Source organism: Chlamydotis macqueenii, chromosome 18 (genome assembly GCF_036417535.1).
Source record: "Chlamydotis macqueenii isolate bChlMac1 chromosome 18, bChlMac1.mat, whole genome shotgun sequence".
Lineage (NCBI taxonomy): Eukaryota > Metazoa > Chordata > Aves > Otidiformes > Otididae > Chlamydotis > Chlamydotis macqueenii.
In genome coordinates, this window is record NC_141573.1 from 9,200,395 (window position 1) to 9,340,355 (window position 139,961).

A 139,961-nucleotide genomic window follows, 5' to 3' on the forward strand; every position below is an offset into this window, starting at 1 on the left:
GGCAGGAGCAGTGACTCAGGCTCCTCCAACCCTTCCCCCGTACGATCAGCACATCTATCCTGCTTTGCCGTCAGCATCCACTGCACTCACGTGGCAGGGCAGACTGGGATGGGAAGAGGGTAGAGGAAGGGTGTGCTGTGCAGAAAGGCCAGACCCTTGCCCACCACCAGAAAGGCTGCCTGGAGTTAACCCAGGGCAAGGAAATGGGGCAGGACCGGGACTGCATCTGGGACTGCACACTTGTTTAATAAGTGCTCCCTCTCCTGGGCCATGGCCACACTGTCCCAGAGAAAATTCAAGTGCTTTTGGCAAATTAGGAGATATCTCAGACTGGACAGACTCCTGGAGTGGGACAGGGACCTTCCCTCAGCTCTGGACTGACCGAGTTCCACATGGGAATGGCTCCACATCTCAAAAAATCCCTGGGCAATGAAGATACCGTGTTTGAATATCTCCATGCTGTCTGTCCCCACCAAGATACAGCATCATGCTCTCCCTGGACAGAAGCTCATCTCCTCCCTTAAGCCTGTCCCTTGGGGACCTAAGAACTGAGGAAAGATGCTGGGAAGAGATTTGGCCATTCAAAATCATGCCAATACAGAGCTCAGTGTGATTGAGAGGAATCAGCTATCACCAAGGGCATTTTGTACTGCGCTGGGAGCCTCTGAAGGCCAGAAGGGAAAGTCTCTGTCAGCTTTCATCGGCTTTCAACTCCAGGGGCTTCAAGAGCAGAGGAGATTTAAAAGAAAAAAAAATAAATAATGCAGTTTCCTTCAAAGAGTAAAAAGGTGGGAGATGCACCTAAAGGATGAAGAGAAGAGGTTTCTCCTGGGTAGCTGTGACTCAGAAATGGCATTTTCTATATTCTAATAAGGGATGTCAAGCTAGAGGTAATTTATTCATGGCAAGTTGATGCAGTTGCTATGGAGAGCATAATAGGAAGAAACTCTTTTTTAACGCATAGTGTATTGAGGAGGAAAGTGTTTGTTGAAGAAAAAACCTCGGCATGAGGATAAAAGGAGCAAATGGTGATTAGGAACATTAAAAAAAAGAAAAAAAAAAGCTGTCTGTGGGCACTTTCCCCACAGCTGTGAAACTCAGTGTCTGATCTCATCCTTCGCAGCCTCTCTCCAGGCAGGGAGAGAACTAATTTCCAGCTCAGGGCTTCCCATCCACCGAACACCAGGAGGGCCCAGCACCCCAGGAAGAGGGTCCACAGAGAGGGTCTGTTGGTTTCGTAGCAAGGAATGGCCAGGAGAGCATCTGGTTCTGGGTGGCTCGTGGGCTGGGTTTGCCCATCCCATGGAGATGAGGATGCTCTAAGACTGAGGAGGGAGGTGATACAGATGCCCAGAGAACCACAGTGCTGCACGGACACTACTCGTGTGGCACTGGGTATTTGAAATTGAGGTGTCTTCGTGTCAGGCCAGCCAGCAGCCTGTCCACCTGCAGGGGAAACACACACAAGGTGTATTTTCAGACCCACTTGGTCACCCACATCTTTCCCTCTCCAGCCATCCCAGCATTTCCTCTTGCTCCATCCCAAACCTTGCTCCTTCAAGCGCTGCTTTGTCTCCTCATTTTCGCCCAACCATGAGGGCTGAGATCACCTTTCCTAGCTTAGGTTGTCCCTGTGTCTGCAGGACAGTGGCTGTTTGGTGGTAGTCCTTCTTTTAATTCCTGGCCAGGCAATGCGAGCATGAAAGGCTCCTCCAGAGCCTGGATGCGCTGGAGATGACTGTTGGGTAAGATGTGAAGGGGATCATCCTTGCAAACATGCAAGAGCCCAGAGAAACACTGGCAGGGAGGACCCTTGCCTGATACCCTGGCCCAGCCACAGAAAACCGTGAGCACATACAAGTGGTCAGTCCCCTCACTGTCACGGGGGGATCACCTCACTTCAGTTCCAAGTAACCGCCCAAGCATTGTCTGACTGCCCCTGGCAACCATTCCATACCAACTGGCCACCAACATCTGGTGGCCACAGGCAGGACGAGGGCAACGGAGGTCCTGGGAAAACAGGCAAGAGGCACCCAGGGGCGCATCCCCTGCCCTGCCTCGCCCGTGTACTGCCAAGCCCTCAGGCTTGCAGGGCAGCTCATGGGCTGAACTGGGAGAGAAGCAGTGCTGGGAGGACCTGCGCTCTCTGAGCCCTGCTGCTGGCTAGAGCAATGGCTTCTAAGGACGATGAGGACCTGTTGGACTATTTCCACACATTCTACAGGCAGAACCTCCTGTCCTTGCTCAGGTGAGGGTGCTCCTCCACCCACCTTCATCCACTCCCTCCTCCTGTCTCCTCCTTCCTCCACCGTGACAAACTCCCATCCCCTATTTCCACCACTTCAGTCTCCTCTCATAGCTCCCTTCCCCAGCCCTGTTCCTCCCTGTAACATTCCTTTGCTCTGTCGGTGGGATCCCTGCGGGGGAGGGGTGGGGATGCCATGCTGCCAGATGGGATCTGAGATGGTGTTGGGTTGCTCTGTCCTGTCATCTCATCTGGGACACAGTCCTGGGTGGGGTGACAGGGCAGAGCAATCTGACACCCTGCCAAGGTACTGAACCCAGTGTGTAAACTCGAGGAAAACTTCTCTGACAGGAAACTTGGACTGACAGAGGAGGACTTTGTGTCTCCACTTATTCGCCTCCAGGAAAAGAAGAAACAAGCCAAATGGATGCATAAGGCTCTGGAGGTGAAGGAAGAGGTAAGAAAAATGGGAGGGTGCTGGGACACAATTGGGAAGGCTTGTGGTTTTTTTGGAGGGCAGCAGTGGGCAGGTGACTGGCTCCAGGTGCAGGCAGCCATGTCATAGAATCACAGAACCATGGAACAGTTTGATTTGGAAGGGCTCATATGATGGTTTGGGTTGGAAGGGACCTTAAAGATCATAGAATCATAGAGTATGTTGACTCGGATGGGACCTTCAAAGGTCATCTAATCCCAATGTGGGATTAGATGTGGCTAGAGCTCTCACCAGTGAAGACTGAGGCAAAAAAGTCATTGAGTACCTCAGCCTTCTCCATGTCCTAGATAACCAAGTGTCCCGTTTCCTTCTGGAATGGGCTCACGTTTTCTGTAGTCTTCTTTTTAACCCTGTTCGCTCTTACATCTCCGCTCTCTATTTATTTTATCCGCACTTGCTTTATTTATTTATGTCACTCTTGCTCTGGTGCTGCCAGGCCTTCAAAGAGAAGATGAAAGTCCTAACCTGCCAGTGGAGGGACCTCCACACCAAGGATGCTCAGCAGAAAACCTCCTTGAAGAAATCTGGGAGAATTTTAAAGGTACATCTGCCCCTGATCAGCTCAGCTGACATGACCCTGAGCCACACCACCACCTCCTCCCCTCCTCTGAGAGACAGTCTCGGGCCATCACGTCTGTCCAAGCCTCCCTTGAGTGTGGAGGTGTGAAGAACAGGACTGATAGGGCACAGAGTTTCGTACCACAGATGTGGAAAGCTCTGGAAGGGCTTGGGTGGAAGAGAGCTTGTCCTGTACCAGTGTGATCTCTTCAGGGCCCCAAGCATCCCCCAAGAAGGGTCTCAGCCTATCCCCACTGTTGGTACCCAGGTGTCTTCTAGGGACAAATACCGGTAGGTCTGAAAATCAGAGTGCTGTCCCAGGTGCCTGTCTCCAAGACTGAAAGGTCAATGCAAGAGGGATGGCCATTTTAACTGGGGAGTGAAAATGCTCCCAGGGGTGCTACAATACTGGTCCCTCCTCTGTGAAGGTTTCTCCTCCCAGTGCTGTTGAGTGACCCAGTTCCATCTTCCCTTGCCTTCCTTTCCCTCTTGTGTGTTAGTGGGGGAAACATCACCAGGAAAATGATGAAATACGAATCCAAGCTCTGAACAAAGCCATCAAAGAGAGAGAAGGGAAGATGCAAAAGGAGAGTGAGCTTTTGAGAGCTAAGAAGGAACTGGAAGTCCTGAGAAAAAAGCACCAGAAACTCCGCAACATGGTGCAGAAGTACTCCATCTTCAATAAATACCTGGAGGATGTGGTGAAGATCTCACAGGTGAGTTTAGACATGAGAGAGACAGATCACGGCCTCGAGGAGGACCTTACATGGGTGTTAAACCTAGAGGAGATAAGGCAAGTCCAGGGAAATCATAACACTTGGTCAAACTCAGAGACCTCAGATGGGATAGGAAGAGGTTCCTTGCAACCGAGGTGAGCCAAGGGGACCAGAGTTAGGAGATGAGAACCAGGAAAGGAGGTGAAGGCTTGAGATAACCAAAGAAAAACTGTTAGAAGGGGGAAAAGCACAGGGTTGAGGGGAATGGGGACCCCTTTGTGTCACTATTTCACGTCACATTGATGGTTTGGGAGAAGTGAAAAGCTGCCCAGGCATGAGAACCCAGGCATTTGTCAAAAAAAAAGCTGTGCGCTCTCTCAAGGATGCCTGGGCATCCTTCCATGCATCGCTCATAGTCCTGCAGTCCCAGCTGTCCCCTCCCATGCCTAGGTGACTCAGCACTGGCAGTTGCAGTTGTGCTTTGTGTTTTATCAGAGCACTGCTCACCTGGGGATGAGGTGTAACATCTCCCCTTGCTTACGGCAGTGACAGCTCTGGAACTGGCACAGTGGGATGTCACACAGGGGATGTTGAGATGCTCATAGACCAACTGGGGCAATAGTCCCATCAAGAAGGGAAGATCTTTCAGCTGGGAGAGGTGGTGTCCCTGGTCAGGGTGCATGAGACTTGCAGTCACAATGAGGGGAGGGCAGGGGGATTACTAACCCCAGGAGCCCTGTGCTACAGTTTGAGGAGATCCAGGACGTCATTTGGCGCTGCAAGACGCTGATGAGGATCCACAAGGACCTGTTGCAGTCACAACAGAGCCACAAGGAAATGATTGAGCAAGCCAAGGTGCTCCTGGACCAGTACATGGCAGACAAAGAAGCTGAGATCCTGCAGTACCAAGATGAGCTGGTGCAGCTCCAACTACGTTTTGACCAGGCTCAAAGTGACGTCCTCCCCTGGGTGAGGAAATCTTGGGCGGGCAGGGGAAGATCTCCAAGTCTTGGTTGTGTCAGAACTAGCTGATGGTTCGTCCCTAAGCCATGGGGTTAAGGCAAGACCTAGTAGCAGTCTGTGACTGGAGGAGTTGCCTGATCTCATCCCTCCAAGGAGTTATAGAATGAAGAATGACAGGTGAGGTCTAGAGCAAGTTACAGCAGAGGTTAAAATAAGGCCCTCACAAAGCCATTGTGATCTTTAACTTCTTGCTTGAACTCATAGTCAAGAGATCAGCTAACCAGGCATTGGGGAGGTCTGCCTTGGCACAAAACCCAAGCATACTCTAACATGTGTCCCTTGGGTTTGTCTAGCCTGGTCATACTCATTTCCATTCACCATTCCTTGCAGCATCATCCCTGAAATAGGGCTTCAGTGTGGCCCCATTGTCTCATGGTCTCCACTGTTCATGGCTCAGGCCTCAGAGTGAAGTTGTTTTTCCTGATTTTTATTATTTGTTTTCATCCTTTGCACAGCATCTGCCCACCAGGGCTCATCCCTTCTCCTCCCTCCTTACCAGTCCAAAAGTGATGGTAAACTGGGATGTAATGAGCCACATCAATGTGCAGCCAGTGCTCAGCGTGCAGAAATGCCCTCAGCTCTGCTCCTTTTGCACCATTCTGAGGGAGCCTTGCCAAATTCCTTTGTTGAATACTCCAGGCTCCAGGAGCTGGGTCCCATCAGGCAAAGCTGGAAAGTAGTAGTCTGGGAGGGTGGCAGTGGGATGCGCTGCTCCCAGGGTATCAGCTATTCCTGCTGTGGGGAGCGCAAATGGGGTCTGCAGGGAGGACCCACCAAAGTGGGGACCACAGGAGCTGACAGAGGCTGTGGTTGTTCGGGGATCTGTTTCCACCACACCAAGCTAAACCATCTCCAGCACAGCCCTGGGCAATGACAGGTTCTTCCTAGCAAAACAGAAGAGTGTGGAAGTTAGGGTCTCCAATCCAGGGTCTCCAGTGCTGAATCAGCATCTTTGCTGGGGCATGTCCCCATGCTGAATGCCTTCTCTCCTCTCAGGAGACTCGCTGGGCTGACATCCAGAACACAGCTGCCGAGAAAACCCTGCGGCTGGGGACCATCAAGATGGCCATCCTCAACCTCTTCCAGTGCATGAGCCTGCAGCTGAAAGCAAACTTGAACGTGCCAGTGGATGACAGCCACGGACAGCTGAACACGGTAGAGCCAAACCAGACCCCTTCTCCCTGCCCTGAAAGAGCAGCAGTGATGACCCTTAGCTGCCCAAAGGGAGGGGAAAGCCCAGGGAAATCAAGGTGCCCACCAGACATCTTCCTTTTCACTTGGGCAAGGGGAATGGGCACAGGACAGCAGGCAAATCAGTCTCATTGGAGGAGGAAGAGCAGGGTGTGGGTCCCTGTGGGGACAGAAGGAGTGGGAGCCAGGCAGGCTGGGCAGGGGATGCAGATCAACCCGTGGCCAAAATTTGGCTTCATTCACCCCTGCCCTGAACTCAGACTCAACCTCAAAAGCCCATGCTGGTGGTGCAGATCCAGCAAGGCAAATGTCTTATCATCCTACTCAGTTTGGTTGGTGAAATTTGCCCTCCAAAAGGCCCAACAAGCTCCCCTCTGCCTCCTATTCCCATCCCTCCTCTGAGCTCCACCATCTCTCTTTCCTACCTTAGATTCAGCCATTTATCCAAGACCTCACAGCAATCTGGAGGGAATTGAAAGGAGATGCAGAACGCACGTGAGCAGATGTACCTACGGAGCTATAAGGGACGTGCCAACATGACTTTCTCTGCCAGCAAAGGCTCAGCAGGGTAGGAAGGGCAAGAGGAGGACAGAAGGCCCTACAGATGTTGTAGACTCCAGGTATCAGGGTTTCCGTTCTGTGATGCTGTGCATAATAAACACCTTTTTTTTTGTTAATAGTTAATAGCTTGCCTTCTCCTTGAGGAATTGCATGGTTTGGATTTGTTTGCATGGTGTTTTTTGGGTTTGGCTGTAAGATTTCTTTCTCTTGGCACAAAGAGAGAATTCAAGTATTGGCTAAATCTGCAGTTTGTTTTGCCTTTTGTTGATGGAAAATCCCCAGCACCTTGAGATGTTGTTACTGGTTTAACCTGGACTCCATCAACATTTCCTCTGGAGCAGCCTGCTACTCCATCAACGTGGGCGTGAGCTACCAACACCGGAATTCGCTGCTGCACTCCCTGCTCTGCGGGGCAGCTCTGCCCCAGCACTGATGGTGGGACTCCCACTGGAGGGGGTTATACCTCACCGTGCAGTCCAAGTGACAGGGACATGCTCTGCCACAGAGCACAGCCGCACGGAAAAGCACTGTCAAGCTCCAGATCCCTTAGGATGCTCTCCCCTGGAGACCTGCGACCTCCCCGCTCTCACAGGGACAACCCTGCGCTAGCACCGATCGCTGTCGTCAGCAGTGACTTCAGAAGACGTCGCTGGCTTGTTAACCCCACGATTAGCACTTATCCGGGACTTGGCACGCCGAGTGCCATCAGGTGCCAGATGGCAAAGGCGTGAAAGTCATTAAAGCTGAATTAGAGATTGTTCTTGCGCATGCAGTTTCCAGCCACCTGATCCAAGAGGGGATGAGGGTGCCAGAGCTGCCTGGTCCCTCTCAGCAGTCACTGGCATAAAAGCACATCATGTCTGTGAGTGACAGAGAGCTTCCCTGGTCCTGCATAACTGACGAGACCTAGCAAAGCACAGTCTCTCCCATGCCTCTCTGCTCCTACCTGGCCCATCTCCCACCTCCTTGTCTTTCCCAGCATGTCCACCACAAGATGCTTTTCCTATCCTCTTTAATCACCCACCCTAAGGACAGACAGCTCCCAAACCCCCAAGACCCTACTGTTTGCAGGCCTGCCAGTCCTACTTCTCCTCCTGAGGGATGGGATACAGGAGGAGGAGAGTTGGGGTGCCAAGAGAAGAGATGGTGCAGCCAAAGCCCCTTCAGTGCTCCATTAAGCCAAGTGCCACATATAGAAGACATTTGATGTGCTACAAACGGTACCGTTGAGGCTTGGTGAGGACAGAAGGCTGGTATCAGTGAACAAATATATCAAAACAGTTCAAGGCTCTGAGCGTTACAGGATATTAACTCAAGGAGGCAGTCTCTTGCCTTTCCAGTGATTTTTGAGCCTGGCCTAGAAGTTAAATGTTAGACCAAGAGCCAGAAATGGGAGAGTTCGATATCACTGCAGCAGCAGGAGCTGCTCTGTACTGCTGCAACACCAAAACCCAGCCTGACTTTTCAGGATCTTGTTTCCATTCCACTTCAACCACCCTGAGAGGTCTCTCCCCCTGTGACACAGCCTGAGACATCTCTCTGCAAAAGTCCCAGGTGGGGAACATATCTAGAAGCCAAGCTTCCAACAGACATTTATTTGGGTTGAAATCAATGCACATGAAACGGTGGCACTCCCGTGTGCTGCGCACCTTTGCCAAATAGCATCGTATGACCAGGACAGCAGCCTGTCTCCTTCTCCATGACCAGCCACACAAACACAGCTAGCAATCACAGAACAAAACAGGCCAGGACCTTGCTCATCTCCTCCCGGCCATCCTCCCTGCCTGCCCAAGGTCTGCTCAGCAGCTGAAGTCTGAGTCTTGGCGCCTTGTGGGGTGGAGGTAGGGATGAATTTGGGGAAAAAGTTGTGGATCAAGGGCCCTTCCTTGCCTTTGGCTCTCTTTTGGTCCAACCAACCAAACTGGCTCAGTTACCCTTCCCAAGAAGACCCTGGGGAAGGCAAGGATGGTGAGGGGAGTCTTCTAAGTCTTGAGCCTTTGGTCAAAGCAAATACCCACATTGCACCACGTGTGTGACTGCAAAGTGCCCAAGCAAAGCAGCCACTGGACAGGATTCCCCCTCAAACCCACACTGAACCCTCCTCAAAGCGAGGAGAGTACCAGGAACTGGCAGGTGGTGTTTGCAGGATGCAGTAGGTCATTAGCAATAAGCCACACAAAATATAAGCAGGATTCAGACTGAGACTGTTGAAGTCATCTTAGAGGTGACATGAACCAAAGCAGGGTCTAGTTTGCTAGAGATGACCAGATGCCATGTTGGTCCATTTGGGCTTTGCTCCTGGTCTGTGAGTGTGCAGAGGGACTGGCTTAGTGTGTGGACTTTTCTGGCTGCTGTTGAGATCCATATGGGGAGGAGATTGCTCAGGAAGTGAGTAGAAACCCCCTTGCCAAGGTTCGAGAACAGGTTCCCGCACACTGGGTTTTCTGGCAGTGCTGTTAAAGAAATGCAGGAGGAACTTGGACCTGCTTACGGCATTGCACAATGCTCACCTGCATTGTGTTTCATAAAGATGAATGTGCTATCAGGTAGAATGGAAAGAGCCAGATGGATTGTGACCATCTCACTGGCATGAGCATGTCAGACAGTGACCCAGGCAGGAACATCATCTCAAGATCCTACAGCAAGCGGCAGCAGGACTGAACTGGAGGAATCAGCATTTTGGCCAGAGGGCAACCAGAACTCTTGGGCAGCCACCCACATGGGAGGCCACCCCAGGACACCCAGTGACGCCATAGTAGCCTACAGGGCAGGAGATGAGTGGAGTGAGAGGCCTTCACTTCCAGCAAGAAAGAGAACTTCAGTCCTGCTGTGATGGCCATCAGCAGCTCTGGCTGTGCCGTATCAACATGGGTGGATGCTTAGAAGGGACAATAGGAACTGAGACACTGGGTGACATCAGGGTGCCATGAGTCTTTTGCACAGGACTTTCTCCAGCTCATGGTGCCAAGCCCATTGGTGCTGGCTGGACTGAATGCCCTCTTGGCAGTGAGAGTGTCTCTCACCTGCTGTCTCCCTGCCACTTTTCCAGACGCCTGTTTGGTTTTCATTTCCCTCTGCATGTTGCCCTGTTCCTCTGAATTTCCTCCTTTTTCTTGGAGCTGAAAACTGAGCCCAGTAGAAGTGAGATGGGGAAAGCAACTCATCTGCCTATAGTTCAACACACCAGCTCTGTGCTCAGGTGATAACTTCACCAGAATTAGCCCTTCATTCTGTCGACTCTGGGGACTGCCCTTTCCACTTTGCCCAGCTCTACCCAGAGCCATAGGGCACCTTGCCATAAAACCAGTGCAGACACAACAAAACCCAGACCAGAGACACTTCCCACCAAGAGTCCTTAGGAATCGTCCCGTAGAGACTCACAAGGTGGTACAAGGCTAAGGATGAGACATCGTCTGTGGCCACAGCACGTCTTGGATGGTGGAGCACAATGTCTCCAAACGCCAGGTCCCAGTGCTTGTTTTATTACTCTGTCCAGGTGAAGGACTGCACCAGTCCTCTTTGTCATGGACTCGCTTGCTGCTGCTGCACGCACCTCTTCCAAGCTGAGCTCAGGTGGAATTCGGTGTGTGTTGATGTCATGGAGGGGACAACCACTGACGTGGTACCGGGGACATATGCCATCATTCAAGCTTGCACCAGCCTGCTTGGGAAGTCTCTTCAGTGGTGGTGCTGCAGTGGGAAGCATGAACAATGACAGGAAGTTGAAACTCTCAGAGGAGAGCACATTGTGGACTCTGGCTGGAGACCTGGGGAGGAAAGGCAAGAGATAGGAAACCGTGGGTTGCAACCATGGGATCCCCTTGGCACCTCCCTTCTCCAATGGCTAGAGAGCCAATCCTACTTTTAAGAGTGCCTAATGCCAACGAGCCTAACTCTTGGGTGTCTGTCCATCTGCCACAATTGAAGTCTCCAGCAATATTAAGGATGAGATGTATCCTCCCACAGAGACTACAACCCACTGGACCTCCATTACCATCACCTTCCTCTTACACAGTGCTTGTCGCACATGCTGTCAGTCAGGACCTAGCACTCAACTTTGGCCATGCTCATCACCTACTGGGTGAAGACCAGGCACGGAGGACAGTGGTAGCTCAGTGGACAGGTGGTTTCACCTCCTTGCCAAGTTCCTTGTGATAGCTGTAAGGTCTGGACTTAGATTTGTGCTGCTCGAGCCCAGATTTCACTTCAACTGTATTAAAGCACATCCTTATGGACCTAACTTCATCTCAGCTATGACTTGCTTCACCTGTCCTCACCACACTCTGGCATGAGTGAGCTCAGCTCACCAGCGATCATCGCCTGTGCTCCATCCCACATGAAGCCATTCAGGCCTCGCTTGACTTGACTGCACCCCACAGACACCGATTTTGACAGCGTGTGCTGTGGAGCAGTGTCATGCACAGGCATAGGAGTAGACAGGCAGCTTCCAACCACCCTCCTCTGTCAGCCTGATCGCTTCAGCCTCCTCCTGGGATAAGGCGGGGAAGTGCTGTGCATGTCCCAGACATCGATGCTCACCCACCCCACACAGGCACACTTGGCTGTTTCAGCACCCTGGGGAAGCCCCTCTTGCCCGGCCCAGCTTCCCAGGACATGTACACTTACCATGGTCATGTCCTGTGCAGAGAAGCTGGGCGCTGGCCTACATGATGGAGCAGGTGAAGCCACAGCACTCTTTGAGCAGGGTGAGGCCCGTTTTGGTCATGTACGGTGCGGAGGTTTGCTGCCCCCTGGAAGTCATTTTCTTCTCTTTGACAGGAGCTATGGAAAGAGGAATCGAAGTCTACCTGGTGACATAGAGCACAGGCCCATTGCTGCTTCTTAGAGCTCCTTTCAGGGCTAAGATGCTGACCCTCTTCAGACCCACAGCTGGGCATGAGCTCCTGCATCCAGGAGACACATCACCATGTGTGCTACAGGCACAGGGATCCTGGGCTGGAAATGCCTTCCACCACACTGGGGAGGTGCTCCTCCAGCAATGATGGAGGCACAGGGAAGAGGGCAGCCATCAAAGGCATGAAGAAAGGAGGACTGTATGGGTACCACAGCTTGTGACCTTGGCTAATGGTGTGATGAAATGTAAGGAGCTGGTTGGAAAGGGTCAGATGAAGTACATCAGCCATGAAAGGACACCTACCCATCCCCATTTTCATAGGATGTGCTGGCTGGGAAATGCCAGGATGGAAGTGGAAGCATAACATCTGCACCAATTTGGGATGTTTCCACTACCATGTTATCTCAAGCACAAGCACCCCCCAGTTGCCATTTCTCCACACTCTCTTCCAGCAGCAGATGGCCTCCAGGTAAGCTAGCCCCATGCAGAGCAACAAAATCTTGGAGTCAGAGTGCTTAGGAAAGGGGAGAAACCGCCATGGAGGTGCAATACAAGGAATAAAATCCATTAACCACCTACTTGCTTTCTGGAGGTAGCTTTTGGAGAGCTTACTTTGCAGGAACTCAGCCATTTCCTTGTCTTCTTCCCTTTCCCTGTGACAAAGAGATTGGTTAGCACTCAGGAAAGGAGCAGCAAGGCACCCAGGACCATTTGGCAAGGCACGATACAGATCAGAGGACAGACTGCACTGCCCTCAGTGCAAGGAATAAATTGCACCCAGCTACCTGAGCCTCTCGAACTCCACATCATCCACCAGGAAATCCCGCGTTTCCACCAGCTTGTGTATCTGCTGTACCAGCTCTTCTTCCTTCTGCTTCTCCTCGTTGGATTTTTCATTCTCTGCAGCACAGGTAACATATTTAACACACCATCAGGGGCCACCCTGCCCATGCCAAGGCCAACCCAAAATAAGCACCTGGACCCAGAGACAGGCTGCTAAACGAGCAACAACCTCATCCCAAACCACCCCAGGTCTGGTGTCATCAAACTTTGAATTTTTAGCTTCTCCTCCAAATTTTCATGGGGCTGATCCACTGCAAGATGCAGCAGTGAATTCTGCAGAGCAGAGGAAGGTCACCTCTCTGGTGGAAGATGACCATGACTCCCCTGGGGCCTTCACTGCTGAAGTGGCTGGGTACCAGGTGCTCAGAAATGTCAGACCTAGATGTCATCCTTCAGTCAGGATGTGCTTAACCCACATTTCCCATGCCAGAACACCCAACCACTCTCAGCTTGGCCCTGAGCTGGGCCCTCAACTGGGCCCAGAGACCTCTGAGCCAGGTCCTCCATGGGGCTGAGAAACCAGCCAGGGATTCAGGTGCATGGGGAATTACCAACAATCCCAGATGCCTTGGGAACACCTCACACCATCATTTATCCCATACATACAGAGACATGAAAACCAACACAAACCACTGGTTTTTGAAGCCGTTTTCCCTTGCTGAACACAGTCCCAGTGATCTCATCCTCTACATCTGACCTTTCAAAACCCATTCCCACCCCAACAAGGATGACCACAAGTGTCTGCCAGGCTACTTTGAATGCACCAACCTTGGTTGTCACCCGAACCTCCAACTGACCTATCTTGAGCACAGTGGGACCCACTTGTGCCACATAGCTTGGGGCAGTGAGTTAGTGAAGACCTGGAAAGCTCTCACATCGCTATGAAGCCATGGCTCATATAAATTGGTACGTAATGGCAAGTGGGATACGTGAAAATGATAGAAATAGGGCTAAGGAGCATTAAATATAAATTGAGAGCCACTTTAGGTGGAAACTATGACTGTCTGTGTTGCAGATATTTAATACCATTTCTGAATTCAGCAGCCATCTCCAAAATCAATCCAGCACAAGACAGATCAATCTCGAGTCTTCCTTCAGCTAAATAAAAATGCAATGAAATTCACAGTGTGGAGCAAACCCCATAGGCTGGGTCTCAGCAGTTACCTAAACGATGTATTGATCTGTAGTTTAAAGTCTGCTATATATTGATCGGAGGTGCTGCTGCAGGGATCTGAGTAGGAGGAACTTCTCATAATCATCACGTTGTGAAAAACATCCCCAGGAAACAAAAGTTTCTCCTACAATTTTGGTCTTGTGCAGGGAGCGAGCTCGAGCTTCCTGGCAGAGAAATCTGCTCTGGACCGAGGTCTGGACCACAGGCACTGACCTTAGAGCATGTCCAAGTTAACATACCCACTGTAGAAACACTGCACCTTTTTTTCCAACTTGTTTATGTCAGAGGCCATCACGGCCATGGTACCTGTCTCAACTATTAAAGACACCTTGGTCTGGTGAGATTTCAAGCCACAGGTCTGGCTGAGCTCTGAGTAAGCACTGACGTGTTTGAGTCTTTATCAGAACCAAAGTTCAACGCCTATTTTTATGAATGATCTGCTGTGACAGAACCACAGCGATTTGCAGGATTTTTCCAGCACAGTCTGATTTGAGCCAAGTTATAAAGAGCAGAAAAAGAGCATCCCTGATGCAAGCAGCATTTCTGCTCTCAGCTGAATCTGGGAATACTGAAAAGGCTCAAAATGAAAGACCAAAGCAGATGAAGGAAAGCCAGCCACATTTCTTAAGCTTCAGAAAAGGTCAAGTTTATCTCTGCTCCTGAGTCATCGTTTAGGTCAAGTCTTATTTTATGAACTGGTAGGTGTTTGAATTAAAAGCCCACATGAGATTCAGGTCTATGTTTTGCAAGCAGCTCTCATTTTTATGGCAGAATCCTTCCCTCCCCTGTCTGAACCTCCCTCTGGATGCAGCCAGGTTGTATTAAACTGATCAAGACCTGCATATTAAGCAGCAGTTGAGCTCCAACTGCGTGCTGGTGATTCACAAGCACATACAGCATAGCAACAGTATGGCATTAGGAAGGGTCAAAGTTTCTTGCCATCCTTGGCTTTGAGATAGCCTTGGGTACAGAACTGATGAGCTGAGCTGCTGCTCTGGGAAACAGATGTGCACAGCTGGTCCCTTGTCTGCATCCAAGCCTCACTCCCTGCTACACATTCACTGGTCTCAGTGACCGCAGCATCTTCAGAGAGATACTTGTGGTGGTCCAGGTCTTACTGCTTGGATGGGCACAAACAAGCAGGGCTATGTCTCCCATCCAGTTCCAAAAACACACATTGCAGTCCTTACTCCTCCTAGGAGGAGGCACAGCCTTAGCAATGGTGATGGACACAGCTTGTGGGGAAGCCTTTCTTGCTCATTCTCATTGAAACCCTGAGCTCTTCGGCGTGTGTTTTCATTTGAATACTTTGGCTGAAGGGGATCATTTAGAGAAAGGAGGTTTGGCCTTTCCTGGATTGTGAAGGGACATGGTGGCACAGTCCACTCTGGCTGTGACAGGGTCAAGGAGGGTCACTGGTCATGGTAAGGGAGGGACAAAAGTAGCATTTCCTCCCAGATGAAGTTCTCATATATGTTGCCCTGGACTGTTTGCATCTTTCCTACATCCTGAATGATGAATTCACCTAAATCAGGGACATCACTGAACCCCTTTGGCATGACATCCCCCTAGCACCCATCCTACCATGGCTGCAACCAGGAACCCTTCCCTGCTGCCACCTGCCCCATCACTGACATACATTTCTGACATGGCCACAGCAAGAATTCACTGGTTTTCACGGACTTGAGCCCTTTGAAGGCACCTTCCCTCCTGCTACGTGTGGTCTGACAATGTCCCCTGCTTGTCCTCTCAACTCATTTGGGGATCCCTCCTCAGTACACAGGGCAGGTCCCAATGTGTCAGCATTCATTGCCACCTCACTCAACTCCTGTCCTCCTCCCACACCAGGGCCATGCTCCTCTACCTCAAAGGACTCATGTTTTTTCTCCTTTTCTGTTTCCTCTGCCTTTCAGCCCAGGCCTGGACAGGGTCTTCCTGGCAGCAAGCAGCAAAGCTCCCAAGAAAGATCTCAGGTCCAACCCAAGAAGCCATGTTTCTTGATGCTCTTGCACTGTCTGCAGCAGCAGTGTCTCTGGGAGCATCCCGGGATGCTGGATGCTCTGGGAGCATCCCTGGGAGCCATTCAGGAGGCCCTTGTATTTCATGGAAACCCTTCCGCTGATTGCAGCAACAAAACGCAGCTCTCTGAACCTTTACAAAGCCTTACCTGGAAGGGCTAGAAGTTTTTGGAGCTCCTTTTTCAGCCGGCTGATTTCTTTGCAAAGCTGAATGTCATCCATCCTACAAAGACACAAATGAAACCAATGAGGGAAAGACTGGGAGAGAAAAGATTCAAAACATGCAGAGCAACACCCAAAACAACACTGGAAGGCAATGGGCTCAGTGCCCACAGCGGGGAGCACAGATTAACCTGTCTGCCCATGGGAAACGGCAGTCTGCTTCATCTCAGGGCTTTTGTGGATGCTGCATGGGTTGGCAAAGAAAGAGGTTCATCATTCTGATGACAACGAAGCCTTACTAAAGCCTGGCACATCCACCATACAATAGCAGTTGTGTTTCTCCTTCTCCCAAAAAGTAATCCCCAAACAGCAAAATGCAAAACCAAATGGAAGCTGCTGCCACATAAAAAGATCTGAAAATTTTTATACTGACTTTTTGCAGAATTAAAAAAAAAAAAAAGGGAGAAAAATGAAACACAACAAGGTGGGGGGGGGAAATGTGCAAACTTTGCAGGTGTCCGCTGAGAAATAAGGTCATTTCAACAGCAGAAAAGGAGCCTGCCAAAGCCGCAGGCAGTGGAACCATCTCTAGTTCAAACTACAGGACAGCAGCAAGACAGCGATCAGGACGGGCTCAACACAAAAGCCAGCAGCAGCTGCTGATGGAGCGGATGGGGCATGCGTGGCCCTGTCCGTGCTGGAAGCAGTTTGATGATGCCTCAGAAGCACCGCAGGTACTCAGTCCCTCCGTGGGTGGACCAGCTCAAGTGCAGCTCGCTGCTCAGTAGGGCTGGCAGAGGAGACTTCATTCAATTTATTTATTAATTTATTTTTAAAAATTGCATGCCTATGCCCTCACTCCTCCTCCACAGAGGAACGATGGCGTCTGGCCATGACAAGCATCAGTGCTTCAGTTCAAAGTGCTTTATGCACTCGTCTGTGGTGAGGGAAGCCCCAAGAGCAGACAGTGCTCATGGCTGAGACCTCTCTCCACCATGAACCAAGCCATCCTTGAGGATCTCCTCTGGGTAGGTGACACCACAGAAGATGAGACAAGACAACTCCAATAACCCCCAAAGCTGCCCCTGGTCTGCAGGCTGTGCTCTCCACCTCCCGACATCTCTCATGCCAGCAGCCTCTGGCTTTGGAGACCTTTGCGCTCTGCCCTTTAGGGTCCTTTCCTCAAAGTCCTCCTGCTTTCTGCCAGCAACTCATACACCCAGCCAGCAGTGACCCAATGGCTGCCCTTCTGCCCTTCCAGCAGTCTCCAGGGTTACAGCCTAGGGCCAACCTTGGCCAGCCAAAGCACAAGACCAACCCATTTGACACTTTTGCTCCTGCTTGAGTCCTCCCTGGGCTCCACACATATTATCTCTCTCTGGGAAGATGAGGAAAAGCCAAGGATTAAAAAAAAAAAAAAAAAAAAAAAGGTTTTTTTTTTTTTGCTTTTTTTTTCCCCTTTGCTTAAAAAAGCCCTTTGAAATCCCAGGTCCCCATCCTGTTTAATGCTATACTGCAGCATCCAGGTCTGGGATTCCTCTCCCTCAGCAGTGATGCTCAGGGATGCTCTCAGCTTTCCCCACCTCGCAGAGCCGAGGCTCCAGTTCCCCACAGCGCTTCCAAACCACTCAGACATGTAATCCATGGTGCTTCCAGACTGCCAGGTGATCACTTTTGCAGCCATACCCACCCCAGTCTGTGGTTTCTGTAGGTGAATTCCTTTTGTTTTCCAAGTATAAGCCAAGGAAGAACACAAAAGGATAAGAAAAAGCAAGAGATGCGAGTGTTGACAGCTCCTGTGACATTTCAGTACCAGTTGCCATATAAAGCATTTAAGAACTACATTTTTTTTATGATTTCCAAAAATCCTTTTCAACAATACATTCAGGGGGTACTGTGCCTCCAAGAGGTCATCACTCCAAATCGGAGCCCCGAAATCACAGTCCAGCTCTCAGCTTCCCCAGAGAGTGGATTTACGCAGGCATCTCCAGGCTCGGTGATCCCTGAAGCACAAGGACCAGTGGGGACTCAGACACATTTCAAAAGCAGCATATCAAGTACTGCAACCCAGTAAATATGATTTTTGCTGTTACCAGTAAAAAAATCCCAGGCTTTGTGCTGACCTGACAGCATGGGATCTCAGGACTAGGCTGCCTACAGCAATTTATGGTATTTAAAAGCTTAATCAACACAGACCATGAACGCTAGTCAGTCCTTTTCCTCCCAGATCATAAAATCTCCCCATACACCCAGGAAAAATGTTCTTTATCACCCTACGTGCTGGTTAGAACTGCTGCAACACAGCAACTGTTTGATTGCCTGAAATGTGAAAAGCTTGCAGATTTTTACTCAAAGATTGCTTTGATTGTTGAAATGCACCCTGGAGAAAAAATCCTTCCCCCCTCATCCGGCTGCAAAGGCTGTGCTGGGAGAGGATGTGGTGTGGAGATGGGCACCAGGCACTGATGCTGGTCCAGCCCCGAGGCCAGTCCAGCCCCAAGGACACCTGATGTCCCCCAGCAGCCACAGGATGCGGGGGGGAAAGGAGATGTAATACTGCCACATGGGGAGAATAAACTGTGCTCATTTGGCTGTTCAACAGCCACAGATCTGCATGCTGTGGAAAGTGGCCTCAGCTCTGCTCATCCCCAGGGAAGAGCCGCATTTGATTGGGCAGGTGAAAAATGCTGGCTGACCCTGGGAAGGGGAGACAGGGTGGGAGGAGGCAGGTACTCACATGTACCGCAGCTCTGACTCCCTCCTCACCAGGATCTCCCTGATCCTCTCGATTTTGAAGAGCTCGCCTTCAATGTCATCGATGGTGGTGGTCGAGTCGGCCATGGAAACAATCTCATCCTCTGCAAATGAAACGGGAGCCACCTTAGTCAGCAGGAAATGTTGAACACGGGCTGAGGACAGCAGGGACGACTGGGCTGGCACAGGGACCCCCATCTCCCCGCCCCCGCAAACACCAGCATAACGACTACGCTTTACACTCATTTCCAGGCTCCTGGCTGCCCTGCTGGGTGCTGCAAGCAGAGACAGCCCAATAGGCACATGGAAAGCCACCAACATACGCAATGGCATTGAGCTGCCGGCGACTGTTTTGCCTTTCTTTATGCTTCCTGTGAGGCTGGCACTGGAACAGGCTGTGTTAGCATCACAGCCTGTTTGGCTTGCTGAGCACAGCTCGAAACAATACGCATGAAGCATCTGCGTGAAAGAAGACTTTGGAGGCCAGCAGACCACCTCATCTGAGCTTGCAGCCTTAGAAATAAGCATCATCCTGCCTGCTCGTACTGGCTTTGCAGCACACCCATTTCCAGGGGTCTTTGCTAAAAACCGCTGGAGGGAAGGACAAGAATACATCTCTCTCTTTTCAGAGCCATGTAAGTCTCATGCTTCTCCAACACAAGACCAGCCATCCAGAGACATGAGCTTGTCCTCCAATATGTGTCAGGACCAAATGCTGGGCCCATACAGCACAGAGGGGCCTCCTAAGGAGTTGTGGAGGTGCAGCTCCCATAGCTGGTCTCTTTCTATCACAGGCTGGCTGAAGATCCCCCCATCCTTCCCAACTCGTCAGGGGAAAAAGCCCTCACGGTATCCAACAGGCCAGTTTGGCTTCCTCAGCCCCTGGAGTGCTGAGCATCACCTCTATAATCCCCTTGGGGAAACTGAGGCAGGGAAAGGGGATGCCATTTGCTCAGGGCAAGAGGTTCACAGCAAAATGCAGGAAAAATTGGTTGTAATTTATATTTTAGAAGAGCGCAGTGGCAAGCCCAGGGACAGAGAGGAAAAGAGCCCAGCAACCTCGACCCATTGCTTTGGCCACCAGCTCCGCCTCGCCCCTCTCCACCGGTTCACACACAGCTGTCCCTCTGATGCTCCCCTGGTTCACACAAGGCTGTCACCCTGGTTTACACAAGGCTGTCACCCTGGTTTACACAAGGATGCTGCACTGATTCACCCAGTGCGTGCGACCCTGCCCATCCCGCAGTGGCCCCCAGCCCGTTTTATGGGGATAGCAGAGGTTTTGCTCCCAGGCCAGCTCCCACCCCCCATTCCAGTCTGGCTTGCAGAGCCACATCACCCAGCGTGTTATCAGCAACATGCAGCAGCACATTCATCACATGCAGGCTCGTCTGCCTCTCCTGTGATGTGCCACAGCCCAGGATGGGGAGGGGGAGCTCAGCAGCTACAGCAAAGCCAGGCTATGAGAAAACATTAAAAATCAAACATCAGGGGCAAATTTTGCTTCCTTTGAATCTCCACAGGACACATCTCCCCTCTGAGACTGCCTTCCTGCAGCCCTGGGAGCTTTCCCATGCAGGGAGAGGGGAAAACACAGCCAAGGAGCATCAGACCCAGGAGCAGAATCTTCTGGGCTGCCAAGGTCTGGGAACGGGACGTGTCAGAAATGGAGCGTGTGGCTTGGGGATCCCAAAGGGGACCCAGGCCAGTGCCAAGCATTACAGGTCAGGAAGGCACAAGGCAAAACACTCTGCACTCACTGGTCCTCAACCCACCACGGAAAACCGTTTGAGAAGCCATTCTCAGAGTGAGGGATGTTTCTGAGGCTGGTGGTCGAGAAGGTGGAAATACGAGCGGTTTGAGTTAGCACGACTGGTTTGGAGAACAGTTTTCCACTGTTTCTGGCTTATAAGCTCATGAGGACTACTTGGAGATTATCTCACGCTTACACTCCCCACAAAGACCACATTCAGCCAACGCCAGACTGCTGAATCCCCGACCGATCCCCATTCTGAGCTGCCAGGAACCAGTGCCTGCTCAGGACAGATCAGCAGATACAGAGGTGGGATGTGCTGCCTTCCATCCGCTCTTGCTCAATGCCTCTGCTGCAAATTTGCACAGAAATCCTGCCTTAGCCTTGTTTCTACGGGCCTGAAGGGGGTTGCTAGGGGACCGGACTGGGGTTGCTACAGGACCAGTACGCGGTTGCTAGGGGACCGCACTGCAGTTGCTAGGGGAGCGGGATGCCGAGGTCCCTGGTCCCAAGCATCCTGCTGCTCTGCCACCCCAGAGCTCCTCTTCCCCAGGATATTTTGCTGCACCCGGACCCAGCGCTGCTGAGCAGCTGGGGCCAGGCAGGGTCTCCCTGAGTTTGAGGGCAGGCACGCAGGTAACACCACACGCAGACGGTGCAGACAGTACAGCCGCTTGTAGGCAGCCGCTCCCTGGGGTTCGGCTGTACTTCAGCGCATCTCTAGACCTGTCAGCAAACAGCTGCACCCTCCAAGCGTCGCTTCTGTGACCAGGCTAAAATGACAAGGCTGATAATTTTACAGACACACCAGTAAACAAGAATGCAAGCTTACTGCAGCCTTCATGAGCCAAGGACAAATCCAATCACCCCTAGGAGCACTGGGGTGGGTCTGGGGGAGGCAGGCTGTCACTCCTGGCCTGGGTGGGTGGGTGAATAATCCAGAAAATCTTTGATCACTGGTGGCAGAAGTATTTGGCTGAAGCTATCAGCCAGCTGTTTCCCAGTGGGTGAGCACAAGGGTTTGAAATCAGTGTCAGCATCACCTCTTCTCCCTTCTCATCCCAGAACCTCATTAGCAGAAGCCACTCCAGATGGGAGACGTGAATCCTCACCTGTGTACACAAAGGGAGGAGGTGGCATTGCTGATTTGCTCTCCCCCCTCCATGGCAGGAGGCTGGGATGTGATTTCAGCCTGTAGGCAGCTGCCCACAGGAGCAAGAAAGCTCCTGGCTCAGCTCTGGATGGGTTCCCACCAGAGACAAGGAATACAGCGTGGCTGGGACCACCTCACACACTCCCTCATGTCACCTTTCAGTAGGACCCTCCCCCAGCAGCCTCCTGATGCAGGTCAGGAGCATTCTGTGAGATGAGGACAGCGGACAGGTCAGAGCAATGGTTGCAGGACTCCAGCTCAATCCTTGGCTGTGCCTTCAGGCGGTGCAGTCGGGGTGACAGCACCCTGCATCCCTCAGGCAAGCCACATCCTCGGGCACCCCAGGAAACTGCTCACTGGAGCAGTAAGTCCCAGACAAGAAGCTCTAAGAGGACAGTGATGTGCCTGCAGCTGCAAGCAGCCTTGGTCCGTTGCAGCTGGGGGGATCTGTCTGGCTGTGCTTGCGCAGCCCCTGCCACAGCCACGCCACTGGGGCTGTGTTAGAGAGCCAGAAAAAAAGACCAGAGTCCATGGGTGAGGTCCCCTGGGATGACTTACGGGGGCATCACCAGGGGTGCAGCCCCGCTGTCTTGTGCGCGCTGCCCTGGTCACCTCTGGAGCACAAGCAGGGCAATAGGCTGCACGAGCTCAGCGCTTCACAGGCTTGGCCTGAGATTTCCTGGGATTCAGGGCAAAAGCAGAGGAAGGGCAGTCCCAGGAGAATGCTCCTGCAAATGAAGCCCAAGAACCCTGGGAGGGAACACCTGGACAAGGAGACACCGAGCTACGGCTCTGCACCAAAACCAGCCACTAAACCTCACCAGAGATCAGTGACTCCACACAGGTGACTAAAGGCAGCTGACAAGATGGGAAGATGAACTTGCTGATAGAGAGTCCTTCCATCTGCCCAGGACCACAGGTCTCACCATGTGAAGACCTGCACTCCTGGGTGAAGTCAGGGGCTGGGGCACAGCACAGACAAGGAGAGGCTGAGAGCAGCAGGTTGAAGGGTTGTTCGGGCACTGGAATAGGGGTCAGAGAGGCTGTGGGATCTCCATCTCTGATCCAGGATACTGAGTTCAACCCCTTGGAACCCCAGGAGGTATCTCCAGAGGTCCCTCCCAATCCAAATTACTCTGATTCCACGTAATGAGATCAGCCTGTGACAACCAATGGGGATGTGCATGGATCTTCCCTGCTAGCTCAGGAGATGCTTTCTCCAGGCAGATACAAGGTATTGCTGAGTTCCCGAGCCCCAGCAGCTACAGGCATGGGCCAGATCACAGGTTTCCCGAGATGATGGTGAGAGCAAAGGGCACTGTGCACCCATGAGGCCATGCCATGGCAGCGAGACCAAACAGCAGTCACAAATGGTGGGTACAGACACTTGGAGCTCACAAGGGATTAAAACCCATCACATCCTGCAAGCAGCTGGGCAAAAGGTTTCCCTCGAGATGGCTTTGCCAAAGCTGAGAATGAGTTTCTTACACCCTGCCTAAGTGTCTGGCACTAGCGAGGGCCTAAAGCAGGGATGTTTATTAAAGCTGTGATCAAGCTCACAGTCCAGAGTCTCCCTTTGGAGATGGAGAGGGATGACGCTCATGTGCGGCCACGCTGTGGGGGTCCCTTTGCTCATACAACAGCAGAACTAGGCACAGATATCGACCCCACGCTGCCCAAGCTAAAGAATCCCTGACTGGCACCATTTCAACCCAGCAAACCAAGGAAGGGGAGAAAGCTTTGATTTAAACTTGGAGATGCTCTAATCATCACACACGGCCCAGGGGAAGCAAGGATCGTTAATGAGGAGTATAATAGCCAGAGTCTTCCACTCCATATGGCTTTGGTGAAAATATTTAGACAGCCAGCAGCAAGCCCAAGATGAGTCACAGCAACAACCAGCGCAGGGTTGAGTTTCAAGTGATTTGCTTCATGATTAAAGTTGGGCAAGTGATTGACAGTCCCTGTGGAGGGAGTCAGAACTCTTTACTTGGGCTCCATCTCAAGAGGCCTTTAACTCAGCTGTGTGCTTTTCTCTACCACGGAAAGCAGGGGGCATCCACCCCATCAAAATCTCTAAAACAGGGAGAAACGCACAACCTCGGCCCATTGCAGCTGGGGGAATCTCTGGCTGTGTTTGCGCAGCCCCTGCCACAGCCACGCCACTGGGGCTGTGTTAGAGAACCAGAAAAAAGACCAGAGTCCATGGGTGAGGTCCCCTGGGATGACTTACGGGGGCATCACCAGGGGTGCAGCCCTGCTGTCTTGTGCACACTGCCCTGGTCACCTTCCGTGCACAAGCAGGGCAATAGGCTGCGCGTGCTCAGCGCTTCACAGGCTTGGCCTGAGATTTCCTGGGATGGCAGCAAACAGCAGAGCAGCATTCAAAAACCAGACATGGACCATTGCCATGTTCTTGCCCAGTTTGAGGGCTCCCCAGGAACTGGCAGTTTACAAAAAGGCATTGAACCAGCAAACATTACAACCACCACAACCCTGCTCACAGGCACCCGAAGGAGATGCCTGGGTCACACCCAGCACCCTGAGTGCCCAGAAGTGATTGACACTTCTCTGGACCACCCTGATGTCACTTGGCTACTGGGAGCACAAGATCTAGGTGATGGAAGTGCTCAGACCCTGCCAAGGGCACGTAGACCCTCTTCCCAAGCAGGAGAGGTAAGGGATGGCAGAGGGAGGATACATATTGATGTGCTGGAAGGCACAAAGAAGAAGGGATAAAACTTTGTGCAGCTCACTCAGGAGCTGAGCAGACTCACAGGCAGCACCCCCCCACAGCAGGACCAGGCAGGATGCTGGAGTTTGCTCCATCCCTCCTTCTCTGCCTTCCCAGCTGCCTGTCCCTATCCCGCCAGCTGCAAGGGGCTAAGGGGGTGCAGAAAGGGATGGGGAAGGGGAGAGGTCAGAGGGAGGCCATGGCAGAAGGGCTGCAGGAGCTTTCCCGCCCCAGGATGTTACCCACAGCACAGAACTGGGCCCCTTCCTTCCACCTTAAAGCTGGGGGCCCTGGACAATCCCCCTGCTCCGTGTCCCCAACTCTGTTTCGTACTGGAGGAACTGGTCAGAGAGGGGGAAAAGACAGCGAAGGACAGGATGGGCATCCCAGCCTCAGCCATGCCCACAGCCGGGCACGACAGCGGCTCCGGGTCTCTCCGGGCAGCATCAGATAGATGGTGGGCCCCGTCCCTCCATCCATAGTTCCCTCCATCCCTCCCTCCTCCCATCCAGTCCCTTCTCTCCATCATCCCCTGCATTCCTCCCCACCTTCCCCGCCCCACTCCCGACGGCCGCGCCGCGGAAGCTCCGGCGGTACCGGTACCGCTCCGTTGGGTGGATGAAGCCGCCGCGTTCCCCCGCCAGCTCCCGGGGCTCGGGGAGTCCCGCATCCACCCGTGCCGGGGCTTGACGTGGGGTGAAGGGGGGGGGGGGTGGAAAGTTTGGATCCGGCGGCGGCCGCCCCGTCCGGCCCGCTCCCTCCGCGCTCACCTGGCCCCGCGCCGGCGGGCGGCCAGCGGGTGGGCTCCAGCGCTCCGTAGCGGGGGGCGGCCCCGCTCCCGTCCATGCCGCAGCCCCGCACCGCTCCGCGCCGCTCCGCCGGGGGCTCCCGCAGCTCAGCGCCCCCTGCCGGGCCCCGCCGCGCAGGCGCCCCGCTCCCCCCGCAACCCCCACCGGGGAGGAGGGTGGTGGGATACGCGTTGCTCCTGTCGCTAAACACGAGTGGGCTTTGCAGAGCCTGTGCGGGGCACGGGGCGCGGTGTGGGGCCAGGCACAGCGATGGACAGGACCCCACTAAGGGGAGAGCGGGGAGGTGGGGCAGGGTGGCTGCGCTTCCCGGGAGAAGTGACTTTTCCCTATGGAAAAACACAACAGCGAGGGTTTGAACGCGTTCAAAAAAATGAATAAAATGAAACAATGAAACCCACGGGCTGGGTGGTAGCGGCTTGGCAGTACCCACAGCAAGGGGATCCCAGCTGCGACCTCCTCTCTCCAGCCAGGCTCTCCTGTGGGACACAGCAGCCACCAGTTCCACCACAGAATCACAGAAGGGTTTGGGTTGGAAGGGACCGTTAAAGCCCACCCAGTCCAACCCCCCTGCCAGGAGCAGGGACATCTCCAACCAGATCAGGTTGCTCAGAGCCCCGGCCAACCTGGCCTGGAATGTTTCCAGGGATGGGGCATCCACCACCTCTCTGGGCAACCTGGGCCAGTGCTCCACCACCCTCAGCGTAAAAAATTTCTTCCTAATATCTAATCTAAATCTTCCTCCCTGTATTTTAAAACCATCACCCCTAGTCCTATCACAACAGGCCCTGCTGAAGAGTTTCTCCCCACCTTTCCTGCAGCCCCCTTTAGGCACCGGGAGGCCGCTCTAAGGTCTCCCCGGAGCCTCCTCTTCTCCAGGCTGAACAGCCCCAGCTCTCTCAGCCTGGCCTCACAGCAGAGCTTCTCCAGCCCTCTGGTCATTGAAGGCTTGAAGCCACCTCATCTTGAAGGCTTGTCCCATCAAACTGGTATGGGGAAGGTGAGGACGGGGTGTGGATTGTAAACCTTCCCGCTCGCAGGGTGTTACGCTTCTCACTCACTGACACCAGAAGCACTTGCTCCACTGAGTAATCACAATCTGCGGTGCTCTGTGTAGGCACACGTCAGCACCACCTTCCCCAAAACATGGAGGGGACATACGTCCTCTGCTAGGACATATTTCTCTGCTGCGAAATGTGTCCCATGTGTCTCAGTGGCTTTGTGCAAGAGCACAGGTCCAAGGCAAGGGTGAGGGACACACTACCTTTGTGAAGGGACACACCACCTTTGTGAAGGGACACCCTCCAGCACCAGTACCAAACAACAGCAATACAATCTCCCAGGCTCTTGAAAGGTGCCGACAAATACAAAGAATTAAAACGCAGCTTGGAGAACATGAGGATGGACGCAGTCATCAGAAGCTCTTTGAAGAACCACCCTGAGCAGGCAACAGCAAACAAGAGATACCACCAAGGCACACTCAACAAATTCTGAGTCTTCAAAAACGCTTCCAAGGCGATGCTCACAGGGCCTTTTGCTGCCAACTCAATCAGGCACATCTTGATGCTAGAAGGAAGCTGAGCTTTTTAATTTGTCACTTGTTGAGAAAGGACTGTGGTCCCAAGAACCTGAATGCCTGTTCCTGTGGAGGGATGTACACATCAGGACAACTGGTTTGGAGTTTGTCATAGATCAGCCCCACTCAGGGCCAAGCTACACGGTCTGTCACTCACTCCCCCCACCCTCCACTGGGACAGGGAGGAGAATTGGTATAGAAAAGAAGGCAAAACTCCTGGGCTGAGATAAACAAAAAAATTCAAGGGAACAACAGAGAAGAAGAAAACGGAAATTGAAAACAAACAATCAAAAAACAGTAACAGAAAACATTTAAGCAAGAAATTTACAGTACCGTAGCTTGCTGTGGATCCTGATGCCCAGCTCCTTCCCCAGCAGCAACACCCTCCCCTCAGCCCCATCCCCACTTTATACACTGAGCGTGGTGGCCCATGGGGTGGAAGGGCCCTTGGGCCAATTTGGGTAAAGGATCCCAGCTGTTGGCTGATCAGTGACCTGTCCCAGCTGTGTCCCCAGCCACAGGGGCCACCGGCTCCAGCTCTCCCAGGTCAGGTGAGAATTAACTCTGTCCTAGCCAGAACCAGGACAGAGTTACTTAATAAGTTTATTTTCCTTAGAATTTGTCAAAAAATCAGGTTCATGTTTCTCAGTTCATGCTTTGAATATTAAAGCTCTTTCAGCAGGTGATTGTGTTTCCTGGCTAAAAATTCGTTTTACTAACAATAACCCCAGTTAACACAGCCTCCTGGTGTCACAGCTGCCTCCATAGTTCTGACCTTTCAGCCTGATCAGAGCTAGAAATGTTCTCAAGGATTCAAAAATGGAGCAGTTGTTGCCAACAACTGCCCGGTCTGCTGTACTGGTGAGGTGGTGATAAGATAACTGCATTTTCTGTTCCTTGATTTCTTCAGGCAAGATTTCTAAATATTAAAGATGAAGCAAAGCTTAATTTTAATCTTGCCTCATAGTCACCTCTACATTTGGGTTCACAGTTTTACGGGACAATATACCCAATTTAAAGTAAAAAATTGCCCTTGGCTAGAAACGTCATTTATATTACAGCAAAACCAGGCCCCAGGGAGAAACCATGCAGAAAAAAAAATAAATTATCTATTCCCTGAGAAATGTACAGTCTAAATTAGCAGAGATTCTTTCACATTGGCTCTCTCTTGATAAACACAGCAATACAGATGCCAAGCTGAGAGTGTCAAGATATTTCAAGACAGCCTCTTTCCCCTCTCCCCTCCCCGCACCAGTACTGCTCAGTGCTCGTGCCATTAATGGTCAGGAGCTGCTCAATACTTTTAAGAAGTCCGTCGGGGACCCGTATTACAAAGGTACAGATTTTCAGTATCATGCTGTAATCACAGTTCACCTAAGAGTTCAAACCAGAATGGGAATGTCTTGTCTGGACTTTAAAGATGAACAAAATGAGGAACAATTTTATTAGACAGCACTGAAGACAGCACACATCGAGTCATTACACCCCGTTAGGGAAGAAAAGAAAATTCAAGAGCTCTTGATTGAAGATTCAGAATACGCAGAATAACTCTGCAGCTCTGAAAAACATCCCTCCCCCTTTCTTGTGAAACTACGGCTGAATGGACTTACCTCAAATGGACCACATCTACAATTTTGGGAAATGACTCATTACAAAAATACAAAAACCTCTCTGTGAATTCATCTGGGCAGATTTCACTACAGAAAGAAACACGCTGTGGTTGTCGCTGAATTATAGAAATCCTTGGATAACACTGGAAAGGATCTTAGTATGCTGGTCAGATCCACAAGAAAAATGGACATTTAGAGATGAGTGCCCACTGAGTTTTGCCTCTTTTCAGATTCTGAACGCGGCGCACTATTTAACTCAACTGCAGATGTGAGGTGCACACAGAGAGGAGCTGAAGGAAATATTTGCCACAGCCCATCATAAAAAAAAACCTGCCAGAAAGACAGAATCTGTAATTTTAGTTCCCTTATCACTTGGGAACAAGTTTTTAAAAGCAAGATAAGGTGTCTGATGCAATGAGTTACGCAGATCCCAGTTCAGCTGCATCAGCTGTACACCCAAACTACCTGCAGGGCCCGGCGGTTGCTTCACGATACGCAGAGAGGCCGTTGTGATTTTTTTTGGCAAATGATGACTCATCTAATAAAAGTGATTTATTGAGATCATTTGAAAGCTCTCACGAAGTACACATACATTGAGCTACAGGAAATACAAAATCTAAAAGCTCAAAGACCGTCACCGTACGGAACTTGTTCCTCAGCGCTAATGGTGGTTTGCCTCCTGAGCTCAATTAAAGCTAATTGTATTCAGAGGAGGGCGCAGCTCAGCTTAGCCCCTGGAGTCACATCAAGGGGCAAAAAAAAAAAAAAAAAGAAGTATTTCTACATACAAGCCCATGAAATTTGCTTAAAGGTCACTGTGAAGTAGGCAAACAGTAAAAATGTATGTGATTTTATAATCACTTTTAACCTTACAATTGTTGTTTAAGAATAAAAATATAAACAAACAGAAGCTTCTACCTCAATTTTTTGGCCAATAGTTGCAAAGTAATGCAAAAATAACCGCTGATGTGGTTGGAAATACATCCTGAGAATCTCTTTTCCCCAAAGGCAGTTTGGTTCTTCTCATTTACATCTTACTGCCAACAGCATGACACGCGTTGGCACATCCTTACTTCTGCAGGAACAATAAAGCCATGCTCCAAGCGGACACGTCTCGTGCAGAACAATTTAAGTCCACTTCCTTCCTTACCCTTTTGGCTTGCAGAGTCTGTGACCATCAGAGAGGAAGAAATTGAGTCACCAGTGTTGTAGAGCTCACACACAGAAACTGTATAAACCTCAGTGGAAAGTTATTTAACCAAATTGGTGCAATTTCTGCAGTGAATGAGCCCTCTACCATGTTCACTTCCATAGTGGTTTGTAATTCAGAATGTATTCCAAACTATAAAAATATTATTCTTCCCTGAATCACCACCAAATGTTTATTGGGTTAATTTTTTTTTTTAAATCTTATTATGCGACATTATTACACTGAAGGGATTTTATGCTAATAAGGATGGGATAAATTCTTGATGCTAAAATTGTTCTCAACTTGAGTTTGAATTCCTGGGAGAAGGTAACATCTTAATAAGAAGTTCCAGCTATTCTTGGCACGAGGACAATTCTATCTATACAGTTATTCCAGTAGAGTATTCTGCATGGCGTAGTGGATTTGTGCCAGGAAAACAGAGAGCTAACTGCCCCGAAAGCACGCGATGTACAGATAATCTGGAATCGATGCACACAGAGAAAGAGATTATCGTCAGTGGCACTGCTTTTCCTCATCTCCGGCCGCTCTCTGCTGAGTCCAGAGCGCGGCAGGGTGACGGATTGCAATGCTATTTGCATGTTACATATTAAATATTCTGCTTTTTGCAGCTGCCTGTCTCATGGCTTGTAAAACATTGGGAAGATGTTATTAAAATCTATCCCTCTGCAAAGGAATGGTGTCGTTTGGAAGGACGGAATAAACTGACAACAGCTTTTGATGGTAGCTGAAGGGACTGTAAGGCTCAAAGCTTCTCCGCCAGCCCTGTTTAAGGTCTGACCTGGATCTTTGAATGAAGTCAGACCACCAATTTTTCATTTGTAAGCAAATCTTACCTACTGAAGAGGTGTTGAATTCTGTACGCTTCTGAGGTTAAGCCAAGGCAGCCTGAGGATCCTTCTGGAGTCAGCAGACCCTGTTCAGGACACAGATTTAGTTCTAAACAGGAAACACGAGAAGAGGGCTGCCCTCAGGCCAGACTGACCCAGGGACAATGACCAGCTTCAAGCAGACCAATTCTGCCAGTGCCAAGTTCCTCCTGAATGAACATTGCCCTACGTCAATTCCCAGCCCACAGAAGTGACTCAAACGCGGAGGGCAGACTGGTCACCCTGAATGCTGGGTGCCACCTTAGGTAAATAAACACAAGGAAGTCCACGGGCTGCTCTGCTCGATTTGGACAGCCAGCAGGCACTACTTGCGCGCAGACATGGTAGGTTTTTTTTCCAATAGATGCCGATGCAGAAGCACTTAAATTACAAAACATGAGAAGATGGACAGTCTGTAGCAAAAAGTGATTTTACAAATCAAAGCAAAGCAAATGAACCATTTTTTTTTTATTCACATCCCTTATTCAGCAAAAGGAGTTCACAGACATAGCACCTTGAAAAAGTTTAGTGTGTTATTAGCATTACAGTATTTTTCGTTCAATTGTGTCGAAGTACAGGTCACAGCTTTCGCTCACAGTTTCCACATCAGCTCTGGGGAGTGAGAATTCGATTCAAGTTTGATTTTTGACTAAAAACTTTGCTACGTTCATTTCAGCAAACGTATACCTGAAATACATTGGTTTGATTTTGCAAGCAAAATCATCAAGGTAAAAGAAAAAATACTACAAGAACGCTATAAATTAAGAAAATAAAAAGATTTATAAAATTTTTAAAATAAAAATCTGTCCTGTCAGATATACACTGTGTATATTTAGCACTTCAGAATTAATGGTCATTTCTGGGCATCATCATCATCACACCACTCCATTCAAGTGCAGATTAGCTGATCCCGCGCTGCTGTGACCAATTCCTATTAAAGCTTTCATCCTTCATAGCTTTTACCAGCCAGTCCCTCTCGTTCTCCTCATCAGAGGCACTCATATCGCTGGAATCAGCAGCCAGAAGACGAGAATAATTAATTTTTTTCTGCTGCGGCAATTTCGACTGGACAATTAAGAACAAGAAGAGCCACAGCACCAGGGACAGGCAGCACGCCCTGTACAGAACTGCGAGGCCAAAGTGCTTCACCACAAATCCCCCTGCAAAACTGCCCAAGCTTGCTCCTCCACCATAGCAGAGGCTCTGGAAAACGGCGTGCAGGGACCTCTCCATGCCTGGGGTGGCTATGTCGTCCACTGTCACGTTAACCACCCACCACAAAGCACCGCTACTAAAGGCAGATAAAATCTGGATAAGGAGAACTGACCACACAGTCCACAAGAAGGAGTAGCCCAGAAGCTGTACTGCCAGGAGGCTGAGACTGACTGCAACAATTTTGCTGCTCGAGAAAGTCCTCAGCAATTTCCCTTTGAAGAAATAAAGCAAAATTTCAGCAAGCAGCCCAACAGCCACAGAGAGCCCCATGTACAGCTCACTGCTGCCTTGGTCCTGCATCTGCCAGAAGAGAAAGTTCTGCACCGCAGACCCAGCTGCACCGGTGAGGAAGACTGTGACGGCGTGCAGGATTACTCGGCCATCGCTCCACAGAAGGGCCAGGGCTTTGGCGGTTTTGTTAACGTGGTCGGTTCTCTTGGGAACGTGGACAGGAAAAAAGACAGTGACAATCAATGAGAGTGTTACCAGGAGAGCATAGCCATAGAAATGGACAGCGAGGTGGGTGACTGTACTGCTGAGGAAGCAATTCAGTTGATCCACGAATACGGCAATGCTGCAGGCACCTACAGATGCACCCAGGTAACTCCAGATCCACAGCTTGCCGTACCTGTCAGTGGCATCAACGAAGTCCAGATATTCATAGAGACTCTCATCCACTGTCCATTCAAGAGATGTAGCTAACAGCTCCCAAAGCACAACAGCACCCAGCACCATAAGAAAAATCTGATGCTCTCTGTCCTGAAAGATGTTTTGCACCACCCCAAAGTCGACATCTTGAGCATCTTTCCAGTGGTCTGAAAGGTTTCTAGATGTATAAGCATCTCCAACAGTAGAAAGAGTTGTTGTAATCAAAGGGAGCTCATTATTTTCAGTAGCATAAAGGCTTTCTTTAGCACTATCAACATTTGTCGCAGCAGAACCCAGACTGCTTGTTTCCTTCTCGAGACCACGCAAGGGAGGTCTGTAGGGAGTTGGCATTTCTGGTTCTTGTGTCTCCCAGTTAGCTGCTTCCACAGAAGCTGTCCAGCCAGAGGGACCATCAGAGTAGCCACTTATACCACCGTCACCAGTCCCTCCACCTTTTTTCTCAAGCGTATCTGTCAGGCCAAAGAATCCCTGGAAGGCAGCACTGGTTAGCGTTGGCTTTCTGCTCGCTATGGAAACATCGGCCGTTGTTTTCACCATTTCTTTCGACACCGCTTTTGCGTTCATAGCGGCACTCATGCTTAAAACACTGTGGCTGCTGGTGCCCGGACCGGGCACCGTGGTGGTGGCCCCTCGGTCACCTGGCTGCTGGCTGGCGTTACAGTACCGGTACCCCGCGTCCCCGCCGGCGGGTGGGATGAGGGTGAGCAGCAGGCTGGCCCCCGCCGAGCCCAGCAAGGAGCCGGCAATCAGGAGGCGCCGGTTCCTGCGGCCCTTGGGGCAGCGGGAGCAGAAGGCGGCCCAGAGAGCTGCCGCCAGGTGCTGGGCACCGGCCACGACGCCGACCAGCGGGGCCGGCAGCCCCAGGTGCCGGAGGTACAGCGTTAGGAACGGGGCGGCGCAGGCCCTGCCCGCACCCTGCAGAAGACGGAAGAGGCCGGAGAGGGCCAGGGCCCGGCCGACGTCCCACTGCTCGCTCATGGCGCCGCCGCATGCTCCTCCCGCGGGCACCGGCGAAGCGGCGGCACGCCCCGGAGAGCCCCCTCCAAACCCTTCCGGGGCCGCAGTGACCGTACCTGCACGGCGCAGGGCTCCGCTACCGCACGGCCCAGCCCGGCCCGGCCCGGCCCGCACCTGCCGCCACCCGCGGGGCCGCGCCCCGGGCCCGCCCCGTTGCTAGGAGACGGCGTGCGGTGCGGAAGACAGCGCCACCTTCCGGCCGGGAGGGAAAGCACCGCGGCCCGCCGCCGTCACCTCGGCCCCGGGCTCCCCGGGGAGAAAGGGGGGTCCTGGAGCCCCCACCCGCTGCACCACGCCGGGAAGGTGTCGGGGGGCCGCCGGGCGGGGAGCCAGGGGAACCCTGGAAGGAGTGAGATTTGCAGCCCATGCCCGTGGGATGCACATGGTCGCCCGCTGCGAGGTCTCTCCCGTCGTGCCTTCCCCCGCCAGACGGTTTGTGTCCGAGAGCCCCAGCCGCTGCGAGAAGGAGCAGCGGATATTTGCTGCCTTTCCACACACAAAATAAGGGACATAAGGGGTTTTGTCCCTGAAGTGGTGGCAGGAATGTTCCAGCTCGGTTCAGGTCCCAAAAGAAGACATTATTTGCTGTAATGTTTCCTCTTATGTGGGAAAATAAAAGCAAAAGTCCTCAATTCAGAGTCAGGATGGATTTTGAGAACCAAAACCTTCCATGCTGGTCACAAAGCAGAAAGGAAAAGCTTTCCCTTTTTCCTATAAAAATCTCGTCAGCTCCACACAAAGTGTTTCCAAGCAAGACAACCCTCTGGCATCGTGTACCCCTCAGCCCACTCCCCCTGCAAAATAACCCTCCTGCTTTCAGCCCCATGCCGCGGAGACACGCAGACCTGGCCTGGTCGCTGCAGTGGAATAAGGCGTGGATCCAGCACTGGGTTTTGTGCGAGACGCTTTGCTCAGGCGTGGGAGCTCCCTCCATCCCTCCCCATCGCTGTCAGGGCTGGCTTGGATCCTCTGCCCACCTGCAGTGTCCCTCCCGTGCCCTCTCACGGGTAACCATCCCGTTTTCTGGGCAGCCATACCCGCTCCCCTCTTGTCAGTGGGGCTGTAATGTCACCCTGTAAATCCCATGTAGAAGTCAGCCGGTCTGGCTCCCAAGGCTGTTAAGGCTTGTTTCCACAAAGGTTAGAAAAATTTACATCCTAATCCCACCACAAGAACCAATCACTTTTTGCACCATTCCTGGCATTCAGCTTATCCAGAGTGTTCCCAAGTGGATTTCACACCCTAACGGTTTCAGCTGCTTTAGGGCAGCAGCCCCAGGGTTGCAGCTACATCCCATGGCCCCCACGGCTCTCTGCTCACAGTTCCTCTGGATGCTCACGCCTGCGCTCTGCTCCTCTCCTTTTGAGCCCTGGGAAGCTCGGGAAGGGCTGGCTGCTGAGCACTTACACCATGCAGCCCCGTAAGGGAACAGTTATTCAGATATGGCAATGGGAAAAATGCAAGGAAACACAAAAAACAGGCTCATAAATCACTGCATTCAGAAGCTCAGCGCAGTCAGATCTCTTAAATCATTGTTCGTGATGGAGAATACACTTCTGCACGGATTCTTCATTTTTGTTCCCATGTGTTGAGTGATGTGTTCCTGGTCCTGCTTTACCACAGTGCTTTGTAGCCGGCTGTTCTGCGTGCCGTGCCGCGTGTTCGTGGCGTTCACAAGAGCTGTCATGACACTGACGTCCCATGGAGCTGTTTCCAGCCCCTGGGGTCACCCAGAAAACACACACCAACAGTGTAGCGCAGCACAGAAACCGTCAGAACCTCGATTTTAGTGAACCCAAAGCAAGACACGGGGAGATTGCATCCTCCTTGCTTTGAAACACCTTTAAGAGGGGCTTTTCCCCTGATCTGCCTTTATCCCAGCAGTGTTTGAAGGCTGCTCTCGACTGGCTTTCTGGTCTGTCCTGGATGCTGGATGCTCGTGGAGGGCTCAGTGAGTTCAGCCAAGAAAGGGGAAGAGCTGCCTGAGCTGCTGAAACCACCCTGGTGGGATACAAAATATGGATGAGGCTGTGAACACGGCTGTTAGAGCTGATTTATTCCCGGCAGCGGCACTGCTGGGGAGGTCGTACGACGAAGACACATTGATCGCTGTTAAAGGCCGCGCAGCCTTGTCCTCCCCCTCGATCAGTCCGTGGGTTTTCACACAGAGCTGGCAGAAAATGAATCTTCTTTCCATATGCAGAAGTGCTCTATACCAGGATTTTATTGCTGGGTTTATTCCGCCTCTGAAGGTTTTAATTTTGGTGCAGAACGCTCCTTGGAAAAGAGGAGATTTTTATTCTTTTTTTTTCACGAAGTGTTTAATAATGTGCAGGCAGTGGGTGTTCTCAGGTTGTCCTAGGCGGTATTTCGGGAGTGATGATGGCAGTAGAAGGTTGTTCAGCATGCAGAGCTCACAGGCAGCCAGCTGGGGCTTGCCTCAAGTACCTGCAAGTGCCAAAGCACTGCTTTTCCCCCCGGGCTGGTCTTGATTTGTGCAGGAGGAGGTGGCGGTGGCTCACGCTGGGAGCCAGACCTGGCATGACACAGCTGGGACCGTGATGTGACACGGCAAGCCACTGCGCTAGGACCCACGTGGGCTCTGGCCAAGCCAGCTCGACGTCAGCCGCTGGAGAGCTGTTTGTGCCTCCGCTCGGCATCGAGCCAGGCACGCAGACAGTGCCATGCACATTTTGGTGTGACAAAGGCAAGCACGCTGTAATGGCTTAAGTAAAGGTATTCAGGAGGGGCTTTGAAAGGCTGGAGGGAGGTAAGGAATCCTGCCAGGTGAAACCACTGACAAGGCTGTGCCAGGAGGGTTTGCGCCTGCAGGCTCTACCTCCAGGCTCTGTTATTTAACAACGCACCCTGCACTTGGGTTTCCTGCACTCTCCCAGTCTCCAGGCAATCCCATCCACCCGCATCCCCTTGAGGTCCACCTGCCACGTTCACCCAGACGCTGTGCAGAAGACGGAGCTGCTCTGAAGCCGGCAGTTCCTGGGTACAGGTCATACCTGAACGCTGTCCCTGTCCTATGGTTGCTCTGTGACCTGCATTAGCTGCCTATGATTTCAAGGGGTGAATGAAACAACCTGTGAAATTCTCTTTCTCACAGCTGTAATAATTTATTAACACGAGTTCATGAACTGTTTCTGCTCTATCGATAAGCAGCTCCTCTGGGCAGTGGGATCAGAGGGCTTTAGAGGATGCTTGGAGAAAGCCAGCATTTCAGTCTTCTCCCAGCCCAAGCCTATGTGTGCTGGGCCAAGCACTGGTCCCACTAAGGGAATGGGGTGCTTTGAAGGGACAGACTTTGAGAGGGGGGACAGAGAGGAATCGAGGGGCAGAGGGCATGGGGGGTCCAGACTTCTGCTTCGAAATCTCTGCAGTTCAGCCATTTCTGCCCATCCCTTCACAGAAGAGCTCTTTGGCCATGAACATTCTATGTAACATAGCATGTAGCCCCAAGGTGGGGAGAGAGGAGAAGACTTCAGCCACAGAGGGACAAATGACACCAATGTCTTTCTAATCCTCCCAGCTTACTCTCACTCACCTCAGCTACACACAAACGTAAAGAAAACAACCAAATTGACAGTTTCTGATGTTTTTTTTCTAATTTCTTTTTAATTGGCATTAAAAGGATTGCACCTTCTGATCCAGATCGTCTCTAACACCTATACAAATAACTTATAATCCATCTACATCATTTACAACTGTACAGAGTAAACTCTGGACGCCGCAGCCCATGCTCCAACCCAGCGCACGGTCTCTTGCCTTTGTAAGCGTTTGCCTTGCGTGCCAGGGCACATGGACCCCTCAGTGAAGCCCCAAGGATGCAGAAGAGCTGCTGGTCACCCCTTAAGCTCCCTGTTACCCTACGCAGAGCTCTCAGAGGAAAACAGCTGGTGCAAGCAGGCGTTTCCTGACTTGTTTCTGAGCCTCCTGTCTAAATCCAGCTTCCTTCAGGGCCAAAATGCTTGCTGCCCAAGTCTGGCATTGGTGGGCATCAACCTTTTTTTTTTTTCATTTGTGAGCAAATGGAGGTCAGCACTGAAGAACCTGCTGAGACCCTGCAGCTTTGTGACTGCTGTGAGGCGATGCTAAGACTTGGGGACCGTGCTTGGCTCTGCCGGCAGCAAGGGGCTACATCTGCCAGCGTTTCAGGGTAGCTTCCTTAGAAAATGGTCATTCCAACGTGATCCTTCAATTGTTCGTGCTGGTTTGGGATTAAATATTTCTTGGGCCCTGGAGGCTTTTTTTACACTGCTGAATAATCCATCACCTGCCGACAGCGCTAAGCTGCTGTGCCCCCAGTAGTGTATCTCAGCACTGTTTTGGGGTGCATGGTACATTCAAAGCGAGAGTGAATAAAACTGTAACTTGGGAACAGGAAGCGACAATGCCTGCAGTGCCAGGTGACAGCGGGGGACAGGAACAGGAGTATGGCAACCCTGCACTTGCTGGCAAAGAGAGGGACCAGGGAAGGCTGAGGGTTGAACCCCGAAAGCCTTGTGCATGTGGCAAGAAACGCAAGGAAGATTTCCATGGGGCCTAACCAGCTGAGACAACCCACACGTTCCGAGCAGCTCTGCGGAAGGGAAAATCCTCTCCAGTACCCCAGACTGGGATACCTGGAGGTGAGCTCCTTGTTCCAGGAGTGGATGGTGAAACAGAAGCGACTTTCCAGAGGTGCAGCTCCTCAGGGCCAGGCAGACGTGGCACGGACAGGACAGAGAGGTGGATTTGTCCCCAGCCGTCAGGGCTGGGGTCACACAAGGGTTTGCCAATGCCACTGCAGCTGGGTCAGCATCACCCTGGAGCACAGAGCTGGCTGTAGGGACTCGCCATTGGTGACAGCCAGAGATGGCTGGGAATAGCTGCTCTGCACATACACAAAGCTAAAGGACACTTTCTGTGGACTGCTGATCCAAGCAAGCAACCCTGAGTGAAGGCAGCCCAGGTAATGAGTTATCTCATGATAGTGTCATAGAAGGAGTGCCCCCAAATTCCCTCTAATGCGAATTTAGGGAAGACTCTCTGGAGACACCCCAGAAACCACAGATCCCATTCAGAAAGTCAATAAATACACACTGTGTTTCTTCCATTATTTTAGTCAGCCACAAACTGGAACGAAGACAGGGTCCTCCTGCACGATCATCCTTAGCACCAGGTTAGTTTGACCCTGGGTGGAAGCAGGATTTATGCTGTTTCTGCTCAGCCTCACCCATCGGCAAACCAGGGGATGGCTTCTGCGCCGTGGTAGCAGCAGAGGAAAGGAACGGAGAAGTCTTGCAGGCATCCTGCCCATCCATCATTCCCAGGAACACTACTCCACTCCGCTACACCCCTTGCCCACACAGCACAGACCAAACCAGGGCTGCAAGGCGGACTGGGATGCAGAGGTATCGCTGGCTGATCTCACGGAGGAGGTCCGCGGCTGCTGGGGCTGTAGGTGGTTGCTCCTGGGATGCACAGCTGGAGGAACGCAACTGCTGCTCGTGAGGCTCCAGACCAGATGTGGAGAGGCTGCATAGTGAAGCAACAGTGAAATCCCAGCTGGGCTCGAAGGTACAGCCCAGATGTCAAAGACATCCCACAGCACTGCCTAGGCAGCCTGAGCTGTTCTTGCCCCGTTCGTCACTGCCAAATCTTTCACTGGCTTTCCCATGTCCCTGTTCCACACCATTCATCATTACTTTCTGCTGCCCCTTCAAAACAACAGCAGGTTTTCCACTGCCTTCCACAGAAGCTGCACTAAACACACACGCTCTCCCAGTTGTGGTCAGGCTTACAGTGAGGTTTCCTCCATCAGTCAGTGAATAATTGCTGGTTTGCCCAAATGTATCACCCTGGGCCAGAACCCCGCACAGCAGGCCCTGATCCCCTGCCAGGCTGTGAGACGTCACCATAATAAATATTACTGACAGCAACTGCTCTGTGATCCACAAGCACTGCAAGCACCATCACCTCCGCTGTGTTTTCCCCAGTCTTCCTCAAATGAGGAAGCTCAGAGGTTTTCCCTGACTTGTGCAAAAGGTTAAAACTCAGTTCTCCAGCCACGCTCTGGCGTTAGCTGTGGTCATCACTGTCGTTCAGCGGGGCACGGCTGTCCTCCCTGAGCCCTCTCCGCCTCCGCTGTTGCGGCTTTTAACACCATTACCGTTGTAAAATCAGTGTTGGTGGCTTTTAGTGTGTTTTCTTTTTCCGTCTCCTCTGTGGTGACCCAATCTCACACCAGCTTTTTCTCGTTTTCTTCACTGGATGATGCCTGCAAATGTGTTGATAGGCAACAGCAGAGACTTGGGCATGTATTTCACAAGACCCATATCTTCTTTTTCATGTATATTGAATTTCATTGTCCTTGTCTTTTGCAAGCAGTAGCTGGGCTCTAGGCAAGGAGACACTTCCACACTGCAAGAGCAACAAGAACATATTTACTGCCCGTGCAAATCTGCCCTTGAGGGCCAGAGTCTGATCTCAGACTAAACATCAGGTCTCTCCGCTGACTGCTGAGGGGGGGCTGTCACATTGAGATCTGCTTTTATGCTTTTTCAACTGGTTTTGGCTGGAGAGATGAGCTGATGTGTGTTAGTGTTTGACCACAAAACCAGTATCCTTAAGCCTGGTTCAGTTTGATTCTCAGAAATTCACATTTTGTCTATGTTCCATATGTCCCATGGACCTTGAACCACCTGTCTGCTTCCAACACATCATGTGTCACTGGAAATACTATAGGGACATCAATTCCTGCTACTTTCACAGGGCTGAACTCCCTCCCCCTACTTTCATTTGCTTGAGATACCTTGGTGAGGAATGCAGTCACTGGAGAGAGCATCAGCTCCACGATATAATTAAGGAGATCTAACATCAGGGTTTGTTCCTGGAGGTTCCTATCCTTCTGCTGACTTAATGACAGCACCTTACTTAAAATGGAAGACCCTTTTTGTTTCTCACACCATCACCCAAAAACACAAAGGTAGGAGAGCACCACTCAGCCCTGCTTTCCCTGGAGAAGCAATGTATTTGCCTGAGGGTCTTTTGTCACGTATGAGGATCAAGACTAGGACTCCCTGGGAAAGAGCTCTGCCACCTTGGGAGCCCTTCCAGGGAGGGATGCAAGGTCATCCTGAGCCTGGCAGGTGTGGTCTTCTCACCTGATCACGTTCCTGTAGGCTCGTCTGCTGTCCTTGTCCAGACACACCGTGAAGGGCTTCTGCTCGGTGCTCCTGATTGTGATACTGCGTGTTTTCAACCTGTTTGCCACAGCCTGGATCGAGAGACGAAGAGGATCTCAGTGAGTGTCTTGCTTCCCTTGGCTGTGTGGTGATGGGAAGTGTGTGCATACTGGGAATGAAAGGGACAAATGCACATGTTGCCGGGTTTGGGATGTCGTGGTGCAGCAGGTCAATCCTTCAGCATCTCCTGAGACAGGATTCAATGTGGCATTGACCAGCGGGGATGGCATTTGGGGCTTTGGCTCAAAAATCTAGACTTTTCCATGGAAAGTAATTGCAAAACACTCTCTGAGCAGGGTGGCCCCAAAGCCTTCTCCTCCCTACATGCTTTTCTCTGTTGTCATAAGGGATTTCCATGCATTGGATGACCCCTCCAGGGCCGTGAGCATCCACAGCTACTTACCGAGAACGATCGTCCTGACAAGTTGTTGATCCTAACGATTTCAGTGATGTTCACGTTCAGACACACCAGGTCTGCAACAGAAGCAGCAGGTTAGCCTTAGAGCATGGCATGATCTCAGCTCAGCTTTGAATAGGGCTGGTGCCAGATCCAACATTTGGGTGCACTGCCAGGAGTCTGTGGGATACGTAGGACGGAGAAAAGGAGGACTCTAGCAAGCTCCACGGGTTAAGAGTTTGCGTGGGATCATGCTCAGGGTGGAAACCTCAGAGGCTATGCTAAGGGAAAAGAGGAAGGTTGCAGCAAGAGGAAGATGCTGCCAAGCCTAGCTTATGGTTGTGCTGAACCCCACGTTATAGGGAGCCCCAGGCCTGTCATTCACGAGAAAATGCACAACCATAGACTTTGGTGATACCAATGTCATGTCACGTCAGTGATTCAACCCCCACAGCCCAGACACAATTGGCACTAAGTACCATGGTCAGATTTACTCTATCGAGCACCAGAAAGCTCAGCAAACCCTCTTCACATGGTTCCAAGCAGAAAGAACCCACCTTCAGCCTCATCCGCAGGGATGGCTTTCATCACCAGACCCGTGGAGCGCAGGGACATAGCCAGCTCCTTCGCCCGGTCGCTCACCACAACCTGCAGGAAAGGCTCAGTTAATTCACCCCAGCAGAGAGGTCTGGGGGCAGTTTTTCACAAATGCAAGGTTAGTGAACAGGCTTTTAAAGTTCACCATGATCTCTCTGTCCTCTCCTGGAGTGCAATTCCAAAGGAGGAAGGAGGTCCAGAGCACTCCTTTTAGGAGATCTGTGCCATGACGAGGATCCTTGTGAACAGAGACATTTGGGCTGCCAAGAGCCCCACTTACCTTTCTGTATGTTACTGTGAGATCTATGCCAGGGCCATCCAGAGTAGTTTTCTTCTTGGGCATGCTTAACTCTGCAAAGACGGAACCGGGTAGGATTGAGGTTTCACTCATCCCACCTGTCTGTGGTCAGCAGAGAGGAGTCCTCCCATGGGACGAGCCACCCCCTCCATCATACAGCAGTCACGGTCTGACACACCGGCCCTTCTCTCCTTGCCTACGGGAGCTGAGGCTCTGTGTGCTCAACAGTGAGACGGACTCAATCGAGGGTCTATGCCCAATCGCAATGGCGAGCATCCATTGGATCAGACAATGGGGTGCACTGATGGAAGGACTGGATGTCACGTCTGTAATGGTCCAGCCTTCAAGCACCCTTGTCCTATCACAAGCAACTCAAGGAAGCTGAGTTTCTAATAGGGAAAACATCTGACAAACGGGACAGCTGTACAGCCCAGCTTGTTTCCTCAAGAAAAATATGGTACTTGTCCAACTTCAGAGGGTCCTGGAGCCAACGAGAGGCACAGTCTACAAAACCTGGTTGAGACCAGGAGCCAGTGACCACAAGGTCTCTCATTTAGCCTGGTGTCATGTGCCCAAGAGGGAAATGGAGATGTTTAGGGAAGCCTCCTGCTCATCAGGGAGGAAGGGATATTGCCCCATGGCATGGCCTTGACTGCTGCAGGCTGAGGGATGGGATGAGTGGAAACTGGGGCTGGCAGGACCCCCGCCGAGGATGGCAGCCCCTGCTGCAGGGCTCAGCTTGGGAGGACGCACACACCTTTGTAGGAGACGCTTTCCTGCACCTGGGTGCACAGCTCCGTGAGGAACACATCCTCAGCCGGCTCCTGTGCCGGGTCGTTGAAGAAAATCTGAAAGAGAGTAAAATATCTAAGAACAGCTTCTCCTCAGTCGCTCTACGGCATCATACTAGGGTTGTGATATCAAAAGGTTCTCCAGAGCACCCTGTGTGTCGCCAGTGTGACCCCATCATGGCAGACAGGGGTTCTGTGTGATGGACAGAATTGCTTTTGCTCTCCTTTCTGAAGCCCAGGAGTATGGCAGGCCTTACCAGGAGGCTGGTGGACCTGGCTAGAAGGGCCACGGGCAGTATCCCCGGCCACTGGGTGTCACTGCGCACTCACAGATGTGTCTGGTCCCAGCCATCCACCCACGGGCAACCCAGGTCAAGGGGAGCAGCTTCCCAGGCCTGACTGCAGATGCTGGCTGAGCTTCAAGGCACCTAATTTCTATCCGATACATCTAAATCAACTGATCACTTCAGACCTATTAGTTATGTTTTCTTCATGGGCTTATTTTGAGCAAAATGTGAAGATAAAGTCCCGAAGAACCTCTCCTAGCCCTACGTCCAACTCCTGTGGGACTTAATCCTCGCTTCAAGGAAAAATCTCTTCAGCCAAAAAGAAACAGCGTGCTCTTAACCAAAAAGGCAAACCAGGCTTAGTGTTCCCAGCTGAAGCAGCGTCACACCCTGTATGACAACAGGGTAGGCTAGGTGCCTCTATCTGAAAACCACATCTGGAGTCAGTTCCTCTTGCTCTGCTTCAGTCACCCCCTCTCTTGCTTGCTTTTGATTTTTGTCTTCGAGGAGAAATGAGTGGAATAAAAATTCACCAAAAAACCCCAAATCCCCAGCCACACAAGCTGAGGACCAGGCGCTCTAAATGTTTACAAGCTACGTGTTATTAGTTCAAGTCTTGGTGATGCTCTATCAGTAATCACCAAAGTTCTTCCAGCTCTTTTTCAAGCCGTACGCCAGTTTGCTCATGAAATGGCTGCTCCTTTGCTGCAATAGTTTACCACGTTGGCTACGCGTAGATTAGAAGGAGATACCTGCACCAGTGCCACCCTAAGCTTTGAAGGGGCAAAACTGCCAGCGGAGCAGATGGGGGGTTGATGTTACATGACCGAATACAGGAGTTTTTTGCTCTCATATCAAATGCCAGCTCTCATTCTGATACCATTTCTGAGAAAAGCTGGCAGGAAATAAATAAATGGTGTTTCAGGAAGCCCTGCAAAGCCCCTGCAAGGTAGAGGAAGGTTTTTGGCAAAACCACTCAGAAAACCCCCGTTTGCTCACAGCATCCAAAGCAGCAGGAGGTGCGAGAGCTCCTGAGCAAACCTGGCTCCAACGGAGCAGTAAATCTGTGTCATCGAGGTAATTTCAAGGCTCACTTTGCTGACCTGTGTGATCCTGAAATAGCCATCCCGGGATCATCGGATCATTGACTCTGGCTGAGCTGTGCTCCACAGACAGAGTCGCCAGATTCAGGAGGGGCCAGGCTTGGGAGCATGGAGATCCAGGCTCAGATCTGCTGAAAGCCCCCAGACCCCATCTGGGCAACTGGAAGCCCTTGCAGGGCCACCTGAAGGCACAAGAGATGCGGCATGGCACCCACCTTCACGGCGTAGACCTGGAAGCAGACGGGCTGGACGCCCATGCGAACGTAGTAAGCGATCACATCCGTGAGGAACAGATCAGTCACAAGATGTTTGCTCGGAGACGAAGGCTGGGGGGGAGCAAATCACATTATGGATCAGCCACAGTCACTTCCCAAAAACACTACCACAAACCTTCGTGCCTTTCTAGACAAACAAGAAGCAACGAGCTGTTGCCCAGGGCTGTGCTGAGCTGCTCTGCTACAACCAGTCAAAGCAAACAGGAGAAGCGAAGGCTTGCAACCAACTGCCAGCCTGTTTTTTTGTAGGCCATGGATGGTGGCTCAAACTGCCAGGAAATGAGAACTGGGGGTATTTCGGCAAATGCCTCATTTACATTTTCTTTCTTGAAATCTGCCATTTCCTGTCCCTTGGCCAAAAAAAAACCCCCATCGCAGCAAGTGGGTCTTGTGGGCTGGGGCAGCGTCAGCATGCACCTTCCTGGCTGCTGGAGTGGGTTTGCAGGGAGAAAGCCTCTGTCTAGGGCACGGAGGAGCCTCGCAGGGCACAAGCGCATCCTCAGGTACAGCAGATGTGTTTGGGGGAGGTGGCAAGATTTCCCTCATACCATGGTGGCCAGCTTGGGAATCACGTGGCACAGTGTGTTGATGTTGCTCTCGTACCATGGGTCGGCTCTGCCCAGGTACCCGGCCACCTCGCAGAGCTCCTCTTGGCTGGTGGCAGTGTGATCCTGTGGGAGAAACGTACAGCTGAGAGCACGATCATGGCTCAAAATACCAGGAGCCAATGGGGAGGCAGGAGAAGCTGGGGTACGAAGGCCCTGTGAGCAGGTCCCCCATCCCTCCCTGGTTCAGAGACAATGGCAAAACGTTTCTTGCAGCATTCATTTAGCAGGTGCTGTTTATTTATCACTGTCTTGAGGCTGTCAGAGGGGAGGAGATGTGCCCAAGATAAACGGCAAGGTGGTGACTTGCAGAACTAAAACTGAGGCTATGACCAAGCAGGCAAAGCCCTCAGTAAGGGATGATCGCTTCCAGTAAGAGTTTGGGAGGTGAGAAAACCATCAGTCCTTTGTTGAAGATCCCTCAATCCTCCTATAGCTGGGGCATAGAAGCAAAACCGAATATGATTTCTAGGCGGTGAGTTATCACCCATCAGAGTGGATGGAGCAACCGGAATGTCTCTGGGGCTGATGGATTCCCAAAGCCAGTTTTCAAACTGAGCCCAACCACCCTGCCTTGGCTCCCGTCGTCCTTGTTCTAGGAACAAGGCATTAACAGATATGAGTTCCCGTAAACCCCGCTGCTCTTCCTCCAGAAACACAGTCAGCCGCTGGCAGCAGCGCCCAGAGCTGCCGAGCCCGGACTCACCGTAACAGCCGAGGTGTTCAGCTGCCCCGTCACGACCGGGATGTAGTAGAACTGCAGGTTCAGCCTGAGAGTCAGGAACACTCGCCGCGTTTCTCGTTTCCTTGAAATGGAAAAATAAATAGCCGTGTCATGAGGGGAAGGTGGAAGAACATGGCTCTTGGCCAAGGCTGGGCAGTGCCAGGAGACTGCAGCTGCTCTGCCATGGGAGCACGTGCTCTCCTCATATGCCTCCCTTGCCCAGCGTGACAGGGTGGCGGTAATGCCTCTGGGTGCCCAAACCCAGCAAGGGGAAAGGATGGGGGTAAGGGGTGACCCGCACACAGGCTCTTGGCTGGGACTGCTGGTCCCCGCTGCCCCAGCTCTGCTCCCCAGGCTGCTGCCCGCACTGTGAACCAGACCCACCCCACGCTGCTCTCCTGGCCCCGCTGAACCAGCTGGAAAACAGCTTTTCTTCAGGATTTTTCCCTTTTGCCCAGGAAAACATCTCACCTCGTTTATTGTTCATTTAACCCACCCCATGGACAGAAGGGAAAAACTCCCTGTGTGCATCATTTGGGCCAACAGAGCCAAACGAAGCCATGCAGCCAGTGAAGTCAGATGCATCTGGGTGCAAAACACCCGGGTCCCATCCTGTCCCCGGTAACGCTGGAGCCCAACCCTGTCTCCATCCATCCTGGATGCTTCAATGGGCTAAAGAGCAAAGCCCTCACTCCGTCCTCCCTTCCCTCAGTTCCTCTGAGCCAAAGAGGCTGTGGTCACCGCTTACCTCAAAGAGTGGTAGGCTTGGGCCAGGCGCCCCAGGATCCGATCGTCCCCCAGCAGCACGATGCGGGCAGTGCGCAGCCTCTGTAGCGGGGCTGTGGGCTCCGAGGCGATGCCCGTTCTCCTCTGCAGCTTCACTGGAGGCTTTGCCCTGGGACTGTGGCAACCAGCCTGCAGGAAGGCCATGCTCTCCAGCGGCGACGGCTTTTTTTTAATGCCACCCTTCCTGTGGAGCCGAGATTGCTCCATTTCGGCGCTGCAAGGGGCGAAGGGCTCCTCGGCGGATGCGGGCAGGTCTCGTTCGATGCCACTGTCGGTGGAGAGCATGGAGAAGCGGGTCTGCTCGCAGCACTCGCAGTCCGAAATGATGTCCTGGATCTCAAAGTTGTCCAGGTCCTGGCTCAGGCAGTCGGGCTCACAGCTCTGCGACAGCGGGCGGATGAACAGCACCAGTTCCTTCCCTGCGGGCAGAAGGGAGCTCGAGAAGGGAAATACGACCAAACCCAGGCCGAGCCATGGTCCTCCCCGGCTCCTCTCGTGCCATGCACACTGGAGGGCCAATATCTCCACCAGTGGGTCCCAGAGGAGTCATTCAGCCCCATTTCACATTGCACCATGAAGAGAGCTCAGTCTCACTCGAATCGGGTACTTCGGGCACATCCTGCTGCAGCCTGTCCCACATGGGTCCCTCCCTCACCTCCTTTGCCCCCTCCCTGCCTAATCCCCTCCTCTGACCCACAAGAAGGAAAGCTGTGCACTCAGCACAAGCCCCCACAAGCTTGGCCCTTGGGCAACGGTTATGAAATTGTCAGAATCGAGCCCAAAGGGTGTGTTCTGCACAGGCTTCGCAGCCTCCAGTACCATCCGAACTCTCCACAGCCCCCCCTGGGGCACTCACAGAGCTGATCGTCTTCTGTCCAGAGGTGAAAGCTGATGTTGGGGTTGGGCAGAGGGGTACCCTGCAGCCCTTCCAGGGGAGCATCACCTAGGGGAAACAAGGATGCTTGTAGCACTCAGGAGGAGTTTTCCTGCACAGGTGCATGAAGACCCACTGGTGCTGTGCTTCAGATGCTGGCTGAAACAGCCTGTGCTGAGGTGAGGAGCCATAAGGAGTTATCTACAACATCAGTGGAAGGGAGACATGAAGACAGGGAAACTGAGGCATGGGCAAGCGAAGGATGTTGTTTTGCTGCAGACGGCAGAATAAATAAAACATTAAATAAATAAAACATTATTCTAGCACTGAGCCTCCAATGCACGTGGCAGGACCCCACCATCGCTGGCTATTTTTAACCCATCGCGGCTCTGTGAGAAGCAATGAGATGATATAACTGCTCACTGCCACCAAAAGGAGATGGTCCCACTCCTCTCCCTGCACCACTGGTTGTTCCTCCCCATATCTTACACTGGGACAGTCTCCAGCTCTTTCTGGGGACGGGGCTGGGATGTAGGCACCTTACACCAGGAGTAGCCAGGAAGAGGGAAACATGGCCCCCATTTCCCTCTGGTCCACCTCAGATTTATATGAGGAGCTGTGATAGACGGGAACGTTTGTTACAGTCCATGTAGCCCCATGGCAGCAAGGCTGGAACAAAACACTGCCAGAGATGGAAGGAGATGACGTTACCACTGTCCACCACACCGGTACGAGGAGGTTTTAGGGAGTGGTGCACAGTGTCTGCCCAGTCTAGGCCATGGCAGGCTGTATCTTATGCCAGCAGAGCACTAGAGAGTCTGTCCAGCCTCGCCTGGTTGACATCTGCGGCACCTTTTGCAAACAATGGAGACATGTCTCTGGGCCTCAGGGCAGCAGAGTTAGCAGCAGAGGTTGCCACAGCCCCTTTCCTCAAGTGAAAAATCCGCCTTCCACTGCCACGTGCAGTGTGCCACCTTGGACATCAGGTCACTGCAAGGACCTCATCTTGGTGATGGAGCCTGCTAAAGTGGAGGCAGATGGAGGTAGGGATGGACAGATGTAGGAGGGCAGTGACAAGGACACGGCAGCGAGGCAGGAGCTTGCCAGCTCCGTAACCCACCACATGTGGCTGGCTGGGAGCTCACCTGCTTGCGACAAGCTGAGGATGGCGTGGTAAATCTTCTCCAGCCTCGCCGCGTGCTGGCCGCGGTCTGCGCTCACCTCGTTTCCTGCACACTCAACTGCCGTCACCACTTGCCGGAACCAGTGCTCGATGTCGTTCGTGGGCATATTCTGTTGTGAGGAGTAGCTGTTAACACCCCCCAGGCATGAAAAGAGGAGATGCTCCATTGGCAGGGCCGTGGGACGGGGCGGAAAGAAGGCAAATGAGTCTTGCAAAAATTGTTGTTTAGCAGCAGAGGGCACAAATGGCCTCCTGTCCCTGGGGAAGGCTGGAGGAGAAGAGATGCTGGCCATACTGTCTGCTTAAAGCTTTTTTTCTGGCAGGTTTGGAGCTGATGGGCACTGTGCTCCCAGCTGCCATGAGCTCGGGGTCAGCAGCAGAGCTGGCAGCTCGAGGGGTCCTCGGGAGACGTGGACAGCAGACACACAAAGGTATCCTTGGAGTGGAAATCACTGAAAGCCCCTGCAAAGTTGCCTTTCTGAATTGGACATTTGTCTTACTGTAGTCCCACAGCTCCTTGAAGGAGGTTTTGGAGAAAACTGGTTGAAACATTTCCACCGAGATGTTTTGGCAATGACCAGTGGCTCACAGAGGAGCCGATATTTCAGCCACAGAGCCCAGCTTTGCTGTGCAAAGCTGAAGACTCAAACTGAAGATTCAAAACTTCTAGGGTCCCACTGCACCATCTCTTTTATATTTTAAGAATTTTTTAATTTAACACCAGCTCTGCTCATAGCCCAGCCTTGAAAGTGACACTGGGGCTACTGAGGATGGAGACCAGCAGTGAGGAGCCAAGTAGGGCTCTCCACTTGCCAAAAAACCTTTCCCTGCTCTGAGGTGCCCAGCAAGAGCAGGACCTTTGGAAAACCATCTGTGGTGCCAGTTACCTGGAGGGTCCCCTTCAAGCCACCGACGTCACAGCCCTCGCCCAGGGCCGCCTGCATGGCGTGGATGATCACGTAGCACATGCACGCCCGGGGGCTCTGGGAGACCTGAGCTGCCTCTGTGTCGGTGACCAGCGCGTTGCAGACGGCTTCGGAGAGCAGCTCCGGATCGGCAAATATGAAAATCCTGTGTAGGGCGAGAGGATTGGAGGAGAGGGAGATGAGATGAGGACTCCCCGATATAATGAGCAGCTCACATCCCCGTTATCCCATGCAGGCAAAAAGGGTTCCTGCCGATATTCCCCTTCCCTGCCCTTTCTCCCTGCCAAGGGAGGCTTCCTGCCTCCCAGGACCACAGAAATAAATTGGGACACATGGGAGGAACATGCTCCTGCCAACACAAAGCTCATTTTAGCAAGGCACTGCATGCCACCAGACTGCATTCCCCAAGACCACGTGCTGCCACATGGTTTATGTCCCAATTGTCCCTTCCATCTGACATTAATTCAGAGTGCAGGAAAAGGACAGATTTCACTAGGAGACTACAAAAGAAATAAAAATAACAACCTGTGAGAAGAGGGTGCTACTCACTTTTCCTGATAAGGGTACGGGTCACTTTTAAGACTTTGTTCGGAAATGACCATTCTTTGGTACAACATGCCTAGCAAACGCAAGAAGACAAACACGCAGGAGTCAGAGCATGAGCAATAACAACACGACTCACCAGAGCAGCTCAGCGCTGCTCCCAGTTGTGTCTGCCAACAGCCATTGCTGGAAAGATGATGTAAAAGAGCCAAGAATCGGGCCCAGAGTTAAAAATAGTCAAGGACAAAGATAGACCATGCTACATAAAAAGAAAATCCCTTCTATTCAGGGACGATTTCCTGTGTTTCCCTTCCTTTGTTTAGTGGATTATGAGCTTGGGAGCAGAGTCGGAAGCAGGAGGAAGAGCCCGACTCCCAGCCTCTGTCCCTGGGGCCACACTGGGGGACAGCATTGGAGTGAATGTGAAGAGCACGAGCTTCTGAACCAGGAGAGATGTACTTTACCCGCACCCAGTTCCGGGGTGGGGAAGATACATCCACCCCGCGTTGCTCAGGTGCAATCATCTTGTGAACCTTGTGGCACCCCGCTGGAGATCCTCACCTCTCCACAGAGAATCATTGTTTTACCAGAAGCCAGGTGAGATGAGGGTAGACCTTGGAGCTTCTGACAAAGTGGTTCTGGGGAAGAGCAGTCAGGGTGACGGTGGTGGGTTGAGACTACCAAGAGTGGCACTTTCTCTCTAATTTCCCACCGGGTTTCTCATCTTTTACCTGCACCTCACAAGGTGTCTGCAAAAATAGGCAATTTCCAGGTATGGAACCCCCCCAAAACCCCCACTGCTGTTGCCTTGAAATCCCAAGCCATGCATGGGCAGAGAGTGGAGAAGCCCTCGTACCTGGCGCCGTCCTTTCCATCTTCAGCCTGACAGCATAGTCCAAACCGATGGTGCAGAAAGGCTTGGGCAGGGTGAGAAGCTTCTTACAGAAATCGTACACCCTGCCGCAGAGCTCGTCCGAGATGCAAGGAGCCTGGAGCGAGAAAGGGGCAGATGAGGAGATGCCACAGGCAGTGGTCCCTAACCATGCTCTCCCCACAACAGACCCCAAGGTGGGAGGGTACAGGGCTACACCTAATACAACCTGGATTTAAATGCAATATATGAAGCAGCACCAGGCCCTACGATGGTTTGGAAAGCTCCAGCGATACCTGCTGAAGGGCTGTGGGCACACATTTTTGCCAGGGTGTAGCTTCCTGCACCATCAGGCACCAAAACACCTCCAGAAAAGGGAGTCAGCTGGAAGGACCTGTGACTCCCATAGATGTCACGTGTGCCAATGTCTCAGCCGTCACACAGCACACTGGGAAATGCACAGTTGAGTCCACCCATGGTAGTCCCAGGGCTTTGCTGGGCAGGTACTGGGATATTTCAGCATAGGAATAGGTGCTGAGTGACTTCAGGTGGCCCCTCCTGTGGCTTCTGATTTCCCTGGGTCTCGCCCCAGCACACCGGCGGTAGGTTACCTTGATCAAGGTGTACATCAGCGTGTGCAGCAAGGGGATGATGTAATGTCTGAAGTCACCTCGCTCTGCCTGTGGGACCAAAAGGCACAGTCAGCACAGCCAGCGCCTGGCAGGGACCAGAGCCCAGGGAGCCACTGGGATGTGCCCGTGGGATGCCAGATGGATGCTGAAGCCAACACAGCCCTGGCCCCTCCCTGCAGCCTGGCTCTGACATGGAATGCCCTTGGATAAACCTGGGAAAGGTATTTCCATCCCAAAGATTTTTCCAGCACCTTTTCTCAGGCTTGCTGTGCTGATGGATCTGAGTTAAGTGGAACTGACTGGCAGCAAGGCTTTAGAGATTACCAGTAAACTGAATCGTACTGAATTGCTGGGACCAGCGCCTCATAGGAACTCGGGCATGAAATTGCTAAATTATTATCTGTGGTTGGTACTGACTACTCAGAGCTGCTGCAGTACCAGAGGAATTAAAAAAAAAAAAAAAAAAAAAAAGTGACACTGATTCCTAAGAAAAGCTTCAGGGAGATGAAGGGAATCACGGAGCGGGCAGCCTGACATCCCTCCTGGGAAGGACAGATAAGGGTAGCAGAGCGATAATAGGTGTAACGGGGAGGGACTGACGTAGCTTTTGGAAGGAACTCAGACCTTAAGTCACCTGGGGGAATCCCTGCATCCCCAGCCAAGGGTGGTGTGGGTGCTCCTGCCTCTCTGGCTTTGCGAAAGCTGCTTGGTAAGATCCCTCCCCAAGGCGCTGATGGATGCTAAACCGCCGCAGTGTGCAGAAACAGCGTGCAAAGGGCCTCAGAGCTGCTCAAACGGCAGGAAACAGAGATTGGCAATAACAGGAGTCTGTGCTGGGCTGGCGAAGCTCACGGTGTGATACGGGAACATCGATGGAAGGGGGTCAGTGGGGCTGAGCAGCGGCTGGCAGGAGACGGAGCAACACTGAGCAAGGCGGCTCCGTCCTAGCTCGAAAGGAGAAACAGCAAAGATGCAGAGAAAATGGTACGGGGAGGTTTCTGCGCAAAGGACAGCTAGCAGGGGCTGGTCACCAGGATGAGGAGGAGAAAGGGGAGGGGGCACATGGACTCTTCCTCCCCTGCACCGGAATGAGAGGGCGCTGCGCAAAATGAGGCAGGGTCCTAAGAGAGAAAAGGTGCTACTCCTACACGTGACGTCTCATCAGACCACAAACCAGGTCACCCCAGGGTGCTGAGGGTGCTGGAGTTTTACACAAGACCAGAAAATGATAAGATAAATCAATGAAACAAAAAAGTCCATCACAAGGTTTCCATCAGACACTCTCAGAACAGGATAGTGGGTGAGATGTTTGTGCTCCGACACCCTCTGGGGATGAAATGAGTGACATGGAGGAGAAATTTCCGCTCTGCCTGTGACTACAGCTGGCTGGGGGGGGATAAGCGAGATTTAGGGGTGGTCAGAAGTGTTTTGCATTTTGTTATTTGCAAGCCGCAGAGGCCGGCTGCCTTTGGCTGCTTCAGCGTTGAGGAGCCCGGGGAGGTTCCCCGCTCACCATCATTTCTAGGGCAAACCCTCATCCCTGCAGCCGTCACCTGGGGACGAGCTACAGCTCTGCCCTGGTGCCCCATGGAGTTTTCCACTCTTTGCTATGAGCCACAGTCCCCAGCCAGGCTCAAGGTCCCTAAAAACACCTTAGCCTTCTCAAGCCCTGTGGGTGCAGCTGAGTCCCCATTCCCCTGCTCCCCCACACCCCGCTGAAGGGGACATGCCATGGAGGGGCTGATCCCATCACTCAGGGGATGTCTCTGAGGCAGCACTCACCCTTTCCAGCTCCTTCACCAGGATCCTGACCAGGACAGAGCTGTTACTGGGATTCTGGTCGATTTTTTTATGCAGGGTCCATCGCAGCATCCCTGAGAAGTGAGAGCCAAGAAAGAGGTCAGGTTGCCAAGTAGGGCAGCGATGGACCAGGGGCAGCATTCCCCAGAGGAATCAGGAGACCTTACTGCAAAAATCACCCTCTGGCTTGCTACACGGACATTGCTGTCAGAGCTAAACCATGCTTCTCTGCCCTCCGTCTCAACCAGTGACCCTCTGCAAGGAGACGTCATGCTGCTGCCCTGATTCTGGATGCAGCATCGATGGGTCATGCCTCTAATGCTAGGAAACCTTTGGGAAAAGGTCCTGGAGATGTTTCCTGTTCCCTCTGTTTCTCTGTTTATGACTGCGTGCTCCGAGGAATTTGGGTTCCCGCTGGTCCCACCACAGCGCCTGAATGCTGGCTGCTGATAGCTCACACTCAGAACAGGGACCACAAAGCATCTCAGCCCTGCAGATGCCAAGGCTCATTCCAGACAAAATAAAATTTAACTAACTGTAAAATATTCCATGTGCTCCAAGCAAAATTGATTTTTTCAAAATTAATGAAGTTTCCTAGGGCTATAGCAGTCCATTTGCTGGGTCAGCCTGGGGTTTTGTTCTCCAAAACTGTAACTCAGCAGGGATTTCAACGAACCCTTCAGCGAGGAGCTGAGCAGTGTGTGGCAAAGTGATCCCTGCAGGGAGAGTCCACCCCAGAGGTGTTAAGTGAGTTGGACAGGGCCGTGCGGTGAGTCGGTGTCAGAGTTGGGAACAGCATCACAAACTCTGGTGTCTGATGTCCCACCAGTGCTGGACCCTCTGGGCGAGTGAAAAAGGATGTAACAGCCACGTAGAGGAGGGATGAAAGCTGCTGAGGGTGGTGCACACCGGTAACTTGCCAAAGATTTATCATCTCCGAGAGCAGGTTAGACAGGGTAGAGCAGCGCCAGGGAGGTGAGGCCACCCCGTGTCCCCCCACCCTGGCACCATCGGAGAGAGGGGAGCGGTGGGGGTTTGGAGCCAAGCAATGTCTCAGCACGGGGGACGGCGTGCCGGGGGTCTGCCCTACCTCGGTCGCACTGGCAGGAGGGGTGGTGGCCATCCAGCTCTCGCAGCAGCGTGCGGACGCGGCGCAGGATGTCCGACTCCACCTCTGCAGAGACAAAAAGGAGGTGAGCAGCCAGGCCAGCATCCCCAGGAGACTGGCACCTGGGGACCACCCCGGGGGAAGAGGCACCGGTTTGGGTGTGCAGTGAGTGCAGGGATTACGTCTTCGTCACATCCCTCAGGATGGCCATCTCAGCAGGCTTCAAGCCTGGATGAGCCTCGATGGAAACAGGTCATAGCGCTCCCCGGGGCCACTGGAGCTGGGGGGCAAATGCCACCCCATGGACTGGTGGCCCGTGGATCCATACTGAAGAGCCAAGCGCTCCAGCGGGGACGTGGCAGTAGAGAAGCTCTGCAGAGCTCATGCATGAGCTCCACAAAGCCCCCCTTCTCCTCTTGTTCAATAAAAAAATCACACATTAAATATAGAAACTAACAAAATTAAACCACAACTCGGCACCATGACAGAGCAGAAACACCTCTGCGTTTTGGCACCGCACGAATTTTGCCTCAGCCTTACACCCATTGCAAGGAGCACTCTTGCAACAAGGTCTGCTGCCCACGCCAGCATCCCACCCCCTCCCGGGAAAGCCAGGCAGAGTCACCAGGCTGGACAGGTCACCTCCTGCCATCCACCCACGACCCCTCACACCCTCTCCCCAACATGCGACCACCCACCCGCGGGCCCCAAGCACCTTCTCCTTCCTAGGCAGGGACTCGAGATCAGTGCTTCTGCCTGATAACCACCATGCGTGCCTCGTACACGTCAAAACCAAACTGCATCCTGCTTTGGGCCAAAAATAAGACCCAGTTTGGGGTATGACTTGTACACGAGGCAAGGGCTCGTGATTACAAGTGAGCTTGCACGGCAGCTGGCCGGCCATGTGCGCTGAGATGTTGCAGATGTAAAATGAAAGTCAGCCCTGAAAGGAGGGCAGGAAAAGCTGCAAGGGTCTTTTGCTCCACCATGGTCCGACTTTGTGTCCCTCCTTACACTGGGCTAGTCTTTCCCTTGCCCTTTTGTGATGAAAAAGAGCATTATATGAAGTTGGGTGTTATTAGATGATGTTCTCCTTCTGTAGGAAGGCGTAGGCTGGAGCAGGCAGAACATAGCCTGATGCAGGGTAGGATCTCAGATGTTTGTGGTCACCATATCCCGGGGCTCTTTCCCGGGGCAGGTTCCTGCCTCTCCGTTCACCGTTGGGGCCCGGACCGTTGCCAGCAGTGGCTGAGCGGGTCTCACCTGCATGCCAAGGGTGCAAACAAGGAGCAACTTAGCAGGTCCTAAGGGAGCTCCAGACACATACTGCCCCATCTGAGCTGTCTCATCCACATAGGATTGCCTTTTGGTATTGGTGTCATTACCACCACATTTCCTGCTCAGTTTTGGTCCTGAATTTGCTCATTTCCTCCACACCTTCTTCTGCCACAGCTCTGTCTTCCCTAACATCAGGGAGATGCTGGATGGACAGTGGTGGGCACTCATCTTCACTACTTAAGAGCTGTCCTGAGGGACCACAGCCTCCAAACATCATTCCTTGGCTCTGGAAGGAGATAAACCCAACCGGGCTGGGTCTTGCTGGTGGAGCAGGTGGTGCTTCGGGCTTTACAAGGAGCAGTTCCCGGTGCAGGTGGGTTGGGAGCTGGCTGGTTGGGAGCTACGGGAAAGGAACCAGGAAAATACAGAGGGGATTTTACAAGGCACTCTCACCCTCTCCAAACCCAAGACCACAGTGCCATGGGTCCAGTGAGAGGGTGAGCAGGGCACAGGGGCAGCAGACACAAGCCCTGCATAAAAGACAACTAGGAAATGCAAAATTCGAAGTTATTGGTGATGGCCTGCTCCTGAGTACACTCCAAAACCAAAATAGTCCACCTATCTACTGACCCCAGGGAAGTGCATCCCCTTAAGGATGCTTGTACGAAGGATTCATTCAATTCAGGCTTCTTCTGCAGAGGAGTGCTTACTGCTGTGGCTTCAGCCAAAGCTGTGTTAGAAAGCAACCGTGCACTTGGGTTCACAATTATTCACAAGTGCCGGTGAAGTTGTGTGTGGACACAAGAAGTCCCGTCTCTGCCAGCACAGTTCATGCCATCGTACCCACACGGGGGAAACCACAGTGCAAAAATATCCTTTGAAACATTATTTTTCTCATTTTGGAATTGTCATTTGGGGAAATGTCAGAATTTTGCTTTGGAAATTTCTGGTTTCTCTCCTTTTTGTTTTCTCTCCCGTGATTTTGTAAAGCTCCTCAGGTTCCCAATTATGTTCATTGGTTTTGCACTAGGGAATTAGACAATAATGGACTATTTCAAATTTCCTATTATTTTCATTTGTGTATGTTTTTAATTAGCAGGTGAAGTTTTTCCTGACCACTGATACAAATACTGTCCTCTTTTTCTGAATCAAAGCAACTATGGTCATGATACGCTGAGGTTTCTTCATGGGGAGCAGAGCATCAAAGGGTTCATCCCAACACAAACAAGAGGCACTTTGATCTAAAAACAGCCTCGACCTCCCAACAACAAACAGTAGTGGCTTAGAAATAAAATAAAATGTTTCGGCATGGATATCCTGACCTCGGAGTGCCGGGAGACCAACAACACCTTGTGAAACAGCATGGAAATAAAACACAGATGGGGAAAAAAGCAGACACACAAAAAAAATACAATAAAACATAAAACTGCTTTAAAATCCGAATGGGAATGGTTGGAAACCTGGTGTTTTTGGAGTACCCCGCTACCGAAAATCTTTTGGCTGCCCCTCTGTTGCCTCATGCCTCGTTTCCCATCTATCCAGGAGGGCTGGCCAACGCCTTGAAAAGAAATGTCCGCCCAGCAGCAATGTATCCTCCTGAGATATCCACGTATTTTATCGGGGGCTAATCGAGGCAGAAGAAGGTGGGTTCATTCGATTGGGACACCCTGGGTTGCTCAGCGTCACCCACCTGCGCTCTCCATGGCCGGGCTGAGGCTGCGGCACGGGGCGGGCACAGCTGCCGCGGGGCGACTGCGACGATAGGGCGAGTGCACAGCTGCTCCTCACTCCTCACGGGCATGGCCTTGGGTCCTCTGTCTCGCCTGCGAAAATACAGGGCACGATCAGCTCACGCTGGCGATGGAGACGGGGCTCAGTCTGACCCATGGAGGGGACACAGAGCTACAGGGATACTGTGGGCAGGGGACCCCAGTGTGGATGGTGTCTGTCAGGGAGGCAGAGCCCTAAGTGTGAGCACAGCATGTCTCAGGGGTTGCATTTTGCTGGAGAAAACTTCAGCTTGCAGCTGAACACGTCTGAACATTTGGCCCCCAAAGCCTCCCGCAGCGAGGATGGAGCGTCAGCATCATAGAACAGGGCAGGATCGGGAACCTCATCCTCCCCAGGGCTTAAGAAGAAATGCAGGTTAATTTAAACTGAGTCCAAAATGCGAAGTCCAACCAGAAAAATAAAATAAAAAAAAATAAAGCCCACATTTCCATGATGTTTCTGTGCTGGTTGTGCTGATCCGCTGCCATCCTGAGCAGCATCCTAGAGAAACAAACCCCGAGGAAAGCTCAGGGGCCAGTTACGCTGCAGAGGGAAGCCAGCCTGAAGCCGGACGGCTTCCCTTGCCCTCAAGCATGGTTTTCTCCAAAGAGATAAAAAAAAATAATCCTAAGAGCTGAGGAGGAAGGAAGGGAGATTTGCCTGTGACACGACTACAAGTAGGCTGGGAAGCCAGCGTGGGGCAGCCATGGGGGAGGAGAGGAGATGCAGGCATCTCCTTTGCAAAACACCGCCACTGAGATGCTCAGCTGTGTGATCTACCTGCAACCAGGTCTCTCCCAGCCCACGGGTCTGGCACCTCGTGGTCCTGCCCCGCCAGCATGTTGTATTTACAGCCTGAGTGAGCTGCAACACCGCTTTCGGCATTTCTACACGGAGGCTTTCCCAGCCTGCAGGTTTTGCCCTCTCTTCTTGCCTTTAGGGATGGAAAAAAATCCAGCCCACAGCTCTGAGTTCTGTGATTTCCCTGGAACACCCACGCTTGTGGCTGGTAGCAGCAAGCCCACTTCCAGCGGTCCCCAAACCAGCGCTGGCAGCAGTCACAGCACAGTCCCGTCGGTCCCCCGCATCCCTCAGGCGCAGCCGGGCCATCAGCCCACGCTTGTGCTCACAGCTTTGCTCTATTTAGGATTTGCTTGATTTAATCTGTAGATTTAGGACCTGACTTGATGCAGGTAGATCCTAAATCCATAAATACCCATCACCAGAGCCAACAGCTCTGCGGATGCAAGGGGAGATGGATGCACACACTGGGAACCCCGGTGCCACGCACCACGCGAGCCCCCGGAGCATTCTGCTCTCAGCAGCTCTCAGAAGCTCATGAAAGGTTTCATGTGAAGTTTTCAAAACTCACGCCAGACCCAAGTGGCCTTTATCGCCGGCCCCAGGGCCGGATGACACGGCCTGGCACCGAGCCTCCGCAGTGGAGGAGGCTTTCATGCATGAAAGTGGAGAGGGGGAAAGGGGTCGTTCTGCAGGCCAGGGGCTTACTGTAGCCAAACCCATGGCCAAACAGCTGGCAGGCAGCTTGGTCCAGGGCCGGGAGTGGGGAGGAGATGCCAACCCTCTGCTGGCTCAGCTGGGTTCTGGATATGAACCTCGGAATCGCGTCTCTGTGGCACGTGGTTACTGCTGCGGCTTACCCCAAGGTGACAGCTCGGGTGCACCGGGGCTGCATGGCAGGGCAGAGGGCGTCTACCAAGGCCAGCAAACCATCTCCCCCTCCACGCCCCACTCTGATGGCCTGCAGGCAAGTCACGGTGCTGCCCACAGGTTGTTCCTTCCTTTCCCTGGCGCCCACGCTGCCAGCCCTGCCCAGGCATCGGAGATGCTTGGCAGCCCTGGTGCAGGGCGGTGGGCAAGGAAAGGATGCTCTGACAGCCCAGCCAGAGCCAAGCGCAGCACTGACAGCCTGCACCCAGCATCAGCCTGTGAACAAAGAGGCCTTTGCTTCTACAGGCAGAAATGGGATGAAATGAGTATGTCAGGATCTCGGCCAGAGGAGGAGAACATCAGTTAACCCTCCCAGTCTCAAAAATTACAGATTACCCTCTCGAATCACCGACTACAGAAGGAAAGTGAATGACACTCATAATCATAAGAGCACCAAATGCCATACAGCAGTGTTACACAGACGGTGAGTTAGTTGGCACAGCAATTCTCAACATGATTTTTTTACACTGAGGGTTGTAGAACCCTGGCCCAGGTTGCCCAGAGAGGTGGTGGATGCCCCATCCCTGGAAACATTCCAGGCCAGGTTGGACGGGGCTCTGAGCAACCTGATCTGGTTGGAGATGTCCCTGCTTCTTGCAGGGGGGTTGGGCTGGGTGGGCTTTGAAGGTCCCTTCCAACTCTAACCATTCTATGATTCTATGATATTTTCCTGCTGGGAAAAACACTGGGGTCTCCGATGCTGTGAGAGACCCACTGCGCCTGTGCCGAGCAGCGGAGCCAGGGCTGCACGCCGGGCTCCTTCACAGCGCCTGTCTCGGGGCTCGGAGAAGCTGCCTGCCAAAGCGAAACGCAGCCCGCTGCTAATTGTGTTGGTGGCTTTCCACATCCGCATCCTACCTGCCCGCACGTGGGAGGGGAGCTGGTGACCAAACGTGGAACCTGCTCAACAGCGCTGGGTTTCCAGATTTAGAAAAGGGCCCAGAGTGACGTGAGCTCCTCCTGTCTGAGAAACTTTGGTTCTCAGTTCATCTGTCTGCTTGAAAAGTGCTGGCTTTCCTCGCTGTTGGCAAAGAGGAGCTGGGATTGAATCCATAGTCCACCTGCCTGCTCCGAGTACTTGGGTCTCACAAAAAAAATTCAAGATAAAATGCCAAAAACTGATCCCCAGCATATTGAGGGTCCAGTCATGCCATCCGTGGGAGGACAGGAGATGTCGTATGAGAAGAGGCACAAAAGGACATACATGGAAACAGGCTGGTGAGGAAAACTCGGGTCAGTCTGGTTCCCTCCAGGCACCAGCTACTGGTCCTCACTTGGCCTGGCCATAACCAGCACGGGGACCTAAAGGAGCAGAAAATCACCCATTTCAACTGGGGGTATTTTCTGCCGCCTTTGCTCCCCCAGGGTGAGAGCATCAGGGCTACCAAAGAGGAGGAGGGATGCTGGGCTGAGGATGGGAAGGGCTGGAGAGCATCAGCCCCAGTTTGGAGCAGTTCAGACAGCAGGGCCACATCTGCCCTCCCTGGCCACGACAGCCAGGGATGCTGCCTGACCTTCCCTCCTGGGCTTCATTGGGATTTTACCGAGAACGCTTGGCTCTGCAATCACCCCAACACAAACCCAAACCCAGGAACACATTGAGGAAGGCTTTGAAGATGCAGGTGTCTGTGCTGTAACTGAGGACTAAACCCAGCCCCTGTGCAGAGGATTTATAGACAGGTCCTTGCCTGTGGAGATGGAGGCTGCTCCTCAGCCGAGATGCTTTTGAGTGACATGAATGAAGCCAGCCTTGATTTATGCCGGATGATCTGACCTTGGCATCTCTTTGGATGAGTGGAGAGTGGCAGGGAGCAAAGACCCAACCTCTGCACCCCCGGGAAGGAGACTGACCCCTGGGCAGAGGCTGACCAGCAGGGATGAAGCCCATCACCTGGGTAAGGCCATGTGGGCAGGAGGGAGTCCTAGAACATCACCAAGAAGCCATGTGTCACTGCAGGGACACAATAACAAGCTGAAACGCCAATGTCACACTTAGAGCTGCTGGTTTGGGTGAAAAAGCCTTTTAGCAGATGGTGTGTGGAGCTGCAGGCGCACACCAGAGGGACCTGGAGAGGGATGTCCCTGCCTTCTCTGCATGCAGGGACAAAACCCTTTCTGCTGAGTCCTTTGCCATGGCCACCCCCTCTGATCACAGACCATGGGGCCAAACATGCCAGTTACAGCCACCTCTGCACTTTGTGCCCATCGAATGCTGACCCACCACATGCTACGACCCGGCCGAGGGGGCCTCCATGCCCACGGCTCGCTCAGGCGCTGCGTGAGGACAGCAGGCACAGAGACACTGCTGAGCTGCACTGCAGCTCCCCCCTTCTCATCCAGGGGTCCAGGTGAGCCACATCCCTTCTCCCAGGTTTGCACTGGGACACTCTCAGCCAAGGGGACTTCACCGAGCCTCTAGGATCAGACCCTCACCATTGACTGTGCCGTGTCCCCACATCCCAGGGTATCAGAGCACTGGCGGGAAGAATGGGAGCACAAAGCATCAGAACTCCCTACAGGCAGCCCTCTCTGCCTGCCTCATCCCTCCCAAAATGACTGATCCTTGGTGCAAGTAGGGGAATATTGTCCTCAATTCTGGGGACGGGCTCTGCACCAGTCCCAGTGCCTGGTGGAGAGAGAGGGTCCCAGGCCTGGGAACCCCTGCCCAGCTCCCCCAAGGGCTGGGGATAGGGTCCCCCACCACAGCTTGGCCCCACACTGTCCCCGCTGTGAATGGGAGCAAAGAGACCACGCGAGGAAGGACCCCATCCCCAACCTGCCCGGCTCCAGGCTGCACTCACCTTCCCCTGCCTCCTTCCAGCTCCCAGCATCACCGCTCTCTTCAGGACACCGGACCGTCCCGTCCCAGCAGGCACATTGCAGGGAGGAGAAGGATCAGGCGCAGCCGAAGGACACCGGCTCCTCGGCCGAGGTGCAGTGGGCGGGAGCTACACAGCGAAGCAGCGATCCCCGCGGCATCCGCGCTGGAGCCCACACACAGCACTGCCGAGCACGGACGAGGCTCGCTTCTGCTCCGTCTGCATGTGGCTGCGCTCACCGATGGCCACAAGCTTCCTACCCAGAAACAGGAAGGGCTCACAGGCCCCAGCTGATGCACATGACCTCAGGGAGATGATAGACCAGTTGAGGGGAAATATGACGGCGCGGCCGGTAAAAGCAAGCCTTGCAAAAGTGCTGGCAAGAGACAGAAGCCGCTCAGTTCCCTGCTCCACACGCGTGAGAACTCTCTGCTTTCTGTCCCCCTCCTCCTGCCTTGGATCTCTTCCCTTCCCTGCAGCAGACACACGACACATTTCATCCCCTAACTTGTTATTTTGCTGTCTGCCAGCTCAGCAAGACCAGAGTCTTCGCTGCGTTCGTCCCACTTCTTTGCAGAGCTGCAAATCCCTGCTTCCTCTCTGAGATTCTTAAAATACCCATGGCATCAGCTGTATTTTATTTCATTCGCAGGAAAAAAAATTAAAAGGAAGAGCAAGAAGAGAAGTCACATTTGTCCCTTCAGTTTTCAGTAACTCCAAGGTTTTTTTTTGTGAAAAAAAAACCTTAGCAAACCAAAAGTCACTTCTCCCAGGAGTTTGGGGTAGTTTTGGGAACCATCTGGCTATATTCTTAAAAATTAAGAACTTCATGTTGAAAGCAGAGTTGACACTGATAACAGGCAAATAAGGCCATGAGTTAAAGGATTTTGCAGCCTTCTCCTCCTTTTCCAGACTGCCAGGGTGGTGGAGAGAGTGTGAGCAGGACCTGGCTGAGCATCAGGTGCTGGGCACCCCATAAACCCATCCCCAGTGTCCCTCCTCTGCAGGCCAGCAGTTCATGGGGACCCAGAGGTGGGGGACACTTTGTGACAGCTGCTGCTCTATTTTAGCCAAGCTAAGACAAGATGGAGTGCAGTCCCATACGGAGGTGAGGTGGGCTCCTTCCTTCACCCCTCCATCCTCCCAGTGCTCACCCCATTGAACCTCTGTCCTCCTAAGCAGGGGTTCCCCATTTGCGTCACGCTCTGGTCCAGGTCTGCACAAGGAAACGGTCACCTTCCTCCAGAGCCGTCCCCTCCCCAGTGACGCGTGGTGGGGAGAGCACACCCATGCCCTCTCCTTTCTCTGAGGGCCAGAGTAAGACATCGCACCATCACAGCCTCACCACCGAGAGAGCCCAGGGCCAACACACTGCCAGCAAACACCCAAGAGCCTCCACGAGTTGTAGGGAAATCCAGCCTGCCCAGCTAGGTCCCAGGAAGCCACTGAGCCATGTCCCACTCCACAGCATCCCAGATCACCCAGCCTGTTCCATCTGCTGACCATTACCACAAAGCCCAGCCAGGGAAACTTCCTAGCGAGCAAGTGGCACGGGAAAGGGATTGCCTCCCCAGCCTGGTGCATCCGCTGGAGGCATAGTCCAGCTCCGAGGAATGCATGTCCCTGTCCCAAGAAAAGAATATTTCCCTCTTAGCTCTGATCCATGGCAGGAGTTGAAGCTCAGTCCTTCTCTCAGCATGAGAGGATGCTGGGGTGGGACTGAAATCCCGTGGGAGAAGGATGGAGATGTGTCCATCCACACGGGCCATCCCGACCCCACCATACTTAGTGCAGAGTAGTGACTGGGGCTGTCCCCTGGAGACATTCAACGCGGGGAGGCACTGCCTCCCCAAAAGACCTGCTGCTCTGTCCAACAGATCATCAAAATCTGGCTGACATCACTACAACCTGGAACCCCTAGACCAGGTGAAACACGTGAGACACAGACCATGCGATGCAGAAACACCTGAAGCTGTGAAAGGAAACCTAAACCCAAGCCCTTCGGCGGTGGGACCTGAGCCAGCAGCAACCGGGTGGGTTCCCTTGGGAAACGGAGTCACATTGTCCTGCCCCCGTCCCCCAGCCCTGGATGACGTCCCCTCTCCCACCTCCCCGCTTCCCCCACGGCCAGCACTGACACAGCCGGGCAAGCACAGCCCGTAGCGTGCGCACGCTTGCTTTCTCCGAGTTATATTTAGTCCTGCTCCAAAGTCCGTCTCTCCGCGCCTTCTGCAGCCCTGTATTTGGTTACAAATTCACTACCCGGGTACATCTGAGGTTTCCTGTGGTTGTTTATCAGCTCGGCTACAGACGCTCGCAAAGAAAAACCCGCATATTGCACAGGGACGGGGCATGGGAAGCTGCTCCCCACGCTCCTCCTCTCCCCCCATCCCACCACCAGTTACCGCCCCGATTCCAACTCTTCCCATTCCCGCAGCGGACACCCCAGCTTGCTCCCGGTGTGTACAAAATACCATCGGCAGCGGTGAGCGAGTGGTTCGGCACCGGAGCGTCCTGAAGAGAGCTGTCGGGGAGGCACACGAGCACATGTCCTGGCGGTGTTTCGTCATGAGATGACAGATGTCCTGCGGAGCAGACCAGAATCCGCCACCCCCTCGTGCTGCCCTCCCCCTTCTGCCCACAGTTGCCTTCGGGCGTGAGGCCGGTTATGAAAGTAGCACGTCGGAGGCTTCGTCTAACGTTACAAAGCGCTCACTCCGGGGCGGCTGCCCACCCCGCGTTTCCTCTTTTCTCTGCTGAGAGCAGCCGGAGCACAAGTATCAAACATGAGCCAAAGGAGGATTTCTGTTTTCCCCAAGCCAACCTGAGTATTTGACATCGCATCCTCCGGGCTGCTCAGAACCGCAGCCCACAGCTCCTGAAACGAAGCGCAATTCCCGCTCCAGACCCAGCGTCGCCGCTCACACCAGGACAAAGTGATGCTGCAGGGAAATCTCTGCAGGGAGCCCACGGGGGGCAGCTCTGACATCCCCACTGCGCCCTCCTCTTAAACCGTCTGCCAGTGGAGCAGCCGCTATTTTTGGCCCTGATCCTGACCTCCAGCCCAGCTGCGCAGCTCAGGTAGGAAAGGCAGGAAAGTGCATTTTTCCAGGAAACAGCAGCTCCAGGCTCCCCCGAGGACCCAAACCGTGGCCAAGGATAAACGCCAAGGGCAGGGTGTGGCTCCGTCTCACCTTACCTCAACCGCCCCGGAGCAAGGCGCTGCTGTTAAAATGAAAACTAAGCCAAACTTTAGTTATTAAACTGAAAAAAACCCACATAAAGATCACCTGCCTCATTTCTGGCCCCATTCGGATGGGCTGCTGGGGCGGAGGAGACCTGCAGAAGAGGCAGGGGGACCAGCCTGGAGCCCCCCTCCTGGGCTGATTTTCAGTTTCAGCTCAAAACCTGGCAGGGTTTGTGGTTTCAGACAGCTCTGATATGAAACCAGATGCTCTGCCTCAGGCTCTCACTGCCAAGGAAACGCATTTCCAGCTCAGACGCTGCTTTCCAGCAATGCTTCGCTGGGCCGCTTGCCTGCTGACTGCGCCGGCAAGGCACGTCCCTGCCGGGAGACTCCATCCCATGGATGGAGAAGGCGAGAACAGCTCTTACAGCCATTTCAAGTCATGAAACACCTTGGCAGCTCACGCTGTAGCGGGCGATCATCTGGCCATCAGCGCTGAATGAGCCCTGAAGCCTTTTGCTAAGGCCAGTGTGGAAGTCGAGCAGCTTCCTGGACACTAACGACTCTTTGGAGACTTCCTCGCCAACGTCACGTTTCATTCTTTCTAAGGAAAGAAATGAGTTTTCCGGAAACATCAGCTTTTTAGATTTAGCATCTCTCTTTCCATTTCCAGAGTCGACTTTGGGAAAAAACAATTAGAGGGAAAAAATAAGTGCGTTTTGAAAACGGCTGCCAGGTTTGCTTGCACAAACAGCCCAGGCAAGTACTGTCCACCTGTGGTGGAAATAAAAATGGGCAGAGCTCAGGCTCCCAAATGTGTCCAGCCTGGGAGGTCACTGGGACTCAGGGAGGGCACAGGGCGATTGCCCAGGGGCTTGGAGGGGTCACCGGAGGAGGGTGACCAGTGTGACCCCAGTATGTTGGGCATGGCACAATCCTCCAGCATCAGCAGATGACCAGGCTACTGGTGTGCTCTTGGCATTGCCCTGGCCATGGGGAACAAACAACGTGACAACTGCTGATGGGGCTAAGGCAGAGCAGGAAGAGAAACAGATTAGCAAGGAAGGGGGCGAGCAGGTGACGTTGCACCGGCAGGACAAAGTCAATAACGAGATTTAATTACACGGCACAGGCAACAACAGAAGCCACTGCTTTCAGTAGCACCATGAAGGCCCCCCAGTACACCAGTCTGGACTGAAGAATCACGCCGTGGACTCGTGAGCAAAACCCATCCCAGCACAGCTCACTCACAGCAGCTCCCTTGGAGCACTCCTGCCCAAACCACGGTTTGATGGACCGTGCTGGCTTCAAGGCATGTCACACCTCAAAATAGAACAACGTGACTCAGCCAACATGGCATCTGCCTCCAGAACAGCCATTAACACCAGCAAAGTGCACAACAGCAAGAAAGTAACTGGGAAAGCAGCTCCCAAGAGCCCCCGTGGCTGGGTGGGAGATGTGGGCAGCGTTAGGAAGGCTGGACACAACCAAAATGAGAGTCCTCTTGGATCGGCTCTTTCCCAAACACTTGGAGCGGAGAAGCTCTTATTTCTCGTGAAAAGCAGAGCTTCCCTCTGCCGAATTTCCACTGAGGGATGCTGGGGAGGGGTGCTGCTGCTGCCCACATCCCAACAGCTGCAAACCCTTATGGTTCCATAAAGCAGAGATTATTTTGGTTTTGTAGCAAAAAAGAAAGCAATGTTTCCGTCATACAACAACATGAACATGTTGTCCCAAAAGGTCCAGGAAACTCCAGTAAAACCATTGCCAGCTGGCCTGTGCCATTTTGCCCAGTGCCAAGAAGTCTTCTCTTCTGTCAAATTTGGGTTCATCCAGCCAGGACTGTGGGCTATCCCCAACTGATGGATGGACAACAGGCAGCGAAGTCTCATAGGCTGGTCTCTTTAGGAAACAGGAATAAAAGAACCAAAATATACGGCAAGATATTTTGGGGTAGAAACACTGCCACAGACAATCTTACAGGAGCCCCAGCATCTCCTGGCTGGTGGGAGAGGCCGCAGGGCAGAGCCGTGCGGAGGCCAGCACCGGCTGCGAGCAGCAAGGCCCAGGTGTTGCCAGAACCACTTGAGGCTTTGTGGCCTCACGCTATTTCCTCAGGTCAAATTAATGCTGGAGAGAAAGCTGTGCAGTTTGGACAGATTCACATGACAGAGCAGAGGCTGGTTGTGTATTTCACCAGACTGACCCGTGTTTTCTTCCACTGCAGATGTAGGACGTACCTTTAGATGTTCAGCGGGCAGTAAAGGCTGCATAATATCCTGTGGATTTGGGCCATCCACAGAGGAACTCAGAAACTGTTTGAGAAAGCCTTGGGAGCCACAAACGTGGCCAAAGGACCAAACAAGTACACACCTAAAAGTTTGTGTGATACTCAGAGATGATAAGTCAGGCCTTGAAGCCCAGAGGAATTAGTTTCTGTGTTTTCCGACTTAGTCAAGAGGCAGAAAAAAAGCTGCTATGTTGCACAAACACTCAGAGAGCTCCCATGGGAGGGCAACAGCATCGCAGGGAGGTGCGGGGTCACCTCTAACACTCCTCTGCACCTCTGATGCTGCTGGAAGAAAATGCTCAGCAGGGCACAGGGGGAAGGAGGACTAAAACCTGCCTGTTGCACAGAGTTGGCTCATCTACAGTTTTTTTTTTTTTTGAAGCTTCAGCCCCACACGCTCCCCTTTTGTTTCCTTTCTGGACAGAGCTGCTGCGCTCTCCTCCTTATCGCCGCGACCATCGCTGTTTATTACCGTCTCAGGGCTGCGGCGCTCAGGGCCCCCATGGGACCGATGAGGCCGCGGGCCAAGGGGAGGAGAAGCCAGGCAACCACACGACTGCACAAACAGCCAGCGCCGGAGCGTGCACCACCCCAGCCACCCCCAGCCTGCAGCAAAAACCAGGGCACGGCCCTCGCCGGGGCTTGGGGCTGCATGCACGAGCATCACCTGCACTATGGGGTGAGGAGCTGGGAGCGGGGAGCCCTAGGAACGCCGGGGCAAGAGCAGAGGATGGCTGGGAGCAGGTGACTCCCTTCCTTGCAACTGGGAGTTGTTTCACGCAAAGCAAAATGAATAAGCATGAGGTAGTGCTGAAACAGCCCCAAATCGGTGATGCAACTCCCTCGCCCCAGCTGGGCTGAGCAGCGAGTGGCCGCTGGCCGTCCGCGGGGCGCACGCGGGGGACGCGCGTGCAGTGAGCGGCCAGGGGCCTTGAACAAGTGCCAGAGCAGTAACAACATCAAAACCACCCACGGCTTTTCCAGCAAAGTCCCCGCGCTCCTCCCTGGGACAGGCTCCAGGGCAAACCCTGGGTCTCCCACCAGGACCCTGCTCACCGGCGGGGTGCGGAGGGGAAGTAGGCAGAAACGTTCCCTTCCTGCAGAGCAGCAGCGTGCTCCTCTTCTCCTGCACCAGCGGCGCCCCTGCCCCTAATTCACCCCGAGAAAGGAAACAGCACTGACCCCACTAAAGTGCTTTTCCAGGGTATTTTGCTCACAGGGATGCAGCACTCGTGCACACACTGCTAACCTCTAAGACAAAAAGCACTCCCCAGTTAAAATGCAGCGCTGGGAACCAGCAGAGAAGCAGGTTCCCCTAAAAGGAGCAGAGAGAAGACAGGAGAGAAGGCGAGCACTGCATTTCCCCTTCCAGGACACTACCTGCTTCTTCAGGGCAGGCACTGGGGAGCCCAGCGCATCACGGGTGCGCCCGAGGTCCCATCCAGCGCTGGGGAGCCTCCCAGCGCAGTCCCGGAGGGGTCATGGTGGGGTCCACTTCGCCCAGCGAGGAGGTCGGTGGACGCCAGGACAGCGCCGGGGCGGCTGCCAGGCTCTTCAGCACACTTCAAAGTCTGCAAAGCGAAAAGGGAAAAGCCGGAGTTATTTCAAGACAACTTCCTCTTTCATAGAGAAGTCCCTCAAGGAGAAACCTGTCCCCGCGCAGCTCACGCTCACCTCGCCCTCTCCGGCTGTGAAGAGCGTGAAGGAGGGCTCAGCCGTGCCCTGCCTCTAATCCTCAAAAACCAGCTGTGCAGGTCAGGCTGCTGGGGGACGAGCCTGTCCCGGGGCAGACGCGATGAGCTCCGGTGCTGGCACAGCCTCCGCCACGCTGCGGACCACCCCGCGCGGGGGCAACTCCGGCGGTGCTGCCGCTTCCCAGGCGAGGTGGAGAGCGTGCCTGAGGCTGCACAGCCAGTGCCTGGAAATAAACAGTGTTGCTACGAGAGACAAGGAGGAGTCTGTCCAAGGAGACACTTTTCCAGCTCCCCGTTCCAAGCACAGCATTCCGTCCTTCTGCCAGTGCCTCCCGCCCGGAGCATCTCGCCCGCATCTGCTTTTGCTCAATGCCAGCGCTGCTCATGCAGCTGCCCGGAGCAGCCCCTGCCTGCTGCTGGCGTGAGGATGCTGGGATGCTGGGCAGGGGATGCCTGGCCCCTTCTGGAACGGGTCCACAAAGATATTTGCCATTGCATTGACAGAGATGCTGGCTGCGCGTTGGCCAGAGGAGGTCTGGCTGTGCTCACAGGGCGTCACATTGTCACCACTCGTGACTCAGTGGTGGGCTGAGCCCAGACAGGACCCCAGGTGAGGCTGCTGCGGTCTGTCTGTGCACTGACACGCTGTTAGGGCCAAGGCTTGTTTGCACGTTAGCGTAAGCCCAGGCTGGCGCACGAGAGGGACGCGTGGACCCGGCGGACCCAGCCCAGCTCAGGAGATGAACGCTCATCTCTGTGGGATGTGGGGTGAGCCCACCAGCTCTGGCACCCCAGCCAGCGATGGGCCACGTGCCCCACGCTTCACTGCGCAAAGGGCTCGGGAAAGCTCAGTCCCCTCCAGCCGGGGACTGCCACAACCAGTGCCGTCCCTGCTTATGGCCGGGGGTCTGCCAGATCAGGTCAGCACCCCCAGTGTTACCTAGAGCAATGCTTGAGGCACGGAGCCTTTCTGAGGTACGTGGGCTGGGGGAGAAAGCGCTTACAGAGGGAACGTGGGAACTGCAGCTGATACCGCATCACTTCCCATCTTCTTGTACATGAGAAAAAGGATTAGGTACAGTTACATACCTGGGCCCCAGATTTAAAAATAACCTACTTCCTTCCTGACGGGGAGAGAAAGGCGGGAGGAGGCAGTTTAACTGGCTGTCAGCATTACTTGCGTTCAATTCCCACCCATTGCACTGGTGCCAAGTCGCCGTGCTGAGCAGCGTCCCCTTCCCCGGCGAGCTCGCCGCCCCGTGCGGCTCAGCAGCCGTCCTGCGGGCAGGAAGGCTCCGGGGAAACAGCAGCAGCACACAACAGCAGATGATAACATCCTCGTTTCCCCTGTCTTGTTTTCATTCATATTCACTCCCATTCATGAAGCACGCACGCACGCACGTGTCCTGGCCCTGGTCCAGAACCGCTGCAGAGCACAGTGGCACTGGTGGCCCACAGCCCAGCTCTGCAGCCAGTGTGGTTTTGGCATATGCACGTGGGAAACTTTGCAAAGGCTTTGTCCCTGCTAGCATCAAAATTAGCTTCAGCACACCTGGGCTCAGGTTTTGGGCAGCGCTGTTCAATAGCTCATTGTCCCGTGCCTGTCCCTCAGTCCTGATGCCGCATTGCATCCATCCAGAGTCTGTCCGTCCGTACCCGGAGTGCAGGAGCTCCTGACACAGGCAGGAACCACCGCACAGATGCCATTTCCCATGCAAATGCCAGAGGAAAGCAAGTCGCGAAGCCAAGGCACTGACATGAGTGGGGTTTTAGCCCCGCGTGGTTGCAGAGGAGGGGAAAAGGGTGGCACCGGCTACATGACACCCCTTTGGTGATGGTGATGCTTCACAAGCCTCTTTCAAGGCCAGGATCTCCTACTCGCTGCTAGATATTTTCACTCCTCACCTCTCAGTGACTGCAGGTCCCAAACCTTCACCCTCCCCGCTATTTTTGCTAGAATTGGTCTGTCTCCCACTGCACAGCTACAGAAGGACAACGCCAGTGAGCTTCCTTGGACGGCTCCCATAGCACACACTCAGCACGACTCTCATTGCCATCAGCTTTGGGATCCCAACCCAAAATTCACATGACTAAAGGGCCCTTCTGGAGACCTTCCCCTCCTGCCTTTTCTGTACGCGCCGTCTCATAGCAGCAGTTGGATTTCAGCATCAGCCCTCCTCCGGGCAGAGAAGCATATCCTCTTGTGGCAACGCGTGTAATGGGGAGGAAGGGGTTGGTTCTCCCTGTTTTCTGTCACGAGCTGCCAGTTAGCAGCTGGTATCATTAAACACTGAAGCAGGTCTGGCTGCTACCCTGAGAACAAGGTGGGGAGCTGTCAGATCACCCCAGATAACATCACACCTCTGCCAGGCTGTGCTGACAACAGCAAGAGGAACCAGGTATGACCCCACTCAAACAAAGGCGTCAGTCAGAAGACAAAAAAAAAAAAAAAAAAAAAAGGAAAGAACCAAAATAAAGCAGAAATGCTCTTGTGTGGCAAGCAGCAATTTGTCCCTGCAAATGTCCCTGTCCCTTCTGTGATTTAGAGGATTGCCACACAGAGCCATGCCTGCACGCTTCTGTGCATCAGTGGGATACACAACAGTGATAAACTGGTCTGAGTCCCCCTCACGCGGAAGAAGTCTGCCTCACAAAATAAACAGAAAGAGCTCACCTGCAGCACTAATTCAGGAGGGGCTTTCCAGCCTGAGGAGGAACTCACTGCCCAGAAGGGGGCTTTCCTGCCCTCTCCCCTCTTGAGACACCGCAGCCGCCGGCCCCTGAACTCATGCCAGCAGCAGCAGCTCCCCGCCGGAGAGCACGTCGTACAACCCCCGGGGAGAGGGAAAGCCAAGCAAACAGCCAGTTTTGATGGTCTTTAAGTTGCCTTTTTGATTTCTCCAAACTAAGCTATCTTTAATACTTTTTTTTTTTTAATCTTCAAAAAATCCATAATAAGGTTGTAAGAAGCAAGCAGAAGACAATAATAATAATAATAAAAAAACATGGACTTTCCAAGTCTAAGCAGTGTCTCAATATGTCCTGCAAGGGTGGAAATTGTCATCTGGTTTGATAAAGACTCCACAGGTACAAGTACCAGGAGACATGACCACTCAACCTAATTATGAGTTTGAAAATCCAAGCATATTGATTGCACTAAGCATGAGCAAACCGCAGATAAGAAACCAGCAAGCGTTGTCTTTTTGTCCTATCTAGAGACCAGCTCCCACCGTCCTCAGGGGTGCAATTACGTGCCTGGTATCACACAACTGCCCGATGAAAAACCCGCTGTGAAAACCCGCTTGTGAGCAGGAAACTCTGAGACACCCCGTAGGAAATGGTCGAGAGCTGCTGGTGGGTGCTGCACCCATCCCGTGCCGATGAGCGTGTCTGTGCTCGCGCGGGGTGTCGGTGACGTGCCAGTGCCAAGGAAGAGATCAGCTGCTTGAAATGGTGAGAGATTGATTTTTATCCAAATCTTCAGTGCTGCATGCGTGCATGCCAAGGGTTATAGGTTTCTGCTGCTCACACCTCCCAGGACATTTTTTCCCCAGAATTTACGGCTCTCCCGTGGATACCAAGGTGACAGTTTTGGAATGACATCAAATCCTTGAGCTTATCGGTTCTGCCAGTGATAACGTGCAACAGGAAACAGCTCTTTTTAATCACAGCCACCCTGCTCCACTCGTTGGGCTGATAAGCTGAGTGGAGAAGCTGTTTCTGCAGTTGTTTTTCAGAATGGATGAGCAGGGCTTTTGAAATGCTGCTTGAGCTTCCAACCTTCTGCGTAAGGCAGAGAAAGGGCCAGGTTGTTGCTTAATCCCAAGGCTTGCTTGTTCCGAGAATCCCAGGACAGGGCTGGACCCAGAAACCAGTCCCCAGTGCGTGCCCAAGGACCATCTCTGCTCCCCCTGCGCGGCCTTGCCTGCCCCGTCACCCTGCCTAACCTGAACATGTCCCGCAGCATCTCCTATGATCGGCCTTCTCCAGTGGAATCTAAACATCACCTCTCCTCTCAGAGGCCACGTTGTCCATCATTCGGCAGTTTGTAGAGGAAAGAGGGTGGACCTGGCTGTTTCATGCCAGTGGTGCTCCTCCTGTGACACCTGACCTGTGACACCTGGGTGGGACACAGCAGCTCAGAGCCAGCTGGTGACCCCCAGCATCCCAGCAGCTTTTCCAACCTGCTGCCCCACCAGCCGCTCCCCGGCCCCCACCATGTAGCTGCCACTCCTGCCCCAAGGGGAAAACTGGTGCTTGTCGCTGTTGAGTGGCAACCTATGGAGAGGTAAAACACCTGGATTCAACTCAACTCACTTTAAATTCCAGTCCTCCAGTGCGGTCACCATCCTGCCCAGCCTCATGCAATTCAGGTGCTCTTTGCGCCATGAGATTGGAAAGCCCCACCAGCAAGACAGGCCCAGCACAGCCACCTTCCTCCATCCTCCCAGCTTGGCAACTAGCCTTCGCTCAGAGCTGGCCTCCCACCCAGCTCGCGGTGGCTGCCCCAGGTCTATGTTTCCCCAGTTCCCTTACAGGCAGTGCAGGAGGGGCAGCAGAAACCCCACCGTGCTCCGACAGCTCTTCAATGTCCTTGGGGCTCCTTGTGCTGCCATTGGGGCAAAACCACGTTGGCTTAACTCGGTTTGGTTCTGATAAATCCCCAGTTTGGTTCTGATAGATCCCCCGCGTCCCTGTTGTTGCCAGGTACTCGCAAAGGGCTGGTTTGTTTACGCTGGCGTTTTCCCAGCAGTTGAATTAAGCGGAGAGTGCTCCAGCTCCTTCCCCCTTTCTAAAAGCTGGTCCTTCACTTGCCCTTCTCCAGTCTCACAACCTCACTTCTTTCTCCACCCGTTCCCAAAAGTCACTGCAAGAGGGAGCCCTTAGCTGGGTCCTGAAGCAGTTGTACTGAAGCCACCAGCTCCCAGCTGGGCTCTTCCCAGTTTGTGCAAACATGCCTTTAACACTTTCAACATCACCCATGGATAGCTTTCCCCCTCCAGAAAGGACTTGACCAGCTTTTCCTTGTCGACCTCTCACTGCTAACACGCTCACAGGGTGAGTGTACGTTGCTGTCGTGCTCCTGGAGCCCAGTGTCTCCTTTACCTTTCCTAATGCTGAGGTGCTCCTGTGTTTGTTCGTCACCTGCCTTCACCCCAGTACCTCGGCCATGGCCTCCTCATCGCAGGTGAGGACCTTGCAGCTTAGCCAGGTGGCTCTGGCATCATATCTCCTTCTCTTTACTCCACAATGGGATGATCTGCACATGTAGGCTGAGGGAAATGATATTGTCCTCTTGGGGAACCATGGGGAGATCTACTGGTGCCACCCAGTGAAAGCAAGGGACTGCTGACACTATCAAAGATGGAGAAAGTTGCTTCCTGAAAAGGCAAAACTGTTTGCTGATACCAACCTCTCTCTCTTACCTTTGTAGCTGTGAAGAATTTCCCCACTGGAGTCCCGTCATGGCATTGTCTCATTCCTGTTGGGTCTGCCTCTGCTTTACAGACCAGCTCCACATTTCTTAAATAGGGACATCAGAACCAGGTAAAACAGGTCAGTTTTAAACACATCAAAAACATTACAAACTATTTTATTTATTCACTATTTCCTTTTTCTCTTCACATTTCCTCACTGCTGGAGATCTTTTTCCTACAGTCCCCTACCTTAGGGACTTCATTTCTTGGGACTTTTTAAAGGAAAAAGAAGATAGGCAGGAGAAAACCACAAAGGAAAAATGAAAGAAAAATCATAACAAACAAGGCTTAAAAACACCACAGAGAAAAAACAGAATTTGGGATGAAGCATCTCTTTCCAGCACCGTGCAATGTAGTGATCGCACCTTTACTCAGAAGTTATTTTGCCAGTTTTTCAGTCCACTTCATCTGCTGGCAGCCAAAACTCATCTTCCCCTCGGTTGTGGGAACACCCGGGCAGAGGGTGATGAGGCAGCTCCTCCAGTGCGTCTCCATGGGGCGAGGAAGTGCTGAGCCCCCCGCACACGTGGGGCTGGCTGCAGCGTGGGCGTCCCTGCCCCCCAGCACCCACGGGGCCGAGGCAGCCCCCCACCCACGCCCCACCTTGGGGGAAGAGCTGTGTGTGTGCTGGAGCAAAACCTTCACGGGCAGGGGATTTTCACTGCCTGGCTGCAGCTGCTCACAGAACAAGGGGCTGCTCATATTTCTGGGTTTTTTTTTTTGTTTTGTTTTCATGTCTATTGAAAGAGAAAGTTTACATAAAGAGCAGGCATACGCCCATGCGCCTACCTGCCGTATCTGGCCAGGTCAGATATTAATAACCAAACCATATCTATCCACAGCCCATTGCTTCCTCTACTTCATAATACAGCTGGGGAGGGTGGAGCTGTGTAAGTAGCAGAGTCACACTGCACACCGTCTCCCCACAAATCTATACATTTCACCACACAGAGTACGTGGAACTATTTTCTATGCTAAAAAAAGTGTGCAGCTTGTAGGTACATATCCACCCACCTGCCCACATCTGTCCTGTATTTGTCATTCATATTATATTCATATTGCAGCACACAGAGTCACAGAAGGGTTTGGGTGGGAAGGGACAGCTAAAGCCCACCCAGTCCAACCCCCCTGCAAGGAGCAGGGACATCTCCAACCAGATCAGGTTGCTCAGAGCCCCAGCCAACCTGGCCTTGGATGTCTCCAGGGATGGGGCATCCACCACCTCTCTGGGCAACCTGGGCCAGTGCTCCAACACCTTCAGCGTAAAACATTTCTTAAAATCTAATCTGAATCTCCCTCCCTCTATTTTAAAACCATTACTCCTTGTCCTGTCACACCAGGCCCTGCTGAAGAGTCTCTCCCCATCTTTCCTGCAGCCCCCTTTAGGTACTGGCTCTAAGGTCTCCCCGGAGCCTCCTCTTCTCCAGGCTGAACAGCCCCAGCTCTCTCAGCCACAAGCTGAATGTGTGTGTTACGCACATGATTCATTGGTAGGTACATGGAGATAAGCAGGTAGATGGATAAATACTCGTAGGTGTATCTCCTGGCATGGTTGTACGCACAAGGGGAATTCAAAGGCTTTAAAATGACTAACAGACTCAGTTCATGCAAACTCAAGCCCACAGCTTGCATATTTAGACACACAAGTTATACGGGGAGAGTTTAGAAAACATCTCTTGCTATCTTAAACTATTTGTAAACACATTCTAACGGAAAGTGAGAGACACAAAGGTATCACAACCCCCTTTAGCCACATCTTGTAATTGACGATCAACAGCTGTTAGCGGCGCTCACTCTGCCCATCAGCGCAGAGGACGACTTACGGGCTGCATCCACCCCGTGGTGCCCACCTCTGTCAGGGGACCTCCGGGGCTCCAGGTAAATGTCCACATGGTCTCCCTGGGGAGAGAGGGATGGAGGGCAGCATGGGCTCAATCTGTTGCTCCATCCTGCACTGGAGGAAGTAATTCACTGCAACGGAGGTCATTTGTCCTGAGCATCCCAGGGGCAGAGGGCAGCATGGGAAGGCTGCTGGAACACCTCAGATGGTCCCACAGGTGCACGAGGCTAGTTGCTCTTTACGGATGGTTTCCACGAAACAGAAGAGTGGACACAAGTTCGCAGCCAGACATCTCCATCCTTGCTTGCACCCAGCCCAGGCTCCTCACCAAAGTGTCTTTCCCTGAGTTGTTTCTGATTAGGATAGATGCCTCTTCTGCTCTTCCTTCTTGGTCTTGGTTACGCACAGGCTTGAGTCATATGTTAAACTACAGATGGGTCCTTAGGATGGGAAGAGGTTGGCTTCTCACTAAAGATTAGCACATGTTTCCTCTTGCAATGGCTGTGAAGTTAAACAGAGGAGGAATCTCAGCTATCGCTCAATCTCACCCCTACCCAGATTGTTCACGATGGTTCCAGCGTATCACACCTCGGAGGGACCACATGCCTCTCAGTGACCCAGTCCGCTGCAGGAAGGGGTTCAGATGATGGTCCGGAGCACACAGATATATGAGACAGTGCCTGCGCTCAGTCCCTTCTTTCATCCCTTGCCCAGTCTCCCAGGGACTGGCTGCAGAGTTCTGCATTGGCCACCACGGCTGGAGCTACCCCATTGCTTCCCGTACCCAGTGCACCATTAAAAAAAGCCCTAGAAAAGCAAAAATTTACTCAGTGGCTTTAAGATTACAGTTCAGCTGGGTACCTGGGCAGGAAACCCTCAATGGGCTGAAGTTTCTTCTAGGAACCTCTCACAAGAGCGTCCTGTCCTCAAGCAGTTTAACCTGGACCACTGCTGTCGGTAAGTCAACACAGAGACCAACTGTGGAAAAAACCACGCACTGTTGTACAGGGAAAGTACTGATGATTCAGGGTCTCATTTTACCCTGCAAGCCAGCACCCACCTGCTGCCCACAGGCAGTGCAGAGGAGCAGCACTGCGTCACCCACTCCTGAGAGCCTGCCGTCGGCGAAGATCTCCCAGTAGACCTGAGGGTGGAGTACCCAGGTCCTGGATACCCTGACAGGTCCGTGCACAAGTTTCTGATTACAAGGGCAACATCTCAGCCTGCCATTCATAGGTGTCTCCTAGAACATCTCCAGACACAGCAGAAGCGTTCGACTGGCTGAGCCGCCCTGTCCAAGTTCCTCTCTGCGGATGGAAATACCAGCTAAAGCCACCGCATTACGCTGGCCCATTGCTGACCAGAAAGTTTTATGGAGTCCAGCACAAGTCTAGGTTATCCTAGAGCTGGGCAAACACCACAAAATATTTTCCATGCTCGCTTTGATTTGGTTACCACCCCGTTACTCTTCTTTGAATTTCGCCTGCTAGGAAAACTCCATTCCTTACGCAGGCACAGGGAGCCTTGTTAACTTTTAATTGATCATTAATTAGCACAAGTAAGTTAAGGATGGTGGAGCTGCAGGCATTGCCAGGAGAGATAAAGAGCTGCCCACGGCCCAGAAATGTTTCACTGGTCCAGCTTTGCTCTCCTTAGTCCTGAGCAAGGGTCAGTCCTGAGACAAATGGCAGTCAATGCCCTTTTGAGTCTTGAGCACTGGCCAAAACCCTTCAGAAACTAGCAAAATTCACTGAAATTTCCAATTTTTCTACTTTACGACTGTCTGAAAGAGCAGCTAAACCATGCGCATGGGAAACAGCCTGATCTACCAGCCTGGAAACCCGCAGCTGCAGAGGGAACTAGGGCAGCAAGTGTGGCAGAAGAAGATATTCCCTGGATTTTCTGCTGCTTCTCCTTTTTCTTCTGAAAGTGCTGGGCTATCGGTGGGTCTCTCGATAAATGCCCCCCATCACCTCCCGTATGCTGGTGTCTCACTGCAGGGCAGCTGGAAGCGCCACCCACAACGCCGCACATTTCTCTACCAGGAAGCAAAAGCTCAGGAGCACGGTTCTCCTCATCACTTCTACAAACAGCTCGTTGAGGATGAGGAAGGGAGCAGAGGTGCTGAGCTGCCAGGCGAGGAGCCCCATCGCCAGCCAAACGCTTGGGCTATTTTTGTCCCCGCACACCAAACCCGGGCAGAGGTTCCAGCGTTCCCCAGGCCTGGGCCTAGCAGACCTCTGCTCCCCGCTGGCAGATGGCATGAACTTTTTCCACAACATGACAGTAAAGCTAAAGAAAAGTCAGTCTAAACAAGTCACACATTTAGGAGTGAATGTATTTTTCCTCTTACTCAAAATGCTTCAAGACACAACTGTTATTCATCGTGCCTCATAGCAACGTCTCCATTCGGACAACCTGCTGACCCCCTTAGACCATGGAAGGTGGGTTCTAGCACCCCAGCTGCCAAAAAAAGGTGGCACCTGCTTTTTCTGCCTTTCAGAGGAGCATCTTAACGACTTTAATAGTGGACCCAGCACATGCAATCTCATTCCTGCCTACTGATGCTAATTCATTCCATATTCCTAATTAGCCAGTGGGTCAGAATTGGCCTCTTAAGGACCCGTTCTCTGGATTATAATGGGCTTATATTGTTCTCCACTTCATGCGCTAGAACATCTGCACCCCTGAAGCTGTTCAAACCTTGGCTGGACCCTGAGCAAGCCAACTGACACTGCCTGCATGTGTTGAGCTCTTTGCTCCCTGCCAGCACTGAGCCATGGTGGCTCTGGGGTGGCAGATTTGGCTCTCAACCAACTCCCGTGGCACACTGGTACCTGACACAGAGAAGCTCCTTGTGGTGCTGGTGAGGAGAAGCTGTGGGGATCGCACCAGTAAACACGAGGAGCACCTGTGCACAAAGCACCACTGAAGAAGAGCAGAGGATGGAGGGTCACCACTGATGGTGGGTGTTGAGGAGTCACCCCAGGGTACGTTCCCACACTGCATCTCCATGTCCCACCTCACCGGCAGTGGAGCGTGGCTGACTCCAGCTGTGCTGTGGCCAGCAGCTTCGGCTGAGGTGGCTGTGGGATGACAACCCCTGACGGAGCAGGGGACCATCTCAAACTGCCACTGCACCTTGACAAATTAACACCTACCAAAATCCCAAGGCATGGTTTTTGGGGTAACCTCATTCAGGAAGCCAACGTAAGTTGGTGTTCCCAGCCCAAAACACTGAACACAGCTTATCTACTGTCTTCCCATCCCTCACAGACACAGACAGGCCACAGACCAGCTCAACTTTGATGCTGAGGAGTCGCAAAAAAAGCTCCATCGAGTTGATTTGACCATATCTACAAGAGCCTAAACCAGTTTTGTTGAACAGTCTAGCCTTAACCCAGCCTTGCTTATTTTATCAGCAGCTGTTTGCTAAATCTTTTGTACTGACAAGAACAAAACCCCCAGCTATGCAGCACTTCAAGGATCAGACTTGAGCCCTGATCCTAAACTTTTCGTCATGCACATTTTCAGAACAAAGTACTTTCTGCTTCAGATTTAAGCACGCGTGTTTTGCTTCCCACTTTTCTTTTAGAAAGAAAAGAACAGGGAAAGGGGATTTGTGGCTTACAGTTTGGGGTTTTTTTTTTTTTTTTTTTGTTGTTGTTGTTGAGAACAAACAAAAGCAGATTATCATTCCAGCTTGGAAAATAAAGTATTTTCCTTTGGAATTTTGTTTGCCTTTTCAAAAGAGCCTTTTCTTTTTATTCAAAAGCCACCTTTTGTTATTCTCTAATCAGAGTGAAAAAAAAAATTGATAGCTAATACATAACAAAGTGCTGATTAACAAAAGCCATTCTCATCCAGGTTTTGGCTCCTCTGAGCCAAAATGACTTTTCCCACGTTGTTTATTTGATTGCAACACGCTGGCCCTCACACCTCCTGACTAAGCCTCTTTCCCCAAGCATCCACAATGAGAGGCGGCACCACCTGAGGCAGTTAAACATTTGCAAGTGTCATTTCATATTTCAGAGTGCTTTCGGTAGCAACAGCTCCATCTGCAAGGTCTGCATCCCCAACAATGCAGAAGAGATTTCCCAGTCGGAAATACCCCAAAAACCTGGCTGGTGGGCAAAAATCTGCTGACCTCGAGCAGTCACTCCTCATCCCGGGGCTCTGCACCCCAAAGCTGGACCTTGCCCATGGCCCCAGGAGCTCAACTCTCAGCATAATTCTTATTTCTCTGGAAAGCAACACAGCAAAGGTCAAGGAGCCTCCTAGAATAGAAAGCCAAGTACTTGTACTCGAAATAAATCAATTTTTAATATTTTACAATTACCTTAAAAAGTTCTTTGAACAGTATTTTACAGATCAGCACAGACTTTACACAGATTTGGTGAGGCTGCACAAATCTACAAGGACGACCTGAAAGAACCTCGGACTTCCATTTCCAGAAAGCATCAGAGGTCAAAGCCTCAGCCAGGATTACGAGTCCCCAGAGCTTGGGCTTGTTTTTCTCTATGAGATGGAAATTCTGTCCTCCAGTATTTCTGTAGGGCCAGCTGAAACCCAAGAGGTTTAGATCATTAACAGCGGCAGGGATATATTTAGCCACGGATATCAAGATCACAAATAGCAATGTTTTGGCAGGATAAGGTGCTATTTTAAAGTATTGAACCAAAGGAAAAAAAAAATAAAAAAAGACAGCTGTCAAATTCCAGCCCCATTTGAGAGGACACACACAAACCAGTTTGGGAAATGAAAAGTCGGTGGGGAAGCTTTTTCCAAGTGCATGGAAAGAGTGATTAAAATCTGTTTCTGATCCCTTGAGCCTATTGGACTACTGATGTGCAGGAGCATACAGCAACGTGCGCTCCCACATCGTCCCACAGGCACCCTGTGAGAGAGGGGACAGCCCACCACAACCTGGCAGTGGCTCGGTGCCCCTGCCTGCTGCGAGCAAAGGAAAGACACTGCTCCACGCAGGTAGGAAAAGATGGGAGCTCCCGGAGAGCCAGTGCACGGCCAGGGAAGGTGGGTCCTTGCTGGAAGTCCAAACTGGCTTTGCATCATGGTGGAGCCAGAGCGCCTGCTTACGTTCAAGTGATGCTTTGCCCCACTTGAGGGTCTTGTCTTGGAGTCCACAAGGTAACACCATCCTTGGGATGGTTTATTCAAGTAGAAGGACGAAGCACAGAGGCCCTCAGGAGCGCGTTTGGGAACATGTCTTGGGAGCGTGTTCACACCTTGGCTTTGTCCTTCTCTGGCTATTGGCAGAAGCTGCATCCAGAGCTGCTGAGGACACCAATGAGCCAGCTAGCACCTTCTTAACTCAAGCCCAGACCAAGCCATCTCCAAACAAGAGGCAGTGGGAACAGAAAGCGGGTCCAGCAGCCAGGGGGGCCAGGATCGGAGTTGACAGTGCAGAAGGGATCCCCCAAACACTTCCAGGAGGGATGTGGAAGATTCCAGCAGACAAGCCTGACCCACACTCCTCCAAGACAACTGAAGCCCTCAGGGGCTCTGGCCCTTTTCCTGGCAGATTTAACCTCAAATGACACTGCTGCTGTGCCACCAGCCCTTGGGGACAGAGCCCAACCCTGTTCTAACTATTGCTCGAATACCCCCAGCAGTATTGGGGGTCCCTTCCAGATGTTTCCAGGGAGCACATCTCCTCAACCTGCTCTTCTGCCTGTTACCATTATTAGTGCAATCACCAAAAACTACTGGGAAACAGCTTGAGTGCTCTGAAACCAGGCAAGGATTTCCAGTCTCTTTTTTTTGCTCCTGGGGTCAGAATACCTCTGAATACCCCCAAATATTACACCTTTCTGTACCTACAGCCTTGTAGAGAGAAGGAAGAGGACGGAGAGCCTCTTTGGAGGTGAGTGGGGATCTCAAATCCTGTCATCGCTTGCAAGTGTCACTAGTGTTTTTGGTGCTGGGACCTTCTCTAGCAGAGCTGCCTCTCCAGGTGAGCTAGTTTTCCTAGTAGTTTTCCTAGTACTTCCCTTCCATCCATGAGTGTGAGCGTGGTTCCTGCCATATTTCAAGCACCTATTGAGGATTCAGGCTCTGGGATGTCCCTGTCATAGAGTGCTGGGGAGCAGGATGCAAGAATTTGAGCTCAACAGGGAGTACATCTCATGCATGAACTCTGAAATTCTGCAGAAATTGGAAGTTCATCTTCTGCAGGTCCTGGATTTACAGTAAATACAAGACAGGCTGTCCATGCCCTGGTGTGGCCTATTGCACTCAATTCACTGGAACACAAGCAGCAGTCTACAACCCACACTGGGGTCTTTGTGGGCCTCAGCTGGGATGCTCTGCAACCGTTTCTCTGCAAGACACCCAACCTTCACAATGTAAAGGAAACCTTGAGAAAGCCTGTCTCCATCCCCTAAGAACTGTCCTGAGCATCCTTGACCTGTTATGGGTGAAATGCCATCAGGACTTCGATTGGGTGGTCTGCAATTCCACATGCATTGAAGGTGACCTACCACCACTCAGCCAAGGATATTCATTTTCCAAAATGTCCCCCCATGAGCTCTCCCTAGATCACACTGGCCTCACAGTCACTGTCAAATACAGCCACAGCACCATTTGCTGGCAGGACAATATCACTGTCCTCGCTTTGCCCTCTCAGTCCAGGTGTCGGCAGTCTGCTGAATCAGGTGGAGATCTCAAGGCAACCACTTTCCTCCTATTGCTGAGGAATCCTGAGAGATACCAGAGCGCACCATCAATGTTCCCATTTCCCAAGGATGGGCTAAGCCCAGACCAGGAGCAGCTCAGCCACCACGCTAACGCTTCGGCTGCAGGATGTCTTGGACAAGAATGGCTGGGTCTCCAGCCCAAAGGAGGACAGTCAACGTCCTCTTCCTGAGGCTGCTTTGGTGTTGGACACAAGTCTGGCCTGAGATGAGACAGGGTTCTTCTATGGCAGTGCTCCACTGAAGGTGGCAATGGGTAAACACAGGAGAGAATGAAACTCAGAGGGGTCCTGGGGAGGCAAAGAGGACCTTCTCAGTGCAAAGGGATCTCCGTCCCTGGGTTTGTAGCACACAGAGATCTCACATCTGCAAGGGAACAAAAAGAAACCAAGTTAGAAGTAAAGTATGTGGCTGAGAATCATGGTCCTCAGCTGCAGCAGAAATATCCGCAAACAGGAATCACTGCAGTCTTTAAGACCTGAGAGTTCAGGTCTTTAAGCTGGCTCAGACTGGGAGCTAGAGCAGAAGCATCCATAAAGAGTAATCTCTGAAACTCATCAGGGAAAATGAGAAACTTTGCATTCCCCAAGTTTTGAGGAGAGGGAAGTGGCTCCTTTTTCATTTCACGCATTAAACTCCTCCACTAGCCCCTTCAGTTGCACAACAAACAAGTTCAGTAAAACACTTCTCTTTAGAGTTATGTAAGAATAAGATCCAAGATCTTTTTCCATTGGAGGCATCATAAACTTGCAGAGTTCTGCACTCTCTGAGGGGAAATTAAAATGCTTGCAAATTTTTAAGACCTGTGGACGAACGGTCTGATCTATTTGTGCAAATGGAAGTGGAAGTATCTTGTCTAAAGTGAGTTTTCCGATTCCATTATCTGGGGAGCCAGCTTGGTGCCCTGGGGACACAACTGATGGATAAGCAGTCAAATGAACAATTCTTGCTCTCCCCTTGTCTCTCCCATGAAAACAGTGGGTTCCTTCTGCCATGGGTATGCCATGGAGACCTCAATGAGGTCTAGAAGTTGAAGGCTCTGCTCATATGCCCAGTGCTCTCCAAATATCTATTTGTGTTGCACAGCTTTCCCTTGGCTTATGATTGGTCTTGCTGAAAGAGCTGTTTTTACAGAGTTGAACAGTTGACTGGGGATCACCCTTTAGACTGTGGCAGTCATGAAGGTAAACTGCTGCTGAGATCTGAGCAGGACCATCCATCCCAGCTGAGCTCAGCTGCACTAGAGAGCTTGGAGCTATGTCACCCAGGCTGGCCATCTGGCATAGATCTGCCATGGTGCTCAGGACCTTTTCTCCCCAGTGGCCACCCATGCTTCATGGACAAGTCCTTACTCAAAGGACACACCATCCCAGGAAGGCTGACTGCGGTGGGCAGATGGCCACACTGCAGTTCCTACCTGGTTACACTCTGCAGGATCTTCTGCTCATCCTGGTCCAGGCAGACGGCGAAGGAGGACTGGAGACCAATAATCTGGACCTTGTCTACTTTTATCTGGGACACGCTGATCTGCTGATAGAACAAGAGTTCAAGTGAGGGAGCTGCCAGGCTCAATGCATTGTCCCCACGCAGGGAAGGGGAGCAGGCAAGCTGGGCACCCCTAAGCCAGGTCTGGTAGCCAACAGCAAACAAATCCCCCAAGGAGCTACTCTACTTTCTCCTGTTCTGCTTCTCTCCCAGCTGAGCCAGGTGACCTCCTGCTACCAAACGTAAAAGCACCATGATTTGAGTTACCTGATTGAAACTTTTTTTGGATTTGGAGTTCTGCCTTTTGACCACCTCCGTCATGGTTAAGTTGAGACATTCTGTCTTTGAGGCTGGTAACAAAAGGAAACTGTTATCACTTAGGGCTTCCGGGCCACTGGTGGGAACTCAAAGAGGTCCCTCCACCCCTCAAAGCATCCCAGGACCCCACTGTTGGGGGAAACGCAGCACAGTTCTTGTTTTCCTTCACTCATGCTAACCTGCACGGAAAGAAAGCAATCAGAGACACAGAGGTGAACATCCTCTGTAATTTCCAGCTGCTTTCCAAACAGAGCAGAAAAGGACATTTAATTCTCCTAGGACCTAAACAGGAGAAAAAACTGCCCCATCATCATGAGGAAACTCTAGCTCTCCCAGCGTGGCCTCTCCTGCAGTCCACCTGGAGATGCTTTTCTGTGTCTGGAATTACAGTGACATCCTGTGGTCACACCGCTGAATGAGAAAACCAACGGAGACAATCAAGGGGACTGGGTTTCCCTTGGAAGACAGGAGATTCATGAAGGAGAAGTTTCTCCCCAGTGTAGAGCTGAGGACACCCCCTGAAGCAAACGCACAGTGCTGGCAGCACAAGTGAAGCTCCTGAACCAGTCCAGAAACACCCACCTCAAAATGCATAGAGGAGGTAAGAAATTAATTCCTGCTGGGATTTTTCCAGGGTCATCTGCATGGCTTCATGGATGGGGCAGCAACAGGAGGGACAGAGGTTTAGGCTGAGCTCCATGGGGCATGTAGGAGCTGTCTCCTATTTGGTAGATCACCCGTTTGCCCCGACTACTCCACTCACAAACCCCACATCTGCCAGACACGAGGAAAGAGGAACCAAAAACCCCCTCATTTTACTCAGAACTGGGTGTCTGACCGCCAAAACAGCAATTCTTAAGCAAGAAAGAACAGGTATTGCTTCTAAATACACCCAGAGACTACAAGTCTCACTGCTTTTAAAAGGCTCAAAGCCATATTAATACCCCATCGGAAACCTGATTAGAAAAAAAAGTTATGAAGCAAAAACCCTGTGGCAGCCAGCTATCTGAGCTGCAGGAAGGAAACCAGGCTGAAGCACCAGCTCAGCGCGCGCCTGCTGAAAGCTGGCTGCAAGGCAGAACTGCTGGGGCTGGCAGGACAAGCGCCCTCTCCCTTGGTCCTGCTTCACTTACCGACCATTTTGTCTCTCCTCTCCTTACTAAACGGGTATTGTGATCATTCTGGTGCTTGGACTGTACCAGCTCTGTCCCTAACGGACATCCCGTTTCCCTGGCTGGAAGCCTTAGGACAGTGGGAAATGAAATGCCCTTCATCCCTGACATGGTGCCAAGGACTACAGTACGCCCCAGGGAACACCAGGCACCTCCCACGTGTCTTCTCCTGCAGTCATGCATCCCCACTTTGCTCCAGCTAAGAGATCCACACCATCCTCTTCCTCCACCAGTTACTCCCATTGCTCCCCATGCAAAGCCACAAAGACCACCTCTACCCACCTAGTTCTTCGTACTTCTTGCAGGCTTTGCTAAGGTTGACGGATGTGCAGACCTTCTCGACGTCGTCCCAGTGACTTCTTCCACTGATGGCTGTCTGCAGAGACCAACCAAAGCCTGTGAGATCCAACGCTCCAGGCTGATGCTACCCTCCCTCCCACCCCAACCATACAGCTGGACTAGCCCAGGTCTGGATTCATCTGGAGCTTCACATAGTTTGAGCAGGCATTCAAATTAATTTAACCTTGGATTTACAAAAATTGCCCAGGCTTAACACTAAAGAACTGCAGAGGAACCAACAAAATAAGAGGACTGGAGGACTGCTGCGACCAGCAGAAGATTGCTCACTAGAAGTAAAGTCCACCAGTGTACAATGGGACTGAGTACACATCCAGTCTATAGAAACTGTCTGCACTTCTCCTATTTCACTGGGCTGAACTGGGAGCCCAGTGTAAAGCCACTCCCAATTAGCCAGTAAGTAGACAATTAGCTTGAGTTTGGCTCTTCTGGGCTTGGATTCAGGCTCTGTCAGCGTTTGCCCGTCCCAGCCCCAGCAGAGACGTGTTTGCCCACCACCGAAGTGGTTTTCTGTTCCGTTTATCTTCGTGCAAGTCCCGCGCACTCACCTTGCTGTAGGCAATCTGTAGTGTTAGCGGGATTGCTTCTCTGTCTCCGTCTATGCCCAGCCTTTTGCTGCCCGGACCTGTCGAAAACAAGGAGCACAAGTCACGCGGCGGCCTTTTACCCCCGTTCTTCCACAGGCTACCCATACAGCAGCACACTCGCTACCTACAGAAAAGGGGAAAAAAAAAAAAAAATGGTTTGCTGAACACAGCTGCAGAGCAAAAAGGCAAAAAGAAAAGGTGGCTTAAAAGCTGCCAGAAAGCAATTAACGCAGTGCAGAGATTTCAACACAACGCGCAACAAGCCGCTCTGCACGACTGAAAGCGACGCTAGCTAAGCCGGCGCGGAGGGGTCAGCGCCGCAAAGCTCCTGCTTTGCCGGGCATATTTGTGCCCACATTAAATTAGCCTGGAAATACTGTGCCCCACGCTTACTAACTTTTTTTTCCCCTGGATAATTTTTTGCAGATGTTAAGTGGTGGGTTGTCAGACAACCCCAGGAAAAGAAAAAAAAAAAAGAAAAAAAAAAAAAAAAACAAAGTCAGAAAGGATCGGTGGTTTCATGAGTTATTGGGAAGAGGTCTCGGCCAAGCCTGTGTTTTGGGGGAGTGGGGTGGTGACAACGTCACATGGATGATATTTTATGGGCTCTGTTTAGAAAGACAAGGCAAGATCACAGAAAAGCAATTGGTTAAAAAAAATTAAGCAACATGGTTAAGTGCAGTATTGCGGGTTGGCCATGAGACGTCTCTGCGAGCTGCACCGCGCCTGACAGCATGTTGTCCTCGGTACCCAGCAGAGCTGAAGACCAGGCAGATGCTTCTGCCACTGCTTCTTGTCTCTAGTGATTTTATAAATTCCTGGTGTAAAAGGCCATGCATCTCTCTTGCAGGAAGGCTACAAGTACATGCACGACCCTTGCTTTGTCCAGTAAACTAAGGAATATGGCAAGAGGATTTTATAAATGACACTGCCGGACAACGCACAAACAGAAAGCAGCAAAAAAAGAAAAGATGGAGAGCTGCACTTGGCCAGGTGCTGACAAGAGGAAGGAAATGGGCTTGAAGCTGTCTAACTGCAAGCACATTTTAGAGTTAACAGCAGCAAAAACAAGCAGGCATTGCCGCAGCTTCGCTCTTGAAGAGGAATGTGAGAACCATGATGTTTCGCTTCCAAATTTGTGGAAAGATGTCTGGATCTTTGCTCACGATGCAGCCTGGGCTCAGACACCTCCTGCAGCCCACGCTCCCTCCAGCTCCTCTTTGCACCTATCCCCCAGCCCAGCAGCTTGCAAACCTCCACCCCGCGGCGGCGGCTGCGGAAGCAGGCACAGACCTGACGCCTTGATGGCCCGCGTGGCCGCTGAGTGGCCCAGCTCGAGGGAATGGATGAAGACTTCGGTCATCTTTTCTCCCCCGATGAAGGTGAGCTGCCAGGGGGAGAAAGAGGGAAGATGTGGTGGGGACAAGACCCAGCCCGCACCAGGCAACGTTCCCCCTCTCACTTTCTTTGGGAAAATCCTTTCACATTTCCAAAATACACCTTTCAAGAACTGTCTTGGGTGACGCTTGCCTTCTGCTGTACTCTGACTGTTTTAACAGATCACCAGCAAGTAAAACAATCCAAAAACCTGATTTTCACTTAAAACCCACCCACTGGAAAGAAAACCCACGACGAGCTTAACAGCAGGGTCTGGGCATCGCTTTGGGTGACACAAATCCCACGAACAGCAGCAACTGTGCTTGCCACAGCCCCGCTGCAGCCGGTCCCATGCCACAGCAGCCATCCTTCCTCACATCCGCTCCGCGTGGAGGAGCCCGAGCTCAGCCTTACCAGCACGCGGGGGCTGTGCCATCCCCCCATCCGCTTCACAGGCGGATTCCCAGTCAGTGGCTCGAGCAGAAGACCCCCCATTTCCCCTCGTCAAGATGACACCAAGCCCCTTTGCCTACCTCCGTCTGGTAGAGCTGCAGCAGGACGGGGCGTGTGGCGAAGCGGCAGTAGTAGAGGATCATGTCAGCCAGGATGGGTAGCTGCTCCTGGGAGTCCTCCTGGGGCTCAGCCTCCGGCTTGGCAGACTGCGGCAAGAGGACTAGTCACAACCCAGATGAGGCACATGGTACCCACAGCCCGGTGCCAACAACTGCCCGTCCCACTCCACCGGGGACAAAACCCTCCATCCTGGTGTCCAGTAGCACATCCCGCTGCACAGGAGCATGGTGGCCCAGTGCTAACTGGAAGCTCTCTGCTCAGCTCCCCTGTACCTCAAAAGAAAGGGGTTCGTCGAGCCCCACCAGCCAGACACACACGTACCTGACACAAGACATCCATGGGTAGGTTCATCAGCCCAAAAACGTTGCGCTCGTACCATGGGTCCAACATGCCGATGTAGTGGGAGATGTCGTTGGTGCTGCTCTCCGTCCTAGCCGAGGTGGGATCCTGAAACCAGACACATGGAGGTCATGCTGGGGGCCCCTCCAGGCTCCTCACCCAATGCCTGGGGCTGGTGGAACAGACACCAACGCTCCCCTTAACCTGCCCTGCCAGCCTTCTCGCACCCCGCTCTCGGGGCCAAGCAGAGCACTGGTGGCACCATGAGTCCCGTGGAGAGCAGGACACCTACCGCCTGTGCCGAGACCCGAAGCTGTGGGTCCCCCAGGGATGGGGAGGGATGCATCAGTGGGGTCAATGGAGCCAGGCAGCTCCTCTTCACAGGGACGTAGAAAAACTGCAGCTTGAAGTACCTTGTCAGTGAGGGGCAGGCGCTCTCCTTGAGCCTAGGAGAAGGCAGGAGAGGGTTGGGTGAGCCAAGGCCACTGGCACGTCTCAGCAGGGCCAGGGACCTGCAGCTGGGTCCCCCCACATCACCCGCTCACCTGAGGTTGCTGTAGGCTCGGGCCACTTTCCCTGAGATGCGGTCGGAGCCGAAGACCACGACGCGCAGCGTGGACACCTTGGCATCCTCATCGTAGCTGAGGAAAGGCCGCCGGTGGAGGCTGAGGTGCCGCGGGGCGAGCGGGGCTGGCAGCCGCTGGCTCAGGACGTGCTGCGGCAGCGAGTGAGCACGCCGGGAGCGCGCTGGGATGCGGTGCTTGGCCTGGGGGGTGTACAGGCTCTCTGCCCGGCGCAGGGGCAACGAGAGCGAGCCCGTGTCCGGGCAGTCCTTCAGGTCTCTCCTCAAGACCAGTTGGCTTTTGCTCTTGAACAGTTTGTAGATCTTGTTGGTCAGTGTGTGTCTGTATTTGTGGTGGGTCTTCTCCACCTTCAGCTCCGGCCTCCCCACCATGTCCAGGGAGCTCTCGTCGCTGTCCTCTGCGTACCCGCTGTCCATGCAGTCCTTCAGGCTGGAGACAAATGACTTCAAGGACCTTCTGGAGACCACCGTCAGCTCCGAGATGGAGTCCTTGGAGGTGGTGAAGAGGGACACTCGCGAGGGCTTAGGTCCCTCCTCCGACAGCGCTGAGTACACAGAGTCTTTGGAAATGGCGCAGATGGGGGAAAGCAGCGAGTCCCGCTCGGGGGAACAGCCATCAGTTTCCACCTCCTCCTCCTCCTCTTCATCCTCCTCCTCGTTCTCTGAGGCCATGGGCTCAACAACACTGCACTCTTTGCTGAGGACATCATTGAGGATATCTGAAAGGCAACCGGAGAGAAATCACATCTGGCACAGGCTCCAGCATAAGCACTGGAAACGTGATGATGCCAGACAACACTACTACAGCATGGCAAAAGCTCCCTTTGATCCCGCACGGTTTCAAACAAGGAGCTGAAACCCTCCCACTGAATGGTTTTAGATTTCCAGAAGGCGCTCAGATGCAATGCAAAACAAACTGTGTTTCTCTCCTTGAGCTCACATTCTGTTTGGGTTCTCAAAAGTCAACCAGCTGGGGTTTTGCTTCCTTCCTCCACAGATTTAACAACACACTCGCATCCGATTTGGGTTTCACTGGAGGGCAGGAGGAAAGCGAGGTGTTTGGCTAATCAAACCCCAAATCACCCACACTGCAGGTGGCCTCCCAGCACGGCTGGACTCACTGCGAAGCCCAACCCAGAGCTCTGGTCCGGCTCACTGGGGCCAGCAGGCAACAAACACTAAGCCTTCACAGGAACAGAAAATGTCTTCCAGGAATGGGGAAGCTGGAATAACCAGCTCAGCAGAAGGGGAAGCCACTGCTTCCCCTGCAAAACTGCTGTGGCTGGGCTGAGAGCACGGCACAGGCACCCTCGGGTGCTACGGGTGGGGAAGAGCTGTAAAGTCCAAGGGGTCTCACCCCACAAAGCCCTGACATCGCGGTGTGGTCAAGTTTTTCCAGCAACAATTATTTCCAAGGCATGAGCAAGGCTTACTCCTTGCAGAGGAGCCTTCAACCAAGCAAGGTCTCCATCCCACCCACATCCTCACGGATCCAGGTGCGACAAATTTCTTCCAGCTTAATGCAAGGCACAACTTTGCCCAGGAGATTAAGCCCCGCACGATTTGTCTCTGGCAACACGTGTTTTGGGGCTACCAGTGACCTCGTGCCCACCGCTCAGATGAGGGCTTTGCTTGGCTTGCCCATGCTGATGCCCACATCCTCTCCCATCTGGAGGATGCCGGCACCCAGTCTGTCAGCTCTCCCTCCAACACCAACAATTGTGGCAGCCCCAGCCAAGCTGAAACGCGGCTCAGCCGCCCCGGGGATGCGGAGCGGAGGGCTGCGGTCTTGCTAGGAGGGACGCAGGACCCCCTCCACTTACCAAAGTTATCCTGATCCCAGCTGTAAGCGTAGCAGCGCGCGGTGGGGATGGGGATGGTGTGGAGCTTGCGGGGCTGAGCTTCGCCTGGGAAGAGAGGAGGGAGAGGAGTTAGCTTGCAGGGAACCCCAATACCACTCCTGACAGCGCTCCTGGCCCGTGGGAGATGCCACCCACCCCACGCACGTGTTTTGGGCAGCCCGGGTCATGCAGAACACCGATGCTGCTGTCGTTCTCCCCATGAAGTCACATACAATTAGGACAAGGGGACATTTAACATCTCAAAGAGCCATCAGACATCACTGCTGCCATCAGTCTCTGATTTCATATCTTCATCTCACCCACAAAGGCTGGAGAATTTTTTTTTTTTTGTTCCTGCTTTCATCAAAGATGAGAAACAATTTCTGGCTCATCACGTGGTTATGAAATAGGACCTAGGTTGGTGGGGTTTTTGTTGTAGCTGTTGTCACGCTAGGTTGAAACTTTGTGCAAAACAGGGTTTTGCACTTCAAAGAGCTGGCTCCCAGCGCACAGCATAGGGGAGCTCATCACCACTGAAGGGGCTGAGCCAGGAGGAAAGAGGGGCACGGATGGGGTTCTCACCCGCGATGGCAGGAAAGGACGCAGCCCCGGCGATGTCCCGCAGCACGGACTGCAGTCGCTCCCGGGCCAGGACAGCGTCGCTGCTGGCGGCTGCAATCTCCTGCGCGTCAGCAGCGCTGGCGTAGATCTCAGAGAGCTCTTCCAGTGTCTTGGACTAGGGGGAGCAGAGCCAAGGTGAGAGATCAGTATGGAAAAGACATGGACCTGTTGGAGCAGGTCCAGAGGAGGCCACAAAGATGCTCAGAGGGCTGGAGCATCTTTCCTATGAGCACAGGCTGAGAGAGCTGGGGCTGTTCAGCCTGGAGAAGAGGAGGCTCCGGGGAGACCTTAGAGCGGCCTCCCAGTGCTAAAGGGGGCTGCAGGAAAGATGGGGAGAAACTCTTCAGCAGGGCCTGTTGTGAGAGGATGAGAGGCAATGGTTTTAAAATAGAAGGAGGTAGATTCAGACTAGATGTAAGGAAAAAAAAAATATGTTGAAGGTGGTCTTTTTCCTACAAGAAGTGTTATAAAAACTTTTTTTTCTTTGTCAATCAAATATTATTTCAGTCAGGAAATCCAACTGCATGAAACTGCTGCCACCAGCACCGCAGCATCCCTGAGGTCAAAGGAAGCTCTCCCAGCCTACCTTCAGGAGGTGGTGTAGGCTGTCCAGGTCACAGCGGGTGCCAAAGTTGGCCTGGTAGAGATGCTCGAGGAGCAGGACGAGCGTGGCGTGCTGTGGGGGCTCGCTGGCACTCAGCTTCTCAGCGATGGAGAGGAACTCGCTCTGCACCTCGGAGCGGTTGAGCAGCAGCACCGTCCTGGGGACAAGGGGACAGCGGTTAGGTCGAGCAGCTAGGTTTGGACACTGGTGGCACATGAAGTTCTTGGACAAAGTCACACTAGATGGCAGTGTCCTCTCACTGTCCCAGCTGGAGGGTTTCGGGGCTGCACAGGGGTGCCGGACCCATGCTGCTGTACCAGCCAGGGGCAGGGAGCAGGTAAGGGATGAGCATCCTCCACCCTGCTCCTCAGCACGATCCTTGGCAGCATCTCTCCTACCACATCTGCAATCACCAGCCCAATAACTGGTCAATCAGCCCCAGACAGGGTTCTGGCCCAGCAACCAGTTGTCCTAACTGGACACCCAGTGCATGCGATGAAAAGGGCATGTAGAGAAAAAAAAAAGTGACCCCTGAAACACCTTCCCCTTGCAACATAGGTCAGAGCATCACTTTTTAAAAGAGATGTAGGTGTGGCACTTTGGGACATGGTTTGGTGGTGGACTTGGCAGTGTTAGGTTTATGGTTGGACCCCATGATCTTAAAGGTCTTTTCCAACCTAAATGATTCTGGGCTTCAAGGAGAAGAGCCACATCTTTCAGCTGCATTTTTGCTCTACACAACAACAGGAATATCCACACAAGCTTTGAATTCCAAACCTGCAGCCTGGAGAGCGTGTGCTTCCATTCATGGAGGAGAGCAGTCCACCGGGCTGTGCAAAAAGGGCTCTGGACTAAGGACGTGCTCTGGTGTGCTCGGTTCTAGAAAGCTCAGGCAATGGGCACAAGCTTTCAAGAAGCCCACGGTTCAGCTTGTGTACAGCTTTGTGCCAGGTTTTCAGGGCTTTTTATGCAAATACAGCCGTCCCGCTGTAAGTCAGCGGTGGTTGCACATGCACCAGTTTAGAGCAGGGGAGCTGTACTGGGAAAGCAACACAGCAGCACCAGTGCAGCCGGGTGGGATCAGGTGCAGGTCCAGAGCTGCACAGCGTGAGGGGACAAGCTGGAACCATCAGGACACCCGTCCCGCACAGAGCGGAGGCGGCTGCACGCGAAGGACCATCGCTGGAGCCCGGACGGGCACACACCGCCCCGGCTCATTTTCCTGTTCACAAATCAGGTGCCCTGGCAGGAGGAAAGCCACAGCCCTTGAATAAGGTGCAAAGTCTGACTGTGCTCAGAGCTGCAAGGCTTTTGCACTGAGACTGGCTTGCTTCTGTCCCACCTCGGGCTGGTGGCTCCCCAACACGCAGATCAAAGCCTCTCCTGGCTGTTCTCCAGCGCGTGCTGAGATCAGCAGCTCCCTGCAGAGCAACCTTTGCCTTTCCCAGCTGTTTTCACCCCAATCTGCATCCCTGCAGTAAGCAGGGCTGTAGGATAACCAACATAGGGACCCACAGACCCCAGCCCATGGCTCTGGAAGTGCCACAGCCACTTTCCTTGTTCCTTCCCACAGCTCAGCCCAGCTACCCTGCTCTTCTCCCCTGCACCCACCACCACACCTTTGAGATGCTGTTCACTGCAACCCTACTGCTGCTCGAGCAGCGTGGGGCAGTGAGGATGCTCCAGAGAGGGACACCAGCGGCTGTACTTACACAGTGGAGCTCTGGTAGTTCTTCACGGGCAGCCCCTGCTCTGTCCTCACCAGCCTCTGGAAGGAGATCCCTGGGGGAGAAAGCACAGGACATGAGACATGGCACCACTGCAGATCGCTTTGCCTCAGGAGCGCATTGAATTCATCTTCTAACATGGCCCTGACCTGGCTGAGATGCTGCCCGAAGCACACATGGCAGCACCAAGAGTCCTTTTGAGGATGAGGCACAGCCACCGTGTAAGGATGGAGAGTTGCTCCATTCTCAGTCCCTTCTGCCCCACTGCTGATGGGGGATGTGAAGTGCACGGATGATATTTAAGCAGTTTCTGCCACATGCTTTAGCCCCCCAGGCCTGGATCTCCCTTATGGACAGCAGGTCACTGCCACCTTCCCTCCTGCCGTGATGGAGCCCAGACTGGCCCCAGCAGAAGAGAGGCTGGTGTGGGCAGCCCATGTCCCTGGAGCCCTCCCTGGGACTGTCTCCAGGAAGCCATCGGGAACCCCAACCAGATGACATTGGATGGATCTGAACTGGATGGCAACAGCAAAGCCTGTGTCACCCCCAACCAGCAGAAGGACTGGGGTACATCTTGGGAAAGACCTCATGGTGCCAACAAGATCCAGCACCCTTGTTACTGCAGGCAGCCGCATCCCAACCGCAGATAAAAGCTCTTGCATTCTTGGCAAATATTGACAGCAGCTTGTTCTCAGTTAATATTTACCCTCCTCTCAATAAAATGCTCTTGCTTCAGCCTCACAGCAGGTCACAGAGGCCGTGCCAGCCCCGGCAGGCCAATGCCTCCCACACGGCATCTTTTGGCAGGGGTGGGGGAATCTCATATGCTTGTAGGAGGGGAAAAGCTTTTGGACCAAAGTCCCCAGCCCACTCAGCCTCGGGCATCAGTGATGGTGGTGATGGCACAAGAGCAGGATGCAGCAAAACCCCCCCAGCACTGGGGCTTTCCCAGAGTCTGTAAAAAAAAGGCCCTGCCCAGTGTCACAGCAATAAATGACCAGGAGGGAGCTGGGGAAGTCCACGGCTGCAGCAGCGCGAGATGAGTGTCCCCACGTCCCTGCAGCCCTGAGCTGGAGCCTGGACACAGTAATGGCCCAGTCAGACCTTGCCTGACGGCCATTTATGCTGGTGGAGCCTTGAGCTGGGGGTAAATCAGCCAGTCCAGTGCCAACACTGCAGAGGGTTTGGGATTTTCTTTAAATCTTTTTGTTCCTTTAAAAGCATCTTCTATCCCATCTGCACGGGACGTTGCTGCTGTGACAGAGACTGTGTTTCATGTCCCAGTTGGGGCTCTCCAAAGCCCAGTTTGAGGACGTGAGGCAGCACCCCCAGCTCACATACCCATCCAAGGCCTCCCAAGCCCTGCTCAGACCCCGTCGCGCTGCCGCAGCCCCGCCCAGGATTAAACAAGGGCTGAGATCTGCTCTGTGTGATAACAGCTCACCAAAAGGCGGGGAGATGAGGAGAAAGGGCCTTTTAGAAATAATTGGAAGAGCTGCTCCATTGGGAACAACAGGACATCTACGAGGAGTCCTTAATTAAGAGGAGCGCTGCTGCTGCCGATAGATGTGCCCAAAGCCGTATCACAAGGTAGTGTCTGGGCTGTAAAGAAAGAGCCAGGGAGTCCCTCAGGCCTATGGAAATCTCCACGCAAGGACAAGCTTGAAGGCTCCAGCTACCTTGATGCCGATGAATGGACCCACTGTTATCACCCCAGTTACACCACTGAGCATCTCAAAGCCCAGGGTTGGGCGGGAGCAGCCAGCACGTGCTTTGCCATGGAAAAGACCCACCAGACTGAAAGGCAGCCAGGAAACAGTTCCACATTTTGCTAATTCACACTGGTCCAGAGCTGAGAGGCCCTGGGGTGCTCCCACCACCTTGCAACGCAAGGCAGCCACCGAAAACAGAACCCTGCCCTGCTCCTCCTGAGGAATCTGGTCTCACCCTGCACTGGAAAATCATCCAGAGGGAAGAGGGCAGAGATCCTCACCTCCTGGAAAAGTGGAGGTGTGGGATGTGCAGGGTAAACGCTGACATCACGCTCACGGGATTCATGAAACAAGTGGGGCAGGAGACAGCAACACCACGGGGCGGTCACAGCAACGGGTGTTTTTGGGGAAAGCAGGGCCAGCAGCACGTGAAAACCCCACGGCAGGGTGGGAGCGCTTACCAGGGGCTTTGAGCTCATCGCTGATGAAGGTGAGGAGCTCGCGGAAGATGTCGCAGTAGGGCACGGGCCAGGTCAGGAAGCTGTGGTATACGCTGGCGGCTTTCAGGAGCAGGTCAGAGCCCGGCGGGAAGTGGGGAGCCTGCGGGGGACAGGGAGACCTGGTTAGAAAGGAAGCAAGGACACGGGCCTTGAGCACCGCGTAAAAACCCGAGAGCTGAGGCTGGAAGTGGGAGGAGAAGTGGACTGGAGCTTCATCCTGTGACACCCCATCCTCTCCCAAGGAAGGGACAAAGGATCCCCACTGGGCACAGCTACGAGAAAGCTTCATCCACCCTGCGCCCTCCTCACCTCCGAGCTGTGGCTCACGTGCCAGAGCCTATACATAAAATTCTTTTTAACAGCCACAGATCCATACAGATGAATCACATTACAGCCTGTGCTTCTGCAAGGCCTGGCAGCAATGATTTCCTTGGGATAATGATGCATTGTGCTAATAATAATAATAAAAAAAAGTATTTCCTGTGAAGGCTCTGCTCCTTTTCATTACCGTTGCCTATATATTTTGCACAAGTATAAAGGGTAATGAAGAAAAATTGCCTTCTCTGCACAGAGATATTGTCCGTCTGCCTTTCTGATTAGCCCATCTTTTTATTTAAAGATTAAAAACACTGAAGCTCAATTTTTTTGTCTCTCAGCTTGCGCTATGGTTGATCCCTGTAGATTCACATAGGATTTTTTTTTTTTTTTTTGAGATAAATTGATCAAAGCAGATCATGATGTTTCAGATGAAAGCCACCTTGATTTCTGTGGGCGTGTGGCTCCGCAGGGCCCTGGACCCCGTGTCTCCCCAGGGCTGGGATCAGGGTACGCGCGGCAGCTCAGCACTTACATACAGCACCGCGTAGTAGAAGAGCAGAGCCAGGGGCGTTACGAGATCGTAGTCACACTTCTCCTGCACCTGTAGGAAACAGCCCAAGGGCAGAGGGATGAGCAGGGCTGCTTGCCGTGACCATTAGCCGAAAGCATCCTTGGAGGTGCCGGGGACTCCCGGTCAGCGCAGCCAAGCACCCAACCCGTACCATCGCGTCACCATCCCCAGCAGGCTCCCTTGTCTCTGTGGAAAAATAACGCCTTAAACTGCAGCAAGCCACACTGATGGGACAGGCAGACCAGCACAGACCTGCCTTTACCCTGGAGAAGCATGGCCAACGCCCCAGCCCCCCGCTGCTCCTGACCCTTTCAGGGCTGCACGCGATGCTGTGGCAGGACTCAAAGCAGGCGGTTTGGAAAGGCGAGCAGGCAGCCCAAGTATCTTGCAGAGCACAGCAACACGGTGCAAACCACACATTTGTGTCCCAGCCTTTGCCAGCAGGATTATTTCACCGAGGAACGTCATGATGGTTCAAGGATACGCTTGTAGACACTATCTCTCCTTGTTTATGAGCATGGCATGAAGTGTAATAAACCCTCATGTAAACCCTAACGTAAATAAAACACTACCTGCAGCTACAGCAATTCCAGCCATTAAAAAATTTAAAAATGGATTAAAGGGAACCATGCTAATCTTAGCTGGTACTGGCTCTGCAGCCTGGCAGTTAGACAGCCAGGCTGTCCCAAAAAATGAAAGGCAGCATTTATTCCATCACAAGAATCCCAGCGCTGAGGCTTTAGGAAACACCACCGTTTCCTGCCACATCAAGGGATTCCTCCAAGTCTTCCCGGTCACAGCCTGAGCCGACCCGGCTCGACTGACAACGCTTCGAGCTTCTCCGGCACATGACAGGACCGCGGCAGGCTGACACCAGCGGCCCCGCTGCCGTTTCGCCTCCCCGCTGCGCTTGACCCGACCATCGCCTGCCAGGCTGCTACGCGGCGCGAATTCTGCCCATGGTCCCCAGCGTCCCAGCTCCGCTCCTGGCCCTGCAGGAAGCCTGGCAAAGCCATGCTAAAGTTTCCACCAAAAACAACAGGAAATCTTTAATTTGCTCTGATTTGCTCTGATTTGCTCCCAGTTATGCTGAGGGAAGGTCCAGGGAAGGCCGGCTCCATCCGCGCAGCCCTACGACCCGGGCTGCCCCGGCACGGCGCCAAGCAGCTCTTTGGGAAATCAAACCCCTTCCCCACAGATCTGTGGTGCTGCCCAAAGAGCAGGTATCACAGCTGGCTGTTCCCCTTGCAGTTCCCATGTGCTGAAAGCTGGTGGGACACACAGGGCTGCTCCCGCCAGCATTTCACAGCTGCCCACCCAGCATCACCCAGCCCCCAGCTCCACTGCTCCAGTAATACCTTACCACAACCCAAAATCATAGAATCACAGAAGGGTTTGGGTGGGAAGGGACAGCTAAAGCCCACCCAGTCCAATCCCCCTGCAAGGAGCAGGGACATCTCCAACCAGATCAGGTTGCTCAGAGCCCCGGCCAACCTGGCCTGGAATGTTTCCAGGGATGGGGCATCCACCACCTCTCTGGGCAACCTGGGCCAGTGTTTTACTACTCTCAGTGTAAAAAATTTCTTCCTAATATCCAATCGAAATCTCCCTCCCTCTATTTTGAAACCATTACCCCTCATCCTGTCACACCAGGCCCTGCTGAACAGTTTCTCCCCATCTTTCCTGCAGCCCCCTTTAGGTACTGGGAGGCCGCCCTCAGGTCTCCCCGGAGCCTCCTCTTCTCCAGGCTGAAGATCCCCAGCTCTCTCAGCCTGGCCTCACAGCAGAGCTGCTCCAGCCCTCTGAGCATCTTCCAAGCTCTCCACTTTGGGCAAGGCCTGGGGCAGACGCGATCTCGAAGGCTGCAGCCCTCCCCACCAGCCCCTCAACTCACCTCTTTGGCCTTGCCGAGAATCTTCTCCATGAGGATGAGGTAGTTGCCGGCGTCTCGGCTCACCAGCTCCTGCAGGCTCCAGCAGTTCAGGCACAGCCCGGCTGCGGGGGAGACAGAGCCACCATCACACGCAGTCCCGTCCAAAAAGGTCACACAAGAGATGAACAACGGGAAGGGGTCAGGGCGAAGGGGTTTGCCACCTACGTCAGATGGTGGCAGAGGAAAACACCTCGTGCCCTCGTTGTGGACAGATCTAATCTAGCCAAACAGCGCTTATCGCAGTGGCATCGCTTTGTACCCGAGTGCCTTCGTGCCTTCGCTCAGCTGGGCTGGATGCCTCTCCCCGAGAGAGGCCGGGTGCCTGATGCCCACGCTGCCCTGTGCATGCTGCAGAGACCGGAGGGATGTGCGTGGCACGGGCAGATGCCCACCTTTATTCTGCCCGAGCACAGAAAATCCCAACCGTTAACTCCCTCCAACGCCAGCAAAATCCAGCTCCCCGTCAGGCGCACATCCAGCCCCGTCCGACTGCATCACACCTGAGGGGAGATGCTGCAGTCCCCCGTCACATCAGCATCATGGCAGTCAGACCTCATATCAGCATCTTTGTTAAGCCTGCCCAGCGTTTATTCCATCTCTCAGCACCTTCAAATTTTCATGAAACATTAAAACCCCACCAGAAGATCAGCCAGATTGAGAGAGCGCCATGCAGAAGGATGGAGGGTCCTTCTCCCCAGCTGATCGAAACCCCCCATCCCCAGACATCTTGCTGCTGGGACCCGACCGGTGACAATGGCCCAAGGTGTTTCCCGAGACCGTCGCTTTTCTTGGCAGTTAGGGCCACCTCCCAGACGGTCTCAGAGGAAACAATCTGCGCAGAGGCGGCCGGGCGCCTCCATTCCTCCTGGTCCTGCATCCCAGCGGAGGAGGCAGCACTCACTCTTCCCAGCTCAGTCCAAAAGCAAAACCGAGAGAAACGGAGCATCTCTCACTGCAGGGAAGTGGGGCTAATGATCAGAGAGGAAAAATAAATATACACCCAGCCAGCGCTTCACTCACACAGTCTGTTAAGTGGCACAGAAACATAACAAACAGCAACCCACGTGTGTTGGCTGCCGTGCTGGAGCTCACAAGGAAGAAGCAATGCCGTGAGCTGGCAAGGGGACAGCAGTACTCCTCACAAATCTCCAGGTCACGCAGTCCGTCCCTCAAACATTATTCCCAGCTGCAGAGGTTACAAACTCATCACACATACAGACAAGTAAAGCAATAAAAATACCTTTACACACTCCCTAGGCGTTAAACGAGATGGATTTAAACCAGAGGAGAGGTCTGCCGTGGCGCAGCGGGAGGAGGAGGATGCCAAGACAAGCAAAGCCAGTGCTACGCTTGCAAAACCAGCCTTCACTTGTCCCCGCCACAGACAGGCGTTTGCTCACCAGGACACAGGCTATTTCTGTGGCTTTATGCCTTGCTCGTAGCTGAATTAATGGGGCAGGAGCCTTCCCCTCACAGGAGAGTCCTCCCACCGCCACGCAACTTTCTACTTTCAATGCATCAACGTTTTCCAGCAGGGAAGGATCCTACTGGAAAGCTTCCAAGGAGCTCAGCTGCTGTTAATTACAGCTGCAGTTTTTAAATTGCCTCTGGTACTCCCTGGCACCCTGCTGGCTTTGCCGATATCCGGAGCGCATCCTTAGACGCCGGTATCCTGTCAGCGAGGGCACAGCCACAGCGACCCAGTAATTCAGCGATGCTCCGGTTTTCCTTTGAGCCACTTCCACAAGGCAGCACGACAGCACAAAGCCGTGGCTCTGGCAGATCGCTCAAATAAATCGCTATTGTCCCAGTACGCGGCATCCTCCAGGGAAAGCCCCAGCACCTGCGAGATGGTCAAGGCAGCAACTGACCCAGCAGAAGCAGTTAGAGCTGCCGGGAGCTTTGCTGACCTCGGCAAGAAATGGCTAAGCTCACGTGCTACCTTGAAATAACCTGTCCTGCTTTGGCCGGGAGAATTATTTCACTCTGGCTGCCCTGCCTGGCCGTGCGGGACAGGATCCGCGAGAGCAGCGGAGCTGAGCTCCGTCGGGCTGCATCACCGGACGGGGAGAACGCCGCTTCCTGCGCGAACGTAACCGCAAATACAAACAGCCCGACGAGGCGCAGGCTTTTTCCTTCCTCTCACTTCTAGCAAGGGAGGAGGAAATTGTGGCGGCAGCCGCTCGCTGCATTATTCTGCGCTGAATGGGGCAGGGGGAGAGGTGCTGGGCTGCTTCCCCGGGGATTTGCTGAGACAAACCCGCGGTGAACAGGCTGGGGGGACGGGCAGGTAGCAGGGACAAGGGCAGGGCTCAAGGGAAGTGCCTTACAAATTTAACCTGAGGTCTTCTGACCCATTTTTGGGTCTTCTACAGTAACAACGAGCAGAAGCACAAGGATGCAGCCAGGTATATATAAATAACATCACTATAAGCAGAATTTCTGTTTAACTCACGGTCATGGCAAGGCACTGGGATTACACCAAACTGTGCTGGGAGCAGCAGGCTGCCAGGGTCTGAGCTCCTCGATTTGGTACAGCAGCATTAACCAAAAGACACACCAAACCAGCTGCATCCTCGCTAAAAATAATCCCAAGCACAAAATACAGCTCGGAAATCCTGGACACAATAAACGAAGACCACGCGGCAAAGCGAAGTGTCCGGCACCGCCAGGCAACAGTCAGGACAGGGGATCCAGACTGGAGTGGGAATTCCCTTCCCTCCACACACGGTCCAGGGCATGAGCATCTCAGCGCACCGGCACAGATGCTCCGCTGCTGGTTTGCTCCGACAGTGAACGATGCCACCGCGGCGGGTCAGGCCACAAATCACAGTGACAGCTCTGCAGCAATGTTTTACAACGGGTCAGATCAGCACAGAGCACAAAGTCCAAACTGGGTTCATTCCACTGTGCCAGCTGTGCCAGACCATGCCGGGCACCCGCCCTGTCCCAGGGTGTACGAGGGTAGGATGCGCACCGAGGGTATGCAGAAAGCCTGAACCAGACTTTCTCCTGGACTTTGCACTTGCTCTTTAATTCCCCAAAAAAACATTTCTCACTATGAGATGCACGGGAGGCCTCAAATCTGCATGGAGTGCGCAACTGGGGGATGCCCTGGGATGTCCTCCAAGGCGAGCGGGAGGATGCTGCCCGCCATCACGGCAAGCAGGAGCTGTGCTCCCTGTTACCCCCCCGCTATGGAGTTGTGCAAGCACTGGAAAGTCCTGGGTTGGTGGGGAAACATTTCACCTCACTCACCCAAACCCATACCAAGGCAGGGTTTGCAGAGCTCAGGCATGCGGGAAGTAAAATCCCACACACAAACCGCTCCACGCCTCAAAGGAGAGCGGTCCACACCGGAGCTGCGGAGTGATCTCCGGCTCCAGAGCTGTCGAGATCAGCTTTTAAAGATGCACCTTGGGCAGGCAGCACAAACCAGAACTTCACCTTCCAGCCCCTAAATCCTACAAGTTTGTCACAAGAGGCACCGGAGACCTCCCAGTATGGCAGCGGGAAGCCGCACAGCTCAAATAACTGCTTACATCCACCCTGCCCTCACGCTCATCCATCTGGTTTTGCTCTGCTAAAACAGCGACCTAGCTCTATTTATTTTTTCTTTATACATGGAGAATGAGTCAGATTTATCTGCCGGGAACGCAGGCAGCCCAGAGCACATCGCTGCCCCGGCTGCAGGATGCTGGGGCTACGAGACACGGAGCCGCAGCAGAATCAGGACGAAGCTGCGCTAACTCAGCATCCAACACACCACACTTAGACTGAGCCCAACGTGATGCAGACCCCCCAAAAAAATCCTCTGATCAAAGCCTCTGAGCAGGGAGCCAGCGCCGGTTAGAGGCTGCACCAAGACCCCCGCGCCAGGAGGGAGCTCGGGGCGCAGCGCGTGCTCTCGCTTTGATCACTATCAGCATCACGAAGATGCCGGCAGCGTGCCGGGAGCCGGGCGGCAGCGGCCCCGTGGGCGGCCTCGGAAGGATGAGGCTTCATGATTTCTTTTCTGAGAAGTACACCGAGACGCCCTCCTCCCAAGAGCAGCTCCTTCCTGACCTCAGTGGTTGACATTTCCCCTCTGCCACTCTTCATAGAGGGCAACTGTCAAGTCGGAAAAAAAAAGAAAAAAAAAAAAAAAAGAAGAAATAAAGCAGAAATACCGCATGCCCAAGCTGCCTTCGCCCACGGCACTTGGGCTGGGCATCGGCTCCTGGTGCCGTCAGAAGTGACACGGTTGGAGGGGTGAAAAGCAGATATCTCCGTTTCCTCCCTCCCCCAGACCCGCTCCCACAATTTCCACTACGCCCGCACCACAGGAAGGTGGTTTTCTCCACGGGACTGCCCAGAGGAAGGGCCGACTCGCAGCGGTTCGTAAGCAGCGGGGTTGGAGGTGCCCAAAGGACAAGGGACAGCAGAGCCCCGCAGTCACAGCATCCTCTTGGGACGCATCCTGCGCCGCGCAGGAGTCCACACTGAGGCTCCCATTTCCAAACAGCTGCTCAGAGCCCCCTGAGCGGGCACAGCGGCAGCTACCAGGGCCGGAGCCACCCTGGCGCTTCCCACCCAGCCTGGGCAGGGATTCCAGCAAGAAAACCCACCACAAGCCTGGAGAAATCTGCTCAAAGGTTAAAATTTGCAAGGTTTAGCAACCAGTGCATCTCAGTTCTGCACTCAGAGCTGCAAGTATTTCAGGCATCGCATTTTCCTACTTGGTGACTAAGCTGGAGCATCCCCACACCAGACTTCTGCCCATTCCCCGTGAGGGTATGTAGATAACTGCAGCGGAGCAGGATCTGAAGCTTCCCTTTGTTGGAGCTGAGCAAACTGAACTCCCTAGGCATCCCTAGGAGACTGAAGACTCCTCTTCTTCTCTGGTTCACCAGTGGTCTTCATCCATCCTCCCTCACCATCCTCCTTCATCCCTCTGACCCATGGCAGAGACGCTACAGCTCCTTCCCATCCCTGGGACCTTTCAAGCCGGGGGCTGCCCCACAGCCTCCCCAGCAGCTCCCCATCCCCTGCCATCCTCACACCTCTGACTCCCCAGCACAGCATGCCCGGCACCACCAGCAGCCAGACCCAAGCCCAGCACTTTCCTTCACCAAAAGCTCCCCATTTCACTGCTCACCAGTAAGGAAAACAATATTTTTCTTCCTTTAGGATGCTCTGATTTGACTATCATCTCTCTCCAGGAACACGGAGAAACACAGCTCTCTGAAGGGGGTCCCCACGAGGAAAGGAAGGTTGTCTTTCCTAGCACTTTTCTAACAGGGTTTTTTGAGAGTCATAGACAATTAACTTTAATTTGGTTCCTCCAATAAATGCTGCACTTCAGGAAAGATTTTCTGTTTTGACCCCAGAGCTGACCATAGGTTCACCCAGGGTATAAATCTGCGATGGCCCAAGCACTCGCGCTTCTCCTCTTTGCCGACTTCACAGACCTCAGCTATTCAGTCACTTACGTAGCGGGAGAGGACGCATCGGAAGCGATTACCCACCTGCTCTGGAGCAACCTCCTGTAAAATTATCATGTGAAAATAAAGCATTAAGTAATTTTCAAATGAACAAATCCCTAAGCAAGGTCTCAGCCCAAGAAGCTGCGACATGGCGCATGTTATTTTGGTGTACGGAAATGGTAAAAAGGAGGGGAAAGCAAATAAATGGGAAATAGAAGTGATGTAAGAAGTTAGAAACGAGAAAGGGGAAGGCTACTGCAGAGTTCAGAAGATGAGGGAGGGATTCATTGAGTATAAGAGGAACAGAGCCCTGCCATAAATAACAGCCTGGATCTGACACAGGATGGCAATAATTAAACTGCTGCTTGCAACGTGGGGAAGGCAGAAGAATGCGAAAACATTTTTACTCCATTTCTGAAAAGAAATAGGATGCACTGTTAAGGGGTGCAGGTATATCTGTGCATTACGTTCTGTTTTCCCTAAATCATGTGCATCACTGCCATAACTAACCGCTCCCTGCAAAGGGGTAGGATGTGAAACAGCAGCTCTGCAGAGCAAACATCAAAAGTCAGCAGGACTGGACAGCCCGCATGAGGAGCGCTGAAGGTGATGGCCAAGCAGTGCTGGCCCCAGATAATCTCCAGCAGCGGTACCCCGGGGCCAGGGCTCAGCGGAGCTGTGAACGTCGCATCCACCGACGACCGCGGAAACGGGGTTCACTGGTCAAGCCAAAGATTTTTGGCAGCAGCACAAGTGCTTTTGATGAAAGGGAACTTTTCGATGTGTAAAATGCCTGAGATTCTCCCAGGAATGCCAAGTCATCCTGCCAAACCCCACAAAAGCCACATGAAGAGGACTGGAAGCCAGCAGGCGACAGGGGAAAAATCATTAGAGATGAGGAATCACTAGGCAGCACAGCTGCTGCCAACAGAGACCACCCCACCCAACCCCTGCCCTGTAGTCTTGTCTTTGCTAATAAGCTGGAAAAGTTATGAAGTTGGTTTTTAAAGGCTGCCTTAACACAAACACCAGCGCTGAGGGGCTGGGATTAGAGAAGGGCAGAGTCTGTGAGTGACACAGGAATTGATTAATTATAATTACAGGAAGAGGTGCGTTACGCGGCGCACAATGAGTTGCTTGGCAAGATGGACTCCTTCGGACACGCACCGTAACGGCGCCAAACGCGAGGTCGCGCTTCCAGGAACCAGGAATGTAGGTCACGCTGCAGGGCCTGTTTCCCAGAACGTGGGGAGACCCAAAGGACCCAGGAGTCCTGGTCACAGCTGCGTGAACCAAGACCCGGGGTGATGCCACAGCACAGGGAGCTGGTATCGCTCCGGTGGGTGCGAGGAAGCGGGCATGGCCAGAGGGATGACTCCAGTATTTGGCAGCAGGGAAGATTACGTTTGCACCCCTTTCTGAACTTATAGGTAAACGGAAAAGCAGAAGAGGTTGAAAGAACTGCACAGACGAAAGGAAATCTGAATTTGACAGCTCCTCAAAATAATTTCATGTCTTTCATCCGTAAGAGGATTTGGGAGTGATTAATTGCAGCCTACAAGTGCGAGTATGAGGAAGACAGGTCAAAATGACATTCAGAAATTACTGCTTCCCTCTCATCACCACAATCCCAAATCCCTTCGCAATCCTCTGAACACGGATGAGGTCTTTACAGCCACCACATTATCTGATGTAGGTTTAAATAAAGCCGGCAGCAATATCTCCACACTTGCATCTGACAATGCAGCAGAGATTACACCCATGGGTCCTGAGGACTATACGCATGAAAGCAAGGCAAGGCTGGCTGATTACACAAAGGAGCCTTTCCTCATGGTGAGTGAAGACTCCTCCTCTTTTCAGCTCATGCACGGACAACTGGCAAGATGCACGGCTCCTCTGCTGAGCTTTACCTACGTAAGACCTAACGTGACTTGTTCAGCATCTTGGTACATCTTCTCATGGCAACGAGAATCAGGAAGATTCACTAAGGTGGATCCCATCTCCAACTTTCAACACTGGAAGGTAAAAAAGGTCTCCAAGACTCCAGTAGCCCCTCTTACCCACTCTCTTACCCAGGTGCCCATGTAGGTCAGCAGATCATGCAGAAACAGAAAAACAGAAGAGTCTGAACCCATCAAGGCTGCCAGGTATCAGGCTTGCAGCCAATACGCTCATGGTTAACAGGTCACCTACCAGCCCATCTGCTGGAGACCGCATCTCTGCTAAGCCCGTGCAGACATCTTTCCAGTGCGTGGTAGATCCTGTCCTCCGTGCACGTGGTGTGCTGCATTTTAATTCATCTCCTAAAGAGAGAGAAGGAAGAAAGTTAGTACACTGGCCCCTTAGTCAAGTGCGAGGAAGAGAGCACTGCAATACTTCTACTGCAGCACAGACAAAATGCTCCTGGTGCCATTCCCCCTCCTCACTGCCTCCTGTCACCCTTTTCAACCCTGAAGCCAACGATGTGCCATGCCCCGGTCCGCCAGCTGTCACCTTCCCACCACGGCAAAGCCAAGGAGATGGACACATCCCCAACCTGATCACGAGAGGCTGCGGGGCCGAGACGCCCTGAGCTGCGGCAGGCAGATCTGCCTTTTCACAAATTCCATCTGCGGGACAGATCAAGTCTCGCTTACGTGTTTGTGACAAGGAGGTAATCTTGGGTTAGCCTCCAACAAAGATAACACCGCAAGAGATTACAGCTGCAGCACCTTGCAACGGGGTCAACAGCCCAGGTTGGAAGGAATCTCAAAAGATCATCCAGTCCAACCCGGGAAAAGCGATGGCAGAGCCCAAGCTCCTACTCCTTGCGTTAGGCACAGATCGTCCTTGGTGGCAACGGTCACAAACCCACTCCCAAGCGCCAGCTCTGTACCAGACAGGAAAGCCTCCAGCACCCTCACCTTGCCGCCACACAGCCACCATGAGGAAAAGGTCCACGTGCCCGTGTGGCAACGCAGGAAAACACATAGGGGACGTCAGCCCCAACATCCGAGGACATTGTGAAACTGCGGATTGCGTGCCTGGCTGCAGCCTTTTCACAACGCAGCCCCATGCACCTCACCTCTGCTCCGCGGCCCAGGGCGCAAACCCAAACCTTGCACTGGCAGAGACTGTGCCCAGTGGGGGGAAGATTGTATCCCACTCAATTCATACCCATCTGTCTGGGACACCACGAAAATAAGAGCAACTTGCCCAGAAGGTTTACTCCTCAGATCTGTCCCAACCGTGAGCAAAGAGGTTTCTGGGCAGACATTTCCTCCCCCCTTGCAGTGCCAGCCCTGGCATCCAGAGGGACCCTGGGGCAGGCGCCTCCCCCCTTCCCCATAGCCAGGAGAAGGGTTCATCCTACAGATGATGCCTCTCAGTTAGACGCAACACAAATGCACAAAGTAACACAGGAAGAAGAAATAAAACCTGCCAGTACTACAAAAAAAAACCCCGAAGGAGGCCTCTGCCTTCACCCCAGCCAGCACATTTCTGTACGTATGCCACATGCTCATGCAGTTCTCAGCGCTACCCCAAAATTCTCAGTTCTTTGCTTATTTGGTCAAAGTCTGATGCTCAGTACTCAGTGGTGGCTGTACCCATCACAGCTCCTCACCTCCACCCCGGCGAGAAGAAAAGCCGCTGTGGTCTCGGCAGAGGCTCCACCCAGTCCCCCCTGCTTGACGCTCTCAGCACGGCCACCTCCACCCGCACAAAATTCCCAGGAATTCCCCCAAAAGGGCTCAGTAAAGCTGTGCCCAGCTGCTGGCGCTCCCCGAGAGCTCCAGCCCCACAACTTGGTCTTTCCTACACTGGAGAGCAGCCATCAATGGCTTCAAACAGGTGAAAGCAAACCCACAATGAGGAACCACTGACCTGCCAAACGCAAGCTCTCTCCTTTATCCCAAAGAGCCTCATGGGCTCCTGCCTGCTCTTGTGTCCCGCTGCCACAGCCTGTCGTGATGGTCTTCACCAAAAGTTTTACCCATCCACAGTGGGTGCGCGAGGAACACCCAAGGAACGCTCTACCACGGAGCCGGGGACTGAATGAGTGGGGAATCTGCACATCAGCACCTTAGTCATGACTTGTGGCAAGAGGAAAGCAGTGACTAAGAGCGCAGCATGACTCATTAGCACCCTTTACAACACCCAGCTCACAAAAATACTCCTCCCCGCACGTCAGTTTCTCTTAGAGCACAGCTCGGTCCTCAGAGGGGAACACACACCTCACCGCACGCTGCGAGCGAGCCCCGCACCAGCCCGGCCATCCCGTCCAGGTGCCTCTCAGGGATTTAAGGACAAAATATGACAAATATATTAGCATAACTTTCAAACCACAAAACACAGTATTTGGTTTTTTGTCTTTTTTTTTTTTCCTGGTATGCTATGGACCACACATGAATCTAAACCTCTTCTCCCAAGGTGCTTACGGAAGCATCTTCTGTGGGAGAGGACTCAGCTTGTCCACCACAACTGCACAGAAACTTTTCAACCACTTCCACTGTTTATTCCCCAAACTCTCCCTTCCTTCCCACCCACGCTGAGCAAAACGACAAGGCAGGGGACAGTTCTGGAGGACGTCATCAGACTTTCCAAGGAGCTCTGTTAAGCATCTCAAGAACAGTAAGAATTACGTGCTGAGGTCAAGGTTTTTAATCAATGCTTTGCAATGGTTTATGAGGGTGTTGAGCAACTCTGTGGAAAAAAAAAAAAAATCTATCCCTTCATCATCTCCCTCCAGCTGGACTCCCAAGTAGCAGAGCTGCCAAACGAAGAGTTGACAAAACAGCGAGGTGGAAGGTATTCGGAGCAGGTGGAAGGGATGGCGCAGTCACTGTGCTGTGAACTGTCTGCTGTCACGTTTCACAACACAACCAGAGCACACGCTGTGAGCGGTCATGCCCCAGCGCCCTTTGGGGACATCCTCGTCACTAAGGCTGGCTCTGTGCGTTTCCAAGCAGAGCAACATGTTGCAAAAGACATGGATTCCCCTGCCTTCTCCTCAGGTGTCAAGCACACTTTCAATAGAGCGCACAACCACCACCCAGGGAAGAAAGAAGGCTTTTGATGGACCAATTGAGAGAAAACAGCAGGGAGGATAACAAGAGACCTTCCCACATCGGATTGTCACAAATCTCCTGACAGCAGCTCTGCAGGCAATGCAAGACGGTGCCCATACATCTGTTCAGCCCCAACACGAAGCACCTAGAGATATTGTTCCTAGGAGGCAGGAGCGGAGAGGACACCACAGCAGTTGGCAACGACTGAGTATCACCCTTGGACAAGGCATGAACTTCCCCTCTTCAGAAGAGGAGTGGAGTGGATGAGAACATGGAAAAGTGTGGCCAGATCAACTGCCCTGCCCAGTCTCAGCAAGAGCTGAGCAAAGCAAGCAGAAGGGCTTTATCCCACCACACCTTGCTCATGCATCCGACCCCAGCCCTACAAAATCAGGCTATGGGACTTCAAGCCCTGGATGTTCTCTGAGATTGGTTTCCCCTTCTCCAGTAACTTTGCACCTTAAGAGCAGCCTCCAAACAGCATGCAAACCATACAGTCACCATTTAAGAGCCAGAGAAGTCAATGTCTGGAAATTTTAAGCCATTTTTCTGCTGTTCCACAGTGACTTGTGGCACAGCTGGGAGCAGAAGGCAAACCTCCAGCTCCCCAGGCATGTTCTTGACCTCCATGCCATCCTCCTGCCACCTGTGGTATCAGCACAGTCAGAAAGGACTGGACTTTTTGCCAGAAGACAGCTAGATCACACCTCGATAGAGTCCCCGTCGCCTCACACCGCTCCAGTCCAACGTAGCTGACCAACCAAGATAAACATCTACCATCGCACATCCCAAGAAACATCTTCCTCTCTGTCTCACCCACGCAGGACAGCCGCCCGTCATCAGCGGGGTGGCATCTGCAGACCGCCCCGACGGGGGTGGCAAGAGGAACTGACAGAGACCGAGAGGGGAACCGGGAACCAAAACCGCGTCGATCCAGGCACAGGGAGGCTTGCAAACAGCTCCAGGACAAGGCAGGCAGAAAGCAAAACTTGCTCTCATTAAAGTTACATCATGCCGGCAATGTTACGGCGTTCTCGGACACAACCGCGACAACATTTAAGCCCTCTGGTTTTAAGAATCCCACGTCCTGAGAGACATCAATTTGCCTCAAGGTTTTGCCCTGTTTTTGACAAATGGGCAACAATTAGCAACGTCATGGGCATGGGGTAAAGTTGAACCTACCCCCTCAGAAGGTCTGATTGCCCAAAAGGCACCTGATCATCTTCTAACAAAAAAAAAAAATTACTAAAGTGAGTGAGAAAAGGCATAGCACACCAAAGTTCAGTTTGGAAAGTATCTTAAAAGTATTTGTACAATTGTCCCAGCACCCTGCACGGATGTAAGATCTTTGGAGAATTTCTATCTGAGATTGGTGATAATAAGTCTTCTTCTGATTAGAAGTCTTCATTCATCTCTGTTTGTCAGAGTTAAAAAGGTGGACAGATAAATTACAATTTTTCTGTTAAGTGACATCAAGTAGGTAAACATTTATCCCTTGGTGGAAAGGTGGAATTTGCTGATCGTTGTTTTTAGATTTTCATTGTCTCTTTGAGGCACAAGGTTTGCAAAAATCCCAAAGTTTTCAAAAACTATGAAAAACACCACCAACAAAAAGAATATATTTTCCTGCTGGGCTGTGAAGCCTGAGGCCATGGGGAGCCCTCAGGGTGTCACAGCTCCGTGACAGGGGCTTTCCACTCAGCTGGGACAGACTGTGGTTCCCCCACTTGTCATCACCTCCCTGAGATCTTTCCCTTTCACAGTTTTTCTCAAGCCCAGGATGATGCTGCCCCACGAGCCAGGTGGAGGAGATGACTGAGGCCGTTAGCAGTTCCCACATGGTCGGGGCAGGGCATGTGAGGAGACAAATCAGGGGTCACACAGGCTTTTCTGCAAGTAGAAGCACTTTTCTTACAGTAAGGTGCACACCAGTCCTAACTCAAATGACTTCTTTGATTTCCTCCTGTAGTGATGGGAGTCCAGCGAAAGATCTCAAAGAGCAGGTCCAAAGCTGTTGGTCGATAAAGTAGGGAATTAGACCACTCCTTGCCAGGATGTACTCCTTGCCACCTCCAATCCAAGAATCAACCAGTAGGACAAATCCCTGCCCACTCACCCCACGCAGCTCCAGCACGATGCCCCAGGGAGGCACCACCCCAGCCAGCATCCTGCCCTGCTCTGACCTACCCCCCGAGAGAGGAAACCCAGGCAGCTATGCAATAAACTGAGATTTCCCCTTCCATGGCAGCAAATCCCAGCAGCAGCTCCCCAAGACGCCTGCGAGCAGGAAAGGACCTGGAAAGTCCTCTGCCTTCCCAGAGGGGATCCAGCAGCAGGGAAGCAAGGCACCAGAGAGAGCTCAGGGTACCTTCACAGCAGGATAAACGCCCTTTCCTGCTCTGATTGTTCTGAGGCTGCTGGCTGAGCATCCCAGGCAGGAAACTGGAGAGGAAAAACGAGCCCCTTCATCCACGGGATCAGCTCGTAAACACGCTGCCCAGGTTTACTGGCAATCGCAATGGGTGGAAGGACGCGGACCGCCTCGCAGAGTTGCTCAGCATGCAGCTCACCGCTGCAGTAGGGCTTAGGGCACCAGAGAGAAAAAGGCACGAAGTTTGATGAGACCAAAGAAAAAGGAGCTTGGGCTGATGCTGCAAGAGAAGGAAAATCACTTGACTGGGGATTAAAGCAATTGGATTCTAACCAGAGCTTTTTTCAGGGCAAGATCCTCATACAAGCACCTCGGCAAGGTCATCATCTCCCTCAAGCTGCACCTCAGCTTTCTGCCTCTTCCATTTCATCCTCAAAATGGGCAGTGGGCAGCATGGGAGCTCTGGAAGATGCATCCCATTTCAGTGGAGGAGCTGAATACGTGGCTGTGCCGTGCAACGGAGCAAGCGCACGCGTGGTACCTGCTCCTCCAATGAAAATGTCAGGTTTTCTTAGATTACAGAAGAAATCTTGGTTTTAACTATCCTTAGTTCGCAAGATTTTACTGCCTTACTGCCTCCTCTACACCCCGTACGAGAGCCAAAGATAGAAACTCAGAGCCGAGAGATGGAGCAGCTGGAGGAAGTCTTTGTAGAAATCGGGGCAACAAGAGGAGGAACTTGCAAGTCTTAAGATTCAAACCTCAGCCTTCGTGTGTTTACTACTCAAGTAAGTGCTCTGCAAAGAGCAGGGAGATGAAGGTGATAAGATGTTCTCAAACCACACAAAGGCAGCATATCAAAAGATCCAGGAGGTGGCTGGTTTGACAAACATCCTTTCAGGGCGCTCACAAAGGAGTGCACACCATTCGCACACCCCGCCACCGCACGACTTCCTTATAGGGCCGCGGGTTCCTGTCCCGCTGAGCAAGGGTGGAAGTCGCTCTTATCCCAAGGAGTAAGAGCACGCTGAGACACGACAGGGACCACGGACCTTCGCTCCTTGGACTGTCAAACCTCACCTCCAAGGAGCCTCCATTCCCTGAAGCAACAGAGAAACAGGCAGCAGAGGAGTGACATGAAGAATCTTTCCCAAAAACCATCTGGCAAAACTCAGACCAAGCCCTTACCAAATCTTGGCCATGGAAGAACTGACCAAAACCAACCACTGATGAGGCCACGAGGGCAAACGCAGGAGAAATCTATTTAGGTGCTAGCACCCAAATCTCAGCAAATCCTCCCGTACATCTACCCACCCACCCAGGCCGTTTTGGCTTGCTGAGCTCTTCACCATTACTGCTGCCAGGCAGTGGTGTGGGCTTGAGAGCTGAGGATAGGGCTGAAAAGCACGTGCCAAGGAGAAGTTATCCAGACAGAAAGGTGCTGAGTGGTGCACTCGTAATAAAGACATCAAGACCAGGGTGGTTTTTCAGAAGACCAAAACCACCAAAAAGTCAATAGGGCATTGGTTTGAACAAGCAACACCAGAAAGCATTTGGCCTCTTGGACACACAGGGTGTCTCGTGGTCCAGCAATCGTATCAATGTGCAAAACTACCACCAGGAATGAGCAGCCCTGCTAATCACTTGCAAATTCCATGTTTGAGGTGTCCAGCTACAGGGATGCATCTCTGCTGGGATGGATGGGATGATCTGCTGGGAGAATCCATCAGCATCTGAAGCAACCCATTTCTTGAACTGCTCTGGAAGGAAGTTTTCTACAGCAATTAGCCCCCTACTCTGGGATGGCTGGAGCAGCACAAGTAGAAAGTCTTAATGTAATAGATGAGCAACAAGCCATTATATGAACCAGTAACCTTAAAATTTCTGTGGGATTTGCACGTAATGCGGGATTCTGAGCAAACTGCAGTATTTGGAAGTAAAATGGGAGAGGTTTAGACAGTTATTTCATCTTAAAGTGAAAGATAAATCTTACGGCATAAGACGAAAACCTGCTTCTGGAATAATAATGACATCTTACAGGGTAAGCATGCTAAGGGATATTACTCCAGTGCAGGAATGGCGCAGGACACCCCCACCATGCTAACAGCAGGAAATGAGGATTTAACTACTTAGTGGCAAACGCTTTCTCAGGAAGAAGAGAGGTACCAGCCTGGTGGCTCCTTTGCGATGAAGATCTTCAGTCACAGCAGCACTATGGGACTGGAGAGCAGAAGGGTAATGTTGTTGTCTTGCTGAAGTGCAAAGGCTCATTTACACCAGAAAACGTGAGAAATGGAAAGCTTACTAAGACGTAGAGAGCGCTCCTTGTTCTCACTGCGCCTGAGAACCGGGCTGAATGAGAGACTCCCACCACAGAGCAGGGAAAGCACCTAACGTGCAAAAAGCGGTTTCGGAGTCCTTTTAATATCAAACTGCACCTACAGAAAGTAACACAAAAGAGGCAAAGCGGCACCCAGGTTTTACATCCAGGTTTGAATGCCAGCTCTGCTCTGGGTGCTGGCTGGGCACATCGGGGCTGGGGGCCAGCGGGGGTCCCTGCAGCAGCGCAGGGACAGGGGGCTCAGCTCAGCCTGAGAAATCGAAATGTGAGATGTGATTCATCTCACCAAACTGCCGACAGCTCAATTCAGACACCTCTGTGGGAGCTTCTCACCTGCGGCTGCTCAGCTTGTGCCAAGGGGCGTCCAGGATGGTCACTTGTGTCCGGCCGGGACGTGCCTGTTCCTCTGTACCAAACGCAAGGTGACTAGCTCCAGTGCTAGTCATGGATGAGCCCAGCCATGGACTTATATTATAAGAGGCTTCTTCACAGAAAGACCACCAAATTAATTCATAATACACATTCAGGAAAGAAAACAGCACAGTGGTGGCCATCACAACCACCACAGCCGTGGCACTGAGAGCTTCCCTGAGCATCTGAAGCAGCAGACTTAGCAGGTGGTTTGAAAGTTAAGTCTCACCTAACATTTGCACATCTGTATGGTCACTGCTGCTCCGCCTGACAGGCTGCTGACCACAGAAACACCAGCACGCAGCAGAATGAAATGCCTGTGGTCAGAGGGAAAAGGTCTCCAGCTTAGAAAACAGCTTAAAAACATACTGCAACCAGAGGATGGAGCACTGTCCAAGATGGAGGCAAGGAAAAAACTATCCAGGAGAGGCAGGGATCTTTACCACCTTCCTGTAACAAGCAGCCTCTGCTCATCAATTTTGTGTCTGCTACTTTGCCCGCAACAGCCAACCCACCAAGGAAGCACCCAAGGTGTCACACAACAGCAAAAACCTGGAGATACGCAGCGCCATGCGTCCCAGCGCCATGCCGCCGGGCAATTACGGATCCAGACAGGGATTCTCCCTAAAACAGGGCAGGATGGGTTTTCCTATTGCTCAGCGTGATTTTCCCAGCCCTGCACCACAGGCCACGCTGATGCTTTGCTCTCAGGGAAAAGCGAACGCACCAGAGGGGTGAACGCTGTGAGCTGCGAGGTCATGTCGCACGGCAGGAGCGAGGCGAGGGCAAGAAAGCGAGCAACAGCCACGAACCTCCGTGCACAAACACTCCACGTCACAGCCAGCAGCGCTCGGCATCACGTAGCCCTGAGCAACGGCAGCAAAAAAAAAAAAAAAAAAAACACACCAAAAAAAAAAACCAAAAAAACCTCAACAACCCAAATACGACGCCCCATGCATAGAAAGCAGGACTGCCACGGTCACAGGAAGCAGGTTACCCGGGGTGCGGGTCCGCGCGGATGCCGCAGCTCTGCCGCGCAATAACACCTCTCTGCAGAGCCGCGGGAGGAGGACAGGCTTCCGGAGTGGCTGGGGGGAAATATTTTGAACCTCCAGTGAAGCAGGGCAACTGGGGGTTTGGGGCTGTAGATCCCACAGTAGCGGTGCTTTTCAGCGGTAATCACAAGTGGTTTATTGCCCCAGATCCCTCCGGTACAGCCGCGCTCTCCGGCACTAAGTACCCCGGCTCAGGGGATCAGGAGAGAAAGCCAACAGGAAGCTGAGAAATGCCTAAGACACGTCAGCTGCACACAAACCCCTCCATCCAAGCCCTTCGCGTTGCTGCCAATGGGAATTACTTAACGGGATTTCCCAAATTCCATCCCCAAGATTACCTGCATTAGCAGCCAGAGCTTAAGGCCAACGCTTATGTGATGAAGCTGCTGTGAGCTCCAAAAAAATAAAACCAAGAGGTGCTAACAAACACTTAGCTCTGAATTGCAACTGCTTTTTGCTTCAGAGACTCAGGAAAAAAAAAATATCAGAAGCAGGGTCCTAATACTGCCCACCTTTGCTGTCTTTTGCACTGGGATCTGCTATCGTTGAGCCCATAAAGTCTCAGACGTGTTTTACAGCATCAGGAGCAGGACTCGCATCGCTCGCCGGCAGCCACCTAGAAGCAAGCCCATCCGTGCTCCAGGCGCTGGGTACCAACCGGCAAGGATGCGGCTGTGCCACATCCCACCCGCAGTCAGCACACAGGGTGGCTTCAGGACCCGTCCCCACGATTCACGGAGATGCTGCTTTAGGGTCAAGGTTTCAGAAGGGCGTGCATTTAACGAAAGCAACAAATTAGATCACAGGAGGAGCAAAAACAGGGATGCAAGAAACTTAGCAAAAAAAATCCCCAAAATAATTGGAGGAATTGTTTTGAGGTAAGCAAATTCCTCAGTGAATTGGACAGGGTTTCAGCTAAAACGCGTCTGCTCGGAGATTGCACAAGGCAAGGAGCGGAGAAAGAGAGGAGGTCTCGAGGACTCAGAACGAAACCTTTCGACTCACTTTGAAAGAATGTTTGCACTCATCTGACTCTGATTCAAAAAGTAAAAATCAAGCCAGAAAAAAAAATGAAACTTCTCATTTCTGATCAAATGAGACATTTTCCTCCACACACCCGTGTTTAGGTTCACGTTGCAACGAGAAAGCACCCACCAAGTCAGCTCTCCTGGGGACCAGCATCAACACCAGTTTTCAATTACACTGGCTGGGAAAACTGGTACCCAGGTGGTTACGTGCCACCAAGGATGCTTCTGTGCTGCTTCACCCACCTCCAGCATCCCTCAGGGAGCTGTAACCCCAAGCACCGCTGCGCTCCTGTGCCTCCAGAGCTCCCCAGCCGTTGGCACTCAATTCTTCACCCCATGAAATGTTTCTGGCTTCCTCAGAGCTGGGGAAAGGCATTAACCCCAGATGGGCAGGCAAAACATCTTGTCCAGGTCAGAGCGGTGAACTTGGAGCATCCCAGCTGGAGGAAGACCATCCCACGCTCAGAGGAGGTGGTCAGCTCGCACCCTGACAATTTTTTTTTTTTTTTTATGAATGGAAAAGCTTTTCAATTATTTCCCAGCTGGTTTCCCTGCTGGGAAGAGCCGACCAGGAGAGCCGGGCTCCCCTGAGCCCCAACTTGCCAGATGGTTGAGAGCAGGAAGAGCTCAGCTCAGCGCCAGCGGCACCAGAGTATTGTTTATCTGCTGGTTCCTGTTTTTAGTTTTGTCTCCGTTTTCTTTCTTTGTTCTAAAATTGTGTTGCAATGGCGATACCTGGTCTGAATGACACGGGGATTGCTTTGAAGTAAGAACCAGCCCGATGCTTCGTGCGGCTGAATTTTCTTATCTAATAAAAGAACAGAGGCCCCAGCCCCAAAGCAAACCGTACCCAGATTAACCCACATACCCTTTGTTTTCAAGATGAATCGGAGCAGAGATTAACGCTGCTCAGGAGCCCCTGGTATGAAGGCACACCCCAGGCCTGTCCAATCCTTCCAAACCTGGGGCTGTTAGCAGCGATACGTTTCCTGGGATGAAGCAGGGCTGCCACCAGCTCTCCATACTGGAAGAGCGGTTCAAGTGATGATGGGATTTGTCACCAGCATCTATTTGGGAGTAAGGAGCCAAGTAGCAAACTGTCATGCAAGTGCATCCTCATTGCAAAAAGTGACTACAGGGGCATTGCTGAAGCTGATGCAGGGTCTGCTGCTGATGGGCACGAAATCCTCCTGCAGTCCCGCTTGCCAGGGTTTCCTCTGAGTCTCAGTTTTACAGTGAGGGTGGTGGAGCACTGGCCCAGGTAGCCCAGAGAGGTGGTGGATGCCCCATCGCTGGAAACATCCAAGGCCAGGTTGGACGGGGCTCTGAGCAACCTGATCTGGTTGGAGATGTCCCTGCTCCTTGCAGGGGGCTTGGACGAGATGGGCTTTAAAGGTCCCTTACAGCTCTAACCATTCTGTGATTCAAGTGCGAGGCGGATGCGACCCAGCTTTGTCAGGAGGATGCTGCTCTTGGTCACACCCCTCACGGGCCCATCACCATGGTCCTTCTCCTCTCACCAAGACAAAGGGACAAGCAGTGGTCAAAGAGGTGGCCCATGAGCAGCTTGAGGATTTGATGCTCTTTGGTTTTGGGTCCCAGCAGGCCAGAAAAAGCCCTTTATCCCCCAGAGACAGCAGCACCCCTGAAGGACACGGGGACACTGATGCAACAGGCTGGTCCTTGCTTCCCCTGCGTCCCAGTGGCAGTGCCGACACCCCTGCACAGGGCCAGCCACATCCCGCTTCCCAGGGCCCCGGAGAAGGGCTCGGAGCATTTGGGGCAGGCCCGGCGCAGGGCTGACGGTGACGGCACCCAGCGGCAGCTCTTGGCTACTGAAAGAGCAGGCCCTCGAGCCTCAAGCCACAAGCACAGATGGGAGCCAGTCACACTCCAGCTGCAGCTCACAAACACACGTCCTGCCACTTGCCAAGGAGAGGTCAGGCTATGACAATGCTATATTTTTAGCAAATCAGGACCGAGCCCCAAAAAAACATGATGGTCCAATAATAGTCCTCTCCACGCAATCCCTGCCTGGCTTTGAAGACCTTGACCTTGGTTTCAGGCCTGTGGGTCCCCCACTTCCATCCTGCACCCTCACAGTACGGATGCCAGCCTCAAAATTCTCTGCTCCCATCATTTTTTCCTCCATTCTCAACTCCATGCCCAGCAGTCCCCATAGTGCCACTCACCACAGCCTCAGCTCAGGGTGACAGCACCAGAGCCCTGCGAGGGGCACAGGTTTGGGTAGAGCCCCTCCAACGGGACACTGGGCACAACCCACTTTATCAGAGAGCTGCAGAAAGAGAAACAGCCCCAATGCTTGCATAGCTTTTGGTTTAAAAAATACACAGGCTGTGCTTGAGAAGCCACATGTCACAGCCCTAAGGCTGAAACATTTGGTTCCCAAAGCTTAGATTAGCACCAGCTCCTCCCAGGAGCCACGATCTTTGGGAACTATTCACCCTCCATTCTCTCAGCACCAGACTTGGACATTATTTAATGCCCTGATCCTCAAATCACCCCTCCAAGGAAGAAAAGCGCACCACCATCCATGCAGTGATGGGGAAAGGCAAAGTGGCTTTGCCCAGGTCACCGTGGCAGGGCCACACCAGCATCCCGACAGCACCTTAAACCCAGAGCATTTCACCCCCAGAGCTGCTATAAAATCCTGTCACCATATTGATTCTGTGCTCTTCTTGGCTTTTCCACCTTTTCTGTTTCATCTGCAACACCCACGACTCAGGTCACACCTGAATTGAGCTGGTCACTCGGGGACCATTTCTTGTTTCTACGAAGTGCCCAGATGGTCTTTTTTGAAAATATTTTTAAAAAATAAAATAAACAGCACAGGTTCAGCAAAGCGAGGCCACTCTGCTCTGCCAGCCCATGGCTTTGGGAGGCTCGGAGCAGATCCGTGCGCTCCCCACCCCAGCTCTCCAGGGCCGGGAGCACCCTATTCCCCTTCTCTCACTTCCAGGGAGATCTCAAGTCGTTTCTTCGCTTTCAGCTTCAGAATGTTAACTCAAAATAACTGTGAGGTTCTTTTGACAGAGTTCAAGCTCCTGTCTCACATTTGCCAGCTCCCGGCTCACCTCCGGGAGGGATCAAAAGACCCAGAGAACCCATCGGGTCACCTTCCTGGGAAGCCCACCTCCCTTTGGGAGTATGCTCCCCTCTCCAAATTAACTGGGGAGGTGTAAAGACCTGTCTAATTAGCTAGCCTGACCCTTCTGCCTTTAGCAGAAAGGCCAATTAGCAGGCAATTTCCCTCTGACAGCGGTGGGTCCTTGGCAGATAAACAGTTGCTGCTTCTCTGGGAGGGCAGCTCTCAAGTGGGTTAAGTGCGAATTGCGTTTGGTCACGGCTTTCTGACATTTTGCAGCTATTTCTGCTCTCCTCCCCCAGCTCTTTGCCTGCAAAGCTCCTTCCAGTAACTGCAGCAGCTCTCCGTCCCCACAACCATTTTCACAAGCACAAGCAGCGCTAGCCCCACATCACCATTGGGTTTTGCCCTTTGCATCAGCCGAGGCCCAACCCAGCCCAGTTTGAAAGGGGTTGGCGGGCAGTGTAACCAGGTTAGACAGGACCAGCAGCATCCATGGTGGGTTCTGCCCGCAGCCGACCTCTGATCCCAAGAGCTGCAGAGGATGCCAGGAGCCAAGGACGGAAGATCAAAGCCCTTTCCTCAAGGCAGCAATGTTGAGAGTCTGTCTGTTGAAGCTGGCACCAACCTTGGCTTTTAAAGCTTAAAGAACATCCTCCTCCCTTCAGAGCCTTTAAATAGCTGTCTCCCGTTGGACACGACACAGTAGAAGTTAACGCAGGCAAAGGGACACTGCGTCTTCTCCTGTACGTCCCCTTTGATAAGGAAAGCCTTGGCAATCTCGAGGAGTAGGAGACCAAAGCAGAGCCACCCCCTGTAGATCTGCAGGACTGGAGGAGGACAAGCCAGCAAGATACATCTGGCAGTCTTTTGCATCACCTCATCCAATCATGGGCAAGTCATTAATTTTAGTTTTAGATGTTTACACCAGCAAACGAAGTGCCCTGTACACCAGGAGCCTGAATGCTGCCCAGTTTAGCACTGCCACTCTTTCTCTGGAGAGACCTTCCTGCCCTTGTCCCCAGCACAGACCCTCACTTTGGTCTCTCCACATCCCGGTTGCCCATCTGCAAACATGATGACGGCACCAGCAGCACATCAGCATCGCGAGCGTCCACCGGCCCCTGCGCTGGGCTCCCCAGTAGCAACAGCTGACAAGACCCCCGACGCTTTCCTCCCTCCCAGACCGCTCAGACCTCGCGCCAAGAAAACCCAGTGCTGTCTGGCGGTTACACAGGGAACCGAAAGCCCACAATAGAAACCAAGAGCGCCAGTGCCATGGCATGGCGAGTGACCTCTCTGTGCCTCAGTTTCCTCCTCCAAAATCAGAGACAGGGGGTCCCGCCACAGCATGCTCCGTTAGCCACTGGCTGCGAAGCAGTGGAAGATACGGGTGAAAGCCTAATTTTCTTTCATGCTCTTATTTTTATTTCCCACTGTAGCCTTCACAATCCCACTTATAACCCTGGCAGGTAAGGCTGGCAGAGCAGGATACGTCAAAAAGCATATTTACAATACATAAAAACCTACTAATATTTCTCAGAGGTTATTTCTAACCCACAAGAACCACTTGCCTTACCCAAGATATCCTGCCACGGGCACCTCAAGAGCAAAGGAGAACCCAGATACCCATCCGCAAACGTTTCGAGCAGTGAGACGACGACACGCAGTAAGAACTGCTCAGGCAGCGGCAAATTGCAGAAATCAAGCTAGGCATGAGAAAAACATGTGTTCTCAACGGCAGCGCACGCGGGGGAGCCGTGGATGCGACCGCTGCTACCAGAACTGCCTTGGAGCTCTGGTTTTTTTAAACCCCAAATTCCTAAGAAACAAAATACAGAACTGCCTTGTCCAGCCTATTGCAACAGCAGCAGCAGCAAGCACTCAGCTCAGTAAATCTAATTAATGAGCCAGGAAAAGTGTCATTCGTTTGCTAACTACTTCACCCAGGGCTGCCAAATAGACAGATAAAGGATTTAACTGGGGCTTGTTCCAGCCAAAGGAGCTGGGAATCTGGCAGAGATGGCAGAAGATTAGAGAGGGCTGAAAAGAAAAAGAGAGGAGGGGGAAAAAAAAAAAAAAAATCAAAATAGATTAGCACTTTCAAAATGCAAGCATGTAAATCAGCTTACGTTTTATATAATGCCACCTTTGTGAGCGTCTGGCCACGGGTCTGGTTACGGCGGTGTGCGAGAAGCCTCAGCTGAGCCGCGTTGGATTTGGGCTCAGGAATCTCACGCCACCAACTCCCTCACAAAACCAGCAGTTTTGTTTTTACCAACTTTGTAAATTCTCACAGGAAGCCAATTAGGGGGAACCTGGGAGCGGAGGAAGATTCATAATTGCAATTAAGGCTTCAAAGTACTTATCCCAACTGTGGCTGTTAAAATTAGAGCTGGGGAAGGAAAAAAAAAAAAGGATTTGAAACATCGAGGTTTCAGATACCCCCCAGGCTGGAAGAGCTGCTCGCTCCAGTAACAGTGCATCACTGGGCAGGCAGGAGCTGACCCCCAAGGGGACCCCAGCAGGACCAGCTCCGGGTGCCACCTCCCCTGCCAGCGCCTTGGCCGGGGATGCTCGGAGCCTGGCACCTCCTGCCTTTGGTTTTGGAAAGAAAGTTCAGTCCTGTGTACATGCAACTTCTCCCCGCTGAAAATCTTGGTGTTGAACAAAGCTTTTGCTCTGTTTGATGTTCTCAACTCGCAGGACTGCTCCTAACCCACCGCAGTAGCTCTGGCGAGGACAGAACGGCTTTGCAGATGAGGCTGCCTGCTAGAGATCTGGGGTTAAATCTACTGCCAAAGCCATCCAGCATTGGTCACTTCGTGCTACAGATCATGATCCTTCACGGCCATCACAAATGAAGACATCCTTTTAGAAGTTCAGCAGTGATCTGGATACTCAGGAACAGTGTCTAAACAGTGCAAATAACTGCATTTGCATCCGTTTGCAACGCGCCACAGCAGCTCAGTGGTCCCACAGAAATACTGCTGTGGCCACATCGACAGCCAGGAAACCTGGCCCTGCAGATGCACCTACAGCACCACTCACATGGACCTCACTGTCACCACGCGATGGAGGTGGCTCTTCTGGTTTTGATTTGACTTTCAAAGACAAAAGCCCCAGTTCAAGCTGGGGAGATGCTCCCCATGCTGGAGTTTACCCTCTCAGACAGAAAGCTGCAGCCACTTGGCTTGAGATTCACAACCCAACCAAGCAAGTGACAGAAGCTGAACCGCAGCTTCTCATTTTAGCAACCCCGAGACAGGCAAAACCTGAAAATATGATATGCCCAAATCAAACACATCTTAACCCATTGCCTGGTTTTGGCCATTTCAGCATGGAGTGGAACAAAGTTCAGTCCTTCAGCAGCAGCTGATCTAGGTTGGGGTCTTTTGCAAGTTGGAAGATGTCAATGACACATACAATCACCAGCCAGACACTTCCAAACAGGGCTACAAACTTCTTACATCTGGAGCGTGGGGCTGTGTATATATATTCCATAATCTTATATCTAGTCCTCCTCTGACAGAAAAACTCAAGTAGGGGAAGCACAATTTACAGGAACAACAGATCTGCACTAGGACATCTTGCAGCCCAGCACTGTCAGTCATGGATGGCCCCCCTTCACATCCCTCATCAACAGAAACAGTTGGGCTATGGTCCCAAACATCCAGACTCCCTGCTCTGACATGCCCCAGTATGAAAAAGGGTTGAAAAGAGCCAAGAGAAGAAAAAGTAACTCACCCAAGGTGTCAGGGCAAGCCCCTGGTAGATCTGGGAACAGACTATGGAGGTCCTGCAGCAGCCGTAGCCCTGGACTCACCACCGCTCCGCTCCGCCTGTTCTCACTGCCAACGCTCACAGACACTTCCCTCGTGACCGCACCTCCTCTCTAGACAACGCTCCCAACAGCGGCTTCTCTTCCAGCCCCTCCCAACCTCACCCTCTCTCTAAACAGATGGAGAACACCACGCTCCAGCCGACAGCAGAGCCGGGGTAAAAGCCGGAAAGGCTGCTCTCCTCAGCGGGGACGCACACTCTTCCTTCCCCCAGACACACCAAAGCCCCTGGAGCCCCAGCAACGCTCACGCCCAGCACGATCTGGAGGAGGTATGAACTGGTAAGGCCGTACGTGGGACCCAAGAACCAGCAGAGGCAAAGTGACTTACCCTCAGTCATCTTCATCCACAGCATCGGCTTTTCCCCAACCTACCTTCCCTGCACAGCCTCGCACAGCCCATCAGCTGCCTTACGCCACCACTGAGTCGTTCGCAAGGATTTTTGCGGGTGAGGCTCAGGGTCTACTGCAGGATCTGCTGTGTGACCTTGGAAAGTCATTTGCGTATCGGGAAACATACTGGCTCGAGGTATTTTTGCATAAGCTACTTTCCCTGTGGTGTTTTTGCCCTACCGCTGAGCACGTAGGGCTCTGTAATCAAATGAGGTCAAAGAAAATTCCAGCCAAAACCCCAGCAGCCCCAGTCCCTCCCCAGCAGCAGCTGCTGTGAGCAGCCAACAGCATCCCAACAAGCACAGCCCGGGCTTGGACGGTGGCTCTCCCCGTCTCCGGCAGCGCAAGACAAACCATCACAGAAAGCAGGAATAATCCTGTGGGATTAAGCAACGTGCCACAAGCAGGGTTGACATCTAAGACAACACACGGGCAAGCAAGGGCAGAAGAACTGGAGAAGACAACTCTCTGGAGCGAAGACTGCAGAGCCTGCAGCCCACCCATCCTCTGCCTCTCGTTACACACCGAGTAGACTTCCCGTCTGAAGAGAAAGCCACAAAGCCACGCGGCTGAATCCATCCGCACAAAAACATACCCCTCCCCACCGGCTGGGGCCGAGGGCTGCGCCGCGGGTTCGCTCATCAAGATGGTTTCCAAGAGCAACCTGCACTTCTGCATTTTCGACAGAGATCTTCTTACTTCATCTTCCCGTGCGCTGGTGCCGAAAGGAGAAGTGTTCTGGAGCTGGGGGGAAGTTGTGCCACCATTTCCTATTCTGGACAATGATTTCACTCTCCTGCCACATCCGAGAGCCACACGTGGCACTCGCCACGCTGCGCAAATGAGCTGTGAGGCTGTTAACATGCAAAGGGCTCTGGTTTGGGCCAAGCAGTTCCAGGAAACTCAACAGTCGCGTTCGAGAAAATACAAAAATAAAGACCACACACAAATGATCCAGTCAGAAATAACCGTGCTGTCCCTCGGCGCGCGCAAGGCTGCAAGACACCAAAGCAGGGCACGCGGCTCAGCAACGGAAAGGCTGGGGAGGGAAGGACACGGGAAAGCAGCCGTCTGAGTCCAAGACCTTCTGTGCTCCCCTAAACGATGACACACGTGGCTAGGTTGGGCTCAAGCAATCCTGGGGCCCTCTCTTCTTGTTTAAAGAGGGTCAGTTCCCTCGGCCCCTGCCTACGGCCACACAGCATCGTCTTGTGGTGGGAGAGAAGCAGATCCAGAGCAGCCAAGAGACCTGCTTCTCCTGGCACGTTCATGGAGCTGGACTCTTCCCACCTTGAAGCTAAAGGAACAGCAATGTACTGACTGACCACTGACAAAGGAAAGACTCCTTCCACCATTTATCACCAGATTCTCCCCGCATTTGCTCAGCGTGGGCATGGAGGCCGGGACTTACACTCCTCCCAAGCAGCTCGGCTCCATCTTCCAGTCTGGATGGCAGATTCAAGCATCACTCCATACGTAGGCGGCTTTCCTTACAGCCGTAATAGCTTGGGTTTCTGCTGACACCCACGGAAGTGTCCCTGTTTTGAGGGCAAAATCTCCCACCTCCCTTCCGCAAGGGGGTTTGATAAACCCCATTAGCAGACACTTTCTACAGCAGAGCTAAAGAGTGGATCAGGTCTTAAGACTTATTGCTGTAGCCTTATCCCCAGGGAGGCACCTCTAGATATTTTTAGAGGTAATATCTGCTAGCACAGGAGTTACAGTGCATTAATTAGCAGAGAGACGCATACTGATAGTCACAAGGTCAAAACACAACATCCATAATTCACACCTCGTTGGGAGTTACTGAGAAAACAGAACATTCAAGAGCCATCACAAGATCTTTAAGGGCTGTGAGTACAGAGGCTACATCTCCCCAGAACAAACAGGGAAAATTTACTTTCTCAGATGGACCAAATCCTCATGGACAGCAAAATCCAATGGGGGCTCTACAGATATATTGAGTAATCCGCATTTTGGTATCAGTGGCCACTCATGCTCAACAGACTCATGCAAGTCTCAGAGCAGACTCAGCCTTTCAGATGATGGGAGTACCTTAAATCCAAGAGATGGAGCTGCCTTTTTTAATGGCTAGTTAAGAGAAAGTTTTAAGTTGATTGGTCATGCAGATGGGCAGATTTACTGTCCTTAGCCACCTAGATGGTTCCTCAAGAAGTTCATAATCTAACCCTACCCTAACCAGCCTCTCTTCCCCCAGAGCTTCCTCCACAGGGTAAAAGTTATTGGCAAGGAAGTGTCCGAGTAAGTCAGGCTGCAACAGGACTTCCCACACTTCCCAGTGCACGCACAGACAGCATCAGTAGCAATAACCAGCTGCAACCTCAGCGCAATGGCCGAAGAGAAGGTATCACTCAGGTTTCACCACCGCTGAGCAGGACAACCCTGCCAGATGAGTGGATTAAGCAGGATAACTCAGTTCCCCTCCAAAAAAAATCCCCAAAGCGCAGCTGCTCAGAGGGAGAGAGAACCACTGTGAGATGCAAGAACGAGAGCAAGTCAATACTCACCATCATCTAAAGAAAACTGTGCCATTACTGGCCTACAACACACTTGATCATGACAAGGATTCAGATGAAATTAAGCCATCCAGAGCTGGCTGAGGGCGAGGTCAGGTGCACTCCCTTAGGTTCAGAAGGGGCTTATTCACATGCATGACAACTATTCAGTTAGATTTTCTGCCAGAGCGGTTGACACCCTCTTCTCTGAACACCCTGGACAACCAGCAGCCCCGCTGGCATCCCCACAAAGGTTCTTACCTTCCCAAAGTGCACAGTGATGTGAAGAAAGCCTCTAACACCATGAATACCTTTGTGAACCTGCTGCACAGCTCACAATAGATCAAGGCAAAGAAGACCAGCCAAAATTCTTGCTATCTTGTTTCTTACAATAACATATTTAAGGTTGGTACCTTCAGGATTATCATCCAGAGAGAAAAATAATGATGGAGTTCAAAGCATGAAGCAAGATAATTGAGAAAATATATATATATATATCTGGCGACTTTGGAGAATCCACATCAGCTATTTGCTCTGCTGTAAAGCTCCACAGTGACACTGGGTCTATCCCAGGGGTAGGATTCATTGCCTCCAACTTTACCTATGCAAAAATGAGGTGAATCTCTAAGCAAATCCACATCTACAGACAAAGCGAGCATGTGGTATGGAGGTCAGCTTATGCCCATCCAACTTGAACCCCTCTTCAGAGGTTGCTCACAGACTGAGTTAAATTAGAGGTCTAAATTTTTAGGCAGGCATCCTTAAGCAAGACAACTCCCATTCTTGTTCTCCTAAGCCGCTTCCCACATGCAAAGCAGGAATAATCACACTTCCTTCCGTAGCCAGCAGTTGCACAACCAAGGGTTTCAAAGCCTGTCAAAAGCTCAGATAGCGCAATAATGGAAACATGGAAATTGCAATACAGCCACTTAGTTTAGCTTTCACTTCTTTCACCCTCAAATTTGATTCATAACAAGCAAGAGTAGTAGCCAACGTTTCTGCAAGTGACTTTGCTCCAGATCCCCAGGACTCCTCACCAGACCTCCAGCCAGGGGTAAGCTCTGAGGAAGAGTGCCTGAGGCTGGAACGAGCTCTCAACAAACCAACAGTCCAAGACAGCTTTACAAGTGCACCACTTTAAAGTCTCTGCTGTAAAAACAGAGAGTTTTATCCACCTTTGAAGATGGAGCGTGTGCTGTAAAACTGCATAAGGTCAATTTTATGGGGCTGTTTCACAGACGAACTGCATTAGGGTACTGGTAATCCAGAAAACACAGACAAACGAGAAAATAAATCATCACTATTTAGTTATTTGGAGCACATGAGGGCTAGTAACAGATAGTCATAGACACCAGCAGGCCAACACGTGTGGGACAAGGCAGCAGGTCTCATTGCCACACCAAAGCTGCACTAGCTCTTCAGCCACTGGCAAAATTCCCATCAGCCATGGCAAGACCAGTCATGGAGCCTCACCTGAGGTTATTGAAGAAATCAACTGAACTATGCCTATAACCAAGGACTTCTCATCTCTTCTGGAGGGAAGATGCAACCTTTTTCCCAGCCTGTTCAGGCTGATCAACACAAGCTGGATTTGAAGTGATGGCAGAGGAGTGAGGAAGGCTCTAACACCCAACTGCCCATGGGAAGATCGTCACTGAACGCTGCTTTTTGGGGCTGTCACGGGCTCTCCTCTGGAGTAATTTTTTTTTCCAGTCATTTTTTAATAAGAAAAATTTAGACAAGTAGGTGGGACTGCCCCTAAAATGTACAAAACTCAACCAAACCAAAATTTTAGTGATTTCAGAGTGAAACCGCTCTTATGTGATCATCCTGCTAATGAACTTCTCATCACAATATTACCAACTGGACTCCAGCTCCAGGAGTTTATTTACACTTGCTGAAGCAGGAAAGACAGTCTCCACCTAAGCCTGACCAGAGACACCGAGGTAAAGCAAACTACAAAACACAGTGCAAGAGCTGGGAGGAGACACACAGCACCTGGGGCTGAGTTTGCAGCCAGTTTCTACTTCCAGTCACACCAGGACAAGTCTGGAGCAACGCACTGGTTCTAGTTTTAGCAAGGAAGTCACAGCAGGTAGTTGAAACCTCAACGTGAACCTTGGAGGTGGTAGGGCTGAGGGCAGCGCCAGCAACTCCCAGTCAATACTTAGCTATTGGAGCGGATCGAGGTGATCACAGAAACACGGTGATGTGCATCTGGCATGATGCGTATGAACCACCAACCCCATCATTTGCAGGAGATACCATGGGATGAGCTTCACGGAGACCACGTGCGGCTTATGAGACTCTCAGCACTCACAGAAAACCCCTCTGGTCCTTCCAGAGCCTGTCCCTGTGCAGTAATAGCTGCAGTTGGATAAAGTAATAGAAACGGAGTTTCAGCAGTGGGTAATAAGAGCAATCTGGAAGCTGCAACCCAGTCAAGTTCAACGAGTGTTGGATTAAAGACAAGTACATGCTGGTTTTGCAGCATCACTACCACCTTCCCCATCAACAGTGCTGGCAGCAAGTAAAGGCGTGGGATGAAAACAAAGCAAACCCCTTTTCCAGTCCTGGGGTCTCACAGGAACTGGTGAGAGAGAACGAGATCAGCAGCAGCTCACCAGTTGTGGGTGCCAGGTTCAGCCTTTCGGGTACCCAATTTGCAGTGGGGCACAGCGCCCATCCTCCTTGCACTGGACACTGAGAAGACGAGCAGTAGATTTTAGGAAGCCAAGGGAGCTCCCAGAAACAGATGTTCAACAGTAGTTGAGCAGGTATTACACCACTTTGCATCGGCATTGCATCTCAACTGGCCTGAGCTCAAACCCATCATTCAAAGGTTTGTTGCTTCCATATTCAGGCCTGAATTTTAGACTAACTGCATTTCCTTGGGAAACAGAAGTAGCCTGTGATCCATCACAGAGTCACACAAGCGGAACACACTTGCAGACCATTATGGGACTTTCTGTAAGCGAGCGATTCCCTCGCTGCGAGGTGAGCAACGTGAATGGGGCGGCTACGTGGACACCATGACCAGCGTTAGATCCTAGCAGCAAGGCTTAGGGGAAACTGAAACCACAGCAGCGCAGTAGTGTCCAGCGCAGAATTGTCTGCAAACCTGAGACTTCCTCTTGGCTTATTTTTAAAAATGTTCTTTTTTACAATTACACTTTTCAGGACAGAATCTAGCGTATTCTTGACAAACAGATAGTGGGGGAATTCCACTCGTTACCCCTTTAAAGCCATGATGTATTTTGATGCCGAGAAATACAAATCTCTAAATTAGTCCCACCGAGCCACCACCGAGAAGAACAGTTGCGATGATACCTTCTCTCTTTCTCCAAAAAGACGTTTCTCTGTATGTAACCCCAGTGACTCACTGCAGGTCCTTTCAACTGGAGATGCTCTTACCATTGGCAAGACACTGCCTTCATCTCCATCTCTATCTCCAAACACGGGCTGCACCCTTCATCTCTATATTCCGTTATTTTTAGCTCCTGGAACGCAACGCTCTTGAACTATTCAAGTATCAGGCTCTGGGAAATGAAAGGCATAGGGAGGAACGTGCTCCCCTGATGTTGTCAAAATAAGGTCTATTACTTTTTGCAATGGTTTCTGAAGGAAACTGCAAAAGTCCCATTCCTGGAGATGCTGAAGGACAAGCTTCAAATTGAAGGACAGGGAGGAAATATGCCCTGCTCTGGTGAGGGTGGGAAACGCGACAAACTCCATCACAGAGAGGCTGCTCTAAAGAGGAGGAGACCTCTCTGCGTCCATGTCCTTGAAGGCAGAACAAGCAGCAGCAGACTGAAATCGAATGACCGAAGGAGAGTGGTACGTGCCCCACGGCCGGGGAGGACTCACAGCAGCCCTTCCAGTCCCGACAGCCATTCCAGTCTGCACTCCTCCAGTCTGCACTCCTCCGTCCCCACTGCCTTTTCAAGCCTCCTGCCTCCAGGCAGATGAGCACCTACAGAGGTCTGTGGGAATTTCTTGGATTTCACCATTGTAAAGTACGTTTTGACACTGATCAGTAACTTCCTAAAAAAAAAAAAACAAAAAACCAAACCAAAACAACTAAAAAAAAAAAAAATTCCAGCGCTGCCTGGCATCCTCTCAGCCAGCCTGCAATGGGTGCGGAGAGCTGACCCAGCACATCAGCAACCCTGACCACCCCATGGGCTGTGAATTTGGCAAAACTCAGCCAGGGTAAGAAAAGCCTCCATTTTTCTCCTCAAAAACCCAGCAGAAATTACACATATCTGATGTGAGTAAGAAAAGGCCAGTTATACATACTCACTTTTCAGAGAGGAAAGGTACTTGTTCCTGGCACCAATTACGAAAACCTCTCGCCACATGATGCAAGAGTTAATTTTAGCTCATCTCAGTCTTTATCACAAGAGCCAAGGTTAAAGTTTCACCCAACATCACAGTCAATTACAAACCCAGTGTCAAGTTATGCCCCAAGAAGATTTAGGCTGGAGATAGCGATGGTGCTCGGCACAGCCCGGCTGGGTGCTGGGTGCTGTCAGCAGGATGTAATGGAAACTCCGGGGCTGCTCTTCAGGGAAGGTGGAAGTTCAGTAGAGAAGTAGCTGTGTGTCACAGGAGAGGACCAGGGAAAAAAATAAAAAATTCACCAAATGCATAATTTAGAGGGGGGGGGGGGAAAAAAACCAACCAAAAAACCAACCAAAATAGGTGTTTCCCAAAATAAAAGCAGCAGCCCAAGCTGGCCCTGCCAAGAAGGAAGTGAAGGACACGACAGTGTCAAATGCTTCCTCCCAACGCTCCCTGGGGTGGCTGTTCAACACGGTGGGACAGACCAAAAGGAGACATCCCAGTTGGAAGGGGCTTATGGCCACTCTCACAGGGCAAAGGGGACAAGACTCAGGTATTTCCACGCTCAGCAGGAGACACCCTTCTAAAAGCACGGAAGACACTTGGGGTTGAGGCCCATGCCCAGACGTCGCAGGCGCTACGCTCCCTCCCAAGCGGAAGACTTCACGGAGGCTGATGATGCTGGGCTCCCTCTCACACCGAAGACTTCACTTGAGGCTGAAGATGATACTCTGAAGTCTTCAGCTTGGGAGGGAGCCCCACACCTATGGGCACAGACCTCAACCCTAGCTGTCCCACGTGCCTTCTGCAGCAGTTGCGGTGGACATGGACATGGCCTTTGGCCACGACCCTTGGGGAAAATCCATTTTTACTGTGCGAAGTTGCATGTGGGTATCCCTGTCGTATTTAGGATAGCATCAAACACTAAAGAAAACAGCGATACCATGATATCATGAAAAATTCTCATCAGCTCTTCTTTGTTCCACTGACCCAGCACCGTCCTGTGCCTCCCCAAACTCTTCCCAAGCCTTCTTGCCCCGCAAAAATCGTGTCATGTTGCTCCCTACTCCCTACACTGGCTCACAGGGCAGGGTGCTGGGTTTTGGAGGGAGGGTTGGTTCAGTTTTGTTGTTTGGTTTTGGTTTTTTTCTATTGCAAAATCATCTATTAGCCCTCATAGGGCCAGGGACCATCCCCATCCTCCAACCGACCAAAGTGGCACGGAGCACCCCCAAACAAGGGTCCCTCCCAGCGGGGACCCCAGCCTCTGCCCCACGCTGCCTTCCCCCCGCGGCTTCCTGGCGATGAAGGACGTCGAGAGCTGATGCTAATTCCTTCAGCGTATTCGGAAAAACAAGTTTACACGCGAGATTTCAATTGGCTCCGTCTCCGCTTAACTACTCCAGCTGCGAAACAAAGTAAGCGAGAGACAAAGCACTACAAACAAGCAGCGTGACCATTTCTGAGGGCTTTTTGTGAGCTTTAACGCCAAACCCACTAAATAGATTAACTTACAGCATAAACAAGCAAGTAAATCTCTCCCCCAAGGCCCCGTGGATCCAAAGGAAGCTTTAGAAGTTGCTTCCTGCCATTGTGGAGGCCCTGCTGGGAACCCAGGAGCCTTTTCAGTCCCTGGCTTGGTTGCCCAAAACCTTCAATTCACTTCCAGCACTGCTGGCTGCAGCATCACAAAAGACAGATGATGGCAAGGACGTTTTTGACTGCTCCCCATCGCTCTCAGGCCAAGGGCAAGTGGGACCATGATTCACAGGCGCTTCCAAAGCTCCCTGAAGAGCGCGAGTCCCACTTTGGCCAGAGGAGTCAGTACAACCACAGCACCATCGTCATCATCGATGAGAAGAAAGGAAGTCTCCAATCGAGGAGACAGCCCAAGGAGAGCTGGGCATCCACCCAAGAGTGGGACAACCAGCAGTGGCCAACCCCACCAGGACGTTCAGCCCCCAAGCATCTTCAAGGAGCCCACAGCACTGAAATGTCACAGCAGCATCCACACTCGCCATTTGAGAGGGGAATGACAAGCCCAGGGCACAAAACCTTTCCAAACCCTCTGTTCACCTCTGGGAAGAAGCAGGCTCAAGCTGTGCTGGAGGCCACCGCTACATCCCAGACGTGCCAAACCCTGCAGAAGTGAAGAAGGGCAGGCTGCACAAAGTGAAGATGCTGGGTCTGGAGAGCTCAGCGCCATCTCGTCACAAGGAGCGAGGTCCAAACCCCTGGGCAATCCCTGGCTGAGAGTGGGACGCTGAGCTGGGCCATCCCAAAAAGCCATGGAGAAGACAAGCTGAAAGATATTCTCTTCACGCAGGGGCCCTATCCACCACTCTCCGTCCCTTCTCCCTGGCAGTGACTACATTTGAGGGTGACATGACACAGCAAGGGACACTGAGGGCACCCCATCCCTGAAGTGCCTCCAGCCACGCTGGCACAGCCCCAAGCCCCAGCAAATCCCCAAATCCCTCCCTGTCACAGATCACAGGAGCAAGGGGTGCAAGAGCTCACGCAGCAAGTGCAGCCTGAACCCCTTGAAGCCCCCAGATCCTCCCATGAGGGCCAGGAGCATCACAGCACGCAGGGCTGGTCCCCTGGCTCAGCTCTTCACTGGGAGCCAAGCTGGGAACTGGCACGGCTGCAAGCGTCCGGTTTCCGCGGACTCAAAGGCGGAACGCTTCACCCTAAAGCATCACGCTCACGGTGGTGGCCTGGTTGGAGGCCACGGGGAGCAGGCGGGATGCCATTCAATACCTGCCAGCTTGCCATCTCTTCTAAACCCAGCACCGCAATCCGGCCGCTCGGGACCCACCGCAAAAGAGATGCCCAGGCTCTGGGTGCACTCCGTACCAGCAAAAGCAGATTCAGACCCGCGCAGCCGTGCCTTCACACCATCCGAGTTCCCTGAAGGATGAGACACCCACAGGCATTCAGACCAGATCAACCCGGGAACAATTTGCGTTTAACGAGCCGTCCTTTGGGGGCTTGCTGGCAGAGGCCGCACGCAGCGCGCGTACCGATTGGCAAGGTTTGTCAACACGGAGGCACCGAGAACGCAGGAACGTTTGTGAGGTTTCACTTGTACGGATTGCCAGAAACAAGGAGAAAAGGGAAACGCCACCTGAAAGGATGAGAGCTTGTTCGCAGAGAAGCCTCTGGGCTGAGGGTTTAAATAGACACAGAGCCACGGGGGAAGCAGCTGAAAGGGGAAGCGTTTCATCCTGATTCGAGACAGCAAAGAATGGGCCTTTGTGGAAGGGATGCAAAACACTTTTGCAAGCTCAAGACAACACCGTCTTTCCCAAAGCCTGCACACAGCAGCCGCACGGCCATTCCCGCAGCGCTGCACCGCCACAGGCGTTAACCCCGTGTTGCAAATGCCTTGTTGTTACAGCACAAAACCCTCCAACACAGGCTAAAAAAAGATTACAAATTCCCTACAGCTGCAGCCGCTAAGGACAGTCACAAGATCGGGCCGAAGCCGAGCCCTTCCTGCTCGCGTGGAGCAGTGTCGGGCGGCCGCAAGCGGCGTGCGCAGGGGGACGATGCTCCAGCATCCGTTCCCAGTGCCCTTGTCACATGAGCTGCTTGTGCCAGGGTCTCCGCACTTCTGCTTAAGCAAAAATAAGGACAAGCGGCAATTTAGGAGCACCCGAGCTGCTCTCACCCCAAGCACTGCGGGAATTTTGGGTGATGTTTGAGGGAAAGCCAAGCCCCAAGCCCCATCTCTCTGACAAACACGGCCGGTCCCTCTGCGGCGCTGAGAGTCATTAATAATTGTCACAGCACCGCAGGAGCACGTCACCCAGCCAGGTAGCGTTTTCCTATTCCCCTTTTAACTCAGCAAGAGGGTCACGCTCACATCTGGCGGCTAAAAAACATCCGCAGCCCTTTTCACTGCCCGGCACAGCTGGCGAGGGAGCGCTGGAACCCGCTCTTCCCCGGGCACGTGCCAGAGGGTTCGCCGGCCCCGTTCCGGGAACGGCACCGCGCAGGTGGGAGCGCTGAACCCACACAGCTGCCCCAGCACCACCCGGCCCGCAGGGCTTTTTCTTACCAGTAGGAGACTGGAACCCGGGTGAACTCTCAGAGGTGGCAGGTTACGGTTAAATACAGCAATCGCGCTGGCAAGGAGAGGACATCTGAGACGAAAACAGCCGAGCCTCGGATGCGAAACCCCGCCACGGCGTTCCCAAACAAACCGCGCTTCCCCTAGCATCGCGCTGCCTCGGTGCTCGATGGAGCCAGCTCTCATCCAGCCACGCACCTGCGAACCCGGCCGAGCATCTCCCGCTGCGCCACGCCGGCAAGGGAGCGGATCATCCGACCGCAAGCCGAAGTTGCTTTTTTTTATTTTTAATTTTTTTTTTTTAATTTTCTTTTGCAGTGACAGAGCTTGAAATCAGAGATTAACAAGTCTGAAGGAGCTCACGCCTGGCCACTCATGTATTCCAGATGCACATGCTATAATCACAGCTTGCCAAACAGGATACGAGGCGTAAGAAAATAAAGCATTTTATCTTCAAGCTTTTCCAAGAGGGTATTAGAAACAATGGGGAGGAAATACAAAATTAACACTAGAGAAGAGCAATTGGCAGTGCCCCTCGCGAGCCTGTTCTTCATTACAAGGCTGCCTATTCAGTAGCTTTCATTAGGAAAATCGCATCGCAGAGCCGTTCCCAACAGTGTCCCTATTTCCTAATTAAGCTTCGCCAAAGAGCCGCGTCTTTTAGTTACCGCACGGCATACAATCACAACAATTACCATTTCATCACACCCTGCCTGATGAAAACCCGGCAATTAAAGCACCCGAGGAGTCACGCAGGGGCGTCATCTGGGAGACAAGTTCTCACGTCGTGCTAATTGGCGGCTAAAGACGAGATCAGAAAAATGGGAACGTCGGTTTTCGGTCTCCGCGCTGGGAAAAGGTGCTCGGGAGCTGCAGCCACTCCCCAGGCTCCCACCCCACGAGGCCGGTGAAGCGGGTTCGGGGACAGCGGCGAGCACCAGCAAAAGGTCCTGGCCACCCCACCGGGCAGCACCACAGGGTGATGCTCACCGTATCCTCCCGCACATCGCACCCACACCACCAGCCACGCTTTTGGGAAGGTGAATGACCCCAACCCAACGCAATGCAGCAGCGCATTGGGTGGTTTGCAGAGGTCACCTGGAGACCCCTCCAAACACAGCTTTGGATGGGTGGAACCCTCAGAGAAAGGGCTGGCAGTGAACTGGTGGCAAAAATGTCCCCACACCACCTCCAGACATGACAGATGAGGCAAAAATGGGGAGTCCTGCAATACTGGGGCTCTTTGGGAAGCAGAAGGGGAGTCTTGTATAGAGGAGGGAAAGAGCATGAGCTGCAGCTCTGGAGCCTGGATTGCACCCACAGGTCACATTTTCCTCCAGTGCAGTCAGGAGTGGCATTTCCAGCCCAAAATACCTCCCTGGCTGAGCACAGCTGCAAAGCGCGGAGCTGCAGCAAGGGAGGACATACCGGGCTGCAGTGTGATGCTGGGGGGAACCTCATCCCCTCTCCCCATCCTCTCACCTACTGCCCAGCACTGATGGGAGCAGAGTTTGGACACAGCAGGAGCCTCCCATCCCTCAAAACCAACCTCAGGGCACTCACCTGAGCGCCTCTCCCCCAAACTCACGCACAATTTTCCACTTGCAAAATAATAATGCAAAAACGGGCAGCCCCGTCATGCCAGGAACAGCTCAGCAGCCACCCAAAAAAAAAGAGAAGTCGAAACTACCCCAGGTGAGCTGCAGCATGGCAAGGCCACAGCGGTCCCCGTGCCACCCAGCGGGTGTCACAGCCCGGTCCCCGCCGCGGCCGGAGCACCGCACCGACGGCAAAGCTGCTGCCGCGTTCGGCATCCCTTGGCCCCGAGGGTGCCGCAGCACGGGGAGCGTGCCCCGCCAGAGTGGCATACGGTGCCTCTCCCAGTGCTTTGTCCGGATTCAATTCTTCTTTCTCAGTGCAAAATTCACATCTTAATTTTCACGCTGGGCGCAAGTTTTGGTTTGCGTTTCTCCAAGTTGGGGCCCCCAGTCTCCGCGGGGGAGGAGGGAGCGGCCAGCTGCACCATCCTGCAGCACCAGAGATGGGTGAGGAAATGCTGCTGGCGAGGAGCCCCTACCCCAAATCAGTGCACACTGGCACTACAGCTTCTCCCTCTGGACAAGCACCTCCAAGGCTTTTCATCCCCTTTCCTCTCGCCCCAACCAGGCTGCAGAGCTGCAGAAAGCGGTGGCTGCACGACGCCAGGGAAGGGAGACCAGTGAGCTCCTCCAGCTTCAATTTAACAGGACAACGCCACGAAGCCGGAGCCAGCCTCGGACCAAACACACCCCTGGCTCGCGATGCCGCAGAGCAGGGTCTGTGCCACCTCCAAATCTGCAGTGCGTCACCCAGCCCAGCTCCAAAGGACGCATCCAGCCATCGCCCGAGCCCTCCAACCTCACGCAGTCACTGTCACCGAGGGATGCAACCACCGCAACCACCGCTGCTAGGCTCTCGCTCTTTATCTTCTCATCTTTCTAGGTTTAAGCTCTAATCTGAGCCACACCCCGAGCTCCAAAACACTTTGCAATCATGTTTCAAAAACAATTTGCAACTCCATCCAAGTTTTTGCTCCGAACAAGAAAAAAAAAAAAAAAAAAAAAAACACAGACCCCTCCAACACACGAAAATGAAAGCATTGACAACCTGCACATCCCCGGAGTTTGCAGGCTCTGCATCAAACCAAGAGTTAGAAAATTAATCTAAATGGAAAACCTAAATAAATCGCAGCTGTTTGGCATCAGCCCCTTCAACAGCAGGGTGAGCAGCACCAGCCTGCAGCTGCCTCAGCTCCTGCTCGCTGCATGGAGAGCAGCGGCAGCACCGAAAACAAGCAATTAGCAAAGTTAACGGGTGCTGGGGTGACAGCGGTAAGGTTTTAATAAACATGAAAACAAAGATCTGAGATCTCTTTTCTCCCGCTTTCGTTAGTGATTTGAATCAGCCTAGCCTTTTCCTCCCTGAGAGCTGACACAGTCCAAAGCAGCTAAACATCCTTTCGGGGAGGGTGTTGCAGAATTAAACATAGCAGGAGACCAGGCTGGGTCCAGGGACCCTCCGGCCAGCGTTGGCCACTCAACGGGAGCCACCGGTGACGCGGTAAGGCCACAGAAGTACCTGATGGAAGATGCTCCTTGGCAAGCACAGTTACCAGCACAGGCCAGGGGACATCTCGGGGCTGGCACGTGTCCGGGCTGCGATGCCGGAGGGATGGCACGCTGCTGGGCTTGTCGCGTCCCAAGCCACATCCTGTTGCCAAAGCTGAACCCTCCCAAGGGGTCACACCTCTGTCCCCATGGGCTGCAGGGACCCGGCAAGGGTGACGGGAGCAACAGGCGACCCGTGGACCTAGGCTACCTCCAGCCCGGCAAAGAGAGCTCCTGCGGCAGCACCACGGGTGACTCACGTCACTGCCACCCCCACCAGTGACCCTGCCAAAACTCCAGGCGGGTACTGGAGAGCCCCCGGGATTTCCCAGGGACCCAGGCAGTGTGGGGTGGTCCCCCGGGGCCGGGCAGGGCCCCCACACCTGGGCCCCGAGCAGCAGCTCCGTGGGGCGGCGCGGAGGAAAACAAGCATGCGGTCCAGAAATGAGTCACGGCAGTGGGGCCCGGCCCCACTCGCGGGGTGACACCCGCTCCACCCGGCCAGGCTGCGAGGGGACCCAGAGGGGTGCAGGGTGACCCCTTCCAAGGAGAACCCTCCCAACCCGGGGCTGGTGTCAACCTCACCGGTGGGTTTAAGTGGGACACCCCTCCCCGTTACTCAGACACTCTGTTTATAAGTAGCCCTCCCCAAAAAATTACACAGCCCGCTCGGGGCACACCGGTACACAGTGCCCTCCCACCGCACGGCCCACTGGAGCACGGGTCCGTCGGTTACACGGACACCCCGGTTATAAGAAACCCCCTGCCCGCCCCCTCCACGGGCACACGTCTACAGACCTTCCACCCCCGCTTCATAGGGCCACCCCGGAGCCCCCCGCTTGCACCGGACACAGCGGGTACACGAAACCCCCCCGCCCCGGTTACACGGGACCCCCGCGCGGTCTCCCACCTGGGGGACGGCTGCCGCCGAGACCCCCTGCCCATCCTCGCCGCGCCTCGCCGGGCTCCAGGCCGGGCTGAGCTCCGCTCCGCTCCCCGGCGGCACCGGGGCGGGGCTACCGGTGGGACCCGCCCCACACGTGGGCACGGACCAGCCCCTCTGCCCCGCCACCTGCCCTCCCTCCGCCCACCCACCCATACGTCCCCCCCGCCGCTTCCCCTCCCACCCGTGCACCCTCCGTCCACCCCTTCCTCCTGCCA

The 139,961-nt window shown here is 52.7% G+C and overlaps 5 protein-coding genes across 10 annotated transcripts; 1 reads left to right on the plus strand and 4 right to left on the minus strand.

Annotated features, from left to right (window-relative positions):
• Positions 1-2,171: 2,171 nt before the first annotated feature.
• Positions 2,172-7,521, plus strand: CCDC42 (coiled-coil domain containing 42). The gene is made up of 8 exons (XM_010115554.1): positions 2,172-2,248; positions 2,597-2,702; positions 3,178-3,282; positions 3,818-4,015; positions 4,763-4,984; positions 6,035-6,193; positions 6,660-6,724; positions 7,383-7,521. Exons 1-8 carry the CDS (start codon positions 2,172-2,174, stop codon positions 7,519-7,521), a joined length of 1,071 nt encoding a protein of 356 aa, XP_010113856.1.
• A 2,605-nt stretch (positions 7,522-10,126) lies between these two features.
• On the minus strand, positions 10,127-25,082 carry LOC104475952 (bMERB domain-containing protein 1-like). Its single transcript, XM_086762356.1, has 7 exons — positions 25,007-25,082; positions 18,580-18,700; positions 15,830-15,903; positions 12,431-12,545; positions 12,225-12,298; positions 11,417-11,572; positions 10,127-10,557 (listed from the first exon to the last, which is right to left on the minus strand). The coding sequence occupies exons 1-6, from the start codon at positions 25,080-25,082 to the stop codon at positions 11,454-11,456; spliced, it is 579 nt and encodes a 192-aa protein (XP_086618482.1). The 3' UTR covers positions 10,127-10,557; positions 11,417-11,453.
• A 5,760-nt stretch (positions 25,083-30,842) lies between these two features.
• MFSD6L (major facilitator superfamily domain containing 6 like) lies at positions 30,843-33,166 on the minus strand. Its single transcript, XM_086762444.1, has one exon. The coding sequence runs from the start codon at positions 33,164-33,166 to the stop codon at positions 31,205-31,207; it is 1,962 nt and encodes a 653-aa protein (XP_086618570.1). The 3' UTR covers positions 30,843-31,204.
• A 5,132-nt stretch (positions 33,167-38,298) lies between these two features.
• On the minus strand, positions 38,299-69,105 carry PIK3R6 (phosphoinositide-3-kinase regulatory subunit 6). Of its 3 annotated transcripts, XM_086762504.1 has the most exons (21): positions 68,990-69,105; positions 68,696-68,886; positions 57,209-57,341; positions 54,223-54,306; positions 53,115-53,206; positions 51,312-51,380; positions 50,686-50,818; positions 49,836-49,905; positions 49,248-49,431; positions 48,323-48,470; positions 47,160-47,246; positions 46,266-46,722; positions 45,500-45,599; positions 44,737-44,859; positions 44,129-44,239; positions 42,490-42,580; positions 41,715-41,785; positions 41,395-41,485; positions 40,844-40,914; positions 40,360-40,472; positions 38,299-39,616 (listed from the first exon to the last, which is right to left on the minus strand). In XM_086762504.1, the coding sequence occupies exons 3-21, from the start codon at positions 57,219-57,221 to the stop codon at positions 39,460-39,462; spliced, it is 2,265 nt and encodes a 754-aa protein (XP_086618630.1). In that variant the 5' UTR covers positions 57,222-57,341; positions 68,696-68,886; positions 68,990-69,105; the 3' UTR covers positions 38,299-39,459. The 3 variants fall into 3 exon arrangements, with proteins under 3 accessions (XP_086618630.1, XP_086618632.1, XP_086618631.1); XM_086762506.1 differs by lacking the exons at positions 68,696-68,886; positions 68,990-69,105 and adding an exon at positions 64,313-64,368; XM_086762505.1 differs by lacking the exons at positions 68,696-68,886; positions 68,990-69,105 and adding an exon at positions 61,821-61,952.
• Positions 69,106-80,622: 11,517 nt separating this feature from the next.
• On the minus strand, positions 80,623-139,750 carry PIK3R5 (phosphoinositide-3-kinase regulatory subunit 5). 4 transcript variants are annotated; one of them, XM_086762488.1, is made up of 19 exons: positions 139,711-139,750; positions 107,316-107,425; positions 99,619-99,719; positions 97,686-97,754; positions 96,797-96,935; positions 94,609-94,678; positions 92,879-93,053; positions 92,254-92,407; positions 91,654-91,737; positions 89,793-90,549; positions 89,540-89,693; positions 89,230-89,355; positions 88,869-88,994; positions 88,252-88,345; positions 86,920-86,996; positions 86,297-86,390; positions 84,792-84,874; positions 84,457-84,566; positions 80,623-83,405 (listed from the first exon to the last, which is right to left on the minus strand). In XM_086762488.1, the coding sequence occupies exons 2-19, from the start codon at positions 107,410-107,412 to the stop codon at positions 83,264-83,266; spliced, it is 2,652 nt and encodes an 883-aa protein (XP_086618614.1). In that variant the 5' UTR covers positions 107,413-107,425; positions 139,711-139,750; the 3' UTR covers positions 80,623-83,263. The 4 variants fall into 4 exon arrangements, with proteins under 4 accessions (XP_086618614.1, XP_086618611.1, XP_086618613.1 ...); XM_086762485.1 differs by having other exon boundaries at positions 84,457-84,569; XM_086762487.1 differs by lacking the exon at positions 139,711-139,750 and adding an exon at positions 135,643-135,732 and having other exon boundaries at positions 84,457-84,569.
• Positions 139,751-139,961: the final 211 nt, after the last annotated feature.

Excerpts from the sequence above, each read along its gene's own strand:
- PIK3R5 (XM_086762485.1), bottom strand. The coding sequence starts at position 107,412 with ATGCAGCACACCACGTGCACGGAGGACAGGATCTACCACGCACTGGAA. Across the intron at positions 92,408-92,878 it reads GCCTACACCACCTCCTGAAG|TCCAAGACACTGGAAGAGCT; the intron begins GTAGGCTGGGAG and ends TGCTCCCCCTAG. Across the intron at positions 89,694-89,792 it reads CGAGCCTACAGCAACCTCAG|GCTCAAGGAGAGCGCCTGCC; the intron begins GTGAGCGGGTGA and ends GCCTTCTCCTAG.
- MFSD6L (XM_086762444.1), bottom strand. The coding sequence starts at position 33,166 with ATGAGCGAGCAGTGGGACGTCGGCCGGGCCCTGGCCCTCTCCGGCCTC.
- LOC104475952 (XM_086762356.1), bottom strand. The coding sequence starts at position 25,082 with ATGGACGGGAGCGGGGCCGCCCCCCGCTACGGAGCGCTGGAGCCCACC. Across the intron at positions 12,546-15,829 it reads AAAACTTCTAGCCCTTCCAG|AGAATGAAAAATCCAACGAG; the intron begins GTAAGGCTTTGT and ends CCTGTGCTGCAG. Across the intron at positions 12,299-12,430 it reads GTGGAGTTCGAGAGGCTCAG|GGAAAGGGAAGAAGACAAGG; the intron begins GTAGCTGGGTGC and ends TCTTTGTCACAG.
- PIK3R6 (XM_086762504.1), bottom strand. Across the intron at positions 48,471-49,247 it reads GCTTGAAGGGGACCCTCCAG|AATATGCCCACGAACGACAT; the intron begins GTAACTGGCACC and ends TCCTCACAACAG. Across the intron at positions 46,723-47,159 it reads GACAGAAGACGATCAGCTCT|GGAAGGAACTGGTGCTGTTC; the intron begins GTGAGTGCCCCA and ends TTCTGCCCGCAG.
- CCDC42 (XM_010115554.1), top strand. The coding sequence starts at position 2,172 with ATGGCTTCTAAGGACGATGAGGACCTGTTGGACTATTTCCACACATTC. Across the intron at positions 3,283-3,817 it reads AATCTGGGAGAATTTTAAAG|GAAAATGATGAAATACGAAT; the intron begins GTACATCTGCCC and ends AAACATCACCAG. Across the intron at positions 4,985-6,034 it reads AAAGTGACGTCCTCCCCTGG|GAGACTCGCTGGGCTGACAT; the intron begins GTGAGGAAATCT and ends CTCTCCTCTCAG.